The 125,776-nt window shown below is 44.4% G+C and overlaps 3 protein-coding genes and 2 long non-coding RNA genes across 7 annotated transcripts; 3 read left to right on the forward strand and 2 right to left on the reverse strand.

Annotated features, from left to right (window-relative positions):
* Positions 1-2,932: 2,932 nt before the first annotated feature.
* FOXI3 (forkhead box I3) lies at positions 2,933-6,423 on the reverse strand. Its single transcript, XM_056326576.1, has 2 exons — positions 5,653-6,423; positions 2,933-4,487 (listed from the first exon to the last, which is right to left on the reverse strand). The coding sequence occupies exons 1-2, from the start codon at positions 6,353-6,355 to the stop codon at positions 3,898-3,900; spliced, it is 1,293 nt and encodes a 430-aa protein (XP_056182551.1). The 5' UTR covers positions 6,356-6,423; the 3' UTR covers positions 2,933-3,897.
* LOC130143718 (uncharacterized) lies at positions 5,904-28,877 on the forward strand. Of its 3 annotated transcripts, XR_008819841.1 has the most exons (7): positions 5,904-6,046; positions 8,030-8,160; positions 8,281-8,487; positions 8,863-8,950; positions 24,236-24,356; positions 25,100-25,149; positions 26,309-28,877. It is a non-coding gene; the product is annotated as an uncharacterized LOC130143718 (long non-coding RNA). The 3 variants fall into 3 exon arrangements; XR_008819840.1 differs by lacking the exon at positions 8,281-8,487; XR_008819842.1 differs by lacking the exons at positions 8,281-8,487; positions 25,100-25,149.
* A 1,426-nt stretch (positions 28,878-30,303) lies between these two features.
* On the forward strand, positions 30,304-39,055 carry LOC130143837 (uncharacterized). The gene is made up of 5 exons (XR_008819894.1): positions 30,304-30,438; positions 30,530-30,652; positions 32,507-32,654; positions 34,182-35,423; positions 36,335-39,055. It is a non-coding gene; the product is annotated as an uncharacterized LOC130143837 (long non-coding RNA).
* Positions 39,056-62,992: 23,937 nt separating this feature from the next.
* On the forward strand, positions 62,993-74,503 carry LOC130143608 (octopamine receptor-like). Its single transcript, XM_056326408.1, has 4 exons — positions 62,993-63,053; positions 65,081-65,369; positions 70,434-70,610; positions 71,694-74,503. The coding sequence occupies exons 1-4, from the start codon at positions 62,993-62,995 to the stop codon at positions 72,367-72,369; spliced, it is 1,203 nt and encodes a 400-aa protein (XP_056182383.1). The 3' UTR covers positions 72,370-74,503.
* Positions 74,504-74,955: 452 nt separating this feature from the next.
* Positions 74,956-120,590, reverse strand: EIF2AK3 (eukaryotic translation initiation factor 2 alpha kinase 3). Its single transcript, XM_056342210.1, has 17 exons — positions 120,215-120,590; positions 113,509-113,638; positions 97,175-97,369; positions 95,298-95,428; positions 93,006-93,240; positions 92,578-92,740; positions 91,116-91,253; positions 90,492-90,614; positions 89,670-89,890; positions 89,217-89,329; positions 88,056-88,178; positions 86,628-86,777; positions 84,839-85,607; positions 80,271-80,438; positions 79,629-79,730; positions 77,145-77,207; positions 74,956-76,072 (listed from the first exon to the last, which is right to left on the reverse strand). Exons 1-17 carry the CDS (start codon positions 120,475-120,477, stop codon positions 75,896-75,898), a joined length of 3,264 nt encoding a protein of 1,087 aa, XP_056198185.1. The 5' UTR covers positions 120,478-120,590; the 3' UTR covers positions 74,956-75,895.
* Between the last annotated feature and the right edge of the window lie 5,186 nt (positions 120,591-125,776).

A 125,776-nucleotide genomic window follows, 5' to 3' on the forward strand; every position in this document is an offset into this window, starting at 1 on the left:
CTTTAACTTTACTGGCACAAGAGTTTCCTTTGTTGATGGGAGCTGGGTCTCCTTTAGGGGACTGGGCTGATCCAGCTGTACTGGCAAAGCCTTTGTACTGTGGAGTAGCTCAAGTGCAGACCTGCAGTGGGTGCCTGCCTGAACCTTTGCTGGCATGTCGATAAGGCCAGCGCTGAGCAAAATTAAACGACCCCATCCTGGAGAAGTGCCACATGTAGGAGCCAGCAAGCATCTGTGTTACCGATCCAACGTGTCTCTTGAAATGCCTTTGGACTGTACTTCTTTTCAAGGAGGGACTGCCTTTTTTAGTAGTTGTGTGTGCTGGAAGAGCCACAGTCCCTGGCTGGGAGTGTTGGAGGGTACGGGCAGCACAGGGCAGAGGTACCAGGCAGCTTTGCCTGCAGTCATCAGCATGACCGTGGTTTCACATTGAGTACCACTGCACTGCGTCAGCCTTGCCCGGTTGAGGTGGCATCTTTCTAGAAAGAGTGGAGAAAAGAAGATGAGACTTGCTGCAACACTTAGCTTTAGGGTCCAGCAGCTGGGATCTGCGGGCTCCCAACTACCCTCCATGAGAACACTGCTCCCTCGAAGATGTCACTTTACAAGGGGATTCCGATGGCTGCCAGAGCAGAGAGGATGGAGTCCTGAAGTTGGAGCTTCTCTCCAAGGGAAGGACATTTCTCCACTGACTTCCTTGGGAGCAGGCTATGCCCTGGGCTGCTGGGCTACTGCCTGACCCAGGCTGGGAAGAGGCTCATTGTCATGGAGAATCCATCCCAGGCACGGCCTTGGCATTTAGAGGGGAGCAGGGGCTCTCAGGGTGGGACCAGCAGGCTAATTGCCTTTGTTTTATTCCTCCTTCAATGGAGGAATCACAGCAAACCCCCAAAGCCCATGACAATAGCCCTGCTGCTTTTAAGTGCCTTTCATTAAACTCAATCTTCTTGCCCTCCCTCTCCCAAGATTTGCTAAAAGAAGTGTCTCTTTTAATGACAAAAGGAAACCTAAAAGGCTGCCATTAGCTCATTCACTTGGCTCCTCTCTGCAGACTGGGTGTCTATTTGCTGAAACCTGGTCTCAGGTGTCCCTTTGGCAGAATGCTTTAACTGGAGCACACCAGCCTTTGGGGTGGTTGTGTCCGCAGCAGGGACCATGGGACCTGCTTCTAGTGAAGGGCTCACTTTCCCTGGAGGGAGCAGGATCTGGCGCTAATGGCAGGAAAGGTGCAACTGGGGACAGCTAGATGTGCCAAAACCTCCCCAAAGCCCACCACCATTGCTCAGGAGCAGGGCTGGAGCACTGCGGTGGGTGAATCCCCTCCCTGGCTGTGCTCTGGTAGGTTCTGGCTATGCTACCACCCAGCTGATGTGGCTTGAGAACGTTTATTGAGCCATGGGATATTTGCTGAGGACATGCTGCCAGAGGCAGAGCACACAGCAACACCGATCTGCCAGTGACTTGGGATCCTCAGGAGCAAACATGGGTACTGTCTGTAGTAACACACAGCTGATGGAAGTGGCAGAGGATAAATCCTGAAACAAATCCAGGTGGAAGAACATGAACTGGACACATGCAAGTGTCCCACATTGGCCCACTGCTTGCTAAGGTCTGACAACAGGCTGGTGGAGCAGACAAGGGGTGCAAGGGCCGCTTAGACGCCTGAGGAAGCCGTTCCTGGCTTACTTGAGGACTGGCTCTAAATCTTTTAAAGGTGTTGGGAATCCCTCCGCCCCTTTTAGATCAAACTCGGCAGTCTGAAATCCAAATAAAGCTATTCCACACCTGGTGCAGGACAAGACTGCCCACCTTGCCTTTTTGCTAGTGGCAGTCTGCCTTTTCCCTTCCATTATCACTACCACTGCATCACCTGAGTCACAATCAAAAATCAAGACATGGAGGAATTACCCCTAAAGCCAAAAAGATGTTATCTGTGCTGGGAAGGGGTGAGCGAGAGGGGGATGAGGCAGGAGTTGCCACCCACCCACTGGTCTCTGCTATTGCATAAATGGCGGTTGGCCAGGGCCGGGGCAAGTACTTGGTCCCACTCCCAAGCGCATGGAAGTCATCTGATGTTTCGTCACATCTTCATTGTATTTTAGATCAGGCCAGTGGTTTGTCTTGCATCACTACCCTGTATGTTATGCAGGTAGCCAGTGAAGAAGCACTGCCAACAATTTTGTTTTCTGAATAGCCTGCAGGGATGGCCTTACATCATGGCAGATGCATATATGTTAAACAGCTGCGATTTCATGCTTAACTTCATTATTGATGCTACATTACTCATGAAGACATACATATTTACGCTCTACCCACACACAGTGCCCAACAAACAGCTTATGCAAAGGGCAAGAATTGGGAGTTGATCGTTTGGCATAATGGCTGCTGTAGGACAGATTCTCCTTTCCTAGCAGCATGAATCAGGGAGGATTCTCAGGAGCACCTGTTTATAGCGCCTGACCCACTAGCTCACAGGTCCAACTTCTCGACTAGCCTGCCATTTTAAGCAGGTGCAATCCTATTAGAAAAACTGATTTGCAAAATGGATCGAGCCAACAGTCAAGCTCAGACTTCATATCTCCTGCTAGCTGGCACGACGCTGGAACCAGCCCCGCTTCTTTTACTTTTGGAAGCTTTTTTTCCCCTCCTCCCACCAAAGCAGGCTGAAAAAGGAAAGCTGTAATTCAGGCCATTGACAAAAACAAACAAAAAAGCCCAGAGTGCCCACTCCGCACAGTGAGACAATGAGAGGCTGCAAATCAGCTCAGATGTGTCTCCTTTGGGCCCAGAGCAGGTTTTTTTCTGTCCTACTGCGCAGATGAAATTGTTCATAAATCTTTGCACCTTTTATCCCAAACCATGTGAAAGCAAAACCTGTCTCCCACAGAGTTTTAAACTACCTCAAACATACTGAGGAACAACCAAGCAAAAATCTAACAATTGTTAACATTTTATTCCCAACAGCTGTTCAGCCTGAAAAGTTTCACTAATACACTAACAAAACCAAAACCAACAAAAAAATAAAAACAAATAAAAAAAAACAAAAAAGAAGAGGAAAAAAGTAAAATAAACTTTAACAAAGTTTAAAACACATTATAAATAAGTACAGCTCCAGAGCATAATTTACAAATATAAAACCACATAGAAACATATGTACAGGAGAGTTACATTACATACAAATATGTATAAAAATACCCCAGTGTTTATTCTCGTGCTAAAGCTGCATGGCTAGAGTTATCTTTGGTACTAAGCTCAGGGAAAAAGATCGTTTTACAAGACATGGCCCTGGCTGTACAATATGTCATACACAGGAAGACCAGAGCAAACTTCCGTGGGTTTCGAGGAGGTTTTGGGTGGGTGTTTACCCACAGCATCTCCCCCTGTGCATTACATATTGCAGGATCAGGGCAGAAAGCAAGGGCTTACAGAGGCAATTGCTGGCAGAACAGTTTTTTAATACATTGTACAAGGCACTTCATAAGAAATCTCTTCATTTTTTTTTCCTGTTCTCTTCTAAGACTCACTGGATGTCTACACTCGGCTCTTGCTGATACCGCTTTGTGGTTATAGTTCTAAAACTTCTTACTCTACATTCAGGATTAGAAACCTCTCGAAACATTGATTCAGTTTGCTTTCATCTGCAGAACCTAGATGGAAAGCCACCTAAACCACCTAACATTTTCCAGGACGGGGAAAAGACTTTGCATCTGCCTTCTGCTGGTGCTTAAGGGGTTGTTCTTATTTTGAAAGGTGAGAAGATCGGTCTTCCTGGAAAAACTCCTGGGAAGTGTCCACATTGAAATGCTGTTCGCAAAAGCATATGGTCCTCCATGCTGCCAGATACACCTGCAACTCCCATTCCCTTTGCAGTGGTCACCAGCCAACTGCCCCAGCATCCTACACCTCCGTTCCATCCCGGGTGTAGATGAGGCTATTAACCGTGAAGTTGTAGTAGTGATTGTACTGGGCTCCCTGGCTGCTGCTGTTGGGATGGAAGGAGCTGTAGTAGGCAGGGGAAGGTCCTGCAACCCGCTGCAGCTGGTCTGGTGAAGGCACCTCCTGAGAAGAGCTGCTGGAAGGGGTGAAAGTGCCACTGCTCAGCTGTCCAGCAGAGAAGTTCCTGTGATGCAGGTCACTGCCGAGACCCCCTGTCAGCCGGCTGCCTCCACCGCTTAGGGAGCTCATGCCACTGAAGAAGGTGCTGAGGCAGCTAGGGGTGGATGAAATGATACTGGAGGGAGAGGAGCTTTTGGGATGGTCCCTGGCAGAAGGCGAGGGGTCCAGCTCTGGGGGTGGGCTGTTTCCACAGGGTTTGCCTGCAGCTGGGATGGGTCGCTCTTCCTCAGCCTTCAGGCCCCCCAGAGAGGAGGCTGCAGACGCAGTCGCGGGGGTGTTGGGCTCAGAGCGCCGTTTGCGTTTGCGACGGAAGTTCCCATTGTCAAACATCTTCTCACAGTTGGGATCTAAGGTCCAGTAGTTTCCCTTCCCTGGTGGAAAACGGGAGAAACAAGAAAGTAAGTCAACTTTGGTGACAGACAGCCCCACCGCACACAGATGAGCAATATCTACATCTTGTCTGATCGGCACAGAAGGCACATCTCCCCTACACTTGTTCCTCCTCTATCTGTTGTTCAGTACAAAGACACAAAACCTGGCTCCGGGACATCATCACCTCCACCCCTTCAATGCTCAAGTGAAGGCCACCCAGAGAAGAACCTCCCCATCACAGAGTGTGAACCTCCCTGGAGGATCTGCACTTCTGCCTCAGACCTGGCCGAAGGAAATGTGAAGCAGGGCAGCAGTCTCAGCAGTAGGTGACACGACAGTGCCTCTGCCATGGCTTTTCTTAGAGGGGCTGAGGGAAAGGCGGGCTGGTGCACCCAGGTAGGCTGAGGGGCCAGCAGCGCTGAGTGCTGGGGGCTGCAGACAGGCTGCCCCACACCCAAGGATTAGCATGAGGGGGCTGCGGTGGCACTAGCTGTCCCCTGCCCATGCCCGGGCCTGACAGAGGCAGTGGCCCCACCATGTCCGCTCCCCGCCGGGCCGGGCCGGCACTGTCCGGGGCGCGCCTCCGCCCACTCCCGGGCACCGGCTGTGCCCCGCGGCCAGGCCGGCAAGCGCCGGGCAGGGAGGGGCGCCGTGAATCACGGGCGAAGGAGCCGGGTCTTGCACAACCGGCACTCCCGGCCTGCTCGGGGAGGGGGTAAGGGCTGGGGCCGGCCGCCCCTCGCCTACACCTCCCGCGGGGGCCAGAGCCGGGCCAGGCTGGGGCGAAGGGGGACGGTCGCCTGACAGCGGCCGGCCTGAGGGGACGAGGCAGCCCGGTCCGTCTCCTCACGGCGCCGGGCCCGAGGGTGGCGAAGGGGGACGGTCTCCTCACAGCGGCGGCCCCGAGGGGACAATGCAGCCCGGTCTCCTCACAGCGGCGGGCCTGGCTGGGGCGAAGGGGGGCCGCTCTCCTCACAGCGCCCGGCCTGAGGGGCCAAGGCAGCCCGGTCCCGCACAGCACCCGGCCTGAGAGGACCAGGGACCCACCGGACGAGGGCACCGCTGCCGCCCGCTCTCCTCACGGTGGTGCCGGCGGCCCCGCGGGCCCCGCGTCCGCCGCCCCCCCCGGCCCAGCCCACCCTCCGCTCGGCGCGGCGGCCTCACCGGGGTCGTCCTCGTCGCGGGGCACCTTGCGGAAGCAGTCGTTGAGGCTGAGGTTGTGGCGGATGCTGTTCTGCCATCCCGCCTTGCTGCGCTTGTAGAAGGGGAAGTTCTCGGCCACGTACTGGTAGATGTGGCTGAGGGTGAGCTTCCTCTCGGGGGCGCTCTGGATGGCCATGGCGATCAGCGCCGAGTAGGAGTAGGGCGGCCGCACCAGCTTCAGCAGCTCCTCCTGGCTGGCCAGGCTCAGCCAGCTCAGCTCCGCGCCGCCCGCCGACGGCGAGCCGGGCGCCGAGGGCGAGCCCACCAGCTGCCCGCCCCGCGAGCAGCCGTACGAGGCCGGCGGCAAGAAGGGCGCGGCGGCGGCGGCGGCGGCGGAGCCGGGCGGGCCCTGCAGGTAGGGCGCCGGGCTGTTCATGCCCCACAGGTAGCCGGCGTTGGCGGGCGCCCCGTAGTCCCCCAGCGCGTACCCGCCCGCCCGCTGCCCCGAGGAAGCGGCGGCGGCGGCGGCGGCGGCGGCGGCCGCGGCGGCGGCGGCCGCGGCGCCGGGCGGGTGGAGGCTGGGCTGGGGGTAGACGCTGAAGTTCTCGCTGCAGTACACCGCCATGTCGGGGGCTTCCTGGGCGCTGCGGGGCTGCGGGGGCGCAGGGGCGGCTGCCGGCGCCGAGGCTCTGGGCTGCGCCTGCTGCAACTCACCGGCGCTCATAATCCCTGGCCATGCAGGGCGGCCGGCGCTCCCCCCCCCCGCTCCCGTCCTCTCCCGCGGACAGGATCCCCCCCCCCGCGGCCCCAGTGGCCCCAGACCAAAAAATCCCGGGGGATGCGGCGCGGTGCCCTTATAGGCGCTGCTGTGCGCCCGGCCTCCCCGCCCGCGGCCGGGGCTGGGCGGGCGGCGGCGGCGCGCAGGGAGCAGCCAGTAGCGCGGCTCCGCGCCGGGGCGGGAGGCGGAGGGGGGCAAGGCCGGGCCCCAAAAGCGGCCATGGGGGAGGGACCGGCGGGGGGAGCTGCGGGCGGCGCCAGAGATTTGGCTGCCGGCACGGCGGGGATAGCATCCCCGAGCCTGCCGGCCCCCCCTAGCCCTGGCTGCGCCCCCGTCCCGGGGGGGGGGGGGGGGGGGGGAGCTCTCCGCGCTGCCCCGGCGCCCTCCGCCCCGGGCGCCCCCTCACCGGGGCTCCCCGCGCTGACCCAGCTCTCAGGGATCCGATCCCCCTTTCCCACGATCGTCGCTGATCCCTTAAACCGGCCCCGAAATTGAGGGCTGGAGGAGATTAGCATCGCTGCGGTTGCCCCGACGGGAACGCGAAGGCTGAAATTCGCTTGAACGTATTTATGTGTAATTTTGCCGCCCGTCTCACACGGCCGGGGCTGAGATCGCAGTTAATTAGCTTCGGATAAGGGAATTGTCCGAAATTAAACAACCAACCAACATCGGCATGTTCGCTCCTAACTGCGGGAGGGAAGGGCTGACAGTCGCGGGGCGCGATTTAATGAATAAAAGTTGATTTTCGCCTTGGTGCTTCGGGGGAGCTTGAGGGCAGGCGCATCCTTGTGTCGAGCAAAAGCTCTCGGTGTTTGTCACGATCGCGACACCCCGGGGCTTCTAGGGCGACCCGCTCCGGCAATTCCTTTTCCTCCGGGGCAGAGCACTCGGTCGGACCCACACGTGTAACAAGAAAAATACGGTTAAAGGTGCGGGACAATTTGGAGAGTCTTTGTCAGTCGCTCAGGAGACGTAAATCCCCGGGTCTTAAAGGGAATTGTTGCTCAGTTTTTTCCTGGTAAAAATGCCTAAAAATTCCCTTTCCAGGTACAGACGCGAAGTGCTCTCCCCGGGGTTGCAAGCGCCGGGCGTCTTTGTTTGACATGGGGATTCGGGGGAGAGAGGAGCCTTTGGGAACAGTCTTGGTGTTTTATGTCTTCGATAAAATAATGCACATATAAATTAGTGAAGCTGAATCGGGGCAGCTTTCCCAGACTACCTCCAATCCCAGGTTTTCATCCCACTTGTGATCTAAGCAGGGATGTAATGACTGGAAGATTGTCACCATTATATTTCGTTTTAAAACAAGTGTCAGATAATTTGGAGTCAGAACACTTAGAAGTGAGTGTGATAAAGAATTAATATTTTGGGTTTCCTCCTTTCATCATAAGGGGAGGTTTTGGGGTTTTTCTTTTTTGGGGTTTTGGGGGGTTTGGTGGTGGGGTTTTTTCCTGTTGTTATTTTGTTTCTGTCACTATTGCTGCTGATTATTTTATTTTGTGTCTTTTGGGGCAAGAGCTTACTGTGTGTATTTGGATAGCCAGAACAACAGGACAAAAAATATATATTATGTTTTGCAAGGTGACTTTTCCCTTCTCATCTTCCTTGCCTCTATAACAGCTGTGCATCTCTTTCGAGGAGGGTGGCACTGGAAGATGCTGATTTGAAGTCTGACTGGACAACAGGCATCTAAAACAAGCAGTCTGAGGGGAAATCACAGCTGGAAAGGACATTTAAAGGACAAGAAGCAGGTAGCTTTTTAAAAAGCAGGTTCCCTCTCTGTTTGAAGAGCTAAGCCGAAAATGTTATTCTCTAAAATTACAACAAATCTGTGTTTATCCGTTTGCTCAAAAAACCCACATTCGTTGCAGGAGGGAGAGGAGCAGTCAGTGGTATTGCCTTATCGCTCGAAATTGCTATTTTTGCTGGCGTGATTTGCTGTATTTGGGCAAAGGCAGAGCCATCTAGAGGAACAGTCCAGCTACGGCGAGGCGGGGAAGGCAGTTTCCCTCAGAGGCATGGTATGCTGCCTTCGAGTTTTCTTTAGTTGATTTCTCCTCTTCCAACAAAGGAAAAGGGTGAGAAAATAATGCTGAATTAGCTCTAATAAAAACGCGTGTCCTCAGAAAACTCGTTTGCTTTACCAAATAGTAAGGAACGTGAAACAAAAATAGCTTTTACAGAGGTTATTGCATAGCTGGGACGGCACGAATATGCAAACCAACACCTAATTCAAAGAGCAGAGAGAATAAAGCTTTGATGGTGTGACAGCTGTAAAAATGTTTAATTTTCTTAATGCATTTATCCTGCAAGTAGCATGCAGTGTTGCCTCAAAACATCATCAGCTCTCACTACAAACCTGTTGCTGCTCCCTTCTGCCGAGGCATGAGGAGAGCAGTGTGAACAGATCCAGCACTCTGCCTGTCCGCTTTCTAAATGCTGCTTTTTTCCAGAGAGCTCCGGGAAACATCTGCCTTTCAGAAACGCACCAAGAAGCTGGCAAGTGAGGTGCCAAAACGCAAAACTGAAATCAGTTTCAAGGTAAGAGTCTGAGGCTCCTGTCCATCACTGCAAGCAGATTTGGGGTTGGGCTTGGGCTTGGGCAAAGCTGTGAAATTACTCTGTTATTACTGAGTTGCTGGGACATTCCTTAGCATTGGCATTGCGAGTGTGGTAGCGATGTCTGCTGGTAGAGGAGCCCATGGCACCCGGGAGTTGGGGTTGAACCATATCCCCAGCCAGCTGCGATTATGTGCAAACCTCTCCAGCCAGCTGCCCTGGAAAGTGTTTCAAGGCTTCCTGAGGAAAAGTGCTGCAGTTAAGCAAGGTCCTCCTCATCCTTGCCTTGTGCTAACCACATCATTCACATTGGTGTTGTGCTTGTCCTTGTCGTGCATGTGGCAGGCACTTTTCTGCCTCCTAGGAAGACACTGTCTTTGCCTCTAAGGCCCTGCTCCTCTGAACATGTAGGTACAGGCTTAACTTTCCTGTTGCGAATCTCAGGTGTGTACGGCTGAACACGGAAACCTGAAAATGCTTCAGACCTGAGTTCCCAGACTCGCAGTGGGAACCAATACCTGCAGCCACCTGGGTCTCTCTCCGTTTCCTGAGGATGCTGAGTTCTAGGCACAGGGAATGTGCTGGAGAATTGGATGTAATAGCCCATATTGGCTTGTATTACTTTGCCAGTAGTAGAGACTAGGATCCCTTCAATGGGCTCCAAACTGCTGCAGTGAAGCAGGTTTGTTTTGTTTTGACTGCATTTGCAATGTAAGCCTCCCTTTTTCCCCAGGGGTGGCAAGAGGCAAGACAGTAACTCTGTGGCCCCCATACAATCTGCACGTGAATTCTTTTATGTCTTTCTCCAGAGTAATCAATGAAATGGAGAATGAGTTCTTCATCCCCAGGGACAAGATGGGAGAATTATCTTTTCGCTTGCAGTGGTCCAGTACTGTGGCTCCACTCTTGAGAATATCAAGGAATTGACTAAGAACAGCTCAAATTAAGTTTAAACTCTAGTACCACTCCCTTATTTACAGCTAAACCTATTCCTTCTTAGACTGGGCACTTTCCATCTATTAATATACTCTAAGAAAGGCTTTCTTTTTGCTCAACCTCTGATTTGTCCTGCAAATGGGTAACAGAGAATTCCTGATGCTGTGCAACAGATACTTCAGTGCCATGAATTTGGGAAGGGTGTTCTGTGTACGTATATACAGGTTGAAGTAATTTTTATCCCTTAGCTAAGAAGAATAATGTATATTCCTCCCTACCTGTATCTAGTTATCTATTGGACTGAAGTTCTGGCAATCCAATTTTGCCAACTTACCTTAAGATAAGATCAGAGGTTTTCAAACCTTTCTTGAATTTTCAGACCCTACGACATTTCCTGGGGAGGTGTCCTCATTCCACGTTTTTCAGGCTTCCGACAACAGTCTTTGTTTGGTTTTGTTTCTAGTTCGTGGTCTCTGGAAAAACACTGCAAGGCTGCAAACTTAAGGTTAGCATTTTGGAATAGCAAATATTTCCCCAGTGTGTTTATATGGTGCTGAGCGTGGTGGAGCCCCTGGACTCTGCCACAAAACAAGGAATAAATCATAGTTTATCACAAGCTGTAGTTACTCCAGCACTTTAGGCTGTCATGAGTGAACACCATCGCTGAAAGAAGCAGTTCTGTTCTGTGTCCACTCCTGGCTGCTTTTTCTGGCTGCTATGCTTGCACAAGTGTTTCTGTGGCTGTGGACTGGGGCACTGATCCAAGTTGAGAGGAACACCTCTTCTCAGTCCTATTTTTTTTCCTTTTTTCCTTCTTTTTACCCCCTCAGGTTAGTTTTAGCCTGGACCTGCCTAGCCCCTTCCTGAATGAGAGCTTGTTAGCAACTGATTAGCTGAGGTTTTCATAAAAGCTTCATTGTCTGTAACCTCTGTAAACTACCCGGAGCTGTGCTCCTAATAGAAGTGGGATTAAATAGACACCTTGGGAGTAAGGCCGTTGCAAGTGGGAATTTTAGAGTTTTAGGGGGACAACGGGATGTGGCCAGGCTTCAGTAACTGCATATCAGAAGTGATTTTACCAAAACTGGGAAAGAAGTCTGACTTTTGGATTTTGGAGGAATGAGGAGCCTGGTGGGAGACAGAAGGAAGTCAACTGTTTGCAGGTGGATTAAGCACACACTCCGGGTGTTTGGAAACACATTTTCAGAAGCTCTCAGTGCCCTGCATTCCTCCTGCCTCTCCTTGGGCTTAAGATTCATAAGAAGTGTTTAAATATCCCCACTCTGATCCCACAGATTTAATCCTTCCTCATTTTATTTTTGCAGCGATAAAAAAGTCCACCTGACAATGAGGTGTGACTAACTTGGTGCTATCGGATAGTGTCTTTGGGAAAAGGGTTAAGCAGGGGGCTTCATCCCGCCCGCTTAAAGCCACAAGCTGATCTGGGCTGAAATAAAACAACATCTTTGTGGTTTTTACGTGTTTTTGATGTGTAATGGAGTATTTGAAATGGAGCTTGTTGCTCTGGGCTGGTTGCCCTGTAGTGATTGCTCCTATAGAATAAGGTAAAGGCCAATGTCTTTTGGTCTTAATTAATCTGAATAGGCCACCTCTGCCCCGGAATGAGTAATGGAAGTAGAAAAAGCATAAAGATAAGTTTATGGTCAACGAAGGTGAAAATAATCTATACTAGGAGTAGATAAAGTCAGTAGCTGCCATCACCACCACCACAAGGAAACAGAGGAGTATTAAATTAATATTTCTTTCCTATGTTTGTCTGGGGGACAAAATCAGATAGTGTATTAGTATCAGGTTCTGGTGAAAGAGCATTTTTGGCTCCATTAATAACTATGAATTATGTTAAATAACAACCACATGAATTAAATACTATCAGCCAGTCCTGGTAATTCACAGCCAAGAGTTTCAGAACTCTCGAAACCAGGAACATATCTTGTGGGCCATTAATGCTGACTTTTCGTTTTGGGACACTAGAAAGATTTTAGAAGACTAAGAAAGCTGATATTGGCTGATTATTTAAAAAGATTGGGCAAATGATTTGGGTAATATTAAGACTGGCAGACTGTCACTGTTAAAGACAAGAAATAGTGGGCACATCACTTAGTTAATGAATTCTTAAAGGAAGGCAATGAAATTAATGCAAATGAGTGTGCTTGTATAGAAAATAGGCCTTGTCAAATCAATTTGCTGTTGTTCTTCAGTAAGAATTAGCAACTCTTGATATAACTGATTTCTGAAGGTATTCGGTTAATACTGTCTTGGAGATGAAATTTTTAAAAATTCTGTAAAATCAACATGGTGCAAATTAAATGGATCTAACTGGTTAAACAGAGATCCCAGGATGTCACTGTGAAAAATAAATCCTTGAGTCTCTTTGCAGAGAAATCCTGTAGAAAATAGTTCATTATTCTGTTTCTGTCATTGATTTGGGGGTAAAGAATCATTCTCTACCAAATGTATAAGAGTGTAAAAGTGGGGCTATGGAGTGTTAAATAATGAAGAGAACGGTTCACTGTCACAGAGCTACCTCAATCGCTGCATGGGAACTGGGAGCAAATGGGCAGGGTGTATTTTGATATGGAGAAGCAAAAGGATACATTCAGGACAAAAATCTGAGATTATTGAGTTGATGGAGTCCTTCTCAGAAATTTAGATTTTAAAAAAATTGTTTGGGTTCTTGTGAATATTCAGCTGTTCCTTGTTGTGATCTTGGGGTGAAAGAGGTATAAGAATAAGGAATTATGATAATGTCATATTAGTACTGTATCAAATTACGATAGCACCTATAAAACTGTGAGTAGTAGGGTAGAGTAACAGGGATGAAGTTTGCTATCCAGTCAAATACAAGAGCTACAGGACACCAAATAAAACTGGTAGAAACCACGTTCCTGAGAAGATGCCACTGAACACAACTTGCAGCTATGCCTTGAAGCTTCTCAAGGAACTCTCTTTGATTACTTATGGGAAGGAAATATTGTTTGCAGTCTGTAAATATCTATGCAAGAGCAGAAGCATGAGGATAAAGAACGAAGTCAGAACAGGAATCAGTGGCCGAAATTGGAGCAGGTCAGGTAGAAGAGGCTCAATTCATCTGCTCACACAGGGATAGCTAGGGCTAGTTGAGGTGCTTTGCAGTCTCCAGTGGTCTCCCGCTGGTAATGTTTCAAATATGTCACCTCAGATATCCTAGGGAACATCAGAGAGCTTTAAACACCCTGGTGTACAACTGAATTAAGTACAAAGTATTATTTTTACTGTCCTGCGTAATTACCGGAACAACTTACCAGGACTTACCGGGGATTCTCCACCAGCTTTAAAATCAAGATGAGACTTTTTTTTCTAATACATACTTGAAAAAAGACAGCTACTAAGAGAAACCTTCACCTGGATCCTTCTGCATGCATGTGGGCTGTCCACAGTGGTCTCCCATGTTCCCGTTTCCCACCAGCAGTCCTACCTTGAACACTGCACACTCCATACTCAAAGTTTTCCTCAGTTGGTTTGCTGTGTTTGCACTGTGCTTAATTTTACCCAGTACAGACAAGTTCAGTGATATTTCTGCTCAGGTTTTATTGCCCACCCAGGCAGCTGATTTTGGTAGTCCAGATACTGCTATGATGCCTCAGTAAGAATTGCTCTCTGTTGGAAGTATGACTCTTATGAGAAGGTCTGAGGACCTTGTTATCACCTAAGCCAAAAACCCACTCACAAGAAGTGCTCAAAAGATGCAGAGCAATATGTGCTGAGCCCCACAGGGCCATGTCTGCCATGAAGGCTACTGGCAAGAAACGTTTTGAGGTCTGTTCAGTCTTCTCGGACATGTAGATGCTATGTGATATCTGTAACTTGGCCAGCATATAATGAGGGGAAGTGGTCCAACAAAAGGAAGGATTGGTGCTAATGGAAGCTTGGCCAGGAGAAACAGGAATCTGATATCACTTTGGGTAAAATCTCACTGCTAATGAGCAAGTTAGAGATCTACCAGCATGATACTGTATGCGTTTTGAAAATCAGGTGGACAGACAAGGTAGTGATGCCATATGGGGAAACCTTGTTTTCAGGCAGTGATACAAAACACAGGAGAGGCATCAGCAGGATTCACAGTAGTAAGAAGAAAAACGTGGTCATCTTGAGATTTGTCACTTTTCAGAAATCGGCCCTTCCATTTAGGGCTGTGGAATGGGTTCTGTAGCACTTCTAGATGTATGGGCTCCTATGACAGATACCAAGGAAGAATTTCCTTGATTTCTTTGAAGAATTTGAAGTGATTCTGCTACCAGTCAAGACATGCCTAAGCTCTACCTCAGGAGTGAACCATTCATGTACCCAGTGGCTGATGTTCGTGACTGACACACTCTAAAGATTGGCAAAGACAATAGTAATCAGGAGCAAATATGGCAAGTGCCTGCAAGCTTTCATAGGGCTCTACAAACTCTACTTATGCAGAAAGAGGTGCAAGTGCAAACTAAACAGGCAACAGAGCTGAAAAGCTCTGACTGGCATTTAGGAAGACCAAAATTAGCAAGTAGGGGAAGAGCAAGCACTGGGTATCCCCTGGAGCAGTGGTCTTGTGCTGTTATAACCTCATCATTTGTCTCAGCTATTTATTTTACATAGCTTGGTGACAAAGAAAGCAGGCAACCACTGAGCCTGGGTGTTGGAAGACATTCTCTACCTGGCCAGCGCTAAGCAGAATGCAAAGGTGAAAAGACATACCCTGAGCAGGCGTATCCAGAGCTGGGAAAAAGTCAGATAGCAAAGGCACTCAAGGAAAATCGGTTTAAAAAGCAAGGCAGCATTAAAACATTCTTGTGAAAGTCCAGAAAGAACTAGTGTATCCTCCACAACATTAACGTTGAAGAGAGCTCCCTGCTTTCAGAGAAAGACAAGCTGAAGAGATGGGTGAAATATTGCCAGAGTTTTTACAGACCACCAATCAAGAGATGAAGAGATTCTCAGGGTTTGGGAGATTATAATGCTTCAGGAGCAGTATGACGAGAGGAATCTTGCATGCAGAGGCTGCAGAGAAGATTCAGTGGTCTGAAAAAATCTGAGGGGCTGAGAATGGATCGATGGGGCTGTAGGAAGGGTTATTGACCCTGAACAGGCAGTTGCATGTTATCAGGAAAGAAAAGATCCCCTAAACAAAGACAAGTGGATCCTAGTAAGTGAATTCCCCCAATGGTGACCTTCCAAATTCTGTGTTTCCTGATACCTAAGCAAATTCCGCAGTGTGTTCCTTGCTGGAGGATTCAGAAGGTAGATTCAGTTTCCACAAAGCAAGAGGGACAGTATAGCAAAAGCAGTGCAAGAGACTGGTCACTGACAAGTTCAGATATATCAAGAAGAACTTCAGTTGCACAATTTCAAAAAGTCATTTGACCCGGTGTGTTGCAATAGGTGTGTGGAGTGTCCTAGGGCTATATGATATGTGTAAGAAGCTGCTGAAAAACATCATGAAGAGGTGAGGTCAGCAGTCCTGGTCAAGAGCAAGCTGAACAACTGGTTCAACACAATGACTGGTAGCAGATGGGGTGACTGGATAATTTGCAGCAGCTTCTGGAGCTACCTGTAGAAAGTGAATGATGGAGTTACAGTCACCAAAGACTTTGGGCAAAGTCAGACAGGGAGATCAAAAGCCTGAGGATGATCACATCTTCAGTGGTGGTGCCAGTTCATCAGATGTGCCAAGTCAGGTTGCTGTGTCCGATGGAGAATGATGCAGATCAAACATTGACATGAGCCAGAAAAAGACCAGGAGGAAAGGGAGGAAAGATGAGAACTGTCCAGGCAGGTAGCAGCCGGGTGGACAAGATGGACACCCCCATTTATCTGAGAAGTTTCACCACACAGAACAGCAACAGATCCCTCTACAGAGATCTGAAGGAGGATGTAGCTGGCACATGTGGGCATAGGTCATGTGAGAGTCATGAAAAGACGCGGACAAATAATGGAAGCAAAAACCAGGCTACTCAGTAGGTCCCTGTCCTTGCTCTATGTGCAAATAAATGGATTGTCAGGAAGGCAGAAGAGAAGAAGACAGCTGGTCTTTTCAATGAAAAGTTACAGATTGTGAGGCCATGCTAGAAATGGGACAGTCAGCAGTAGGATGTACAAAAGGGACAGTCATCTGTGAGAGGAAACTGACTGCTGGCTAGCTGGATAATCACTTTCAAGGTACCATGTTCTTTGTTCTGGTAAAGGGGAAAGGATTAAGATCCTGATGGTAGGAGAAATGAGATTACTGGGTTTCATCTTGATTTTTTTTGTTTGTTTTACAATTTTCTCAACAGAAGTGTAGACCCCTAAGTACTGAATTTACACCTGCCTCTCCAAGCTGCTACTTCTTAACCTTCCTTCATAGACCCTTTGGGTCTGCAGTCCATGGATTGAAGGGGTGGATGTCATAAGACAATGAGTCTGCATTTGCTGAACACAATGGAGCACTTGAGAATGACTTCTAACTGTCCTTTACGGTCATTGGTCCACAGGACAAAAAAATAAAGGGCAAACCTCTCTGAAAATGGAGATGGTAAAGGCAAGAGAACTGAGAGGGAAAAGGGGCAAAAAGAAGATTGTTGCATGCAGCAGTTTCAAGTTCATCCTCGAGGAATGAAGCCACTTTGAGTTTCCAAACACTGGACCTATGACACCAGATCACTGTAATGGGCCAGGCAGACAGCCCTGCCAAACAGCAACCAGCACGAAGAGTGCAGAAGAAGAGGCAAAATCCAACTCAAGTTTCTACACTCTCCTCTTGAAGGATAATGTGGCACTTTACAAGTCAGGAGGTTTCTAGCAGAGTGGTGAATTCACATTGCATAGTCCCAAAGTTTTGGATAGGATCCCTAAAACATGAAATAAAATAAAATGTGCAGGATAGAGAGAACCAGATGATTTAGTCTGGGTTGTAGGAAGGGTGAGTGAGATGGAGGTGATTGAGCAGCATCAAAGGGTGACAATCAATTTGAATTTTCCCAGAAGTGATGTTGATGCCTGTGTTGCTTCTCTCTGTGCTTTTTCTTTAATTAAATACCAAATGTTCCATTAGTAGTTGGAATAACACACTGTTCCTGGGGAAAAGAAAACCCAAGTAATCCCTTTATCTGCTAAAATAGATGATTTCTAGTAGATTAAACAATGGCCTTTCAGCTAGCAGAGCATAGTTCAGGCCATAATTGAAGTCATCTCCTTGGCCTCTCCCCGGTTCCTCGCAGCCAGTAGTCCGTAGAGCCCCATCATCAGAGATAACCTCGGTGACTCTTGTCTGCAGTGAGTGTTTCTTAGATGAGGAGATTAGTCAGAGATAAAGCATATTACCTGAAAATAATAAGTGATTATGGTCCCGGACTGTCTCTCCACATTCATTTCACGCTGGTTAACCCTTGCAAAACTGGCTGCTGGTAGGGTTTAGGTCTTTAAAGAGGAGGGAGGGTGAAGGAAGGTTTCCCATGTCTGAGCGGAAAAGGAGAAATTTTGCCTTCTCTTTTCTGTTTCTTGCCCTGGGTGGGTATTTCTGGGCTTGGCAGGAGGCATCTGGCTCCTGGCATTGCTGCAGCTGGTGGTCCATGGAGGAGCCAGAACTGTGCCTTGCAGTGTTCTTGCGGGATGCTATCAGCCTCTGCCTCCCCATGCTAGTCAGCATGAAGCTGTGAGGTCTTAAAACTCCCTTAAAAGTCATCTGACATTTACTTGATAGCAACATAGAAAAATACTGGATGTGCCGTAGGTACATGCTGGCTGTATTTCCATTTCTGTATTAAACAGGACCAGGTTGTGGGCCCAGCCACTGACCGGCAGTAATCCATGCTGTTAAATTATTAGCGTGGACCAGGCATGTTTTGGGGTTAACAGTACTCTCCCATGCCCAGGCATGGCTCAGAGGCTATAAACGTCTCAGCTGGGAGTTTCCATGGGACCAGTCTGCTAAGGGGAGTGCTGGCTGGGCTGTGTGATGTGAGCTCAAGGCTAAGAACAGTCCCTGGTATTTTTTTCCAGCATGGATGTAGCTACTTTGACTTGACAACACAAAACCATTTGTGGCTTTCATTTTCATCATCAACAGGAGATCCAGAGAAATACGAGAATCTAGCAAGGTTTTTATAGCAAATTACTGACATGTCTAGGAGAAAAAAGTTAACATATTGTGTGGTCTTCTAGAAATTCAGGTTGGCCACCTAGGTAGGATGGAGAGAAGAAATGTAAAAGAAAATTCAGGTTGAAGAAATGCCTTGAAATCTGGTTATGGGGCATTGCTGTTGTTATCACTGCTGGGAATGAGCTCCTGTGCTGCAGAAAGCAAGTGTCCTGATGGGAAGATCTTTCCCTTGGTCTCCCTGCAAATACAGGTTAAATCCTGGCCCTTTTCAAGTCACCGGGAGTTTTGTTAATGACTTCATTAGGACCACTGCTGCTTCATTCATAAAAGGCGTCTTCCCAGCTCTCTGTGCCATTACTACATCTTCTGTCTGTTGTCAGACTGGTCTCCACGAGTGAGGGACGAGCGGGTTCATCCTTCTTCCTCTAAATGCCTCATCAGCCCTCCCTTGAAAACTGTAAATAAAGGCCGCTGGGGATAGCTTTTCTGCTTGACCCCTCACCTGAAATGAAAATAAAGGTGCCTGAATTTCATCCTGATGCGGAGCTCCTTCCTGGGATGGCTCTTTCCCGTAGCTGTTGACAGTTACCTGCCAAGCCCCATGGTTACCTTTGATTTTGCCGTAATGACATCTCAGTACTTAGGATGGCTCTGGGACTGTAATCCTCTCTGCAGCCTTAACCAATTTATGGGGTAACCTGAGACCAGGCTCTCACTTCCCTGTGATTTGGCCTCTTGTTAGCACTCACTGAAGGCATCAACAAGCTAAATGCAGAGCATTTATTTTATTGTATGCCCAGGGCTGGCAAATATCTCCATGCATGCATGCTGTAAACCTCTGCTTTTAGAAGGTAGCTGCATGTGCTTGCCACATTACAACTGCACAGTTTTTCATTTCCCCAAAGTGTGCTGCTAAAACAAATGCTTTGTTAGTGAAAACCAGGCAGGGCTCCAAGGGACTGTTAAGAGCAGAAGCAAGGATTCAGTGAAGTGGGATTTGTGCACAGTTTTGCCACAGATTTTCAGTATGATTTGTAGCTTGATTTGTCCAGGGTGCTTCGTCTTTAAAATCCTTCAATTCGTAGTCCTTTGTCTGTCTCCTGTGTTTAGACTGTAAGCTCTTCAGGGCCAGGGCTTTTTTGTTTGCATAACAGCTTTTATAATAACTCTCCCCTGATCTTTAGAGGACCTACCTGTGTGTGTATAATACACTTATAAAAGAGCAGTTGCAGTTTCATAGTGGTGAACAACGCTGGCGTAAGAAGAGGACATGAGTCCTGATCCCTGCTCCCTAACCTGTATTAATTTGCTTTTCTAAAGGAAATTTCAGGGCAGATGATTTACGTGGCAGCGGAAGCAGGAGGGGGATCCCCGGGGAAAGCAAACACTTGAGTCTTCAAGGTGGGATGACTTTGGTGGCACACTTCTCTAATGACCATCTGATCCAGGAGGTGCCCGCTTCCTAAGCACAGATCAAAGACAAAAGGTGACTTTTGAAATGACATGCAACCACCTTTCACATTGTTTAAATTCTCTCCTCCTGCTAGCGTTTGATCTCACTTTACTTTTCCTGTCACTAGAAGCAGGTGGTTGCTTTATTCTCCCCCACAAGTTTGTGTCAGCTGAACAGCTAATGGCTGCAATGGGAAAATTTTCCAGTTGCATACCCAGTCCAAACCTCGGTGCGGTCAATGGGAAGACTCCTCTTCACTGTAGTCAGTTGTGGATGAGGTCTAGATGAGCTGATTTGGAGTGGTTTTTATCCTGCCAAAGTTGGCTTTAAGAAGTAGATGTGATTGTATTGTGAGGTGAGACTCAAGGAAATTCCAGCTGGCTGAAACCCATGAGCTCCTCCAGACGTGGGCATATGGCTTGAGGATTTTCCATGATGTGCTATAGATGCACGTTTCTCCTATATTTATTGCTAGCAAAGGCTTGTGCTTGTTATTCTGGGCTCTCAGCTCTATTTGGTGGCTCTACTGGCTGCTGGTGAAAATGGCAGGCTCTTGGCTACCATGAGGTCTGTGATGAATGTGGTTGCAAGTGACAGGCTTAAGTCAAACCAATGCCATATTATAACCAGAGTTAATGTTAGTTCAAGAGCCTCCCTGAGACCTGGGTTACTTGCATGGGCTGCAAGAATTTCATCTGTTATTCCTATTTGTCCATAATGCAAGGTGCTATTCTGCTGTACTCATGTAAGCCTATCGCTAATTTTAACGAACTCCTTCCAAGGAGAAAGAGAAGTACAATTTACCTAGCAGGCAAGCTCTTAACAAAGCCTTGGATATCTGATACACATAATGGTCCCAGAGGCATGTTTACTTTGGACTGAATGAGTGAGTGAAAACCATTTTGGAAGGACTTTTTCACCTCTAGCGACTTAACCTAACGAGGAAAAAAGTGATGTGGTTAAAGGGCTATTTAAACAACTGCATTAATGAGCAGATTTAAGTTCTCCAAGAATACCTGTATGTATTTGCCTTACACAGGTGCATAAATATGCATTGATTTGTATCACAGGACACATTGTATAGACAGTGATGAGATTTCAGCTGTCCTCTGCTGATGGATGCTTTTTTGGCGTGAACTATGAGCAAAAGGCTGATTGATTTAGCAAGCTACAGCAGAACTGCCCCAAGATTTGGAACACCATTGAGTTCACCAGCTGCCCTTGTCTTCTGTGGGGAGGAGTGGCTATGCAACAAAGAGTTTGACTTTGAGGACTCAGTCCTGTAAGTGATTTAGGTGCCTGGAAGAGAGCTACAGATGCCTCAGATTTAGGCTGAAGGATGGTACTTATTTCTGACCACAAGATGCCATAAATGCCCCCACCAATTTACCAAGAAAACTGGAGAGAAGCATGAAAGAAATAACTCCATGGTAAACCTTCCCATGCTGGACTGCTGCAGTGACAAAAGTTCATGTTTTTAGCCCCAAATGGATGACTGACCTCATGCTGACAGAATGGGCTGTCAACACTTGTCCCTTGAAGAAGAGTCTCCTCTTTGCGCTTTGTCTCCTCGTGTTGATAACCTAAATGGAGATTCACAGATTACGCCCTGCCTTTTTCACGCGATGGGGGTCCTGCTTACTGATCACTTCCCTCTTTCAACATTCTCACAGGGGCAATGAATCTTATTTCTGGCCCAAAGAGCACCTGTCAAGAGCTGGGTTGACAGGGAGGTGTGTCCTCCTTGATCACGTTTTCTTGCATAGCATTAATTAATAGCTGAGATGGTTCACCTGAGCCCTGCTGGTACCCAGTGCAGTGCTTTGCACAAGACCAATACAGGCTTAGATAGCACCGTTGCCATTTCATGAGTGGAAAAAGACAGCAAATATAGGAAGTTAGGGCCAAATTGAGGTGAAATTCATATCTGTGTCACGTCCTATATACCACCGCAGTCTTACTGAGGCTATGAGATCGACTTTCCAGAGGTACATAAGTACCTCTAAGCACAGGGAAATGTCCAGCAGGGTGTCAGGAAGGAGCTGCACAGATCAGGTACACAAATGTCACTGTTTTACATTATAATTGAGGGCCTTGGCTTTAATTTAAACCCTTCCCATCTGATTTTAAATGATGTGAACTCAGCTATCACACATTTGGGCCCATTGGAAATTCTCCCAAGTTGCTACTAAAACACAGAATTTTCTGCTACTCTCCCAAGTTGCTACTAAAACACAGACTTCTGCCAAGTCTGGTCCTGGCTGGTTTGTTGTAATTTCCTTGTATTCATGCACATAGCATGATGTGGAGAGGTCAAAAGCACCACTGCCCTCTGAAAACCTCCCTGGATGTTTGGGGTGATCATTGTCTTGAGAAACAGGGGCGCTTCCATTCAGGTACATGATTTAGGCTCCTGGCCTTGGGAATCTCAGCAGTCACCTCCCTGGAGGATTGTGAAAATAAACCAATTATTTAAGAGCAATTTTCTCCTGCAGGTGTTTACAGCACAGTGTTTGTCTTCATTAACTTATGTCTTAGAGATGTGCAGACAGCTGCACAGATGGCATCTGTGCCGAGTACAGCGAGAGTACAGAGTACGCTCTTCAGTGAACTGCTCCTAGGGCAGGAAGCTTTAGAAAAAACATATAGGCAGTATTTAGGTGGCGGAAGGTGAGGAGGAAAAGGCATAGGGAAAGTGGCCTGGTCAAAAAAAATGCTGACAAAGTACCCCCATAGCTGAGATTCACAAGTAACACTGAAGTGTCCAGCGCTGCTTTGTGTAGCCCAGCAGAGTTTGGATGATCATGCAGTGATTAGTGGTGTAGGGAAGGGACAATGCCTGCTTATGTGAAGCCAACGTGCTATTTCCATTTACTCCAGTTGGATGTCTCCCTACTGGTGCTTCTCGTGTGCAGCCCGTGCTGAGTGCTGTGGCGGGGGGTGCCAGGATCTGACACACAGGAACATCCTTCTGCTGAGTTTCTGCATATCGAGGGGTTCAAGGGAAGTCTGAGCCCATTGCAGCGAACTGGTATCGCAGGAGAGATAATGGCCCTGCAGCTGAGCAGTGTCTGAGAAGGAAGTTTAAAAAAAGTCTGATTGTATAAAAACACTTAAAAAAAACCAAAGGCATTTGGCTGGTTTACTTTTTCTTCATATCTGAATTAGCAACGAGGAGGCAGATAAGCTGTCCCAGAGGTAGAGGAAGATGAGACCTGGGAGTTTGGTTCCTACCCACTTCTAATTGGGATGATGTTGGCAATTATCAGCCCCATCATTTGGTATTTGGGAAGGAGAAATGGGAAGCTGAACAGCAATAGTGGGCTGCTTCTGCATGAATTATCCTGGCAAAGTGCCTTTTAATTTCATGTGAGCTGTGCCTGCAAGAAGATGGAAGGATCAGCCATCATCAAGGAAGGTTAGGATTTGGAGCCAGGTTTTGGAAATTGTCTCCTATCTCAGTAATGAATCATACACCTTAGGTGAAATTTGGATCCTACTGAATAAGCATTTTGGGTTTTGAGTTTAGCAAGGCCAGAATTTCACCCCTAACTTCAAATGTATCCAGACACTTCTGTGCCTGCAGCTTGAAACTGGCTACCAATGTTACACCCTAAAATCGTATCTCTTTTATATTAGTCTTAGGTCCTGATTCTGCTCCCCCTATAACTGATGGGGGTTCCAATGCTGAGTTCAAGATAACAGGACTGTCCCTCCTTTACCATGCTGCTTTATAGAATTATGATATTTTAAAAGTCAGTCTTCTTAATTTGTATTATTCCTGATAATTCTAGAATGCAGACTTGGTTTCATTTGCATCAGAAATAGGATCCATTTTCCCTGCCCTGGAAGGAAGACACTCTCAAGAGCTTACTGATATTTGTGTGTTTGACTTTAAGGCAGAAGTTTGTTTCTAATTAATTGAATAAGTGCTTTAATCCCTGGCCTGAGGGCTTCCCATAGAGCATTAGCTGTATTAAGAAGGAAATGGAGTGTAATCCCTTTAATATAAGCACAGAAGAACATGAGAGTTTCATATTTCTGGAAATAATTTCTTTCCTTGTTGCATCATTTACTCTAATATTGATTTGCATAAAATACTGTGGGGACAAAGAGTTTCTCTTTTTGCCTGACTCCAGCGCTGAGCTATTAGCAGCACATGACCTTTGCCCAGAGTGTTAGCATCCCTGGCCTCCAGTTATACACTGGTGCCTAACAATGTGCAAAGAGAAATAACTCTGGAATTCCAATGGTGCCTGTGAACACAGGTCCGTGACCGGCTGTGTTCTGTGAAGGATCCTGGAGCTGAGATGTCATCTTTCTGACTCATGCATTGTCACCAGCATTTACTACTATTTGCATTACTGTAGTGCCAGAGAATCTCGTTCCTGAACCGATAGCCAGGCTCATGTGTAGCTACAGAAATTGGACTCTTGGGTGAGATTCAGCTTGCCAAACCCAGGCTTTCTGAGAAAGCAGTTGATTTCATCCCTGAGTGTGTATCTATCTACATTGGTCACATGAATTGGGCTAAATGAGCCAGGAAGCCGCTAAAGATCAGCTCAGAGGGAGACGTCCTCTTTGTGGACATATAAATTAGGTGAGATTAGTCTTGGATGAGGTGCCTGCAAACCTGGTTAATGCTTGACATTTTTTAAAGAGTAAATACTGCTTTGTGGGTCTGGTCTGGTGTTCCTGCCCATTTGTGGGACAGGAGACTAAATCTGAGCATCCCCTGCTGTGTTACATTTCACATCATCAGAGGAAGAGAACTGCAGCATCTGGATGGGACAGTTCAGCTGTACTCAGCCGACCTCCAAGACCAAGTGGAGATCCCTGCCTGCCTTACTTCTGCAGTGTCTCCCACCCTTCCATGCAATGAGGTAAGGATGCTGTTTTCTTCTGCTCAATGCACCCACAAAATAAGTCCTTTCCTCCCCAGTTTCCCCATCTTTTGCTCCCATCTTTATCTTTAGCAGGAGCTGGGGATGCTTCAAAAGCTCATGAAGGGCAGGCTTTGTCCCTCTCCTGGCTATGTGTCCCCAGCATCACTGGCTGCAGCTGAAGGGGTGGGTAGCATCTCCCCAGCTATGACTGTAGGATGGATTCTCCTCCAAGAAGCACTCACCCCACACCTTCAGGGGCCACCCTCCTCCCCAAGGCCTCCAAATTTCTGGAGTACAGGTGTCTCACAAAGGGATAGATTTTTCCATTGTCTCTGGAAACACTGTGGCCACAGAGGTGCTAGTCGGTCCCATCGCACACGTACCCTCTCCCAGGAGGGGACACCCGTTTTTAACCCCTGGATGGCTCTGGGGCTGCTGGTAGTGGAGTGCCACCATTTCTTCCCTGCTGGGTCCCACCAGACTGTATCTCCTGAGGTGTCTGGCTCCATATGTGCTGGTTGCTGGGCTGGATGGGTATATTTTGCATTGCTGAAGCTGGATGAAGTCAATCGTGCTCTAACTGCCAATCTGGGGGGCACAGGAGTCTGACAGCACCAGCAAATCCTCTTCCTCCTGACAAGTACCCATCTCCAGGTCTCCAGATCCCTTTATCCCTTAGGGCACTGTGGAGGAGAGGATCTGGTGTGCTGTTTGTTAACTGACCGACTTTTCTGGTCCAGGTTCCTGGTTCACTATGGTGGATACAATGAGGAAAACAGTGCACTTGAAGGTGAAGTACGCACAGGATTCTCATCCTCACCGGTGTTTGAGTAATGGTTTTGCAGGGTCCACCAGACTGGGAAGATAATAGGAGCTGGTGACAATGAGGTTCTGGGTCCTGGCCAAAGGCAGGCACTAGTCTGGAAAGCCCAGAGGGGAAAAAAGGGTGAAATGTTAGAAAAAAAGGGTGAGAATGTAAAATGTATTCTTGCCCATAATGGGTGATGTTGTTGGCAAGTCACGAGGAGCCCTCCCTAAGGTGCTGTGTGCTGGTGCAGTTAGTGGTTCCCTTTTATTACACGGATGTGGGAGCGCAGACCTGTTGTGCCTTGGCCAGCCCAGCCACCCCTGTGTGGTGGATGTGTTTGTGCAGCCATGGAGATCCAAGTAACACCTTCAATTACGGCACAAGAGCTCATCTCCCCCAGCCCTCTGCCCTGCATTGACGAGTTAGCATATTTAATGCTTTAGCACAAAAGCAGCTCTCAGGCCAGTCTGAAGGCTCATCTCACCTGATTTTCCTGGCTCCAGCAGTGCCTGTGGTGGATGCTAAGGGAGAAGACACATACAGCGCTTTCTCCCTAAAATCCTCTTCTCATCTCCAGAAGTTTGCACTGTGGTGATTTGCAGCATTAGGGCAGGTGTCACTGGCTTAATATCCTTTGGCAGAGTTTTCCTTCATAATTTCTCCAGTTGCTTTGCAGAATGAGTATTGACATTAGCTGGCACTTAACTTTAAATGAGTGATAAGCACATGGGAAATAGAAGACCAAAGCACATGCTTATTTAACCTGGGTGACACAGGACCTCAGAAGCTGATCAAAGTATTTTGGCAGCTTTATGTCAGTGCTCTGCTGAGAGGTGTCTGAGCAGTCAGAGGAGGCTTGAGAAAGGCAGGAGGAGGGTGTTGCAAGGGACAGCCTGGGACAAAAAGAGCCCCAGAGCCAAAAGAGCATAGGGCTTTCCTGGCCACCCTGCTCAGAGCTCAACTGAGCAAGGGGTTGTCCCTGTTGGACTGGCCCCAGGTGGCCCAGGGGACAGAGGCTGTGCCCAGAAGAGCAGCTTATCCTCTCCTGAACTACAAGGGAGTATTTTGGGCTTGTATTACCACTTCTGAAAGCTCCCATCAAGTCTTAGCAGCTCCTTATGTTTGCCTTCTCTCATTTCAGCCACCTGTGTCACTGGGCACATACGGGAGTTTGTAGAAGAGAGAATACCAGTGGTGCAAGGAGTACAAGCCATTCAATGAGGAGAATGTGCAGGTACCATGGGCTTTTCCTTGCTTGGCTCTTTAGCCCATGGTGCCAGCCTCCCTCTCGGGGCTACAGGACAGCCAGGGACCAGGTCGGTGCCAGGGGGGCAGCCGGCACGGGTGCTGTTTCCACCGACAGGGTCTGCTCTGGTCCCCACCGCCATGACCCACCAGCAGGTCACATCATGCCAAAATGCCCTTGGCTTGTGTCCCCATCCCTTCTGTGGGAAATCCCCTTTGTGCCCTCTGGTAAAGCTGTTTGGGGCGGGCGATGCTAATTACATTCATTAAGTCAGGGCACTAATGACTGCTTGCTGAACCGGTGCCTAAGCCTTGGACTCCTGTTGCTTCCCGTGGGGCTGATGGAGTGCATCAGGATTAGACCCATCCCAGTACTGCCTTGAGGAGGGGGATTGCATTTGGGATGGAGATGGCACCTTGCCCTGACACGGGCCTGAGAAGATTTCTGCCGAGAAGCTGAGGTTGGTTTTTTTCTAATCTCCTTGCAGTGTGAGTGACCCCCTGAGCTATTTAATCTGATTTGCCTCGCTCCGCCTCCCCTGGCTTAATTGCTTGTGGCAGCCCAGTGGGGACAGCTGCAGTTTGCACTGGGCCACTGCAGAGAAGTGGCGGGGGGCATGTTCAGTTGCTAAAGTGCTTTGGGCTCATACATTCACGAGAGCGGGGGAAAAAAATGTTCAGGCTGGGGAGGAAAACAGGGGGGACAACAACAGAGAAATCATTGTGTGAAGGTGCCCACTGGGGCAGAGGGGCTGTCTGTGGCCACCGTTGCCATGCTTGCCTGGGCAGCAGCTTGAGGAGCCCTCTCCTCTCCCCTCCTCCTGCCCCAGGGAGCGCCCCTGCTGCCAGGAGCCTTCATTAACAGTCCTGCTTGGGGCTCCCACTGTTCTCCAGGGCTGGCAAGTGCTTTCTGGGCAGCCCCAGCCTCAGGTAGCTGCTCCACTTCCAGGAGCTGAGATCCTAACTGGGAGGGCAGGGTTTAATCCCTGTGCATCTCAGTTTCTTTTTCTTTTCTGTGTTTCCATTTCTGTATTTATTTATTTGTAATTTTATTTTCTTTTATTTTTGGAAGTCTGCACACTTCCTGTGGAGGTCCTGATGTAATTTGGGAGATAAGAAGGGAGGGAGCACCTAAGGTATGGCTGCTTTCCTTGAGTTGCTGTCCCACTGGGTAGCATGATGATGAGGTACCCAGGAGGCACAGGTTTCCCTCTTAGCCCTGCTAGGATATGGGATTTTTTAAGAGGATAAAACTGCTGTAATGTTCTTATCTGTGGAGTTTTGGATGGTAGGCTACTTCCAAGGGGAAGGTGGGGAGCTCCTTGGGTTAAGGCAGAAAGCACTGGCTGGTGAGCCATCCCCACCATGGGCTCCTGGAGGCTCCTGTCCCTCTGGAGATGCCTCATGAGGAGCTCTGGCCATCCTTGGTGGGGAAAGTCCCCAGATACAGGTAGTTCCTGTAGCTCTGCAACCTCCACCTGCCTTCCTGTCAGCATGGTGAAGGAGAAGCCACCCTGGGGAAAGCCCTGAGGACCTTGGAGGTTGAGGGACAAACAGAAACCCGTGTTGATTCAAAACAACAATGAAAAAACTCTGTGAGGATGGTTCTTGCTGGCCCCAGCAGCCTGGCAGTGCTCACAACAGGAGAGTCTCTTTCAGAGTCCCTAGAAAGGAGCAACTGGCTTGTGACAAGAGCTGTAGTGTGCATCTGAAGGGGCTGGAGCCAGCAGACACCCCCCAGACCAGCCATGCCAACAGCCCCATTAGCCTTTCCCCAACATGAACCCTGGATCCATTCTCTCTTCCACCGTCAAACTGCTGCTTGTGCCGGGGCTCCCTCCCTCCCTCCTACTGTCCACGTGGGGCACAGCAGAGTCCCAAGCCAGAAGATGGGCAGAAAGAGGAAGCCCTGATGGTCTCTGTGTCTTTAATGACAGGTATGGAGCTGCTTTGTGGCCGTTGTACCCCCAGGGGTGCTGACCCCACCAACACCCAGGCTTTGCCGTGGGCAGGTAGCTTGATGATGCTTTGGCAACTGTCCTTCCCACTCCCAGCCCCTCCATTCGATGAGACTTCTTTCTGCAGAAGCTGCAGGTTGCAGACTCCCAGCTAAAAGCCGAGGAATTTGCTGTACCCCGGGAGGAGCAGGCGATGACCTACAGCGACAGCATTGTCAGGGAGAGGAGGGAAGTCATCCCAGCGTGGAGCATCAAAGCCAGCAGTTGTGCTGATGATGCAGAAGGGAGGAAGCCAGAAGGCAGCACCCCTCGCCCCAAAGCCTTGCAGCAGAGAACACACTTCGCTCCTTCCTCTTGCAGAAAGCTACCTACCAAACTACTACCCTGCCACCGAACTGGCAGCAACCCAGGCAGAGAAATCGGAGGGGCTGCAGGCTCTCGCTGAGCTGGAGAAGGGGCTGTCTTATCACCAGCGTCTTCCAGCTGCTGCTCAGACTGCTGCAACAGCAGGGAACCCCCGATGCCGGCGCCGCCTGCTTGCAAAGAGCTGACCGGCCATATCCAGCTACCCTAGGGGCTGTCTGCCTGGGCCTTTGCCAGCTGAGCCCCCCTGCCTATGCTCCATGCTGGCTGGACACGTGCAGATGGCAGCATCCTGATGAAGCATCGGTGCCAGGCTCAGCCTGGCAATGATTAGCAGCATAGGCACAGCACCCTGTCACCATGAATATGCAGCTCCTAGGCTAGCTCAAAGTGCAGATGTAGTGAGCTGCAGTCTTCGAAACATCTGCAGAGCCATGCTCGTGAAGAGCCCCTGCTAGTAAGGCATCAGCACTGCAACATCTCTAAGGGTTTTATCCTCACAGCTCCTTTGGGATAGAGGGAGATGCAGTTAACCCTATGTTGCAGGTTGTGAACAGGAGCAAGGGAGGCAAAAGCACTCTGACTGAGCATGTTGGGACTTGGGTGGTTCAAACCAGCAGCTTGTAGGGCCCTTCTGCTAGAGATACCTGTCTGGCAGCAAGTGCAGCAAAGGAGCTGGTAGCCAGCCCTTAGCCACGCCATTTAACAGCTTGCTCGCATGGATTAAAATGCTGATGGAAGTCAGGAAAACAAAGTAGTCACCAAATATCACCCAGCCATGCTCAACCTTTCCAAAGCAGTGGAGATCTCCCTCTGAGTTCCTGCGTGAGCGGGAAGAGGGCAGCATTGCTCAGCAATGCTCGAGAATCAAACAGGACGGCATGAGCCGGGATTTCTTCTCTGTTCCCTGAGCTCACCTCTCCCAGCATGGTCTGTCTGTGTATGGGTCATTTCATAGTCAGTGAGGAGAAAGACAGGGAGCCATCTCCTGTAGCTTAAATGCCACCTTGAAGATGAGGTGAAGTAAGCCCTGGCAGGTTTTCTTTCTCTACTCGCTAGAAGGAGAGTTTGGAGGAGGAGCTCACATGAACATGTGTCTATTTGGACAGTCTGTCTAGACTCAACATCTGAAAGCTTCAAGCATCTCCTTGTCAAGCCCACCTGAATCTGTCTTGTGTTAATGACAAAACTACTGTGGGCTTTTCCCTTCCTGCTCTGCCCCTGTGTAGCCCAGCAGTGCAGTATTTACCTCAAAGTCTTTCCCCTTCATACATGAACCTCCTGCAGAGGGTCTCAGCTCCTGTTTAGCACTCCAGGGCAATGTGGAGACAGCATGGCTCCTTCCAGTTGCTTGGCATCATAAATCCTTCCCCTACTGGCTTCATGAACCAAATCAATGCAAAATTGATGCACCTCAGCAAAGATCTGCTGAAGTGCACCAGTCTCCCCTGATTTATGCAAGCTGAGGCTCCATCTTGTCACTGTTTGCTTGTTCCCACCCAGGGATAGTTTGGGTGAGTAATTGATGGTGCTTCCCACTAATGCACCCTCTTCTCCTGTCTCTCAGGGATGTTGCTGCACAGGCAGAAGCTGGCCCTGGGCTGGGCCACCTACCAGCAATTCATCCAGGAGATGTGCTGGGCAAGGCAGCGTGATGCTCAGCAGAACAGGAGCATGATCCTGGGCTTATCTGTTTTGGCAGAAGGTACTGACCTACTAATGGAGATTGTGGCAGCTGCCTCATGCAGGTGACTTACGGCCCTCAGCCTGGCTTTCATTTTTTTAATTTAATTCAGACAGAGACCGGGGACGGTGAAGAGAAGGTGAATGACACAGGAAGGATCCACAAAGGCCCTGTAACCATCTGCCCATCAGTGGGGAGAAGCAGGACAGAGAAAAACAATTATCTTCCAGAAAAGGTTGGAGTGTTGTAAATAATATTTCTTTCATCCCAGTTTCCGTATGGGCCACCCCATGCAGCACAGCCCTGCTTGATGTGGCCTTCCTGGAAATAATGTCACAGCACGGGAACTGCTGCTGTGGCTGCTCGGGTTGCATGAACAGCTTTGACATGGTCATGCACGTGTGAAATACCTGTAAGCTCAGCATCAATGAAAGCAACGAAAATACTTCACTAATGACTCATTACATGAATGTGTCATTTTTTAAATACACAGAAAATCCAAAATGTTTTCAATTGGCAGCTCTTCTTTGTGCATCCTCCCTGCTTTGTTGTGAGGTGGCAGCACGTTTCTCCGCGAGCAGATCTGCTCAGTCAGAGGGACACACATTCAGGCTATTAACATATAGATGGGGCATCTCTGGAGAATAGGATAGGATATGGCACCCCTTCAGACCAGCTCCTACAGGGATTTCTGGGGACAATTTCACAGCAAATGTGATGGTCCTCACCTGGGAGTTAAGTAGACCCTGGATCTCTTCCCTGGTTTAGTCTCTGATTAAATAAAGTGGAGACACATTGCTCTGGCATGATGACAGAGAAAATCTGTACAGTAGGGGAAAATATACACCAGCTGACAAGTCAGTGTCCAGAAGGGAAGAGCACAAGATACCATTTCCAGATCTGCCTTGCGTGACTTCCTTCATACATAAAAGGCTGAAGAATCTTGTCTAAAAGACCTTATCTACACCAGAGGAGTGCTTCTTGCATGTTCCCTTGGCGAACCCTTCGATTGTGGTAGCTCAGACAAGAGCACTGAAAGTATTAACAGCCAGTGGAGCTCAGGAGAGGGAGCACTCAGACTGTGAGATACAAGATATAGAGACCAAAAAAAGTCTTTTATTTAGACTCTCTTTCACTAGACTACTTTGACCCTGACTGGAGAAGTACCTACAACACAGATTTCCAGCACTGGCCAGGTGTCCATGCTGGATACTGCACAGCAAATAAGAGCCTTTCTCATGTTTTTGCTGAAGATGACCACTTAAGCCAGTAAGGGAGAGGTGGGCTGGTGGGAGAGGGGAGCTGGTGGAAGTGGGAACAGGGTAAAAGTAAAGCAGGGAGGTTTTGGGGCTGGCTGGGATTGGAAAGTGTTTCTCAAGCATATTTCTCTGTGTCCATGTTATGCAACAAGCTCAAGTGAATTCCCTCAGGGCCAAATCCTTTCTCAAAGCCTGCTCAGCCTTTTCTTGAAGTTTTGCATGGGGTTGATGGGAGCAGGGAGTCTTCTGGGACAGCCTCATCCCCAGGCAAAGAAGATACTGAGTTCCCTGTGTGGCTGGGGGCAGGAGGCACATCTCTACATTCCCAAGCCTGGGCTTCCCCTGGGAAAGGGCTCTTAAATCAGACGGGGCAGGAGCTGTTTGCAACGTGACTCATCCGCACACTATGAACAAGCAGGCATAAACTGCTCCTGAGCTCTCGTTTCTCACCGGAAAGGCAATTCCACCCTGCTGCCTCACCCCCCCACCTCCCCCTAACACACACATATATTTCAGCTCTGTGTTGAAGTCTCGATTTTGATCTACGATCCTAGAGTGATGTGTGGGCTGGAGCCTGAGCCTGTGTAATGGTTGATCTAGGTGGGAGATTTGTCCCAATGGCAGCTATGTGTGTTGCAGCATCTGTGCCACTCCTGATGGGAGACAGGCTGTTCCCCTTCTCTCTAGTGCCATCGGCATGTGCTTTCATTTGCTCTACACAGTTTCCCAGCTGGGTGGTCAACTGCTGCAGAAGGGGAGGCAGGTCCCCTGTCCTGATGCACATTAGAAGAGGAGTCTTCTGCTAATCCCCTTCTCCATGTTCTCTGCAGGAACTGCTGGGTATCTGAGCACAAAGACAGCCACAGCATCTTCTTGCAGAGGCTGAACTGGTCATCTCAAATCTCTGCTGCAGGGCTGTCCTCTGGGAAAGCGATTGTGATGGACACAGCCCAGTGAGTGGTGCTACAGGTGGCCATGGTAAGTACCAGGATGATTACCTATTTTGCACTGAGAGCTGGGAGTAAAGGTGGGATTTCAGGGACTGAGGCAGTGGAAAAAACTATAAACAGTCGTGAGACCTGGTGCATACTATCATGAGACCCGAGACAAAATGGGCAGAGTTTTGCTGCTGGAATATTCTTCTGAGTAGCAGCATTTGTCCCTGCTCGTTGCAGGAGGTTGGACTAGATGACCTTCAAAGATCCCTTCTCTGACTTTCTGGCTTCCTAGAAAGTGATTTCCAACCAGATCTTACTAGGAGGATATTTTTCACCATGAGGGTGCTCAAACACTGTCTGGAGACCACAGAGGTGGGGGAATCTTAGGGAGGTGTTCATGAGGTGAGGAGACAAGGTCTGAGGCAACCCCATCTAAGCTGGCCCTGCTGGGCCAGGACACCTACATTATTCCATGATTTTCTGATTTATTTTAGGATGTGTTACCTATGCTGTTCTGTGATTACAGCTCCTCAGCCCTCCAAGCTGTCTATGTGATATTGTCCATCAGAGACCTTGAAAGCCTGGAAACCTCCTCTCTTCCAAACCCACCACTGTGTCTATCAAATGTGAAATGTTTGGCAGAGACCTTTTTAAACACGTATTATCATTAAAACCTCCCAATAACCTGAGCTTTTATCATTGTCAGAAAAAGGCTTTTTTGCGGACAGTGAAGGCTACAAAGCTAAAATCACTCAGGCAGTTTCAATTTATATACTTTAAAGAAAACTTGCCCACAAACTTTGTCTCACAGCAAAAAGTAGTGTGTGTTAAAACAGCATTGCTTGTGTCAATTTACTCTCTAAAGCCTTTAGTCTCTAAACACTTGCAGGGAGGGAAATACCCCTGTTATCCAGGGCAGCCGAGTACCAGCCTTGCAGAGCTTCCTCCCCTCCTTTGTATTTAACACCTTTTTCCAGGGTTTGGCCGCCAATTTCAACTAGTGCTGGGTAAGCTGGAATTGAGTTTGCTGTGTTTGTTCGGGAGATTTCTAGGATTTCTGGAAGGAGCAAGGCTGCTCCCAGCCTGAAGATGGCAATGCAGAGCCACCAGTCTGAGACCTGGGAAGGGCTGATGTCCCCGGGCCGGGCAGTGCCCATCACAGCCTTTCTGCTCAGCCCAGTGGCTTTAGTGGTCTGACTTGGGTCTTCTGAATCGATGCCGAAATTAGCCCGGAGTAGATGGTGTAGAGAACTCTCTCCTAGTGCCTGAAAGGTATGACTTTTAATGAGACATCCTTGCAACATTCAGGGATAAGCAAGAAATTAGTTAGAGATACAGCCAAAATATCAAAAGATAATAATAATGACAACAAATAACTTATTCTACAGTAATATCAAGCACACCTAGACCCGATGGTGACAGGGACTGTGTAGACAGAGCAGCACGATTGTCCCTGCCCTAAGGAGTTTGAGATCAAAGGGAATCACCTCTCCTGCTTCTATACTCTGCAGGTGTTTCAACCCACCACCACTTTCCCATGGCGAATTTAACATTTATCTTGCTGCAGGACCTTAGGAAAGTCATGTGCATGGCTGCATTTCCCTGCAAGAAGAGAAGTGCTGGGGGATTTAGCAAAACGACATCTGGCAAGGCCAAGCTCCAAACAGGTACAAGGGTCCAGTTATTCTGCAAAGCTGCCCCCTCTCCCAGTTCTGGCATGGGACACTGCTGATCACAGCCTGTGCAGTGTTTGGTTGGTATAGGCTATTTCCACTGTAGCCAAGTGTAGTGGACTAGTGGCTGCAGAATTTGGAGGGTAGAAATAAGGAAAATGCCTTTAACAAAAATAGGGAAAAAATACTTGCTTGTATGAGAGGCTCCTGAGGAGACAAAGTTTGGTTTCTTTGGGGAACGAGACCATGAGAATAGAGAAGTTCTTAATGGGACGTGTACTTTCGCACCATCTAAAATTAACCCCATAGCCTCATCAATATCTTCTCTTTTGAAAAGACATCATTATCCTGCCTCCCCATGCTGGAGACAGGCTCCTCAAGCTGATTTTGACATTGCTGTGCTACAACCGTTTGTTACACTGACAAGGGCTGTGTCTAGATGAATGCTTGGGGCACATATACAAGGTAATTTCAAGGCATCTTCACTAGGAAAGACACATTGCTAAATGCTAATCAAAATGGGCAGCCATGGTGGAAACAAATGCCTGATTCAGAATATCTGGTTGTGATACACCCCGTCAGGCACACTAATGAGGATATTCAATCAGGCAGACAGATGCTGGGTTTGCTAACCTGGTCCTTAACCATGTGCCAGGGAGAAGGAAGGAAGCTGCTGATTTTGAAGATAAATGTCCTTCCTGGGTATTCTGGCAGTATGCTTGTTCAGGCACTTTCCAGCTTTGGAGACCAGACTTGGAGATAGGGCTCTTAAAACCTGCACTCACATGTTGCAGCCCACATGCCCAGGATCCAGCCTGTTGCATCCCCATCTCCTGCCATTTCTCTTCCCAAAATTTTCTCTAGCCCTCATTGCCCCTTCCCAATATTGGCCTGTTATCTGACATGCAGTGCTTGCTGTTAATGCTTTTTTTCGCCCCCCAACTCCCTGCTGTGAAAATTAATGGGGGACATCTGAGCTGCCTGCTAATACTTCCAGATGACAGAAGGGAGCAGCCGCAGAGTCAGCCTCCCTATTTCCCTGGTGCCTCCAGTGATGCTGCTGTTTTTCGGTGGATGGAGCTTCTTCATGTGAGTGACATAGGCTTGACATGGAAGACTGCTGGGGTGAAAAAGAGGTGAGAAGCTCTAGATAATACTGGCATTACCTCAACACCATCCCTTTTCCGTCCTTTTTCTGGACCACCTGGCTCATGGCACATGGTAACACCCGCTGTGAGCTCAACAGAATTCAAAAAGGGATGCAACATTTGTATGGACAGCATCAGGTTTTACACTAGCAACAAAGTCCAAGGGAAAAATAAACAACCCAGTGCAGAGAAATAAGCTGGGCATGAGTCAAACTGTGGCTGACTGTGGCTAGTGGAGGTTAGGAGTTGTTTTCCAGGACCTTGTCGCCTCTCTATTGCTGTGGTTGACCCTAGGCATATTTCTTTAAAGCATTCAGTGCTGCCCTATGTCCGAAACAGAGGGAATCCCTGGATGAAGGCTGCTCTGATCCACCAGTTCTCTCTGGTGGGAAACTCAGTGGATCCATGAGAAGGACAATCCACTTCAAATCCGAGTGATAGTATCCACAGATCAGTCAGAAACATGTTTCCTTTTAGGACACTCAGTTGGTCCCATCACAAGGTGCACAACCCAGTGAATGCAAATTGTGCAGGTTTTCTCCCCCACACACAACTTCAGGGAAAACAGGTTTTCCGTAAGGCTGGAGCGATGCTTTTTGTGTGAGTGCCTTAGTGCCATCTCCCGGGTGGAAGGGGAAATTCTCATTTTGGAGGTGCAACGTGTGGTCTGAACACCCCTGGCTGTGCAGGTTTAGTCATTCAGCCACCGGGTGTATGAGTGTGACATCAGGATAGCACACTGCCTCATCCTGCTAAATGGCTAAATAAATGTCATCCTTAGGATGTATAATGGAGACGTCTGTTCAGGGAAAAGGATGCTCTGGATTTCATCCCTCATCATCACCGTGAATTTGCAATGAATGTTTTCCATCTTTAATCTTGTCTTTTATATTTCCCAGCATGGAAGAACAGACTGAATGCTGAACTTACTTGGTGCATACTTTATGGGAGAATTCATTCTAAAATGATCAGAAGTCAATCCAATGATGACTATTTATCTACTTTGAGGTTTTCTAGATCTCTCTGCAAATTATCTCATTGGACATTAGAGGTGTAAAACCTCCTTGCTGAATAGTTTAATGAATTACACAGTGCTGAAAGACAGGCTAAAACATGTCTGTGGCCATGCTGGTCCCCACTACAGAACACCCACTTCACCGAAGAGTGATCGAACCCTCAAATGTGTTGGATGCTGTCTGAAGCTTGCATGGGAACAGGCAGAATTCCCACTGCAATAACTTCCATGGAAGAGCACGGTTAAGAAGAACTAGTGGTTTATGACAGAACGGGCATAAATTTTCAGAGGTATTTGTACAAATGTAATTAGAAGCTGAATTTAGCCCAACAGGGTCAAAACATTGGTGCTTGGGATCTCATTAGCATAGTGTGAAATTTGTAAAAGAAAAGCACCTGCAGGAACACCGCTTGGACACCTGCACTGCTCTGCAAACAGCATTGCTTGCTGAACACCAGCATTTCTTGGAAGGCTGCAAGGACATTCAAGGGCTGATCCTTAGCCCCATCACAGAGCAATTGACTTTTCCTTCTGTTTTGAAAAAAATTCTTCCCATGGCCACCACCCAGCCCGCAATGATGCAATAAATAATTCAGCATGTGCTTAACATTAATCCTTATAAATAGTCCCACTACCCTGTTAGGTGCTTATGTTAGAGCAGAACAGCTCTGAACACATCTGTAGTCACACCACTTCGGTGGGCTGAAAAGCAGAGTTCCCATGGATCACCGTGGAGCAGTGATTCCCTGAAGAGGACTCCATCAGTGCAGCATCTCTGATCTCTTCATCACAAGACAACTAACCATGTGCTTAAAGCGATTGTGTGTTTACGAGTTTTGTTGGAACAGGTTTTTCATGTAATGTTTTATAATATAGCGGTGATGGAGAGGGTGAGAAATGCCCTTCTTCAGAGGGGGCTGAAGGAGCAAGACTTAAAGATCAAAACCACCATCTGCTGCAGCCAGATCTCCTCTGGTAAGTCCTGCCCATGGCTCAGCCACCAACCTGAGCAGAAATCATAAGCAGAAGGAAAGAATCTGTCAATTAACATATTTCACCAAACTATGATTTTTGTCAAGGGATGATGATTAAACAAAGTTTTGGGAGTAGTATAGTTTTAATGAAACTTTCCTGGGCTAAGGGCAGATTTGAAAAGAGATAGAGAGAAAGAGAGAGAAGCGAGAAAGGCTTATTGTGAAGTAACCGATAGCTTGGCAGTTGAGAACAAAAGCAACTGCCGACCACTCCTCCCGGTTTTCCTAAAATCAAGTATTTTGCTTTCCAACCAGGCTTGCCTGGCCTCATGCCTGTTTCCGTGTTGTTTCTGTGTGGCAGCTCAGGTTCTGTTAGTGTTTGGGACCACGTCTGCTGGGCTGAAGTGTGGGACGCTACCTTCATAGAAACTCATAAGCACTGAAGTGGTCTTCACTGCCTTTATTTGATCGTGCTTAAATGAAGAGAGGTTCTTTGGCTTGGTTAAAAACTACATGAATCATCCAGTAGGAAATGAAAGAGAATGTATTACTGAGATGTAATGATTCCATTTATGGTATACAGATCTCCCCGATGCTGCCACAAGATAAAAATGAATTTGCAGTTGTAAACGACTACATGATGATGACAAGTCCTCTACATGCTTGGCCTGCGCTCAGCTCAGGGGCAGGTACCATATGCTTGCCTCAGTTCTCCCTCTTTTGGAAGAAAACAGGCATGCCTGCTCTTGGGCTTGGCACTCCTGCACACTGCATGGTCAGCTGGCACATTTCTTGCTGGATTTGCCTCCAGCAGATATAAGCCACATTGGTAAAGCTGTTGGAATTTTCCACTGTTTTTTTTTTTTAATTGGAAAGAACATATTGTGTAATACTAATGCTTTGATTTTGCCCATATTTTTCAGTTCTCCTTTAGTGAGATCAAAATGGAATGTTTCAACCAAAGGTTGAGCTGACCCCAATGTTTTACTTTCCTCTTTAGCTTCTCAGTCACTGGACCTTGGGAAAGTTGTCCTGTGCGTGGCCTGAGCCTTCCCTTTACCTTGCAGGTCATACTGGTGCAGAGGACACATCTCAGGTACTTGGGGACCACATGGTTTTTGTAATACCTAAGCACTGTCACACTCCCAGTGAATGGTGGTTCCATCCAGCCAGGTCTGTCCTCCTAAGGAGGAGACAATCTTACGTGGAACTAAGCCTATATGAAACATCTCCTTTTTTTTCTTTTAACATTGTCAAATGGAAATGTGCTATAAGATTTGCAAATTTAATTCTCATCCTTCCGTGGCCAGCTGGAGACATACAGCTGTATATATCAGCAGTAAAATGAGATGCCAAAGCAACAGATTTTATTTCTCCATAGGCTGCATATCTGGAGAAGATATTCCCACAAATGATACATGGCTCCTGGCTGGTTTGCTGATAATGAGACAGTTAATTAAATAGGTCAGCAGGGCAAACAGTCACATCAGAAAGCTCCTGCTCTAATCAATCTGTGAGACTCTTCCAGCCTGGCTATGCCAGCTGCTGGCGCTTTCAATCTCAGTTCACAGTACAAAATGTCACTGTATTTACCCCTGGAATGTGCATATAAAAGACATAAATAAATATGAAAAGTGAAAACAAGCACTTCAGTGGTTTATGTCAATCAAGCTGTCTTGAGTCTCATGTAGAAGAGCAGATACAGGCTGTGATTTGCTACTGTGTATAATTACCTACACCCTCTTCAATTCAGCTGTGACACATTCTAGCAAAAAAACTCATTTACCTGGAGGGCCAGATCAGCCGCATTGCGCCACAGGTGACGGAGAATCTCCCAAAATCAGATTACCTTTCTCATTCTGGCATGATCACCCTTGTGCATTCTTGCTGAGAACTTGGGCTCGTGTACCCTGAAAGCTGCATCCAAAGGCTATTGAATTCCCTGGAAAAGTATCTGTTTATTTCAAGAGGCTTAGCCTTTATAGCAGTTGAATAAAAATTAGTAAGAGGAGCCCCTGCCATGGCTCTTTGCTTGCAGTCCCATGGCTGAATGAGCTCACCCTCCCCATCGCCCTTCCTTGCCCTGGTGCCTGCAGCGGTTACAGCTCCCTGCCATAAAACCAGTAAAACCAATATTGCTGTTACTAGTCCCAGCCTGCAGGTTTTAGGCTAACTCTGCCTCATGCTAGCTTTGCAAGGCACTGGTGCTGAGTTAGGTTAGTTTACATGATCATGCTGCACAGACTGGTGCTGGGTACTATATGTGATGGGGCACTTAAAAATAGTGGTTCTAGCTCAAAAAGAGCCCCTAAAGCTACAAACACCCCCTTCAGAGGGTTTTTGACCTAATTTGATCACCCACCTTTTCCAGGGCAGAGTCAGCTGCCCTTACAGTCACCCTCATCCTAACCATGCCAGCACATGGTGCTGGGTGAAACCCACCTGGCTTTTTAAATGGCTTTGTGGCCCAAGCGGTTTTTCACTCTGAAGGAACACTGCATTGAGCGGGACCCTCCCTTCCCCCCAAATTTCACCTCTGGGAAGGAGAAGGAAAGTACCTCAGTGTGAGCCCCAGACTCCCATGCCTGCACCTGCTGGGGAGGGAAGGACTGGCTGGGTTGGGGAGTGGATGGACGGGGATGCTCCTGGGGATGGGGCTTGTGCGACAGGACAGAAATCTCAGAGGCTGGAGATGAAATGCTCCGTCTGAGTCACCTCAGCTCTGCAATGCAGGTGCTTTCCCATCACTGTATTCCCGACTGTTTTGACCACTCTTCTGGGGATGACCAATATCTGAGTCATTCCCTTATAAAGCTGCTTCTGGATTCACATTTTCCACGGTTGCTGCACATCCTGTAAATGATGTTTTCCTATTCAAGTACCAGTTTTTCTTCCCCTTGGAGATGGCAAGAATCCTGTCCTCTGTCCCTTGATCACTCAAAACCTTGACCAATATGAATAATTAATAGTCTTATCTGGGGGATGACATTGAAAACTTGGTTTTTTGTTTATTTCCACATTTAAACAAACCATGGAGAACGGGTTTAAAAGGAATCCTGAAGGCACATCTATGCTGCTAAATGAGTGGGCCAGGGAAATCAGCTGAAGCACTGGACCACTGTGGTCCACACAGCTGTATTGGCTTACTCCACAGCTCTCCAAGACAACCCTGCTATAGAGGACTAGCCTCAAATAGTGTGGATGAAAGTCAGCTATGGCTGCTCAGTCTTGTGGCCAGAGTTTGGTCTTGACCATTTCTTCTTTAGCCCTGTGTCTGTATACATCTCTGTGAATGTATCTATAAATATGTGTGTGTCTCGACCTAATTATATGCACAGTACTGTATTTGCAGGAAATGTAGCACGCTCACCCCTTGCTCCAGATGTCTGGCATCCGAAGTGTCCAAGTTACAGCTCCTCTTAATCAGTCCCTTGTGCATCATACTGTACCTCCCGCACCCAGTTGCCATCTGCCATTTATCTATCATGAACCATTCATTCACACAAGTCTTTTATTGTCATGTTAAGCACCCAGGCAAGCTGCAGCAATCATCAGCTTTGCGAGTTCAAGTTTTAATGCCCTACTTGGATATTCCCCGGCTGCACACCGTCCTCCATACAGCACCACTTACTGAGGGCCAACCTTTGCTCATCTTGTGACACTGTAAAGATATTTATTGAGATGTGCAACAACAATCAACATTCAACTCTTCTAGCTTGTGTCAGGTGCTGTCATCGTGTAGTTTTTCTGGCAGCAACGATTGCAGAGAGCTGAAAACGGATGGTTACATATCTGACGCAGCTGAGAGGGAAGCATGTTTAACTGCCAGATCACAAATGGTAAGTGGTAATATCCATTAGTGCCAGAAGCATTGTGGTAGTCCCTGCGTGCCCTTCACCTCCAGGTTAGCACTAATTGCATTGCCAGGCTTGGCCATACAGCGCAACACACAGTGACAACTAAAATCGCTTTTCCTGTGAAGAAAGCTCAGAGATAGTAACCAACTGACTATAAATCTCCACTGGCAACTAATGAAAAATCTGCGTTTTTCCTTCCCATTCTGTGGCCAGAAATACAGCACCCGTACACTGCTGAAGCCTATTATGGGTTAGTGGGCATTTTGCAATAATAAGGTGGGGTAGGCACTTGCTTCAGTCAGTCTATTGTGCCAAGGGCAAGATGAAACCTCAGCTTTTCATGTTGTGAATAAAATATTAAGCTCCTGGCGTTTTGGTTTGTTTTGTGAGCAATGAATAACAAGAGAATTGGTGTGGTCTGACACTGAGCTGGAAACTTCAGCACAGCTCAGACTAGATTATCTTCAGCCTTTTTCTGACCTTTAGCCTCAGACTTTTTTTTTTTTTTTTTTACTGCAGAAGAACTTGCTCCCAAGTGCGGACCACTGATGACTACTAACACAGGTGTGTGTCATCGCTGTGGGGTTTTGCGTTCAAATGATCGTACTGTAGCAGTGATACAGTTTTTTGGAACTGTAAACTGGAATTTGGAAAGACAGCAGCAGATCACCAGTCAGAGTCTCATGGAGCAGAGTCTGAAAACCAGTACAGCCATAGATCTCACTGGGGCCTTTGGCTTATATCAGGAGTCTCAAGAACAGAACAGGAAAGAGTGCTGTAAGTAGGTTTAAATCCTTGATGCATCCCTGTTCAGACTCATGGCTTGTTTTCCTCTAGGTATTTCCAAGCTGCAGTGAGCACTTTGGCCATTGCTTGCAAGGCTGCCCATAGGATGCGCTGTATAGGGCACCATAGTCTATGCCACAAGCAGACTGAACATGCCACAGAGGACACAGAGGAGTGGGTATTCCTCTGTGGGAGGGCTCAGAAAGCTGTAGGTCAGTCCTACTGTGGAGCTCTGTGTTGTTTTCATGAACAGATCTCTGAGTGCCTACAGGAGCCCTGCAGACTCCAGAAAATTCCTCCCCCATATTTGTTCATCCCCACCTGACATCCCAGCTGACCAGGCTTGGCAGACACTGTCTGATGCACTTGCTAAAGGATTCCTGTAGGCAAAAAGGAAAACTAAACTTCCGACTTTTTTTTTTTTCAACATTGAAAATGTGTTTTTGAAATGCGAGTCACTTCCCAAAGAGTCCCAGTGACTTAGAGGTCGATGGCTGTGCCATAAAGGGACTTAAGTACACAAGCCCAAATGTATGGCTTTGAAAGCTGTACCTAGGCAGCACTGGAAGCCCGTGTGTCCCTGTGCTTTTAGTAGGAAGGGTCTTTAGGGAGCTCATCATCTAACAAAGAAAGAGGATCCTAATAGTTTTTCAGTGGTGGTCTAATCCAATTCATGTTTGGGTTATCATTTGGAACTGATGCTCAAACCTTTCAAGCAGGACTTCACCTTATACACCTGCTGAGAAGGGAGAGTCTGGGGAGCCAGGCTGGGATGGGGGATGCTCTCCAAACCCTTCTGCTTTGGTGCGGTTCCTGTTCACACCGAGTTCCCATCACTCATCATGGCTGGCAGGGACCTGCGGGTCCGTGGGTCCAGGTGCTTGCAGAACACTGGAAAATTGCTGAGTATGGTAACAAGGTGCTTTTCAGCAAGGGTGCCCAGGAACACTCAGAGCATTCATCTCACAGTGCTGTTATCCTCTTTCAGGCACTCTTCTGTCTGAGTTTGGTGCCTTTAAACCCACTGTGATGCAAAGGGAGACCTGGGCATGTGGGAAATGTGATCCAGAAACAGCTGGGAATGGGAAGCTGCTGGACATAACCATGGAGTGATGTTGAGCCCAACCCTTCTCTGGGAAATCAGGCAACTTCCCCCACTTTGAGGAGGAAAGAAAAAAACATCTCCTGCTGTTCATGGCCTTTTCCATGAGGCTTAGCCAGGAATGCCTCCTTATGTGGGGATCTGGTGGTAAGAGCTGTGGCTGGGAGGAGATGACACTCAGATAGCTGTGGAAGAGCATCTGAAAAAGCTTACTCTGTTCCTCTGTTCACCAAAACTAGTTTCTACCTACTATTGGATAAAAAAATTAAAACATTTGTTTCTCAGTTTAGAAAAAATAAGTCTTTGGGTTTCCCATTTCCCAGTGGTTTTGCCAACCAATAGGCCCCATCTAAAGAGATAAAGAATGCTGAACAGGAAATTAAATCTTTACAAAGCAGGCTTTTTTTTTGCTTAAACACAGAACTGGGAAGGTAAAGTTAAAATCCAAGCACCACACAGTCAAAACAGGCTGGTTTTCATGTGTCAGAGTTTGAAATTAAAAATATAGATTGATTCCAGCCACAGCTTTTTTATACCACATTTATCCTTGATAGAGATGAGGGTGAGTTGTGGGAGAAGGATGCCACTGCAGAAGTGTAGTGGAATGAAGCTGGGTTAATTAGCATTGATAATATACAGCTGGGGGCTGGTTTCAGTGGCAGCGGGTTGGCCGATGTAGACAAGGTGCAGGTGTGGCTGGTTCTGTTAAGGGAGCCAATGAAGAGAGAGCAGCCGAGGAAGAAGAGGAGAGAGACAGAATGCATGCCCTGGATAAGAGGAAGGCAGCAGAGGGACTGGCATGAAGAGTATGCTGACACGAGATGGTAAAAGACATTGTTGCAGCTTGATAGTCTGGAGAGTGCTGCCACACAGAAGGAATAGCCAAATGGGACATTGTTGCTAGTAACCTATAAATTATACACAGAGAATTGCTGCTTGTTTAATCTTACACTTAAAGCCAATCAATACATTTTCTAGTCTGCACTGATGGAAGCTCACGGGCTTGCCTGGGTAACCTGGCAGCATGTTTTGGGTGAGCATTGTCTCTTGCTAATTCCTTACCTCTGATGAGCCACTTCTGCCTCTGCAATGAATTCTCACATTGCTGTGGTAACATATTTTTGTTATTTTATGTTACACCAGAAGCCAGTGAAGAAGCACTCCTAGGTACCTCCACCTAAGGAGTTTAGAAAGGGTATTTTTCTTCTTTGAAAAGATATGAGCACTGGGTTTTCTTTTTATTGCTTTCACATAGATTCAGTCTTACAGAAAAGCAATTTCACCTGAGATTAATTTATCCTTATAAAATAACCCTGTCTCCACTTTAGAAGTGGTTGGTTTTCACTGTATGTGGCTTATTTTTCAACCAAACTAAAAATATTTTTGCTTTTTAGTGGGATTTTTCATTTTCTTACTAAATGCAATAAAGTTTATGAAGAGTCAGAAATAAGTTTCCCTTTTCCCCACTATCAAGCATGAAATACTGGGTTTCAGACTCATCCTCCTAACAGAAATGTTTTCTGTAACCTGCTATCCCACTGCAATGGGATTTTTTTTGTTTTGAGTAAGCATAAACCAATAAGTAGACTGAAGTCTTTTTTTTAAAATCAACATCATCAGCCACCTCATCTGGACACCAAATGTCTGAAGATCCTCTCAAGATGTTGTACAGAGGAGACAGTAACGCTTTCTTTTATCATGCCTTTCTTTTATGGTTCTATTCAGGCATTTTTTGCCAGGCTTATTCTAGTTTTTGAGACCAATCTGGTTAAAACAAGTATTATCATTCAAGTGGCAGAGGATGCTGGCACAGATCAATTACTGAACACGCTCTTGCTTTAACAGCCTAGCTGCAGAATTGCATATATTGGCTTTGCAATCCACAGAAGCACGGCGCCCACAACTGAAATGCTGCTTATTTTTTAAATGACAGCCTTTCTATCAGAGGAACCTGGGGAATATGGTCAATACATAAATCAACACATTGGGAAAAAGAAATCAAGTTGCAGGGTTCTGCTCTGAGATCTTCAATTTTGTGAGTCATGCAATTCACAAGCAAAGGTTAAAAATGTTCTTGGGCTTTAATTTGTCGTAACATAGGGGTTGCCACACTTTACTGACTTCTGTGTCTCTTAATAAAAATATGGAGAAATTTCATATGCAAATTCTCTTTCTAATGCATGTTTAATTAGAAACTTAATTGACTCGAGCTAAGTATTTCTGAACTCTGGTAAAGAAAATGAACATTTAAAGTTCCCTTAAGGCCATCATACCAAGCACTAGCCAGAAAAATAGCATTTTGTTTTACCAAAATTAAAGGCTTTAACATGACACTATGTGAGACCAAGACCTGTCAAACATCCAAAGGGGCAGCGGGTAGGACAGCTGGGTCCAAACTGGGCAGAGTGGGGACACCCTAGACTGTTGCAGGTTTTTTTCTTTTACCAGAAACTCTGTTTTGCTTTCTGTTCCCCAATAATTCTTTTTATGTTTTTTTTTGTTGGTTTTTTTTTTTTTTGGGTGGGTGGGGAGGGTCTCTATTTCTATAATATTTTTGCTTCTTTTTAATGAAGTATTTGCTTCTTTTTAATGAAGCATTTCCCAAGCAGTCACCTCACTGGAAAGTGCTTGAATTGCTCTAATTAAAGCAGCCCTTGAGGACATCTTGTGTTTTCATTAAAAAAGGAACAGGATATGATACTCTCCATTACTGCTCTGTGCAACGTGAACTCTAAAAAAAATAAAAAATCCAATTATCAGAAAAATCATCTTCATATACCTTTTAATATTCTGCAATAAATTAGAAAAACATCTGATGGCCTGAGATCTGATGACCCATCAAAGGGACCTGTTCCCCAGGATGAAGCTTTGGGAACTGCGCGTTCAAGGCTTGTGTTTGGGGAGTTGACTTGTAGCTAAATCTCTGCAAATGTACAAGAGCAAAACCTGCACTACAGAGACTGAACTGGGCAGCTCACAGCTTCGGGAGCACCAGGAACTCAGGCAAACATCATCATGCAAGCTGCTTTTTCAACTAAGGAGACTTTTGAATCAGCTTGAGGAAGCTGAGATAAAGCAAGCCCACAGGTCCTCTTCCAAACTAAGCTCTCCTTGTAGGGGTCTTGCTGAAGTTCAAGCATGCTGGTGTTCTGCCCAGCGAGAGGAGGGCAGGACCTCGGTGCACAGCGAGGCTTTCTTTGGGTTGGCTCTCCTGGCTCCAAAAGCAGAGAGTTGCACAGCCTGAGCGGTGCGATGCAAAGAGTAAAGCTTTGCTTCAGGTAGCGTCAGCTGTTGGACTCAAACCTGACAGTGCCTCCCACTAATGTCCTGGAAAACCTGAAGGTCACTCTGTCTTTAATCTGCTTTTCTAGAGGTGCCTGATTTGGGAAATACCAGCTTTGTGGCTATGGATGGTGTCACCTTAGATCTATGGAATAAATGACAACTTCATCATCATAATCAGAAAAAGGTAGTTCTGCAAAGAAAAGAAAAGATGTCAGAACATCTAACCTGTGTTCTTGTTTATATCTGGTTCCTTTTCTATATTCAGATTTTTCTTATCTAACTTGATTAAAAATGATTTACTAAAACTAAATAAATAGTCTGAATACCAATTCTTTGAATCTGATCTATATTTATCTAGCATAAATCATATTTATCTAGCGTAAGTCAGGGTCAAATAAACCAACACAGGCTTGTATGAAGAAATATTGTCCCTGCCTTTTGCACTGTCCAGCTGGATTAAAAGGGGACATCTCTGTAACCACCTTTGGAGAGAGAAGAGGGATACCTCTCACCAGCTGCTGAGCACCCCTCATCTGCCAGAGCCTGCTCTTCCCCCCTCTCCAACTGAGCTATCTGTGGAGCTTCCTAGGCATCTCAGTCAAAATTACCCAGGTCAGCTTAAATGTAGCCGACAGGTTTGTCTCTAGCAGCTGAATTTGACTAAAATAAGCGTTAGTGTGTGCACACAGGCAGTACTCTGGCAAAGCAGCAAGAGATGTGGGGGCAGGGTCATGGGGCTCTGACCCTGTGCAACCCAGCATGGGCATCATTCCCTTAGTGCCTCTGCTGCAAATATGTGCAAAGCCTTCAGGCAAATACCTTCTCTGAGCAATAAAAGAGGCTTTATTTAGAGCCTGATCTAGCAGCTTCACTAGACTTTGGAGCAGATCCATTGACAAAGAGTTAAAGTGCAGCTTTGGCAGAATTAAAGTGTTTAAGTACAATAGACCCAGTATTAAAACAAGCAGCCAAAACGTAAAGAGGGCCAGGTACCTGAGATGTCAAAGACAACTGTCCCAGGGAATTTCTATAAGGAGAACTTGCTTAGAGACCTAAAATCCTCCTGAGTGCACCTAGAGGAGCACATGATAGCTTTGGGTAAACACCTAGCTACTTATCTCTAGACTGATGCTACCTGGGAATTCATAAGTAAGGCAAACCTGTGCTTAAAACCTATCAGAATCACATACAGCACAGCTAGGATGCACAGAGAGGAGGGAACAGCTGACATTTGGCTAATAATAGTAATAATTCCATTCAACAAGTGCAAAGTCCTGCACCTGGGGAGGAGCAACTCTATATGCTGGGGGTTATCCGGCTGGAAAGCAGCTTGGCAGAAAAGGGTCTGGAGGTCCTGGTGAACACCCAGTTGAACATGAGCCAGCAACTTGCCCTTGCATCCAAGAAGACCAGAGGCTTTCCGCTGGGTGCAGACAGCATGATCTGAGTGTAGCACAGCCACAGAGCTAATACAGACCCTAAACTCTACAGAATGTTCCTCCAGCACCGTGCTCTCCAAAGGATGGGGATAGAATTCATGGAAAAAAAGCAGAAAAGGAGGAATATTTATCCTTTTATTATAGAAATATTAACTTCTGCTCTGTAATGTTGAATCCCAGTTTCCCATGAAAGCAGTCCTTTGAGTGAAAAATAGGATGTAGCCACCCTGCTTTTGTTAAGTACAGAGTTTTCTTAGTGTGTGCACACACATATACATAAATATATATCACAGCTTTGAATATTCCATCTTAGATATGTCAGTGACAGAAACTCAGACACCAAAAGCATGTAACATGGAAATGGGAGAAAAGTACCTGTTGCCTCACTGAGATGACAAAGGCATCCAGCAGAATTAAAGATTTCCAAATTCTATGGAGATCAGATTGCCAGAGCCGAAGCCAGCTATGAAAAACAGAATAACCAAAAAGTAGGCAAATCTGTGTTTTAATATTCCAGATCAGGCAGTGGAAAGCAGATAGATTATTAGTATTTTAAAGGAGGTCTTTGGGGGTCCTTAGGGTTCAGCCTGACACAGTTGGCAACAGAAATATTTTTTTGGACTTTGTTCATAAATTATTGGCTAGATAAAGCAATTTGTGTTATAGATCCACACAGAGACAGCACCTGGTGCACTGCTTTCTGTGAATGCCTGGGAGAGAATTAGCAAGCTGGATGTTCAGGGGGAAAGGGGAAAAACAAATATGAGAAAGCAAAGAGCTGATACAGAGGTCTGCTGGGCAGGTACAGTTCATTGGCAAGGCAATGTACACACTCACACACATATCCCCCCGCCCCGCCCACCCCCCCCACCCCCACCCCCCCAGTTTCTGTTGTCCTTATCAATGATGCAAGTTTTTCATTCCCTTCCCCACTTTCTTTATATTTGTTTCTGGAAAGGACAAGGGTTTGATGAGATGGAGTTTTGTCCTGCTACTAACGAGCTATGTATTCCAGCTCATAGGAGTTCATCTTCTTAGCAGACAAGATGGAATCAGCCGCTTTTATATCATAACCTCTTAAATGAAGTTTCCCTCTCTCCTGCTCCTTCTGAGACCCAGCAGATGCAATTGTGCAGTGGCAGATGGCACAGCTGGACAGAGGTGCCAGGAGCTGCTGGTGCTTTGCATGCAAGCCCGTAACAACCCACCAACATGTGCAATGATGCTCGCTGGCTCCCAAACTGTTTCATTTTTTATCTTCCTTCACTGACCTCGCATTTATATTTAAGCCCTTCTCTTGCCATCCAGATTTTATGGCCAAGTAAGATAAGCACATCCTAAAAAAAAAGAAAAAAAAAAATCCTTAGAGTATAACATCTAATTTCCAACACATGCTCCTTTAATCTCCCCAGGGCTTACTTAACTTTGGAGCAAAATACCCTTGCCAGAGTTTGATTTCCCATCACCTTGAAGCAGCATGTTTCTCATCCTGCTAGTTTAAACATATCCTGTTTCTACAAACACTTCCATATATATTCAGATCAGGTGCGTATTCTCAGCACAACCGTGGGCAATTATCCCACACTTTCCGGTGGAACAGCAGCGCTTTAACTGCTCCATTCAACTTTCCACCCATGGAGCTGCAAGGCATATTGCAGCATTAGTTAAGCTTAAAAAGACAGGTGATGGTATGGTTTCTGTATGTGAATGCTCTATGGATTTAGCATCACCAAGTTACTGAAGTTAGTAAAGGGTTTTTTCTGTATTGGCAAAGGAGTTAAGTTATACAGCTCTAAAGCATTTTCTAACCATATTTGTGATTTTATTGCAATGTACTTGGGGGGAATTATGTTCTTTAAAAAAAAAGGGTATTTGCTGCAAAAAATTGTGTGTAGACAGGCTTTGAGGTCTGTAAATATTTTGAGATTCTTGCGTGAAAATATGAAATACCAACCTTGCCAGACAACATTTTATTCTTCAGCTATGAATCACATCAGTAAACAAGTCTCTCCTGGATTCGAGATGAAATGTCTGGGAAAAAAGATTATTAGTTTGCTGTTGGCTGCACTCTTCAGTGTAAGCTATGGTCTGTGTTATTTTGTATTTACGTCCATTCCACTCGATCTGGGTGGGCAGTGATAAGATTTGAAAGGAGATATTAAATTAAAGCTAAAAATAAACGACAGTTGTATTTGCCCAAAGACAAAAACATCACGCAGCTGTTTGTAGAGCAGAGCACAATGCCTCAGCACAGCATGGGATGGTCTGAGATTTAAACAGTCTAGAGCTTTTTTTTTTAAAAAAAAATTTACACAGTTTCTGTCTGCCAGAGTATTTCTTTCTGATTTGTAATTTTCTACGTGAATCTTCTCTGAAGATCAGGCACCACCATCCAGACATCACCCAGCAAGATAAAGCCTTTGCTCCAGGTACGTCAGAAGGAGCCAGCAGAGTGGAAGCGCGGATGCTGCACAGCTCGGCAGCAGCCTTGGTTCAAACCACGCGGGGAATGCCGTGCGTGTGAATGGGACCGAGCGCTGGGCTCCCCGGATGGGAAACTCAACAACCAGGGCATGCGTGTTCAAATGGGGTTGTAAAATCAAAATGAGAATGGCTCCTGTTGAACAGAGAGGTCCTGGCACCAGGGTCCGTGCCAGCACATAAGTGCCGTGGCAGCTGAGGAAGAGTATTTAAGAAACATTGTGTTTCAGAAATACACTGTCCACCAGGCTGTGAAGGGATGGATTTCTTCAAAGTTCTCCAGGGTTTCAGAAGTAACTTTGAGGGTTTATCTATTTATTTATTTACTTATTTATTTTTACAAGCTTATCTATAGCAGATTCATTGTGTCTGGTGCTCTGAGACTGACACCTACGCTTTTGGCCCCATCTTCTACTCAGCCCAGTCTGCTTCTCTGTATCTGTGGTTGCGCCCCCAGTGCAGTCCCAGGGCAGAGGAGAAGCTGTGCTGTATGACCCTGCAGGACCCCAGTCTTCCAGTGAGGTCTGTGAGGAAGTAAAATGTATTTGCCATGCAGCAGCGCCTGCAGCTGTGTGAGAGGCACACTGCAGTGAGGATGGCCGGGGGTCTCACCATGGTGTACTGGAAACCCTCGGCCCCACCACTTGGTCCGGAGCAGGGCTTTCAGGCATCAACCTCACCCCTACGCAGGAGGTGGCTGTGAAGATGTAATCCAGAGAGGGGTCCACTTTTTGTTTTAAATCGGGAGGCCCACATTACGGTTTCACAGCCTTTTATTTTTGATGCGAGGCTAAATGTGACTTCTTGGGTTAGAACCAGACAGCCTGATTCAGGGGCAACCCCAGAGAAGCACTCTGCTTTTGTTTGTGATGCAGATGTAGCTTGTGGTCACATTCAGCACACTTCCCAAAGTCTATCTGGGGCAAGAAGTTCAAGTTATGACAGCAGAGACTCAATAGGATTAGGCTTGGACTTTGGTTTCAGTGGCTGCTGCAGTAGCAGGGTGCACGAGAAGAAAGCCAGTCCCAGGGCATGGTTGTGTTCACGACGTTGTTCTTAGGTGTTGCCCAGTGCGGGTGTCTTCTCCTTGGACAATGCTCTGTTTCTTCATATCTTCTGGGCTCTACAAACCATGGCGCCCTGTGATGGGGGTTGCCATTGAAGGCACTAGGTTGTCTTTCAGTGGTTTATCTTCTGCAGTGTTTCTAGCACACAATAATCCCAGATGCTCAGTGAAATCTTCCTCCCATTTTCTCCCAATTAGTCAGCCTAATCCTTGCCAGACTGTAATCAAGGCAAGCAGCCTTGTGAGACACTAATCCGTTTCGTGGTTGTAGTTGGCTTGCCAGCATTTATGACATTTGGAAAGACAGTGGTGAGTCATGCGAGACAAATGGTTAGTGCCGTCTATTTTTTTTATGTATGTATATAATTAGATTTCACAGCACAAGAGAAAACAGCCCCTGTCCAACTTGTCAGGAAAACAGTAAAAAGAGAAAAGAAAATCTTCTTTGGCAACTTTTTTCAGCCTGATAAGTGGTTTTGATGGTAAGTTTCTTAGATGACTTTTTTTTCCCCAGAGTTATAAAATAATTTCAGTGCTGTTGCTAGAAATACATGATAGAGCCAGGAGATGGAATTGTTGGAAGCAAGTGCAAGTATGGCAGCTGTTCAAACAAATACTGTGTCCTGATACAGGGTGTATATCCTGACACAGGACATACTGCCTTTTGTCCTCTGGAGGCTTTGTCTGTGGGCATTTAGTGCTCTTCTCCCTCTCAGGACACTGTTTCATGTACCACGGTGCCCACAGGTGGTCTTTTCTTCCAAGGTCTTTGGATGAGAACCTTTGCAACTCCCCTTAGTGGTCTCTGCAACAGAGCTCTACTGTCAACTCAGTGAGATTTCTGACTAGATTTGTATTTTTCTCCCTCCCTCACATCAGACATGGTCTAATAGTTGACTCCCAGAACTCATGGATTTTGTTTTAGACCATGACGTTGAGTCATTGTGCAGTTTTTGGCAGGCAATAGAGGCTTACCAAAATGTCCACTCATTTCTGATGACTCAGTTTGAGCATCTTCATACCTCGTGGGCTTGAATTTTCTGGTCTTTGTGAACTCAAAGCATACACAAGACTTAGTTACACCACCCTGCTGCAAACCCAGCAGAGGTATCCTAATCTGGATGCTTAGGTATGGAGGTGCCCGTAATTAGCGAGCACTTTGGGGAATGTCAATCTTACTGGGTTTTGGTTTATTCCTCATTAACATAAGGGTAAAAATACCAAGGCTCCTCCGTGACAATAGGCTTTTGTTTTCAAAACACAGCGCTCCTCAGTGAAAGTGCAGTGGTGTAAACAAGGGAAAGGAGCGTGCCCATGGTGAAAACCTGACCATCTGATAACTAGGACATGCCCTTTTACAGGCAAAAATATTTTGCTTAGATGTACCATCAAATTTTTGCAGAAATCTCCCACACAAATATAAGGCATCTGCCCAGCAGCTACAAAGAGATAAACAAGCCACTTCAGAGATGTGAACAAGCAGCTTCATTAGAATATATAGCAGATGCATACACACTTCAATGCAAGCTAACCAAAGTTCTCGGAAAGTCTCCTGATATGTAACATATGCTCGTCCTACTGTAAAAATCATGATTGCTTTCATGTAAACCCAGGGATCTTTTCCCGCCAGCCTTCGACACCTCTACATGAATTATAGGATATCTCAGGCATAACTATGGCTGTTGGATTATCAGTCAGTGTGAAAGGGCTATGATCTGGCAGCATCAGATCTGTCATCCCTCTGTGGGGTAAAATGCCCAAGGTCTCCTCAAGGCGTGATGAAGATTCAGCTGGAGCTGCTCGCTGCTGTGGGGAACCACGCCAGAATGTGGCTGAAATGGAGCCACAATGAACAATGCAAACACGAATGAGTATTCAGGAATTGTCACTGTTACAAGCCACGGGGCAGTGCTTTGCCATTTCTGCTTCTGAACACACTTTTGCAGCTTACCTGCCTCAGACTCTTCTCTAGTTCAAGGGAGAATCCATAATAGAGCAGAATTTGGACACATAACTCCATATATGCATTAACTTAGTTCCTTACCTACGGCCCTGCACTTGAGGGGTCATGAGCAGACGTGTGTGTGGGGGTAACCACAGTTTGCTTGTTTGTACCAATGAGAAACTCATGTAGAATAACAGGAAAAGGATTTTTAAACTCATTAGCGTGAACATACAGCTATGAAGGGTACGCAGTCCTCTCAGAGCATGACTCTCAGGAGTTCCCCTGCAGAACAGCCCTCTTCTTTGCCCTGATCCCTACTGCAGGTGTCCAGCCCTGCTCTTGGTCAGAGACTGTATCTGCATTCCAAACAGCAAGACAGACTAGGTTGGATCAACACTTGGATGGGAGACTTCTACTGCATTTTAGAGTTCGGGGTTTGCAGTTTTTAAATTAAAATTGCTCTTCTTCCTCCCCAAGTGGGATTGACCAATGACCAAAAATTGCCCATAAAACCAACACCATGGAATATTGTCATAAAAACCTCCTGATGCTTACGAACACTTGCTGTCTTGAGACAGCTTAAATTTTGAGGATTGTTTTCCTTTTATTCTTTCTATAATTCCATAACTATATATCCATCTTCCTGCCTTGAATTAATGGGTGCTGTGATAATAATAGATTTCTGATAAACCCTATCCCAGGCTCCAGTAATTCCCATGGATTTTGCAGGGGATGCTTTGGGGTTTTCTAGTTTCCTTGAAACCAGGAGAACCCTAATTTTTCAATGGAATGGCACAGGCTGCAGTTCAGCTAAGGCATGTGCAGAGATGTGGAGGTATTTGCAGGGTTAGAAGTGTACAGAGAGAAACATTACTGGAAGCTGAATATGGGAGGTAGTGGGAGTATCTGTACTATTTACTTCCAGAATACAAATTAAATACAATGGAAAAAAGAAAAGTTAGGAATGTATATCCCCCTACACTGTGGAAAAGTGAGATCAGTTTGGGGGTCAGAGAGGCAAGTGGAAGCAGCATAGAATAGTTGAGCTGAGTGCCTGCAGCCCACCATAGGAGTAATGCCTCGGTGTTCATCTTAGGAGTGAATATGTTAAGGTAGAAAGATTACAAATCCCACCCAAAAAATAAAATATAAATAGATGTAGTCTGATGTGGGAAAATTGAAAGGGAAATTGTCAGATAGAATTCATCAAGTACAAGAAATGTCTCAGACACTAGAGCACATAAGATATTAAAAAAAGCACAATCAGGGAGCACAGCAGGTTCATGTGTCAAAGGAACTTCATTGCTTGAGCTGATGACTAACACCATTTATACAGAAATCAAGCGTAGCATGCCAATGCAACCTGACAGAAAGCACATCTCAGAGGCATCTGTCTCTGATCCATGGTGCTGCTAGAAAAGCAGTGGTTAGCACACGTCTTTGGTGGCTTCTGTTCAGAAACCTTGTCAATCAGCAGAGTTATTTAACAGTAGAGACAACTGTTTGTACAGTTTCACACCTGGCAAAATCAAAACTGATAGGAAAAGCAAATGCTCATTTCTTCCTTCTATTTTTCATGCAGCTGCTCTAAGAAAGGTGCTGAACAAGGGACAGGCTTCCCCTCAAAAGACAAAGGAAGAGAAAAGCCAAAACCAAACCTGCCACTCCTATAGGCCTATTTACCCAACACTATGTGATTTACAAGCCTTTTTTATTTATTATCCTCTGTGCATCGGGCAAATCTCCTTGTGTGATAGGGTTATAGTATGCTATGGCAGTATTCCCACTGTTGAAGCCTTGGTGTCTAAAGACCACCAAGGAAAATGTTTTCTGGTGTCCTTTCACTTGGAAATGTAACACATTCATCTGAGATCCTTCCCTCATTCCCAGGGATTTTAACAATGGTTTCCAAGTGGGTACCAAGTGTAAATGAAGCCTCAAAGCATACCGGGAGTATGAGTATTCCACACCCTATACCCTTTTGTATGGCAGTTTAAGAAGATTTGTTGCATTCTACCTTTGGTTGTACCTCAGTGCCTGCATGAACACAGCCGTACCAGTGTTCAGATTTTCTGCGATCAAGCTGCTTGTGATATGTGAAAGACTCCAGAATGTACATTTCCTGTTACTCTTCCTGTTGCAACCGAAAATCTATTAAATTCTATTTTTCCCTTTCCCTTTACAGATAGCTTTGCATATAATGTGAAAACAAACTCCCAGCAACCCATGAGACAACATCCTAGAAATTCCTGATTGACAATATCCTAGAAACTCCAATAGATATTAAATTGTGCCATGGGTTTTTTTTGATGGCTTGTGACATGCTGACAGGTAACGTTGATCACAGATTATGTTGATACAAGTGGTTGACACAGCATTCACAGCACTTTGCCCAAAACTCTTTCTTCTTATTATTCTTCTTGTGTTCTTCATTATCGATCTTCTTTGTCAGTTTTTGGGGATCTTGAAGATCTGCAGGCCTTTACTATTATTCTCTACTCTGTACATCTCCATTATTGGGGTGGGAATCCTGCCCAGGTTACATGAGGCAGGGGACAGGCGATGGGAGCGAGGCGGCGCGGTGCCCGGCACCACGGACAGTGCCCACCACCCCCGGAGGGCCATGGGCCACCAGCTCTGGTGTAGGGACACAAGTGACATCTTTTGGTGTGTGTGTGTGAGAACCATTTTTGCACAATAAATTCAAGGGAAATAGAGGAGGAGAAAAAGAAGGGTTCAAAAAGGCCAAGTGCAAGGTCCTGCACCCAGGTCAGGGCAACCCCTGCTATGGATACCGGGTGGGGAATGAGAGGATTGAGGGCAGCCCTGCCAAGGAGAACTTGGAGGGGGTGATGGATGAAAAGCTGGACATGACCCAGCAATGTGTGCTTATAGCCCAGAAGCAAACTGTATCCTGGGCTGCATCGCAAGAAGGGTGGCCAGCAGGTCAAGGGAGGTGATTTCCCCCCTCTACTCCACTCTGGTGAGACCCTCCCTGCAGCACTGTGTCCAGCTCTGGGGCCTCCAACATATGAAGGACATGGACCTGTTGGAGCAAGTCCAGAGCAGGGCTGTGAAGATGCTCAGAGGGCTGGGGCAGCTCTTCTATGAAGACAGGCTGAGAGAGTTGCGGTTGTTCAACCTGAAGATGAGAAGGCTCTGGGGAGACCATATAGCCACCTTCCAGTGCCTGAAGGGGGCTTATAAGAAAGAGGGAGAGGGACTCTTTTAGTAGGGCCTGTTGTGATAGGACAAGGACAGTAACAGTGGTGAAACACTGGCACCGGTTGCCCAGAGAGGTGGTAGATGCCCCATCCTTGGAAACATTCAAGGTCAGGCTGGATGGGGCTCTGAGCAACCTGATCTGGCTAAAGATGTCCCTGCTCATTGCAGGGGGTTGGACTAGGTGGCCTTTTTAAAGGTCCCTTCCAGCCCAAACTCTCCTGTGATTCTGTGATTCTATGAAAAAGCGTGCTGTAGGAAGGTTTCCTAAAAATAAAATAAAATAAAATAAAAAAATTAGCCATTATTTAAAATGATAAGGCTTTTCTTTTTTTCTGTAATTTTTATATATATTATGTATGAAAAAAATTATAAAAATAGTATGTAACTTGATATGATATGATATAACATAAATTATAGTATTATACATATAATAGAATAGAACAGAATAGAATAGAATAGAATGGAATAGAATATCTAATTTATATATTATATACATATATATAATTTAATTCTATTTGTTGATGTTTGGTTGTCAGCACTGGAGAAACAACAGAATTTCGTACAAGCTCTTTAATAAAATACTAATTCCAGAAATTAGTTTTATTGTGACTTCTTTCTCTTTGCTTGTCTGCCTTGGTCAGGTGCTCCTGTCTGGCTCAGTGGCACTAATGGTGTGACGAAGGAGGTCAGAAAGTGGCTTCAAGAGCTCAGCTTGTAAAGAGGATTGGCGAACAGTACATGAAAGCTTTACTTCAGGTTTTAAAAATGTTCTTTTTGGTGAGAAATAAAATACTTTACTCAAATTTCAAGTTTTATAAAAGCCTTTTAAAAAATTAAATGTAAATTAGAAGATAACTTAAAAAACAATAATGTCGAGTCAGAAAACTGACTTTTTCAGAAACACACAGAAATTTGACTAAAATAATGAAATCTAGATTCACAAAATACTCTGATCCACCCATTACTTATTTCTCCACCTTTATAGAAAGTATGTTATCCTTATTAAAGGAAAATACAGAGGTATGATATAAATTCCTTCCCTCCTTCCTCCCTTTCTTTCCTTTCTTTCTTCTCATTCCTGGAGTGGAAAAGCACAATTTAAAGTAGGTGTTATTATTTTTAAAGGGTAATCTGCTATTTCTGAAGCAATAACTATGGCACAAAATGTTCCAAACATGTTCATCCACCACAGTTTGATTGTTAATGTCAAACACAAGTTTGAAACCTGGAAGGTCAACTGCCAACCAAGACCTGAGCTATTCCAGGGAGAGGAGAATAAATCTGGGTTTCTTTTATTTATTTTTTTTTTCCCACCAACCCTGCCCCAGAGGTGTTCTCTCCAGACTCAATGAGAAAATTCACCAAGGGCAATTTTGGTAATGGGTGAAGCCACAGTCCAAACCCTTAGCAACTCTCTTTGGAAAACAAGTGGGAAAGGAGGTGGACTTTTTGGTGACAGTAAGCAGGTGTGAAGAGTTGATGCATTTGAGTGTGGTCTGGGGGGCTGGTTTAGAACAGGAGTTATGGCCAAGGTTTACACACTCCCAGCTTCATGTGTGACACTCACCCAAACACTCAAAGAACCAGATTTTTATGCCTTTTGGTACCAAGTTAATTTCTTGCCAGACAATTGAGCTGAGCCAGCTCCCTGGGGAGTCCGAGAGGTGCCAGTCACTCCTTCAAGCCCAGACCTGCGGCTGGGAGGAGGAACTCTCCTTTCCAAGCAGCCAATTTAGCCATTTTCCCCAGGGACATGCCTAAACCACCCAGTGCCCCGTTTCCAACCTGGCCAGCTCTGCTCCAAGACCCGACAGCCACCATCCTGTCACACCGAGCCCGACTCAGCCTCCCGAGCCAGGCGGGGCAGGTGACATCTCACCACCACCAAGGCTGGCAGGTTCCTTAGCGTCTGGGCGTTTTTAGCAGCTTGGTTCTTTTTATGAACACAGCTCCTCTTTGCTATTAGCCATAGAGCGTCCCGTTTACGCCTTTTTTTTTTTTTTTTAATTTTTTTATCCAGTTGCGCGGCGGCCGTGCCTGCGCAGCCGCTGCGCGTGCGGCAGAACCGCTTTGCGCGCAGGAAAAAGCACCGTTTCCACCAGGGGCCGCGGCGCCCGCAGGGGTGAAACGCGCCCGGCTGGGAGCGGGGCGGAGCGCAGCGCAGGTGCGGGGCGGAGGAGCGCAGGAGCGGAGCGCAGCGCAGGGGGGAGGCGGGGCAGAGCGCAGGAGGGGAGCGCAGCGCAGGAGGGAGGCGGAGGAGCGCAGGAGCGTGGTAGAGAGCAGCGCAGGAGCGGAGAACAGTGCAGCAGCGGAGCTCAGGAGCGGAGCGCAGGAGCAGCTCCCCCAGCTGCCGGCTCCGGCTGCCGGTAAGTGCCACCGCCGGCCGTCCCCCTCCCCCTCCCCGGCAGGTCCTGCGACCCCCTCCCCGGGCAGGGCTTCCCGAGGGCAGGACTGCTACTGCTTGCTGCTGCGGGGGACGACCCCTCTTCAGCAGGCTCCCCCCAGGCAGGTCTTGTTCCCCCAGCCCGAAGGGACACCACCCCCACCCCCACCCCCCAAACACTGCCTCCCCCTCTGGCAGGGCTCCCCCCACCTCCTTCCCACCTCCAGGACAGACCCCCTTCCCGGGCGGGACCCCCCAGCCCCTCCCCGGACCGAGTCTCTCGGCCCCAGGCTGGTGCAGGGGGAGATGTGCTTTCCAGCATCGTTGGGGTTTTGCCCTCTCGGGGGCTGGGGTTTTTACCCCTCCCCCAGGGGTGGGATTTAGCAGCCTGGGGCTGAGGGTTTGCACCCCAGGGGCTGGGAGGTTTTGCTCCCCGGGGACTGAGGTTTGGTACCCTGGCTCAGTTGCTCCCCTTACAAACGCCAGTGGGCACCCCCACATTTAACTGCCTTGAATTTTATTGCAGGGAGCGTGCTTCAGTCTCTACTCAAAGTGGTTACAGTAGACTTACTTTTGCTGTGGAAGAGCATGAACTTCTGATGGGGGGTGTGTGCGGAGATCTCAAAGGCAAACCACCATGCTGTCTCATAGGTGTGGGTTCGACATCCTGTGTTGGGGCAGAAATCATCAGCCCCACACGCAGCCGGGCTGGGAGCAGCTCTGTGGGGTGGGATCTGGCAGCCCCGTGAGCTGGCGTGACTCCCTTGTACCCTGCTGCTAGGAAAAGCCACACACACCGGGCTCAGCGGTGCTGCTTCCAGCCATCTGGCTGCATGCAACATCACTTTTGAAGGTAAGGATCTTGTGTTTTGTTGGCTTTCCGGACATGGAGCTGGTTAGCTGTTGGAGAGGCTGGAGGAGTTGTTCTGCGCTGGTTTGCGGGTGGAAGGAAACAATTTGTGCCCTGAGAAACACTGCCCTTCAAATGGGAAAGTTGGATAAAGGAAGAGAGACAGAAGGAAAGTCAGTGCAAAGGCTCACTTGCTGTGTGGCCTCCTTGAATGCATGTTTTACAGTGGAAGCATCCCCAGGGACGTTCCTCCTCCTTTATCACCACACACCAGCCTTGCAGAACAATGCAAATCACTGAGCTGCTGAAGTCTCAGCTTGTGGCAGAGGAGAAGAGGGAAATGTGGTTTGAGGTCTCTGAGCAGGTACAGTTGCATGCTGCCATATGCTGATTTAGCAGAGGAGCAAAGTCTGGCAGCAAATACATTTCCAGTTTTCATAATTCCTCTAAGATTTTAAATTACAGTCAGCCTTTAGATGGCAGAGGGGTTTTTTCCTCCCCTGCCATCAAAAGATGTCATCTAGAAGTGATGAAATTAAGCTTTTACCTGGGATTTGTCTGCTGAAAAAAATTAGGTCAAACTTTATGTTAAAGGAAAACTGCTGAAAGGATGGAGCTGCTTCGCTCAAGTGGACTGACAGCAGAATCTAGCCCATCAGTTTCAAAGGGAAACAAAATGGTCGTGTCCAAATAAGAACAATGCAAACCCTAAGGCGTCTGAGATCCCCAGGAAACCTGGGACGATCCCACATCACATTACAACTGGGCATTTATCCCATTGATTTAAGAGGGCTCCTTACAGGGAAGCCTGAAAGACTGATGTTAGATACTGCTGTATCAGCAGCGGAACCACGAGCTGTGGCAGCTCATAGGAGAATTTAAAAGCTCCAATGTGTAAGTTGTGGAAGTGCATCCTTGGGAAGGATGGCACGTTTTGGTTTGTCCCAGAGATTTCTATAGAGGTGTTAAGACTGTATCACCCCAGCTTTCCCGTATTAATAATTCTCCAGATGGTTGAGGAGCAGCACTTCTTAGCAAGAGTTAACCTGCTGGCTGCCCAGTCAGAGGCAGAAAGGATGAGAGACATCAAGCCTGGGTGCTTGTCTGTGACAGAGATGTGGAGGAGCTTCCAGGGAACTCTCTGCCTGGGGATCCTTGAAAAGAAGCCAGGAGTAGCAGGACCCTGATGCCTGTGTGAATTAGAGTTCAGGGTTCAAATCTAAAGTTTCAAGTATCCATCGTTCCTCCCTTTTGTTGCTCGAGAAATCATGGATGTCAAACAAAGGGTCTCATCTCCAGCCCCTCAGCCTGTCTTTGTGTTGACCGAAAAATAATACGAACAAGAGAGTGTTTCTCTAATGTTTTATGAGTGTGGGCACATCTATCGCCTGTATTTGTGCCTCACAGTGTTACACTCCTACAGGTATCCTGCATTAAGCAACCTGCTGTGAGCTTCTTGCTGGAGAAGACCTTTTAACCAGGCTGGTGGCTAAAGTGGTGCTTGAGCAGAGAGCTTGCAAAGGTGCACTCTAACAGCTGTGTCCCAATTCTGCTTAGTTCGAGTGCAGCGTGTGTTCCCAGATCAGTACCAGAGAAATGCTGTGCCAGTAATGATCTGCTTTAATTAGAGCTGTACTAACAGTGATACATACTTAACAGTGTGAGCAGAGTCGTTGCTTGCAGGAGAAGGAACATGTGACTTCTAAACCTTCTTGTTTCACTGTGACATCGATAAAAACCTAAATAATGAATCCAACATTCTCATCTATGATTATTCAAGCCACAGACAAAATTTCGATTTTTTTTTTTAAACCTTAAGATGTGATATTTTAAAACCTTAACATTTGACATTGATTTTTCATTAAACCACTGATTTTTCGTTCAATCTGATTTTTGCTGTTCATGCCTTGGGAGCCTATCTTAGTGCTGCATGCTCTTGTGGGAGAACATAAGGCTGACTGGGTGGTGTCTGTGTGTTTAAACTGGTTAGGGGTCAACTTGAGGTAGAAATCAGGGGTCAACTTGAGGTAGAAATCAGAGGACTATTTCCAGACCTTCCAGACCCGGAGGTGTGAGGACACTAACATCTCCCAGCAGGTATGGGAAGGGTAGATGACCAGATGAGCTGGAAGACGGATGTGGACCATGTAATGGACCTGGCAGTGGCAACTTCTGCAACCTGGCTGGCTGTGCAGCCACGCATTGTCACCGCGTGGTTTTACCAGCCAGGAGTCACCGTGCCATCTGTGTGGACCATGTAGGGAGGAGAACGGGCTGAACAATTCCGCTTCCAGAAAGTGTGGCTGCACTGAAACCAACCGATTCCACAGGAGCCCATCTGGTTTGATGACACCCTTACTGGGCTTGTGAGAAGGAGTGGCACAGATTATCTTCTTCCCTGTCAGTAACGTGAGAGCTGGAAACAGGATCTTTTTATTTTATTTTTATGGGTTGTTGTCAGGATGTAAAATGTCCAAAGAACATTTTCACTGACTGATGTACTTAAGACACCCTGTAGAGTTCCAGCAGTGCCTGCTCAGGGACTAGCCACGGAGCTCGGTGTCCAACAAACCTGCTTGTTCTCAATGCAGGAGGAGCAAGAGAGCTTCGGGTCTCAGTCAGCCGGTCCCAGCCCAGTGAGGAGGGGCAGAGGATAGGGTTGGTTTCTTAATTTTTTCTGGACAGCTTTAGTTATTTCTTGATTTTTTAAAAATTTTTATTTTTTAACTTGAAAGAAAGGAAACCACTAAATCCAGCAAGTAAATAGGAGCCAGTGGAGGGAGCTGAGAATTTTGAAGGATGAGTAGGTGGAGGTAAAACATGATTACATCCAAGGAAAAGGTCAGTACTGCTTTTACAATAGGCAGCCCAGCCTCACAATCTTATGGGAGTGCTTGGAAGAAGTCAGCAAGTACGTGGATGAGAAGCACCTAGTAGGTGTAGTCTGCTTGGATTTCTGAAAGTTTTTTGGAATGGTCCCTCATGGTGGGGGCTTTTAAGGAAGCTTAATAGTCCTGAGTTAAGGAGGAAGTTAATTGTGTGAATAAATACTTGTCTAAAAGGTGAAATACAGGGTGGGAAGTGCATGGTGAGTTACCGTGTGGAAGAGAGGTCAGTGATGCTCTTTACGGGGGTAGGGGCTGGGATACATGGGCTTTGATAAACCTCTGACTGGAAAAATTGTGGATTGTGAAGCGGTGGTATTTGCAGGTGAAACAAGGTTTAATCAGAGCATAAAGGAAAAGGCCTGGCTTAAAGCATTGCAGAAAAGCTTTTATGAGGCTCAGTGAGCATGAAAATGGAAGAAGTTCAACTGTGAAGTGATGGAGTTTGAGGGAGATGGAGAGAATCTAATTTCCTCATTTCATCCGATCTTTCTACCTGAAGCAGCGGGCTCTGAATGAGATCCTAGGGTGGGACAGGCAGTTCTGTGGGAAGGTCAGCTCAGTGCTAAGTGCCAATCAAAGCAGCAAACCACGGTGGGGGTTGTTACGAAAGGGAAGCAGGACACCACAGAGAACATCATTATGCCCTTAGGTAAATCCACAGTGCATTTACTTCTTGGAAAGTGTTTGCAGTTTTGGTCCATCTTGGAGGCTCAGAAGAAGAGGAGGGATGGCCAGCTGTCCTCAGTTGCCTCTGTATGAGGAACAAGCAAGCTGCAAAGGCTGCTCAGCCTGCCCAAGACACGATGAGGGGGCTGGGGGATGTGACAGAGGTTAAAGAGCCCACCAGTGACATTGAGAGAGTGGATGGGGATTGCTTGTGTGGTGTCTTTTCCAACACAAGGACCAGAGGGCATCAAATGAAACTAGCTGGTGACAGGCTCAAAGCTGGGAAAAAGAGGGGTTTCTTTGCACGGTGCATGGTTGAGCTGTGGAAATCATTGCTATAGGAGGTCATGGATGCTAAAAGTTTACATGGGCCAAAGGGGAAGCAGGACAACTTCATGATTTAGAAGTCCCTGAAACCATCTTCAGAGGTAATTCTGGATCATAGGCTGCTGGAAGGAAAGACAGATGTTGGGGGTATTTTGCTAATTGCTGCCTTGTTACAATCCTCCTAAGGCAAAGTTTGGTTGGTCACTGTGAGGACTACACAGACATTTATCCTGGCCTGTTCTCATGTCATGCTCGGTAACAATGCCCTTGCAGATGTGGGATTGACCTGAGGGTACTGTGGAAGCACAGCCCAGTCACAGGAGAAGTGGTAGTATTCAAACATCACAATCTGATGTCTGGAAGTATTTCTATAATTTTCTTTTCCCCACAAGTTTTGTCTTTCTGTTCCCATTAGCCACACCAGTGAATTTTGAACTGCTGGAATTTTTACAGTGCATCATTCCCACCTTTCCCAGGTACCTGTGACACCACCCCGTCTAAGTTTGGGAACTGAGCTGTGAACACAAGCACACAAATTTCCTCAACTGAAAAGTCCCCTGGTAGGGATCTGGGAGCCTCCGCTCCCAGCTGGGCACAGAAAGAGACACGAGTCTGTGGTCACTGCTGCAGCTGAGGGATCTCAGTTACTGGCTCACTTGCATTAAGCACCCCGCATGGTTGCTGGCAGCTCTGCACGGCCAGTCAGCCTGTAGGACAGTTACCCAGAACGGAAGGAAAAAGTTCTTCAGAGCCTAAAAACAGTACCAGGAGAACCCAGGACAGAGCGTGTACTGAACAGGGGGGTTACAAAAGCAGCCAGCCTGGGCAAGCAGCCTCTCCTGGTCGGTGGGTGGCAAAGGTGATAATGAGAATATGAAATCATGGAATTATAGAATGGTTTGGGATGAAGGGACCTTAAAGATCATCTGGTTCCAAGCCCCATATTTTGTGGCCATGGTATGCTATTCAGTGGGATTTAGTAGAGCTGCTTTGTTTCGGACTTGAGTTGTTTGCTTGTCCTCTCTCCATTCTCAGTACTTTTTTTTTTCTTTTGGTTTTTGTTTGTTTGTTTGTTTTATCATGCTTCACCTGGTGATGGATTTTTGTTCACAGGAGGCCTTTTAATTGCCATGAAGGTCTTCAGCCAGCGCTGTGCATTGAACTGTACCCTCAGGATTTCAGACACTTCTAATGGACTGTTAACCATGGGACAGTGATGGCACAGACTCGACAGGGTGTGTGGATTTTTCTTGAAGTAAATGAAGCATAAACATTATTTTTGTACTTCCATAGACCTAGAATTCATGTGCATTAAGGGCTTTATTTATTTATTTTTCCCCTTTTCCTGTCTTTCAGATTTTAATGGTGGAAAGATGCTGCTGGACCAAAATGAAACTTGGCTCTCTAATTTCTCCTCTGCTGCCTCCTCCTTTGTGAAAGGCAGGGGCAGCTCAGCAGGGATCGGCCTCCAGGAGGTGGTCATCGGGCTGATACTGACCCTCATTGACTTGATCACACTCCTGGGAAATACAGTAGTCTTCATCTGTCCAGTGGTGGAAAAGAGGCTGCGCACTGTCACCTATATGTTTATAATGTCCTTAGCCATGGCGGACTTCCTTGTCGCTTGTCTGGTCATGCCCTTTAGGTAAGAAGTTCTGGTAAGGTGAGAGCAGACGGCAGTGTGTGCATGCGGTGGCATTTCTCCTGGCTCAGTGGCTGCTCCTTGAGCAGGGCTGGCTGGGAGGTCACACACCGTGCATAGGGCTGGGCTTTCCAAGGAGCTTAACTGTGGGTCGGTGGTTATACGTACTTCTGTGCCTCAGTTTCCCTGCTCTTTACAATGGGTCCCCTTTTTGATGGAGAGAGACTTCCCAAGGGTACTTTTTCCTGTGGGCTGCGTAGGGACCCTGGCCTGAGCTCCGTACCCAGCTTTTCAGGTGGCTCCAGTGCCACGAGTCCCCTCTTCCAGGACTAGCTCTGCGTTGCACATGGGCCAGCATGGTTGCTGGTTGATTTGACATGCTCTGAGTGTTTGGGGAATGTGAGATGAGGATGGCCCCTACTGTGTCAGCATTGGGTGCAATGATGGTGTTGATCCTGCTGGTGTTTCTAAGGTGGAGTGAATCATGGAGTACATTTTCCTTTCATTTTCCTTAGTCTAGAACGATGATTGAAATCGGTGGAGTTAAATTCTGTGCTTTTGATTTTACTTCTTTAACCTTAGCTTTTATTTTCTGCTAGTGGGAGGGAGAAGGAAAAAGGTTCCTTATTAGCGTATGAAAATGGATGAGTTCATCATCATACTGAACCCGAAAGGCTGTTGCAGAGATGTTATCCTTCACACGCTTGGTGAAACACAGAAATTTGATTGCTTCTTCTGGTTCAGACAACATACCAGTGGAGTTTGTGGGGACGGCTGGTGACCTTGCAAAATAAATCTTGTGCCTGCATAAGCAGACTACTGCAGTCTGCAGCGGGATAACAAATGGTATTCCCAGCACCTGGGGGGATTGCTTTGCCCCTGTTACCTGACTGCATTGCACATCCATAACTGGCAGCACTGACGCAGGGACAAAGGCCATCTCCCCTCTCTCTGTGTAAATGTAAATATTTTATTTTAGCATAAGTAGGGTAATTCAGGCTCCCTCTATATTTAATGGAGGAAGAGGCACTTTAGAAGGCAGTTCTCCCTGCATGAGGTTTATATTTATGGGAGCTTCACTACCTGGCTAAAACATAGTAGAACAAACCCAGAAACCAGTTTACCTGTAGGTTCTGGCTGTCTTGCGCTGGAAAACAGCTGTAGGTTTGTGTAAAGTGGGGGGGCCTGCACTCTATTTGGTGTTCCTGAAGCAGTATGAAGCAGCTGAGCTCTTTTTACGTTCTGTGCTTCAGTTGTCAGAGGGCTGCCCACACTTTTGAATTGGGTACCGAAAGATGTTTTCCCAACAAGCAATTACAAACTGAGATACAAGTTTATAGTATCAGGTGGAAAAAAAAAAAAAGTTAATGATAACCTTTAAAAAATATTAGTGTCAATTTAAATTCTAAACTGGGTGAATTTTTAAGTTCAGACTCTGAAATCATCCATCCCTCTTCACCTGTCCCTCCCCTGCACCTGGTGCTACAAATATCTGCCCTGGGGGCTCGGATTGCAACTTTGTTGCCTGATGGTCTAACCTGCTGCTGTCCTACTGAAGTCAGTGGGAATGTAGTGACTTGACCCCTGTCCTGCCCAGAGGGGATGCAGAAACATCCCTATGCTTCTGTCAACAGTAGCACCCGCTAATTTTTCCCAAGAGGAGAAGCTCTGGTATTTCCTACTGCATGGACGAGGTCACTGAAATAAAATGCAGCAAACCATCTCAGCCTCCTAGAAAAACAGTGCGTCAACCACCAAAGATTACCTAAAGCAACAACCTTCTTGCTGCCTGGCATTTCCTGGGTTGTTGTTGTTGGGGGGGGGGGCGGATTTGCTTTTTTGTGTGTGTGGGTTTTTTTGTTTGGTTTGGTTTGGTTTTTTTTGCTTTTCCACGTTCTTGTTAAGCCTAGAAAGGAGAGGGTTTTATCCCAGTCCAACCCAGGTGTCTGAAGGGCTCCTCTCTGGGAGTGCACAGCACCACCTGCTCTCCCACCCACTCCAGCCACCCCTCCAGGTGATCACCTTCTCCATCACCCCAGTCTCACCTGGGAACAGCAGCACCCCACTTACCCAAAGAAGACAAAAGCTGAACAATTCCTGCTTTGAACTGAGTTCCAGCTGATGATCTCTATTGCTGCTTCCTCTCTGATTTTACCTTTTGTCTACTTGATGTCTCCTCTGGTGTCTCCATGCTCTGCACGTGCTTGCCAACATCAGTCCTTGGTTCCTTTTCTTCTAAATTGATTTTGGGTGTTTCTAGTTACCCAGTGTCCTCGTTACTTCTGCCTCCCACCTACTGAGGTGGTGTTTGCCATCTGGGCAATGGGAGGGAGCAGCAGCCAAGAGCAAAGGCAGGTGGGTGTCTCAGCAGCTGTAATTTCCCCTGTAAGACTGGTCATATCCCCCATGACTGGAGTAAGACCTCTTCCTTGGCAAGGGGAAAAAGGGAGTCTGGCAATCCGTTTTGCTCAGTTAGGAACGTGAAGGGGAAGGAAATTGGACAATTCCTACTTCCAGGTTCCTAGGAGAGCATGGAAGGAATGAGAAGCAGCAGATGAAAATATGTTTTGTTGGGAAATCTTCATGTGGTTTCTCATGCCCAACAAGAAAGCAGAAGGGCACAAGAGGCATGGGGAGGGGACCCCAGCTGTGAAGAATATGAGGGGAGGGGACATATCATAGAATGGTTTGGGCTGGAAGGGACCTTTAAAGGCCATCTAGTCCACCCCCCCTGCAATGAGCAGGGACATCTTCAATTAGATCAGGTTGCTCAGAGCTCTGTCCAGCCTGCCCTTGAATGCTTCCAGGGATGGGGCATCTCCCACCTTTCTGGGCAACCTGACCCAGTGTTTCACCACCCTTATTATAAAAAAATTCTTCCTTATATCTAGTCTGAATCTACTATCTTTTAGTTTAAAACCATTCCCCCTTGTCCTATCAAGGGATGGTAGAGAGCATTACAGGAGGGGAAGCATTTCCATAAACACAAATGACTTCTCTATGCAGCCAGAGAGAAAATAGCCCACCTAGGAGAGTGATGTCTTATTTAATTTTTTAAATATTTTTTTTTAAGGGAAGCAAAGAGCAGAGCATGCTTTATGTCCCTCCTGAATGTCCTGGTGTTGTCTGGTGTGAAGCCTTGCTGGCTCTTGGTGGGCGATGTGGTGAGACACGGACCTTGCCAGCTCCATCGAGCATTGCTTGGTCCCACTGATGGAGCAGCTGTTTCACGTCTTTCCCACCACCTTGGCTTTGTATCTATGGTGTTCTTTTGAATTGCAGTTTGCCTCTCAGCTGGCATGTTAGCACAAGCCAAAGAGAAATTATCTTAGGAGCCAGTTTGGCTCAGGAAAATGTGATAGAAAGGAAAAACCAGGTTGTCACCTGCTGCCTTAATTCTGTAAGAGCAAGACTTTTGTGTTATTACTGGTTTGGCTTGTTGGTACGAGTGGTTCAGCTGTGCTTACCCTGTCTGGGTACTCCAGCCAGCCCAGTTGTTTTCAGGCTGAATATTTTCAGCTACTCTTCTTTTGCAAGCATGAGTGAAACACAGAGGTGACTTTGTTTCTGCTCATACTGAGCGTTTCTTTGGGCTTTTATTATTCCTTTTGAACCAGCATCGTTTCTAAGCAGCAGAGACCTTTTACATCAGAAAACAGGGAACAGGTATCCACTACCCTGTGCTGTAAGAACAGCTGCTAGGTCAGGCGCATCCTACCAGATGTGTGCTGGTGAGAGCTGGGATCTGTGGTCAGGGATGTTCATGACAGCAGCGTGGTCTACTTCTGGAAGGCCATGGTCCTCACACCACAGGCTTTGCAGCGTCTCTGAGGATAAGAAGGGCTTCTGAGGAGTGGCCACAAGGCACTCAAGTCTGTTACTGGGCATGGGCTTCAACTTCTATATGTCTCAGTTCCCCACCTTAAAAAGAGCCATGAAACCTTTCCACGTGTGCAGTGGGACCCTCCACGCTGCCTGTGCGGAGGCCACCGTGGTGAAAGGGACAGGTTCTGCCCTGTATTAATGGTTACTTGAATTTCTGGGTAGCATCCCACATAACAAAAAGCTGCCAAGGGCTGGGGCCCTTCAGCTGTGCTGTGCCCACCTACAGCGGCTGTCATGCTTTAGAAAAACCTTCACAAGTCATTGTAATAGATTGTTGTTAATAAGATGCAGAGAAGGCGCTGGTTTCTAACTCCTCTGGCATCAAGCTGACTCTTCCTGCCCTTGCTGCAGGGCTGAGCCCACCTGAGCGCACTGCAGCGCAGCAGCCCCCCTTTCACTCTATTTGACCAGCAAGCTGTGCAGTTACAGGATAATTAAAGCTTTGCAGGATAGGTAATTACTCAGCCTTTCACATCAAATTCACACACAATGGTTATTTCAGCAGTACCCCAGGAGTTTCAGAAAGCAGGGGAAAGAAAGGGGAAGTGAATGGCATCTAATTGAATGCTATAGAAACATGCATCAGCCTTCCTACAGCTGCCCTTTGTTCCTTCCTTTGCTGCTCACTTCTTATGGGCCACTCCTGACTTTGTTAGAAATAATTTTGGCATAATGCCTGCTTTTTGCTGGTGTGTTTACCTGGCTGAGGCACTTGTGAGCTACATAATGTACAAGCTGCACAGAATAGGACTTCCCCCCTGCCCCAAGAGTTGAAATCCTCTTGTTTTGAAGCACAAGACCAGATGAAAAGTGAGTTTCTTGGAGGACAGAGCATCCTCCATACCCCAGGAATCGAGGGTCAATCATAAAAGTCTGTGCTGAATAGGGCGCTGGAAAAAGCTGTGATCAACAAAGCTGTACAGATGTGAATTTGGGGAGCTCTGGGCGCCAAGCACCTCTCTCAAAGCACCCACTTAGAGTGCAGGCAAGAGCATAGGTTTGGTTTTCTTCAGCTGTGCCTCACCTGTGAGTTATTCTGCACTTTGAGGATGAATCCCTGCTGCTTAAGCTGCACGCCCATCTCTAGTACCTCCGTGTTAAAATATGCCATCATCCCAGCAGAGTCTGAGCATGAAATCAGCCCTTCTAGCTTTGACTGCTCCCCCACGTTTTCTCTTACAGTATCATTTACGAGGTGACGGGGATGTGGTTGTTCGGGAAGCTGTTCTGCAAAGTCTGGATCTCCTTTGATGTCATGTTCTGTACTGCGTCCATTGTCACCTTGTGCTTTATCAGCCTGGACAGGTACTGCTCCGTGGTGACCCCATACCACTATTCCAGAAGGATGTCCCGTGGCAGGTGAGTGGAGCTGCTCCTCATCACTTTGGGGCTCTCCAAATTTTCACTTGGCCATGGCTTATGTTGACGCAGGACCAAATGAGCTATAGACAGTGGCTACGCGAAAGCAGAGCTATGTGGCAAAAGGGTCTTTGCACCATTTAAAACTTTGCAGCAAATTTTGAATGAGGTGCAGGAGGAGAATGCAGCTGAGCTGGTGTGACGGGGCTCCTGGGAAAGCACTTTTTTGAGCTAAGGATGGGTTGCAAAATGAGGTAGAAACCAGTGATGTGGGCTGACTTGTGCTTACAACTGCTGTGCTTTGCAGGCATTTCATGGGAATTTCCCCAAGGACTAGGGGAAATGACACCTAGAAGACTGCATGTAGCAGTAGCCTTCCCCCTCTTAAACTGACAGTGTTTTCTGTAGCGATATTTATGGGGGAAATCCAGAGAAAACAGGCTGAGTTTCCAAGCCCTGTCAAGGTTTCATGTGAAATGTTGCAGTGAGGGCTGCAGGGTGGGCAAAGTTGTCCGAGGGTGGGCAGAGAGGACGCTGCAGCTGCGGGGTGCCTTATGAGGTGAGTTCAGGCTCTTTTGGGGATGTGTTCCCTACTGTAACTCTTGCTGCGTATGATCTGCGGAGCACAGGCAGTCGCCAAAAGGAGGCTGTGCAGCAGCCGTGCCATGGGGCAAGTGCTGCAGTGGTGCTGAGGGTCTCATGTCCATCAGCTCCACCCCTATTGCTCCTCAGAGGATAAGGCCACGACCAGATATTAAAGCTGAAACCAAACAGAAAAATCCACATGCTGCTGTCTTAAATATTCACAAAAATCCTCTGGAAAATCTTTCCTCTTTTTTTCAGCCAGTTCTGAGCATCCCTTATGCTGACCCCAATTCTGACCCCACAGACCCAATTACCCCATCATTACAGACACTCATGCATGGACTTGTTGTACCCCAGCTTTTTCCTTCTCCAGGCCCTGCAGGACTGCTGAGCAGCGATATCCCACACAGGTTACCATGGGGATTGAATCGTATTGGATGTTGTCAACTTAAAATTACTCAGACCCTCTCTCCCCTCCCTGTCTCTTTCCTTTTGCAGATGCATCGTGATGACCTGCACGGTCTGGGTGTACTCTTCCCTCATTTCCTTTCTTCCTGTCATGCAAGGCTGGAATGAGATCCCCGGGGTGGACTTCGATGCAGGCAGAGAATGCATCTTTGTCACCAACTGGATTTTTGCCATCGTGGCTTCTGCTCTGGCATTTTTTGTTCCCTTCATGGTCATGTGCAGCATGTATTTCTTCATCTACCGAGCTTCACGGCTCAAGGCCACTCGTATCATGTCTCAGACGCTGGAGATCCACTACCACCCTAACAGCAAGCGGCAGAACCATCTGCAGCTGGAGAACAAGGCCACGCGAACCATTAGCATCATCATTTCAGTTTTTGTGCTGTGCTGGCTGCCGTACTTTGTCCTAAACGTTTGGCTGGCTGCCAGAGGCACTGACTCCACCAGCACTGTCTTAGTTGACACCTTCAAGATCATCACTTGGTTAGGTTATTGCAACTCCACCATCAACCCAATGCTCTATGCTTTCCTGAACCGGGACTTCCAACGGGCCCTGAAAAAGCTGCTCATTTGCAGGCACAGGTCTCAGGTGGATATTGGAGAAGACATGGTTTCCATAGCCACGTTCTCCAAGACTGCTCCAGACCTAGAATACAGCATTACAGTGCCAGTGCCCAACGGTGCCCTGAAGGGCAAACCCAAGTAATAGGGATTCAGAATCACTTGCTGGAGGTGGCGGTACAGAAAGTGCCAGAGAACATCCTCATGGAAAAATAACAGGTAGGAAAATATGGGAAGGAGGGGCTGGAATATTACAGCTGGGGGCATACAACAAAGATGCATTTCCTCATCTTCCACCGTTCTACGAACAAGGAACTTTAATATTTTAGGGGCAATTCATTATAACTAATGGAGCTAATTCCTTCCTGGGTAATTATTTTTTTAATGAGCATTTCCTAAGAAAAATTCAACCTTGACGCTGGGGGGAAAAAAAAAAAAGTCAGTGTGATAATATGAACTTTGTGTACATCCTGGTGATCTGCAGCATAATGTGGAACAGTATTTCTTTCTCATCAAGCCACTGTAGCTGTCATCTTGCAGCCATGTTACGAATTTGACCGGTTTTAATAACTCCCTGTGTGTCAGCATAGGGGAGTTAGGAGGGATGTGGTCAAAGAGCAGAGGTCACTTCTTTGCAAAGGCACCACCCTGCAGTCTGGGCTGTTGCTCAGGGTTCAGCTCACTTGCTTCTGAAATATTGAGAGGTTCAGATCTTTCAGTGGCTTTCTGTGAAATATCTGTGAGTTTCCTCATTAACTCTGGAAGGGAATATCCTATGTGGCAGACCCCAGGAGATAAGAACGACTTGCTGTAACACCGAGAGCACTGAGTGCCCAGGGGGTTCAAAAGGGGCTACAGGTGACCGACACCAGCCAAAGAGGGGATCTGAAGAGGGTTATCACTTACCTGTGTGTTGTGCACCGTGATGTCTACACCTTGATGCTGTAAGCGTAGCTACAGAGTACTGCTGGGCCACACAGCCATTAAAAAAAAAAAAAAAACCAACCAAAAAAACCAAAAGGGAACGATCACTTTTACCACTCCTAAATGCTTGCCTGGACTTCAAGCACCAGTGGCTCCCTGCAGGAGGGCCATGGAGTACCGCACTGAGGGATGAATGAAAAGGCATTACTGCTCCCAAACGTCTCTGCAGCATTATAACAGTGAGTAAAAGCAGGAGCGGAGGCCCCAGGACCACAGCTTTTCTGTAGCAGAGTCATCCAAGGGCCGGTGACCGCTGAGACAACAGCCATCGCTTCCCCCAGCACTCTTCTGGCAGGGTCTCACGCTAGTTTGCATGGGAGAATCACTGCGATCGGAGCCTGCTCTTAGGCTGATCTTCTATGGACTTGAAACACGACAAGGATGGTTCCTAGAACAGCTTTTTCCGAGTGCTCAATCACATACTTGGGACTGGGCAAGGCTTCTCCAGCCTGGGAAGCAGAGCAAATGCAGCAGAAAGATATCCAGGCTAACATTTGGTGCTAAAACTACTGGACTGAAACACTTGAGGGGTGAAGAATGTCACTTTCTTAATAAATAAAAAAAGGAGGGGCGTTAGTGAAAGTCCTGAGTCCTTCTGCTCTTCTGCTTCCAAGACAGCAGAGGACTGTCCTTAGAGGCGTAGCAAAAAGCAAGTAGCTACTGCCTGGAGCAGCTCAGCTACAGCAGGCACTGGTACAAGGGTCAGAAGTTCTCTCTCAAGAGCCTGGTAGAAGAAACAGCCCTGACAGGGGGTTGCACAGTGTTACTCCTGTCAAGTTCATGGAGTGGGTTAGGTCACCCAGCTTCTAAGACACCACCACCAACGTGGAAGTGGTAAGGAGAATAACTACACAATCCTGCCCTCACCTGGGGGGAAGCACCTAGGTCCAGTGGGCACAAAGGTGGATGGGGCAGGATTCTTGCTTCTGCCACCCAGTTAATTTTGATAAAAGAGGAGCAGGAACTGTGTGTCAGCCCCGAGAGCTATGGGGGAAAGGGAGCTGAGGGACAGGCAGCAGTTAACAGGGAAATCCAAGGGAAGAGGACTCACTTAACTGTCCTCTGTTTAAACTCACTAAGTTCCTTTTCTGACCAACTACTCACTGCAGCATTCTGCCTTCAACCAGACAAGCCAGTATCTAGCAGAGTTATCCAAGAGCACAAGGAAGACAAGCTTTGTAATCCACTTTTGCCTTACCATAAACCAGCTGAGCCTCTGCAGCTTTAAGTGCTAGTCGTAGTGTCACACCACGGTACAGTGATCCCCAGAAGGATTTGAATCAAACAACTTTTTAAGAGACGGATTTAAGAGATTGCAACTTTTAACAATTTTAAGCCTGTAAAACAGGAAAATGCATTTATACAAAACCAGTTCTAACAGGATAAGAATTATCCCGTCTTCCCTCTTGGTTAACAGCTGAGGGATTGCCTCCATAACTCGTGCGGTTTAGAGAGCTCACCTCCCTTCTTTCTTCAGATAGTACCTCAGTTCCAAGCAGCATACTCATCTTCACCTCATCACCTGCACTGGGGCAAGTATGAGAGAGGAAAGCAAAGCAAGCCACAGAAATTCAGTGCCCATCTTCCTGTTCCAGCTGCACAAGGCTGTCATCTGCAGCATGCACGGATGCAGGCTTTGAACACAAGCAACTACTAATTTTTTTTTATAAATAAAAAAGTTTATTAAATCATTTAGACTTGAAAGAAGTCACAATAATTAATGCACTCCACAATTATAGCAAGTGCATTCTGTACACCACCAACCCAAATGGATTGATTCTGTATTTTATAAATAAAAATTAACATATTTACAATGAGAAATAAAAGCATGGCATTAGGCAGTTAAATTAGCAGATTACACAAATGCCTACCAGTTGATTTTTTTTAAAAAGTACAAATCTACAAGATTACATATGACAAGTATGACTTCATTAGGTTTAAATTTTCAGAATCACAACATTTTCGTACATAATTTTAACTATGGCTCTTCCAACCACTGCCTATAAAAAACCCCTTTTTAATGGCAAAAAGCTCCTTTTCCTTCTCTACAGTTTACCTGTATAAAATGCATTCCCTAAGATCTACGATAGTGCAGAAATATGAAACTGTTTCATCTAATGACTGGCTATGGAGAGTGACAGTATGTACAACGGTGGTACTTTTTTGCTTTAAAAATAGTGCAGATTCCCAGTTTACCCACTAGGGTCAAAAATGGACTCAGAGTTCATTTCAAAATCATCTCCATTTCACCAAAGAGCAAGTGATCCAGATAGACACTCGCCAGGCTTGGCTTAGAGACTGTAATTTGCTCTATAAAAATACAGTATTTTAATTCTATTTACATGTTACAGATCTCTCACTTACCCAGCAAGCTGACATTTACAAGCTTCAACAAAACCCAACAAACCCAAAAAAACGATAATGGAGCACAACATTGGTAAGCACAGTAGCTGGACCCATCCGCCTAGGGGAGTTAAGGTAAGAAAAGTGGAATGTGAAAAGTGTGGTTACTGGTTTTCGTTGGCTGTAACAGTAAACGAAAATCCATCCAACACATCTTATACATTAAACATGGCAAAAAAAGTCTAAGTAAACTATTTCCAAGATAAACATTCTGCATCATAGGATCCTTCTGCTGAACAATCCCTGTAAAACCTGCTGAGTGGAAGAAGTGATCCTGAGGATAGTTATTTGCTTGGTTGTCTGGAATGCTTGTTTCCTGATAAACTCATTGTCCGTGACCTTTGCCTAAGCACTGGTTTTGGTGGGAGTTCCAAGTCTTCAAATACAGGATTTTCTATGATTGCTGCAGCCTCTGGTCTTTCAGTGGGACTTGGAGAAAGCATGTCCTTCACCATGGTGTACTAAAAGAAAACATGACGTGTTAAATGAACCAATTCATAAATTCTTTCTTATTTAATGTTCTGACTTCAATTGTGGCTCTATGAACAAGTCAAAAATGTCCCCAGTTGCTTTCTGAGTAATTTGGGTATTAGTGCTTTGGCACAGTAGCTAGAAGTGCATTAAATATTTGAAAAACTATCACTGTGCATCTGTTAGACTGTCTTTACTGTCAAGGACTACAGTCAATTTGTCAAATCAAATCTGACCCAGGATTCAATAGTTACAAAATCTTTACATTGTTTGCAATCAAAAAAAAATTTAAAACATAAGGAAAATAATTTATGATTAATTTTTAGCTTCATGTTTATGCCACGCAGCAATTTTTCACAGTGAATCAGAGGATTTCCTTTAAATATACAGGTAGGTTGAATATTTGTCTCAGATTTAATCAGTTAGTGTCCTGCTCCAGCTGAGCACAGCACACCACATCTCCCCCCAGCCTACAGTTGTAAAGCAAGAAAGGCCGTTCTCATTTAGCTGCTGGTCTGAAGCTACCATGAACATCTGACAGCATCTCAGGTTCTTATCGGAGAGGTTTTGTGCATCACCTCCTCTTGATCTGCAACTGTATCCCTTTAAAGGTCTGACTAATAAGAACACAGGACTATCTGATACTGGTTTCTCACTTGAGAGATCCAGTTCCTGACATAAGATCCCACACAGCCAGGGTACTACCTACAGTCTCCCCTTTACCTCTCTAGAACTCTGCACTTTCTCCCTGTGAATATGGATTTGTTGCAAGAAACCATGTCAGGATGTATGTAAAATGGATGACTCCAAGTGACAAAGAGAAGCCAGGTAATAATGTATACTTATTGGCGGTAAAATGTGTGACAAAGCTATCATGATTCACATTATTGTAATGTTATAGCTTTCAAATGTAGGAAGGTACAGGGATAGATAAATGCATCTTAATAACACTGAAGTTGTTTTTTTTCCTCCATTTTTACTTGAAAAAGCAATTGGAAACCAAAGAAAAAAGCTACAATTATTAAAGAAAAATTGGTACTTAATAACTTCAGATAGACTTACCTCTTGTGCATATTTCTGAGTGAACAATGGTGGAAAATTCAAATTTCTAACATCACTTAAGGTCTGCAAAAATATTAAGAAAAACATGTAACTTTTCCAAAATACCATTTTTCAGTAGTATTACTCTATTATTCTTCAAAAAAATATGTAAGCTATGCAAACAGATCAGCCTGATGGAAAAAAAACCCTTGTCTTGCTTTAGTGGTTAAAAAAAAATCACAAAATACCTAAATAGGTAAACTGCTGCTTCCCTGGGTACACAGCCTGCACTAGGAATCATGTTACCAGAATTCTGATCTCTGCAGTTTTAAATCAATCACATACACAAACTTGTACCTTCTCACTTGGGCTCAGCAAAGTCAACAAATCTGTGCACCACTCATAATTCCCAAGATTGTCTACACCAGTATTAAGACAAATTAAATTACTAGCTCTGTCTTAACGTAAGCACTAGTTTTTATTTAATCTTATTGGACTAACAAGCAGATTTATCGGCAGTTTTGAAAGCAGTTCATGTTGAGTATTTCTGTATCCTTACAAGGCAGCTGGTCTCATTCAGTGTTTCTTCCCTGACAAGCATGCTGGCTCCATCTAGTGACACTGTTTTCCCCACGTTCAGCCGCACACTTGGAATCATGGAATCAACCGTTTAGGTTGGAAAAGACCGTTAAGATCATTTAGTCTAACATTGGCAAGCAGACTACCTTACACAGTCAATTTCTGTAACTGCCAGCAACCCATGACCCATCTTAGCATGTTTTTAGCACAGAAGGGTAAGATTTAGCACTTCATTTCTTTTAGGAAGGAATTTCTTTTACAAAAGTTTAGAATTCTTACATTTTGTGCTCCAAGTTAAAACAAAATTCAATTCGCTATTACTCCACTAAAAGTCTGAACTGACCAGTTAAGAGTGATGGGCAATAGTCAAACTCCTGTTCGAGAGAACTGAGTCTATAACAATAAAAGTGTTTCAGAAAATTGTTCTCCTTCTCTGCCAATTCAGTCTGCATTTAGTGATCTGTCTTCAAACATCTGATTTGAAAATAAATCGCACTGCCACAGGCTAACTTGTAACAGCCTGAAACGGAGGCAGGTCTAATGCTCCACCTCTGGGGATTTTTCCAGCCCTTTGCCACAGATTCCTAGAATTTTCTGGGCTACCTGGTCAAGCACAGTATGTTTTGCTTCATGAAGCAGTGCTAATGCTTGGCTGATGCCAACAAAAACTTCAGCGTGACAACTTGGAAACAGCTACTAAAAAGTAGCTGAACTCCAGAACTTGACAATAAAGGGCTGGTGTTTCTTTTGTATTTTATCAAAAAGAGTGGAATGACAGTGAAAATCATGGGAAGCTAGGGCACCTTTTTTACCCGCATGAAGTAAAACATCAGTCTGAGACACAATGGAGGATTCACTCTGATTACTTGCTTTGCTTCTATACTCGGGACAGAAACTGGAAGGGCAAAGTTTATAGTCACCGTGCAGGGTATCTTGAGAATCCAGGATAGCTCTTTTTTGGGTATTTGTCTCAGTAAAACTGATTTCATTTAGGGAAACTGAAATTACTTTCAGTGCAAGGGGTTCAAATTATGCACTGTCATTCCTCCTCTAGACTACGCTCTTTTGTACCATAAAAAGACAGAGTGTTTTAAGCAAGAGAATGCAACACCAGCACAGGTGAAGCATTCGGTCAGGCTGCATTCATGGTGTGATTCAAGTCGCTTCTTACATCTCTGCTAAAAATACACCATCTTCAAATGAGAATTTAACCCCACCAAGCACATATAAATGATAAATATAAGTTATAATGACTCTTTCTTTCCTACATAGGTCACTGGTCACCATATACAAGAGGAAAAACCTTTCTGGCTGTAACCCTTGTTCTCTATGAATTTGTTCTTGAGCAAGATCGATCTCGCGTGCATTTTAACAACAGCAAGAGTTGTAACATACCACCAAACCTCCCAAATGCACATTTGATGCAATGAAGGCCATCAGTTCTGGGAGGATTGTGCTTGAAGCTGAGTGAGACTTACAGCTAAGACTTACTACAGTGAAAATTGCTGTTCCTTTTCCTAAGTGCTTTGGGTTAAAAAGCACTGCAGATGCAAACAAAAGAAGAAATGATAAAAATGCACAGCATGGTTCCAATTCTTGAATGAAAAACAAGCTGGTAGGCTTAAAGTCACAAGCTATATTTGTTGCTTGAGTTCTTGGATATCCTAGTTCAATAGTTTCTCTTACTTGGCTTGACAACAGAGGAGCTTTGTAAAGAAATTAAGGCCTTAATTCAACTGCACACATTAGGAAGACTGCAATTTATTTCCAGTGATTCAGGGGGTCTGTAGAAGGCTGATAAAGAACTTGTGCTCCTAATTGCAAGGATTTTTCAAAACTGAAAAGAACCTCTTGCAAGTGTTTCACCAAGCAAACAGCTATTTTAAACAAATGATCAAACCGAGGATAATTCAGTACCATACATACCCTGACCCTCTCCATCTGTGTGCTGAAAGGGTAAAGCAGCTCAAAGAGAATCAGCCCCAAAGAAAATATATCCACTTTGTGCGAATAGGTGTTCCCACAGATCTGAAAATTCAAAATTAGGGTTAGATCAGTGAAGCTACTCACTCTATATAATTATGTGCAACGTAAACAACACCCTTTCAAGTCAACATATGGAAGTGATTAGCCCTGTGCAGAGCTGAAAACTACAGGACAGGCACACTGGCAAACTTCACCAAATAAGCATGCACAAGCAATGTCCTGATCATCAGCTCCTCTCTGCAGACCCAACTGCAAAGCAAAATGTTTCAATTCACTTAAACCTCATGCACAACAGTGTGTCCTTGCTCAATTAACTTTAACACAGTTATCCTTCTACTATATTAAAAGCAAGATAAATGAATGCATCCAAGTATGAATAATTAGACACTTTTTTTGCTATAATAAATATTAAAATGCTAATTTTGGAATTCAGTTTAGCTCAAAACTCTACTTTGATGAGAAAACATTTAAGTAACTTGATTGCAACAATTTACTAGAAAAAGTGCCTGATCTTTGAACTCCCAGGAATTCAGGTGTCTTCCCAGCACTGCCAGATACAGCTTTAGAGCAGAGAGCACAAACCTGTTCTGGGCTCATGTAGAGTTTGGTCCCTACTTGTCCTGTGTGCCTGGCATAAGCTGGCATTGGGGTAAGTACCGATTCCTCCTCCTCATCTTGGTCCATAGCAGTTACCAGTCCAAAATCCCCAACCTTTACTATGTCATCCATTGTGAAAAATATATTGGAAGGCTACGAAATCAAACAGGTAAAAAGAAAAAAAATATTTAAGTAATAAACAAGTATGTGTTCAGTAGATATAACACTTTCTTGTAATTCAGTTAAGCCATGCTGTCAAGGCTAAAAAACACTCATTAAACATCAGGTTAGCAGAACCAGTTAAGAACCTTTGCTATTCAGGAAAAAGGAATTACTCCTGCATTAAACAGTCTCCCTTCCAGAAACTTAAGACTACTCATTTCTTGTCATCCAATAGAGGTTTACTAGCACTACACAGGTCTGCTGAGTAACACACACAAAAGTCAACAGCTGTTGGGAATAGCACAGTAAATTATCCAACTCTCTGTCACATGGCAAATTCACACCAGATGCTGGAGTTCTGAACTCCTAGATTTTTTATTCTGTTCTCTGAGCGCTAAACTCATTTGCCATATTAACTGGCATGTAGTGTGTCATCTTTATGGTAAATTACAGATACATTGGACGTCTGGGAACAAGGTCTACTTTTCAGTTGGTATTGTGCAGTTTAACTGCAGGAACGGTTGTTTGCATAACAGAATTAAAAGTTGGTTTTTGAGAGAAGCTTAAGAACTTTGCAATTCACAAGAGCAGCAACAGTGATGATCTGGCTTAACTCTCCTTCAGCTTGTTTGCCACGTACCACCATCCTTGGCTTAACCTACTGATAAAAGAGACTGGAACTGAGATGCCCCCTTGCTAATGTTACCTATTGCACATGGTTTTTCCAGAGATTTGCATTCTGGCTGATAGAATAGCACACACCAAATGAATGATTATTTCTTTGAAACATGACTGCTCTACCTCAGTTAAATACGGACAGACACACAGTTTTGGGGGATGAACAAAGTGATCCTGCAAGGGGGAAGAAGCAGCAGGATTATGTACAGGGAAAGGGCCAAGGCATGGTAAACAGGCAGGTGGTGCTGGGCAAGCTCCTCTCATGGCTCCTGGACCTTCCAAGGCTGGGAGACCATGGGCCATGCTTTGTTGGTATAAGCCCTGGAACAGGAGGCAGACAGATAGAAGGGCAATATTTTTCCACAAGATTAAAGGACTACAAAGCTGACCTATTTCAAAGTCCATCTGACTTCCTCAGTTAAAAACAAACCCACTCTGTGCAAGAGAGAAACAGGACAGAAAAAAAGCACTACAGAAATAGTTACATATAACTTGTTAGTTCCACAATGCCCACATCCTGCCTCTCAAACTGCCTTCTGAGCCAGTTCTTATCTCCCACTATATTTTCCTGTAATGAATGTCATGCTCTTTGGAGTCACAGCTCATTTAGTGCACAAAAGCTACTACCCTGTAAACCCAGTGTCTCCAGGCTCTCTCTCAAGCATTTACATGGCACCCACCCTCTGACTGCACAACCACCTTGTCAAAAATCTTTTTTAACAGAATTTTGATGCTCAAGGCACAGACGTCTCCATTAGGGTTTGTATCCCATTGCCTTGTTCTCCATTCCCCTCCTACACCAACAAACACACAAGAAGTCAACAAGATCTGTCTTGCTTCATGCAGCAAATCTCTTCTTAACAGAAAGTTTTATTTCTCATACTTCTCTGGCTGAAAACAGACGGTCTCTGAATAGGCTGGCATATAGTTTCTACAAATTAAGAACAGGCTCTCTGCTGTTGTAAAGTACCAGCAAAAATAAGCCATCAAGACTGCATTTGGAAAGAGGAAGTCTAAGGCAGATGCACACAATTTTGATTTAAATTAGAAGAATATAAACACCCTCTAGTTTAGTTATCTTGCCACCTGCACAAAGAAATTTCCCTCCAGATTCTTCAATCAGAACAAAGATTCCCATTTTTTTCATAGCTACAAATAAGCTACTCATACATCTTGAAGGCTACTGTTTAATTCAATTAATGCTGCAAAATGTATCTAAGACTGTTCTTGCAGTTCTATGAAACTCGTAATTTCTTTTGAACTGTCAAGCATGACCACAGCTTATCCTGGGAATAACAGTAAATTCACTTGACAGACACACTTCTGTTTCTGTACTTCATTTTCTTCAAAACAATTTGAACTGTGACCTATTCACTTGCATACCTAAATTCCTGCCATCTTGTCATTATGGTATCTCTGATTAGCAGGAGCCTAATTAGTGCAACTCAGTGTGCACTGTTAATTTAAAAGATATTCTTGAGTTTTTTAACATACATGCATACAAATTTATTTTCACATAGATCAACCAGTTTTTGTTGGTGCCAATAGGTGCAAGAACTGGCCTCTGCTACCAGCTAGCTCTGCCTCTAGCAAAGATGAAACAGCTTTGCAGGTTATTCGCTTATTAGCACTGGCACAAACCTAGGGCCACATGACCAATCTCTTGGCACGAATCATAAAATTAGGTGAGATCTGTTCCAAGGAGCTTCTGAAAATTATACCAAAAAATTAAATATACTGGCTGTTGTTTTGACCAAATTAACATGACAGAGGAATAAACTTCCAGGATCCAAAAATAACATCTATACGTGCATGGGAACTTTTCTGAAGGAGGCAATTGTTCAGGGAGAGTGTTTCCAAGTTGTTTATACCAAGTAAGCAAAATAAAATCTCTTGTTCAAACTGTTGCCAGCATTGAACTTATACTATGTTCCAGCAAAATGCTACACACCTGCTGATTAAGACTAACAGAGTTTTAAGTGAAGCTGTACATAAGCTTTACTGAACAGCAATCTCAGTGAAGCCTGCAGTGTTACAACTGACAGTATTATTAAGAAAGGTTATTAATTAACATGTCCAGCAACATACTAGCATAGGGATTTAATTACTTTTCTGGTCAGTTTCTCAAGCACTAAAGATTTTTCAGATAGCTGGTTCAAGATAATTGCTCAATGCTGATGGAGAAAGAAAATATTTGGATGGGTGTGAGAGTTTTTCTAACTTTGACATACCCTTTCAGTGTTACTGAATTTGAATGCCCTTTTACTGCAACATCCGAGATGGTATTTTTATCCTTTGTTTCTACTGATATCAAATTATTTCCATTTGAGAAGCTATAACAACAGTCATAATCATTACAGTACTTACCCCACTGAGGTAGCTACGAATGCCTCCTCAAATAAGCAAAGAGAAACAGGAACTACCTCTCCACCATATGGCAATATCAATCGATTTCTCAGAGCTTATAATAATAATAAGACTAACTTCAGCTGGGGTCTTCAATTACATTCTGGTATTTGGTAACACATACTGACTCTTCCAGTGCTAAAATTTCCAGCAAAATTAGGCACCACCATAGGATCAGAAGCGAAATGAAAGAATAGGTACAAAAAGTTACTCCTGACTTCTGTTACATTAAACACCAGAGGTAAAAAACACCTTTCCCACTCTTAACCACCTGTATGTTACCAGATGTTAAAAAGATTATGAATCCTTCAGAAAGTTGCATTGTGATAACCGGCATTGACTCAGAATTCAACTCCAGGTCAGTTCACATTTCAGTCCTAGAGCAGTTAATACTTAATTTTTACTTTCTCTAACCAGGAGTAACAGTAACACTGCTGCTCTTAGGCACTATTGCTATAGAAAGAAGAAGGAAAATACCAGAATTAGAATCATAGAATCATTTAGGTTGGAAAACCAACAGTAAGCTTAACACTGCCACATTATCTGCTTCACTTGAAACTGTAGAAGAACCACCAAATTAACTTGCTTTGCTACACAGCTCATGCCACACAGCTCAGCAATGAACAACCCTGTATAAAGAACCTGAACTAAAAATGCCATAAAACAAATGCAAATTATCTGTGCCAGGTACAAGAAGTCTTGCTGTAAGAAAATTTTTAATTGCAATAACGAATGATTATTGTTTATTTCCAGGAGCACTGCACCTCCAGATTATTGTAAAGACACTAACCCAGCTTTTGTAACACCCATGCTGAGGTCACTGATAAGAGTCAACTATTTTAGCAGGACTTGTCTCCAGTGCCATATTACTCCCACATACAAAAAAATTTTACCTGTATCCACACACACAGCATCTGCCAGTTTAAAGCAGAACCTGATGCTAAGCTAAACAGCCTGGCTCTCTGTATTAGGAGCAGTCAAATTTGGAACTGCTGATGTTCAAGTTTGTAATGCAGTGGAGGGATAGCTGCCCTGTGATGCTGTGTGAGTCAGTCCGTGTTTTTCAGGAATTTTACAGCACCAGAGACTTTTGTACGATACTTTAGGCACAGATAATTCAAGTTGTGATAGCCCCAAAGATAACCTCACAGCATTAAACCAGAAAACATTTGTCTGTAGGACACAGCCAGTGACAGAACCAGTTACAAACAGAATCTGCAAAGTTCAGGCATTCAGTGATGATCATGACCACAAATAAATAAGAAAAAACCCCAACACATTTCCAACAGTAGCCTCGGAATACAAACCTTGAGATCCCTGTGCATTAATCCTTTGCTATGCAGAAAGTCAACTGCTTCAGCTATCTGCAGAAATATCTGCAGACACTCTGTCCTTTCCCTCTCCTCTATCATGCATCTTCTGCTCATCCAGTCTTTAAGGTTCTCTTTCCTGCAAAGCTGCATCTGGATGTAAAGATACACCTTTGGAGAGGTGGGTTTGACTTTTTCTGCAATATTTTTAGAAAGGTCCAGGCTTAAGCTTGTTGGCCTTGGTGGAGAAACGGAGAGGGGACTTCCTGAAGCAGATTTCTTGTTATCAGATTCCTTTGTACTTTTTGCCTTATCCTCAGAAAGACTCTCATCATGTGAAACATCAACTTTATCTTCCTTACTAGAAGCATTTCCACAACCAGAATCCTCAAACACAATAGAAGAGGAGGTCCCTTCCCGTAGGTGCACAACAGGAACAGCTGAAGAACAAATTTCCAAGGAATGACTCAGCTCGTTATTGTTGATAGTACTGTCTTCTACATCACAGCCTGTAAGGACACTGTCCTGAAGGTTTAACAGCAGATCTTCTGACTGGTGTAGGTCCCTGTTTTCCGTGTTAGAAAATTCCAGAGGAGAAAACTGGCTTCCAGATGAATCAGACTGGCCACAGGGTATTCCCACAGACCTTACCCTCTCTGACGAAGTGGCAATAACTTCAATGTGCTCCTTTGTAGAAAATGGCTCTGTTCTGATCTTGAATGAGGGGACATCCATTGGACTGGGAGAACTGAGTGGCCAATCAGTGCTAGAAGAATAAAATCAAGAGATCAGTACTACAGAACATCATTCCACTAGAAATGCATTTTCAGAAGGCCAGGTTTTAACAGCTGCTATCTCTGAGAACCATGTCATACTGTAACAGTAAATGACTACCCAAGTGTGGGAATCACTAAATAACCAGGATTTAGTGTCCATTTTTCTTAGCGAGGATAATGTTTTCTTATTGAGACAAGACTGTTAATAAAGGAAAATTTAGCAAGCTCTACTGCCTGGATTCCCAATGTGCAATGAGGCTCATCTTCTACTTGGAAAAATTCAGTCCTTTAGAACATGCATTGCAATGACTATTTAAAGTACCTTGGAAGAATTACAGCTGTGAAATGTTAATTTGATGCCTGAAATATAAAGGTCACCATACGCTAAAAATTGTTAGGCATGTTACGATGTTACTATTAAGACCACTAAGTAGTCTTGTATTAGGCCTCATTCTTTAAATGCTAACATACATACACTTTTTCCTTTCTCTAACATCCTCTAACTCCTTTATCCAATTTTCCATTTTTAACCTACTTCTACCAAGCTTTATAAATCGTCACTCTGATTATTCCTCATATATTTCTACTGAAATAAATTCATTGAAGCATTGGAGTACTGAACCAGATCACTCTAAACCAAGACAACAAAGAGGAGGAAAGCGGTGGAAAGAAACAAAGAGGACAGAGATGCCGAAGTTTAAAACTGAATCAAAGTAGCAGTGCTCCAACCTTCCAGCCACCCGAAGATTCAATTACAGAAGTTAATTAAGAACTACAAGATGTTTCCTAAGCTGAAAGAAGGACCTTAACACAACAGAGGACCCCAAAATTGAGAGATGCTATGCACAAACATGACAAATTTGTACCTTGTTCAATTGAAAAGTTGACAGGTTAAGTTAATAACCACCTCTTTCCTACACAGTCTTCCCTTCTTCCTAGATCATCTGCCAGTTCTCCAGTTCTGTTGATGTACAATCTCAAATTCAACGGTTAAAAACCCCATGAGTTACCTTTCATCTTTTAACCACTGTTCATCCATCTTTTCCTGCCATCTCTCAGGTGGAGCCTCCAGCCACGCGTTGAAATACCGAACAATACCTGGATGTTCAAGTTTAGCTAATGCCTTGACTTCCCGCATCACCTTTTCACGAGCCAGTTCTCTATGATTTGGGATGAGGAGAAGAACAGAGACATGGTCACATAAAGCGACAGCATAGTACAGAAATTTCTGCAAAGGAATTTAATCAAAGCTAGCCCAGTATAAATCAGGCCAGTAGTATTGCTCTTCACACCAAAAGACAGATATGTCTTAAAAGTCCCCAGAGTAACTCCTTTAGGTTAGAGGTGTAGAGGAGCAGTATGTGCTCATAACAGCTAAATGTTTAGTCATCCCTTTTCCAATAATTACAGGCAGCAAAACTGAGAAAAAAAAGGTTCATCTTGCTCTCAACTGTTCAGAAGGATAGAAAAAAGACCACTAAACAGCAATATTCTACAGGGATATAGAAGACACTGATACAAAAGATGACAGACAGTAATAGCTTAGTATTTCTTTTTTAATTGGCATAACATAAGGAGACTGCATAAAGACTATTTCCGTTCCTTGGACAGGAAAGCAGGTAGCCTGCTATCTTTTATCTTATTGAAGTAAATAATCTCTCTTCATAAGACTGTAATTGGATCAAATTAAGTCAGATGGTTTTATTTAATGGGTTTGAATATGCTTGGAAAAGAAGAATTTAGGCTACCTTAAATTTCTGAACAAAACCTTTAATCTTAAATAGTCACACTTATTTAACACATTAAAAAAAATAGTAATTCTAGATTTCATAGCTTTACCCCCTCCCTCTACTGGCCTGCCTTTTGCTGTTCTAACTTGAGATTTCCAGAAGCAGTGTCTCCCATCTCCCACTAAAAGGAACTGCTGCAAGCTCTGTGTAGGGTAATTCAGCAGCATGGCTTGACCACCTATGACTGAAAGAAAAGGTAGGGGTTGTGGGACCAGAAAATGAAACAAACGGACAAATGGAGTCAGAAAAGCTGGTGAGGGAGAGAGAAAAGAAAGAGAAGGTGGAGTAGGAAAGGTAAGGAGAGGAAGGAGAGAAGCAAATTAACAGTGCTACAAATAACCGGTCCTGTTATCAAAGGTTCTATTCATCAAGGAAATCAAAGGAGTTCCCATGTAGCCGCAGCATCCTCACAAGGGTCCTGCCACGCAAGTATTTTAGCCAAGCAGATCACCCTTCCGCTGTGATCACATATGCCAAATTCTCGATGCCAAAACTAAGACAGGCCCCCCCATTAAAAACTGTATCATTCATCCTAATGAAATATCTGGGAAATCAGTTCAGGAACAGATGGTTCAGTGTAGGATGGGCTCCTACCATTCATTCATTCATGCGTTACTACTTCTGTATCTCAACAAGCTCATTCATTACCTGTTAGGTAAGCGGATCCTTTTGATAGCATAGTTGCAGTCGTCTACTTTATTTCTGGCTTCAAAAACTACTCCAAAACCTCCACGACCCAGGCACTGAATTGGTTCAAAATCTGTCAGATACCTGGGAGGAGAAGGATGTGAGGAAAAGACAGAAAAATGGAGGGAGGACAGAAGAGAAAAATGTGTTAGTATAGATAGAAAAAGTCATCTATGACTAAGAGTGAAATATTTCTGCACAAGCAAATCATGCTGAAAGACTTGAAGCATCTCTTATCTTTTATCCCTGCTTCCCCACTCAGGCAATCAGATGGTTACCTATTTACGCAATGGACAGTTGCTGATTATGCATTTATTCAGTGTGTATCACAGCACAGGAAGATGCACATGACAAACTGAATTTTTCAGAATATCAGGTTGCATGCCTACTGGATCATGGACTGTGAATATGTAGCCTGAATTTCTACACTCAAACTGGGTGGTGACCGCTGAGTATTTTCTAAATCATGATTTGCCTTTAACCCCACCCCAAATAACTATTTTTGTAACTAGTCCTTCTAAGTATCCCTTCTGAAACATCACTGTTCTTAAAACTTCACTTCCTTTCTTATTCTTCCTCATTTTACATACAGTTCTTACTTTCAGTGGTTTGCAAATGTACAGGAAATGGTCACATTTTCTCCAGAGTATCGTGGCATGCCCCTATATACCCTTCTGCCTTCACCAACTTCTTTGTAACAGCAACAAAGTTTAATTCCAAATATAGTCTGCTTATTCTGCAGTGTATATAAAACATCATCTGTTTCCATCTGCAAGTGCGTTTCTCTGCTTTAATCCGTAAACACAGGAACAGAGGGAATAAAAACAGTGATTAAGACCTTCAACAATCAATCTTCCATTTTACATGTCAGTAGGAAATGTGAAAGCAACATTCCTGATCACAGGTATCCTGTAGACTCTCCGGAATTGCTCAGACTAATCCTAACTGCAATCTCCTGTTGGTAATGTGGTGACAGGGTTCTTTGTGCCAGCTGCCAATTATCCTGCAAAGTCAGAGGACTAGGGTAGGTAAAAACAACTGAACATCTGCTCTTTCTTCCAGATAGTACTAGTTATCACACTACCTAAAAACCCTGTACACGTGGTGTTGAACTGAGCTCACCTTGACACGTATCCAGAGTTCTTGACGTCACTCCAGCTGCTGTCTTTAACATCTCCACAAGCGGTCTCATATTTACTATCAGTCTGACACTGTGTTTCAGATTCCTTCCGCAGCTAACAAGGGTTGCCAAAACAAGAACAAAAACCAACCAAACAAAAAAATTCAACTCCTTAAGTACTTGAGACCAATTTGTACCCCTAGATGTGGCATTAAATAATTTCAGTGTAAATATCTCCAAAGACACCAGATACTGTTGAAGCAGTCTAATCCGCTTGCTGAAGCAGTTAAGCAAATTGCACATGACAGCTGACAGATAGATTAAACAATAAATTTAGGCTTTAGATTTTGTTATCTCATTGGTAACTTACTAATACTACTCATTGCAGACTTAAAACCAAAAGAAAACGCTAGAATAACATCTTCTCTATTTAGGATTCAGAAAAAAATACTTACTCTGCTGTAAGGATGGGGATGGAAAAGTTTGCGTACGATAAAAGTTGTGGCCACAATGCAAAATATAATGGTGCCAACAATTTCTTTCCACCAGTGAAGCAGAAGCACAGGATCTTTTTTGCGAATGTTCTTGTAATTTGTATCATCAAAAAATCTAACAGTGATCTGGGTGCTACGTTTATTTCTCTCTCTCTTGTAGTAGGGTAAGTAATAACCATTATCTGTGTATAAAAGACACAAAGAGGGCACAGATTTACTTGTAGGTAACAACAAAACAATTCTGTCTTCTCATTAATAGGCTTCCTCAACAGACACAGGGTATTTTTGTCTGCATGCCCTACGATTTTAAATGGCACATAAGCAAATTCAGTTAATCAAGGTTGTGGACTCCACAGTGACTGTGTCTCCCATCACAGTTTTCCACTTCAGAAGGCCTGACCACTGATAGCTTTAAACCAGAATATCTTCCCTATGGAAACTTCATACCACCCTGCTGACTCTCTAGCACTGTTAGCAAATTTTGAAAAAAATAATTCACAAGCTTCTTCCACTCAGACCAACTACCAGTGGCAATGACAGTACACTCAATACTTCTGCAGTAGCAATTCTGGCACCCTGAAATGCTTTGTGTGGCACTAATTGTACATACACCATAATTTGGAAATCCTAGTTTGGGCAATAATTTGGTAGTTCACTGAATGTTACAAAGAAAAAATACACACATTTAAGATCACACAAATAGCCACTTATTGAATTTCACAGATAACAGAATGGGTAAACCTGGCTATCTGGAACACCTCAAAATTTGGAAACTCCACCTACCATATGGGTACTGCAGAACTGAAAGCGCTCCGTTACTGTACTCTTCATGAGAATACTTGTCATTGCTGAGACACTTATCAAATTCATCAGACCCCACCAACACTGGAGTCCTGGAAGGAGAATCTAAGCATAGAAGGGACATAATTTTATGAGAGGAATTGTAAAAATTCTGTTCTTATATTAATTTAATGAGAACTCCAATTGCATAATCTTAGAAAATGTCTCTTGGACCAGACCACAAGAACCAAAATTCATGACAGGAAACATTAAGAAGGATGTTTTAAGGTAACAGTTACTTAACACCTCTCCCCCTTGCAAAAGTAATAGTGTTGGATGAGTCAATTCACATCACTGCAAAAACCTTTCTCCTCTTTTTGTTGAAGAATTTGATTTGGAAGACCCAACATGTCATTATTAAAAAGACCCTAACAAATCCATAGTAAAATCAAGCAGACATTAAACATTTAATTAGAAAAAAAATATATTATTAATAAAGCACAGAGACAGTTCCTGAAGTGGTTTGCAGCTGGAAACATTAGACTAGTTTGAAACGTACTGGAAATCAGAAAGATGTCCTGTCTTTTCAGAGCTAAGACTGGTAAATGAAACTGAATTGTTACTTACGGATTAAAGGTTTCCATTTGATTTTGGGAAGAGGAATAATTGCATTATCATTCCTGGATTCCAGAGCCTTTGGGTTGGTTGGGAATTTCTCAGAAATTCTGACTGACGACTGAAGATACAACTGGCCCCTGTACATACCTAAGTAATAAACCAGAGAACATACTAGTCTTAAGATTTAGTTCTCTTCACCCCAAGTATAAAATTGTCCAGTTAAAATATGTGGTTAAAAACATTTTGGAAAATATTTCTTTCTATTCTGAGAATCTGAAATACTGACTCTGATTGCTAGGCTGGATGAATTCAAGTAATAAGTTTCCTCTGTTCTAGAAAAGCAAGAGATCAGGACATCCCATTTCCATTGTTGGAGGGCTGGTGCTACAATAAAATGCCAGGAATTTTTAAGAGCTATAAAGCCACTTGGGCTTTGCATAGGTAAGACTTCTTTCAAACTTCCTACCGTTATTAATACTGGTACAGAATATTCCTCAACAGCCATTACCAGGATGGCTGGAACAATCTGGCTTCTTCCTAGTGTTATTCTTTACCTGTGTAACCACTAACAGGAAAGCTGCAAGGTGTAAAGTCTTACAGAAAAAGGCTAAAGCAAACAAATTCTTAGAAAACCAAAGCACGTTTACCTCCCACAGACAGACAGACAGCTGACAGGAAGAAGGACCTGGGGCCACTCTACTTCAAATTGTCACAAACCACATCAAATTAATTCCGACAGCTGGATGAAAACTTAGTCACATAAAATCTTAACTGAAATTTCTTCATGGTAAGTTAGTGTAATCAGTGTAGAATAAAAAATGAATGTGACAAACTGGCAGGCTGGAGGGAGGCACTGCTTATTGCTTACTGAGCAATAAGACTACCTTTTACTATAAACCTATCTTTAAAGGTTTCAAGACTTTCAATTATCTCCAATGTACTGAAACTACAAAGCAGTGAACATTTCAGAATCAAGATGAAAAGGTTTATGGTTTTGAAATGTTTTGGTTTTGCAAAAGGACAGAAAAATAAAGTCAAGCTTCTAACTAGCACTGTTTAAGCTAAACAGTCATAGATATTAATTCTGCCATAGCCAAAGGTATGACAATTACCTTCTGTAATTGTCAGAATTTCTAAGAGGGGTACACAGAACTCTGACTTTGATTGACAACAGCAGAGATGACCAGAGCAGGTTAGGACAAGGTAAGAACTGATCTCTACCTTTTGAAAGTTTTTAAATCAAGTCAAGGTGCTTTTCTGGGATATATACGTTAGTGAAGCCTCGGTTGTGGGGCTTTATAAAGCAATGTAGGCTAAATTTAACAGTCTTCATTATGCAGAATATCAAGATTGGACATGTTACAGCTCCTCTTAACTGTAATCTACCAGTACAGAAAGCTCTGCTTTATTACAACCTCAACAGAGAAAAGAGCAATGTTTACTATAAAAAATGCTGCCATCAGTGTCTCACCTAAATAGACGCTGGATTCTGTGGCCCCTCTGGCGGCTTCCACAAGATCTTCTTCATCTTCCAATACTTCATTGTTCGCAGTATAACTTGTGTCATCAAACAGACTGATTGGAACTACTTTGCCATCCTTAACCAGCCATGCAGAAGCAATTGGAGTGCAAAACTGAAGAAGAGAGAGGTAACTGGAAAATTAATGTTGCATTAACTAAACATTGCATAAGAGTAATGCTAAACAATGCACTTGAACTCCTTGATTTAGTTTTTGTAACAGATGTAGCAGTTCAAAGTAAGGCCTTCAGTTAAAAAATTATAAGCAGATGTGTGCTTCTTTACAAAGACAGCACTTGAAACCCAAGATGAAAGACGTCATCTATGATGCTGCAAAACTTATACTTTTGTAACATTTAATATTCTTTCTTTTGGCCTACCTGGTATTCCCATTCCAGATGTCCTCCTCGTCTGTTAAAAGCCATCACCTTCCAGTCAGCTACTGAGACCTTTATCACTGTATCTTTCATCATAGCCTCCTGCTCATCCACATCCGAAATTATTTTTGTTTCTTCTTTATTCATACTTGATTTAAAATTGCTTTCAATATAACCTGCCCTAGTTTCAATATCTGGGACATAGCGCAGCTCAAAGTGACCAACGCTGAAATTCCACCTAAAAGACAAAGAGAAAAACTTTGTAGAAACAATTAATATATTCGAAGGAAGTCCCAAATCCTCCATCCAGAAGAATCTTAAACCTGTACTTGGCCTGTATTTTCACAGTAAACTCTCAGACTGTCAGGAGAACACAACTGTACCAGGAGGGGGAGTGCTAATCCAGAATACAAACCAAACAAGCTGAGAAATCTTGTCCAACATGACGGGAGAGTTAAGAAAACAGCTGGTAAAGTAGGGCCAATGGCATTAAAGGTTTAGTTCATGGAGAGAGCAATTAAAATCACCAAGTAGTACAGCTGGGTCTGTTTAGTAGGAAAACTTTATGTAGCTGATAAGTAACAAATATAAAGCATTTAGGAAGCAGCATTCTACACAAGACATACTGTTCTTCGTTAATAAAGCAGATATAATTTGAAACGTAAAGTTTTTCAAGCTGAGGGAGGGACAATGCCTTTTTTATTTATTTTAACCCCACACACGACCTAACACAGAATTCCCACACACAATCTAACACAGAATTTCTTTGGCAGGTACTTCATGAAACAAGGACTGCTTGTGTCCCATTGGTTAACACTGAAAAAAGACAACAGCATAAAGAACACAGAGTTGCCTTGCACAGCCAAAAGATATTTAATTTTTGTAAACCAACAAATTAGGGCAGAAATAGAAAATTATTTTCAAAAAGAGAAAGAATAATTCTTTTATTTTTTCCATGATACAGCTGGATGCTGTAGAGAAGATACAGATGTGAAAGGATGGCAAGTTTGTGTCTTGAGCAGCAAGAAGGGGGAAAAAATATTTCTTGAACAGTATGTTTGGGTACTCAAAAGTTTCTTAGGACCAGTCTAGCAACCACCAGGAGCCCAAACTGCATGGTAAAAGTTTGGCACATTTTATATATTCAGTTAATTTAGTATATGTTTTTCTTTCTCTCGATTAAAACCCCATGTCTATCCTGTAAATTCCATAGCAGCCATAATGTGTCACCAGGAAAGTACCTCTGTTTCTGACTACAAAGACAGGAAGATTACGGTGTACAAGACGTCATACTATGTTTTTGAAAGATGTGTGTGAAGGAAAAAGCATGTTGTTATGACGTACCTCTCCCTGCCAATATCAGTCTCCAAGAACCACGGAACCCGACATTTCCCTTCATAGACATCTGCTAATCTATTGGAATTCTAATTACGTTATCTGACACACTATAGATACACAACCTGTCAAATCCTGCTGCAAACAGGAGAGGGAGCAGGGGAACAGGGAATGACTAGTTCACTAAATTGTTGGGCAGTTACTGTATCTATGTATGGCAATCAGCCTTTTAAACCTGTATTTTATGAAGTGGGGTTTTGGTGGCTTTTTTTTGTAGTAGAATACGTGTCTGTATTTTTATAGAAATCTTGATGTATTAAAAAAAATCAACGTGACAGCAATAGGAAAGATAGTCACAGACTGAACTAGTTTCTACAGCTTGTAAAACAGACCACTTCCATTTGAAATGAACAAAGTAGATTTAAGAATGGGACTCTTAAAAAAAGACAGAAGACATTTTAAAATATCAACTTATAATGAAAGCTGAAGACATCAAGTATAAAAAAAACCCCAGTGACAGTTACCACGAGTAGGTAAAGAACTTAAAAGTGAATCAGTAGGTTGTAAGAAGACTTTTAAACTGTCCTTTTGTACAAGAATCAACAGGTAGAACAAACATTACTGACATTTGCCTTGTGTAGTACAGTAGTGACAAATTCTTTCGAGGTCTGTAAGGAGAAGGAAAGTAACTTTCATTTGATTTTGAGGGAATAAATATGTGTACATATCTTTTCTGTCTAATCAGCTATAAAACTGAAGTTAAAGACATTTTTCAAAAGCACTAAAGAGCAAAGGGGTTAGATCCTAGCTAAATCTGGTGCATTCCTTTGGTCAGATTGTTAATCTAAACTCCCTTGTGCAATTCCTAGTCTAATGAGAATTGAAAGGTCAAACCCTTAAAACATTATGTATTAAGAACTTACCTCTATCGGATTGTTTCTGAACAATTCTTACACTTACTTTTCATTGCCACTGCGTGGTCCAACAGCACGGACCGTTTTCTGGGTTCGGTGTAGTAGGAGAGTCTCTTCCTGTTCTGTTTCATCATCATCCCACCGGCGACAGCCCATAGCTGAGCAGATGTACTTCACCTAAAGGACAAGGCAAAAGACTCGTACATGCTTTGAAGTTCTGAAGAACTTCAAGACAAATAAATGTAATCAACAGCAATATTCAAAGTTAACAATCCTTACAACAGATTTTTGGCTCACAGGCAATTTCAGGCTCAGTGATTTTAGACGCTTGACTTGTGGGAAATTGAAAAGTCTGCTTTAAGAGATAAAGGCATCTCAGAACTAGAATTTTCAAAAGATTCTACTAAGCCTACAGTTTGGGCTATTTTGACCACCTTTTGACATTCTGCACATACTTCTAACAGAAAGAAATCTTAAGTCTCTCTTTTCCCACTATTTCTATGGATGCTGACAGAACATTCCTACAAGACCCACAGCATAATTCTGCTTTCATGCTATATTTGTCTTAGCATAACTATTAGCTTCAAATGAAGTACTATTGATTTATATAAAATATTGCCGTCTTTCCCCTTTGCCTTACCAGCTATTAAAGGGGAAAGAAGACATCATTTAACTTTCACAGTCACACAAACTTTGCAACAGTCCCAATCTCAAACTGAATTTGGATTACATGGGCAACAGTATTTTGAAAAGCAAGTTGAACACACTTTCAGGATGTCTGAATCAACATCAGACTGCCAAAGACAACAGATTGCCCAAACTCTTAACAAGGAAGAGGAGGGCACTATTTCCTGTATGAGGTACCCTTGCTACTGTGAGCAAAGCCAAGAATCAAAGCAGAAACACAAATTTCCTCTTCCTGAACGCTGGGGGAGGAGCAGTCTGTTGGCACACCAGTGCCCTCTGCTATCAGTGAGGAAATCAAAATGATTTCATGAACTCTTGTTTTGGGTCTATCCTTTTTTTTTACTAGTGATCACTCTACACCATACCACAGAAATATTCTACATTAAATTATATGGTCAAAATGAAAAAAACCAACTAATTTTCTGGAAAGCAAACTGGAAGTATAACATTTTTAAATGGAATCTGTTTTTTAACTTGTTTCAAATGCTTCTGACTTAGCAAATGTCTGTTCTTCAATACACAAAGCATATGACTTCAACACGTAAGGAGAACTTCTAAGAAATAGTAAACTCACTGACAACTACAAGTCTTAAACTTTCGCATATGTTGAACATTTTTCTTGTTTTCAACCAGATATCCCTCATTAGTTGCGAAAAATCTGAAATTAATTGTGAAAAGACTGTGTAACCTAAAGCCTTCTTTGAGATGCAGTAAGCTGAACAGCAAAGTCTGTTTCAAGCAGAGCCATATGATAAAGCTGAACTCCTCTCCCAGCTTGGTAGAGAGAGGTCATCCCTCTTATTCCCTCCTCACTCACCTCTGGCTGCAAAACCCCTGTCCCTTCCCTAGAGCTGGCTCTGGCACTCCCCAGCCCCCTGCTGAGCTGGCTACAGCTAACCTAGCACAAAACTAATCCAATAAAAATTGAACAGTTTGCTGTTGGGTTAGCAAATTGAATCAGCTTAGCAAAGGGTGAGACAAGTGTCAATGCCAGCAGAGGGGATACAATGTGAGCTCACACGCAGAAGATTGCAGTGAGGGGCTCAGCCATACCATCTAACTGCACCAGCTGTTAGCCTTACTCCAGCCTGCCGCATTAGGTGCCAAGAAGCTCAGATTCCGCTCTGTTGTGCATGCAGTTATATATCTGAGCTGTACTGCAGTTTAAATCCGACGAGCAATCTGTTTGCAAGACAGTGCTTGAAACACACACAAGGCAATTTTTCAGGCTCTTACCTTCCCTGAGTATGAGCTCAGCCCATAGGTCGTCAAAGACTTCCCCCCAACTAAGACGACATCTTCACCAAATTTGTAGGATGACTCAAGAAGAGATTCAACTGTGAAAGGAACTGCTTCCATGCTCTCTCGATCCCGATCCCACTGGAAAAGGTCCCCATCCAAGGAAGGGATTATCATCTTATTTCCAAATACCTAAAATAATTTAATTGAAGGTTAGCTACCATTTAACCACAATTTTATCAAAACACACAGATCACAAATGGAAACAGAAACACTGTATAAACAAGTACACAGCATTATGTTCCAGTGTCCTACTTTATAGTTTCATACCCTGGAGTCTTATTTTTCAAAGTTATACTCAAGACAGAAAACTTTCAGGTATTCAAATAAAACCTGTATTTCACTATTTTTAGTTTAAAAACAGTTCAGTGTGTGACACTTCTTCCACTTTTAAACAAAGCATTTTAAGGCTCAGTCAATTGGTAGATTAGTATTCACCCAAACTATAGAAAATATGATCCAGGAGGAAGTATTCTTGAAGAGACAGTCACTGGCTAAAGTGCAAATTTTGCAGATTATTTGGCATAGTTTTAAGACAGTGGCATTTTAGGTAAAGGCCTACTTCACTGGGTTTTTCTCCAGAGCTGGTTTATTGCTAAACACAAAATCAACCATTCCCTGTATATCAGAATACTGAATTTAATTTTAAAAGAAAATCTAAGGCTATATGTGAGTCTTTTACAGTTAATGACTACTCCAAAATATCTATCCTCTGGTATAGCAGAAAGAGCAGTTACTGAGATCAGAGTCCACATTTCACCTTTGCCTTTCCAGTTAGTTAAATCTAACTTCTTGTTCCCAGAATTTCTTATGTTTAAATATATCATTGCTTTAAAACTTGCCTGGCTTTTTCTTAAACACATAGAGTAGTTAAAAAAAATAATAAAAAATTCTTCACCAGGGTATGGGGTTTCATCCATTACACTCAGATTTTCAAGGAGATCCTAGTTCGGAAGTATGAGTCATTGTCAATGAGTACTAAGGGACTTATTAAGAAACTCATTATCAGCATGATAGACCATAACTAACACTGTGGAGCCACAGTGGCTGTGCCCATCAAGAGCAGCGAGAAACTGTAATCCACATAATCTTAGCTTTTGAGGATATAGATTAACATGGAGATTTTAATGTTTTTTCAGAACCTCTGTCCATTTGGGCAGTACCTTACAACATAATTACACTAAATTCAGATACTTTACACATTAAGATTTAAAGAATACTTCTGGTACATGTTTATTAGTCACTTAAAATACTCGGGTTCAGACTCCAAGGCACAGATGTGTACTATGAAGCCATACAAAAGATCCAGAATGTTTCTGGTTATTATTTCTGGAACCAAAGTGAGGATATGAAACCACATCTTCTGCATGATTAAAATTCTCTCTAACATGAAACTTTTTATTCCTCTAACTGGGTCACAGATGAGCAAACAGCATTAAGCAAAGTTAGGATTCACCTAAACATGAAGGGAAAGACTGATCTTGTAAATGCATGTATGTCATGACTAATACCTCTTCTTAACACTGTTTGACACACCTCATTCAAAGAGGAAATTTAGGTGAGTTACCTGACAATGCTGGTCATGGTATTTAAGATCACTAAAAGATCCAACACCGATGCTTTCTGGCTTTGAAAAGCCTTATGATGACTGACAATTAAAATAGTAACTCTCAGGAAGATAACGTGTAATTGAAGAAATGATAAAAAATAACCCCCTGATAGAAGTGGCAAAGCCCTTTACAAAGCAAAATGAGGTATGCTCTTTCCCTCCAGGTATTTACCTTATGGCAAAAAAGGCCAAACATTCTGGAAGAGACATTGCATGAGATCTGTGATGCACAAGAAATGTTGCCTTATGGCCTACCATTGAGGAGGAAAAATATACACACACGGCTCTTGTGGTTTAACCAGACAGCTCTATCCATCCCCTTACAGAAATAAATCAACATAAAAGCAAAAATTTGTGCAGGGAAGGGTCATTGGTAGAAATCACTTATCAGTGTAAAAATCAAGCAAACAAGTAAGGTTTATATAAACATTCTTATTCAAGAGTAGCCTTGCAATCTTGAGAAACAAAGGAATGCAGATTTTGGAAAATACCTTTCTAAAAACAAAAGATGCCAGTGCCAAAGTTGCAGCTGTAACCATGTTGGAGTATCTTGTTAAAACATTCAACACAGAAGAGTAATACCATAAAATGTTTTATAATATATTCTTTCAGAAACACGTAATAATTTTGTTGACAACTTTTAGCCCGTTACTTGCATTAATAAATCCTCTATTAGGTTTCTCCCTGCACATGGTCCAAATACTTGCAAGTAGTTTGGATGCCTCATCTCTGGCAATATGAGATATTCCATGTGTAAATAAGAATGAAAAGTAAAGGTTCTTTCTATAAGCACCTTTCCAAATACACAAAAGCCAAACCATTCCCTCTACCACTGCCTCAGCACACAGAGCCCAAGCCCAGCAAACCCAGCCATCAACTAACTTCCAAGTCAAATCATGAAGAAATTCTTCTGGCCATCAGTCAGCTAAATCCATATCGCATGGTCAAACTAGATGTGTGGCAGTGGCAGCTAGACAGCCACTTGCAAGTTCAGACTTTCAGATATGCTTGCTGGAAGCCACAGCTGCAATGGCGTTGTAATGCAGCTTCAGACCATCCCACCAGTTTGTGAAGAGAGAAGGCAGTGGTACAAACTGACCATAAATCACTGTTGAGCAAGGCAGACTCTCAGTAGGTAACTCTGAGAGCTCTGGGGACAGTGTGACACTTGTCACCTGAAGTGTTTCCCCTGTCCTTGAAGCTCTTGCTCCAGGGCCCTAGTAGGAAATTTTCTACTAGCAAACGACAGGAAAAACATTGGCCACTTCTTCGAGCCACACACCCAAATGCTTAACATGTTTCATGAAGCTCACTCAGCAACACACATTTGTATACTTCCAAGATACAGGTCAAATCAGGTCATGGCTTGCATGCCTTCAAAAAATCTCTGACAGTGGGGCACTGCCTGCTCATCTGTTAAAACCTTGGTCCCCATAAGCTGTGAAGAAGAGACAAGACCGTTTCGGTCAGCTCTGCTGATCACCTGCCCATGCTCCCAACCTTGAGGGCACCTACGGGAGCAGCAAGTCCTGCGTGACATTGGGAAAGAAAGGCTGAGAAAAGACACAACTGCTGTCGGTGAACACACCAGGAAAGAGAGCAGAGGCAACAGGAAGAGCTACTGCACTGAAGGACAATGCCAGAATACAAGCAGATGGGGTTAAATTGGCTGTGAGTAAGTGCAAGCTAGACATTTCGGTCACTAACCATCACCACAAAGGTAGTATTTCACAACAGAAACAGAATGGGGTGGGGGAAATCCCCTTCTTTTAAGATGAATCTGTCTATAAATGGGATTACATGACATGGTGCTGAAAAGGGACTGCACCTGATTACCACAAAGGTGGTCTTTTACTATAGCAGCTTTATTTGAAGAATGGAGCAGGTATGTAAATGTGCCTACTTGCAGGTGCCCACATACACACACAACAAAAGGCATTTGTGGCCACTTGTGTTGACATCTTCTAAAAGAGCAGTTTAGCCAGAGGTTTTAGAAGGACATTAATAATAACAGCTCCCAAGTTATGCAGCTCATTCTCTGGTACATCAGAAGCAGCAAAGGGACTTTCCTTGAAAGTACTAGCAACTAGCATCGGCATGCGGCTCAGGTAAAGGAATGACATCACCCTGTATCTCAAAAGCATTACCTCATCTCCTAATCCAAGGAGTGAGTCACCCAGGCAGTCAGCTGCAAATCTCTTGGCACAGAAAATGTAGGTTACCACGATGCACTTACACATTCCTCTGATCTGTCAATGTAAATAGCTATTTGTTCAGCTTCACTGGTCAGCAATATGGCACATAATTGTTAAGTGGCTTGTCTTTCAGAAGTAACACTTAAAAAAAACCACCCCACATTAACTATCTAGCCCTAAATGAGATGCTGCTCTTTTGCTCATTAAGAGTTTGAAGCTGAAGTTCTCCATTGGCTCAGCGCTGGGTGCCACAGCCCTATCAGCGGCGCTGGCTGCTCAATCTCCAGGCCGACGGGTGAGGTAATGCAGTTTCTAAAAAGCCTTCACAAAAAAGCAAAAAGGCATAACGATCCGAAATGGCATATGCTACCAGGGAATTTGCTGTCTAGACTCTTTACTGGAAAGGAGGGCACTGCATGCGAGATTCCACAGCAGGTTGATCGGTGCAGGAAGAAAGCTGCTGATTTATAGCAGTGGAGAAAAGGAGAAAAAAAAAAAAAAAAAGAAAAAATATCATTGTGTAAACAAAGATCAAAACAAGCTGAAGCACTAAAGCTTCCTTGAGCTGTTTAACCGTTCAGTGTGACATTCACTTCCCATGCCTAACACTCAGTCTCATATGAAGCAAAAATCAAGCCTGTTCACCTGCAGACATACCTGAGACAAGTCTGGTGCCAAAACAGTCAATATTATCGTTTTCAGATGGGCTGGACTTTCCAATAACTCCAAGGAAATAACTAAATGCAGGTAAAATATTTTCCTTGGATTAGGAAGTGTTACATCTTTATGTTTTTCTAACACTTCAGCCTGTGGTTTTCAAACCTTCGTCTTACAATAAACTGCGAGAGCTTCTTTCCAGTTACTAATTAACTAAGACTAGCCTAGATGATCTTAAATGAAAAGGGTACCAATTTTTCTCCTCTATGATTATCTCTACAATAGGATTACTGTAACAAACAGGATCAAAGCCAACATCAGGCACGTTCTTAAGAAAGCAACTTGTCAGTGAGAACTGTGTCTTTTAAGCCCCTTGAAAATCAATCTAGGCAACATATTAAAAGGCACATAAGTCAAGCTTCACACTAAAGGGTATAAACAAGAGTTTGCACAAAGCTAAGAAAGCAATCATTTTATGTTCCACATTTAAAAAAAAATAAAAATCATAGGCCTACAGTAATACAGATATACCCACTATAAATGTTTATAGATTTTTCAGGTGAGAGATATATATATAGATATAGATATAGATATATATGTATGCACAAACACACTGGGCAAGGTCTAGAGATGTCCGTAGTTCAGGTTAGTCTGAAACTGATTTATTGTCTGCTGTTTTTTAGTATGCATGCAGGGAGGTATCTGCATAGATGCACTGGTTTATGACTCCCTTCCAATGAAAGAGGTTGTTTCTCCTCCTCAGTTTGCATTTCAGAACGTTAATTCATCTGTTTTCCCTTCAGCTACCTGCAGAAATCCCGAAGCACAGGGTACTACAAGGATAACAGGATACTATTACAGACAGGCAAACCCTCATTAAATAGGAGCAGACTGGGATGAAGGGGCCAACTAAAGTCTAAGGAGATATTTTTTCTTCAAACTTTCTGCAAGGCCCACATCATCACTGCTACCTTAAGGAGAGAACAAAGACCCAGGCACCAGCACAATCTTTTGAAAAACAAAGGCTATTGTGTTAAGCTATTCCACTGCCTAAAGTACTGGTAAAAACCCCAACTATTCTTCAGAGCATACAGTGTTGTTTAACCAGCCAAGGAAGAAGAAAATTGACTGCAAAGAGGAGTCCATGATTTAGATCAGTAAAACGACCTTCTGAGACATGTTCAAGGCCAATGAGGAAGCTAAAGCAGGAAACACCAGCACACAAGTGGTTGTTTTGTCTAAAAAAACTTTCCTTCTTGTGAACACCATTACTTCTGATCTCAGCACTGCACTATTTACAAAGTGTGCATCTGTTCCTGACTACCTCATGTTTTGGTTAACCAGCATATGTACCCAAACCGTCTTCAAGACCAGATCTGTGAGAAAGGCTACACGTGGACATCTGATGAATCAGTATTTGATGGAGCAGTTTACGGAGGCAGGATTTAGCAGCCTTCCTCTACTGAAGAGCTGCCTGTGCCAGAGCAGCACATCAGTGAAGACATGGAAATAGGTTTCATCTCAGCTGGTGTGTGACACAGGAAAAGGGCACACCAGCTCTGCATAGCAACAAGTGAGTGCAGATGTTTCTCACCCGGAGGATGATTTTTACCATCAGGCCGCACAGCTCACCCAGTAACAGTTCACAGGATCTGTCAAGTGACCAGACCTGGTCCCCTGCTCCTGCCCATGTTAAGGTCCTTATGACAGAAGTTTCTATCCATCATGGTCTTTCTTCTCCTTCCACCACCACCCTTACTCCATGAGCTGGTAGTTTCCATTTAGTTTTTCACTGGTTAGAGAAGACCGGACCAAGTCATAAATGTAATTTTCATGGCCCTGTATTTTGTGTATGATGAGTGCATGAAGCGATGCTGTAATCCTGTACCTGGATGAGTATTAGAGAACTAATTTGAAAACTTTTTTTCTCTCTCCTCAAAGCAACACCTGCAACGTCCTTCCAAGAACTTTAATAAATGACTACAGCTGGTATCTCTGTCATGACTCCACACTTCAGATCTTAAAATCTGATCAGGTGTAAGCTACCAGAGTCCCAAGAAAACTGTCTTTTACACAAACAGTGCAAAAAGCAACATATGACAGCAGCTTCAGAGCTTCAGAATTATAGTGTGATGCTGAAGAGTATCTTGTTCAGCTTAAGTTTGCCATTAAAACACTTAGTCCTACTCTGTCCTCTGCCCTCCCTTGAAGAGCCAGGCAGGGAGCTGGACCAACTGCAGCGTGCTAACTAGACCACCCCAGCTTCAAAAGAGATCTGGTCCCCAGTACTATTTGCTGTGCAAACAGATCCTTCTTCTGATGACTAGCAAACTAAAATACCACCATTACTTTAATCATAGTCAAACAAGACTTGGGGTTTTGACTACAGAGATGCCAGCCTGTTCTGCTGCCATGGTAACAGACTTTTAAAAACTCTTCTCTTTGATAATAATAAAAAAACCCAACACATGCACTGTGCTTAAAGAAAGACTATTTTGACATTATTCCATCCCCCTTTAACATTGTACATTTTATTAATAAGAAAAGACCACAACAATCTTCTGGAACTTAAGTGCAGTCTTCCCTGAGAAAAAATGGTGCTGCTGCTACTGAGCCCATCACTGAGCTCCTTAAAACTAATAGCACACAAGGGAGAAGATTAGCGAAGAAAATTAAAATTACCCCAAGCCCTTGTCTCTACAGAAACAGGCTCTATGCAGAAGCTCATTAACCACCATGTCAAAATTGGTACTCATATTGGGTTTGCATGGCAAGGTTCTGGTAGTGAGGGGCCTACAGGAGTGGCTTCTTGTGAGAAGTTGCTAGCAGCTTCCCTCATGTCAGATAGAGCCAACCCCAGCCAGCTCCAAGAAGGACCTGCCGCTGGCCAAGGCTAAGCCCATCAGTGACAGTGGTAGCACCTCTGGGATAACGTTTTTAAGAAGAAGGAAAAGAAAGCTGCGCAACTGCAGTTGGAGAGAGGAGAGAGGCGGGGGGAGAGCAGCAGCCCCACAAGCCCCCAACAGGGCCACAAGAGGCCGGAGCAGTGCCAGGCGCTGAGCAGACGTGGCCCCCAGCCTGTGGGGCAGGCCCTGCCTGTGCCCCCCAGCTCATGGAGGTCCATGGTGGAGCAGATATCCACCTGCAGCCCAGCAAGGGCCTCACACTGACGCAGGGGGATGCCTGATAGAGGCTGTGACCTACTGGCAGCCCATGCTGGGCTCCTGGCAGGGCCTGTGGCCCCATTGGAGAGAAGAGGTTGGGCCGGGGCAGATTTGCTGGCCGGGCTTGTGACCCCATGGGGGACTCACGCTGGAGCCAGCTGTTCTTGAAAGACTGCACCCTGCGGAAGGGACCCTCACTGGAGCAGTGTGTGAAAAACTGCAGCCCGTGGGAAGGACTGATGTTGGAGCAGTTCATGGAGGACTGTCTCCCGTGGGAGGGACCCCACGCTGGAGCACAGCAGGACTGTGAGGAGCCCTCCCCCGAGGAAGGAGGAGCAGCTGATGCAGCATGTGATGGACTGACTGCAGCCCCATTCCCTGTCCCCTGCACTGCTGGTGGGAGTGGGGAGAGAGCCTGGGAGTGAAGCTGAGCCTGGGAAGAAGGGAAGGGGCTGGGGGGAAAGGGTCTATAAGATATGTTTTTATTTCTCGTTATCCTACTCTGATTTGATTGGTAATAAATCAAACTAATCTTTCCTCATGTCCAGTCCGTGAGGGTAACTAGTGAGTGATCCCTCCGTGTCCTTATCTTGACCCACAAGCCTTGCATTATATTTTCTCTCCCTAGCCTGGCTGAGGAGAGTGATAGAGTGGCTTTGGTGAGCACCTGGCACCCAGCCAGGGTCAACCCAGCACAGAGCTGTTCCAGTATTGGGATGTTTTAAGACAATGTTTTAACTGCATCACCACCTCCGTCTCCCCCACAGCTCTCTTGCAGGCTACTTGGGCTCCTATGGCACCACCTGGGAGCTAAGCAAGATGCTTCTCTTCAGAGATAGGGAAAATGGACGATAGCAGAAGCCCAGGTCACTCTGAGGGTCCAGGATTCAAGCTGATCTCTGCCAGACTTGGCATGTTTCTTCCCCTGGCCCTGCCTGGATAGTGTGCTTTTTTTGGTAAGGACACAGAGTCAATGTGTTTTCAAAGTTTAAGTCACAGAGCAACTCCCATAGGAAAAAGGGAGCCCCAGCACCAGAGAACAGAACACGGCAAATGCACAGTCTCGTTTTTCAAGGATGCAAAGAAAGTAGAGTGCACAAAGCATGCAGTGACTCTGACAGAAAGATTAATAGTTACCTGCATATGGAAGAAAAAGTCCAGAAGAAATTCAGAAATGAGATGTCAGCAGCTGTATTGCTAGAGGAATGGTTTTCTAAATTAAAATGCTTAGAACTGAAACAGGCACTTTCTTTTACATACAAAAATACAGGTGGAAAGTTCAAAAAGGCTTTAGGGCAGAGTAAGTCACTTTGTTGTGTATCGGGCAGCTGAGGTCCAAATACCTAAGTTATCCATTCCCTGTGCTGAAACATGTATTTGTCTAGACATTACTAGAGTCAATCCATTTTAATATCTGTAAACACTAGAACTGCTTAACAGCTGATACAAAACGTGCAGTGTACCATATGTAATTGTATGTAAAACTCTAAATATGTATGTAGGAATGTAAATATGTAAAAAACCAAGCTCTCTCTCTCTGTCTTTATCTTAACCCATGAGACTTATCTCGACCCATTAGGTGAAGGGTCTAGAACACAACCCTGAGAGGAGCAGCCAAATGAACTGGGGTTGTTTAGCCTGGAGAAAAGGAGGCTGAGGGGAGACCTTACCACTCTCTATGATCTTAAAGGTCTTTTCCAACCTAAATGATTCTATGACTCTACTATAAAATATAACAAAACAACAGAGACAGTGAGCTGATGGTAAACGTCCTTTCCAAGATTTGCAGCATTTTAACCATGTCTGTGAGCATGACAGTTGACAGTTGGTCACAAACTTTAGCCCAGAGTGACTCTGAGAAACTTTCCTGGCTTTGTTCAAGGCAGAGCATCACTTGTGAGGACTAGGGTTGAGAACTCTGACACCATACAAGCCACAAGATCTTGTTCTGTAGCTTCCCACGTGTCTCCTAACGGAAACTGTCGTCCCCCCAAACATCCTCACAGTACAAGTGAGAGGACACACATCAGCACTTTATCAGAGCTTTGTCAGTACTAACTACATCAAGTGTCAGCCAGAATGACACCAAGCTAGAAGTCTTGTTTAGTTTTTTAATTGAAAAAAAATTGAACTAAGATGATAGTCTTTAAAAGATATGTAGTTTTGATAAACAGACAAGACCACTTGTCTAAGCAACAGCTCTACTTGTCACCTTGGCAAAAATCAATGATGTGGCATCATACTAACCACTAACTCTGCTCAGGCATCCATCAGCAATTCCCTTTCTCCACAGGTCTACCACTTCACATTAGTAAGTTTGGTTGGTTGCATTTCCTAGAAAAATACAACTTCTCGCTACCTGAATATTTCAAAACAATTAAGTCTTTTGCTGATGAGTTTTTGTCCACTAAACATCATTAGAAGTTTATTTTCAGGAGAACTATAAACTATGGTTTTTTGTTTCACCAAGAAAGCAGCAAAGGTCTGTACTCAGAAATCCACATGTGTCTCTAGTAATTCCCAAGCCCATTACTTCTTTATGGCTATGCAGACTGTGCACGTTTCCTGCAACACAAATGAAAATAAGACTTTTGGCATCAAGAATCATAATTTATCTATGTAATTAAAAAGCAGTCACATCTATTCTCTTCTTGTAAAAGACAGGCTCCACTCCCCCTTATAGCCCTAATAAGTCTTTTCTGCCTCAATTGCAATTAGAATTTATCTTCTTTTGAAGTACAGTACTGGACACTCACTTCTTATTCATTATGAGCTTTTCCAGGACCATTTAGTATCTCTCTACCCACAGGCAGCACAGGATTGCATTTCCTTTCCCTCCAGAGGAATCAAGATAGCAGCTGATAACCTGTCACAGGATCTCTTAGTACACAGTATTCTCAGTTTTAAACTGGTCACCTTCAACCTTCAACAAAATTGTTGTTATCAAGTCCCATATCTTGTATTTCAATTTGTACAGTTTAATTCCATTTCTATTATAGAAAACCTGTATGACTGAGAACTGGATAATGCCCCTGTCTTCCTCTACAGGAATAACACCTCCAGCTATCAAAGCATCTGGTGGTCCTACATCCATCTCAGTAGTACATAAAAAAAAAAAAAAAAAAAAAAAAAAAAAAAAAAAAAAAAAAGTATCAGTTACGGGACACAAGGAATTCTACTCTAATACTCTTCCAGACAACTAAAATTATAGCACCTTACCTGCAAGGAAATAGATTAGTCACTGTCAATAACAAGTCCATTGATTTACACTCTGCCTGCTTGAACAGAGTGGCAATTTGGGTCTTTACATCTGTTCACAACATATTACAGCTGTAAAGTAATTTTAAAGCATTAACAGGAATTTTAAAAAGTTTATTCTTTGCTTTGTTGAGTAAAACTTTGCTGTAGAAAGTTTTGCAGATACTCAAACACTTAAGAGAGCCACCTTGTTATTCTCTGTATATGGAAGCCTGACCCCACCGCACAGTATTTGCTCCTGCAAGCAGCCTGTACATTTGCACAAAGGCTCTTCCAAGCACTGAGCAGGAAAGATTGCTTCTGTTGCTGATGTGCCCCATGTCAGATGTTTTAAGATGCACAAACACACTAAAAGTTGATTAACACTAGTGAGCTGGACAAAGCCATTGTTTTTAAGCAGAATCCAGAGAGAAAGCCATTTTCTCAGAATGTTTGTGTAGTTTGAAACTAATACTTTTGTTCATCCAGTGACTGTTAGCAGAGTCAGAACAGATTTATACAGGTTTAATAGAAATTCATAATATTCAGCACTGTATTCAACAGCTGCTATCAAACAAGTCTGACTGACATTCACCACCCATGTCCAAAATAAACGTATCTCAACTTTTTGTTTGATGATATTTACAGGCAGTGACTTAACTGAAAAAAAAACTGAAGTAGAAAGCCATGGATCAAACAAAAACTTTTCATTCAAGTTAATAAAATGCTGCCGCAGGGATGCCCTAAGTGGTGGGTAACTTTCCTAAATTGATGTCACAAGATTTCTCTTTCAAAGAGACTGTTATTTACCCTCCCCTAACCTCTGGGAGGGCCCATAAAAGAATTCAGAAACCACAACTCAAGCCCCTCATAGGGTGTTTTGACCTCTTGTCTTGCCCTGACCTGCTTCAGTGTGGGTTTTCCAATTTCTTCTACACCAAAGTGTAAGAGGCCAAAGGACGACAGCTGCTGAATTTCTTCCCACATTCCCAAAGTGACTCAGGACAACTTTTGGCTTTTCTCTGGCTTGACTAGGTACAGAGGTTGCCTTATCCAATGTGCAGGAAAGTGCAGGCAGTCAGTACCTTAAAGTGATTCCCAGGTGCCTCAACACTTCACAGCAGAACTTATTATTTCTTTTGGGTAGCCAAAGCACTGAAAAATTGAAAATGTTTATGATGGTGACAAAGGGGGGGGGGTGGGGGGGGTGGAGGGGAAAAAAGATACATTCCTACTGTACGTTAAATCCTGTCACTAGTGCAGCTTTGGAGATTTCAAAACCCTTTCCCAACTCACTGCTTTAAGCATCAGGGTGTCCTCTCCAAAGGGCAAAAAAGGAACAATCTGCTAAAGGTATCTATGGGTTCACTTTGTTTACAACCCAATTAATTTTCAGTTGAGTTCAGTATGAAACTTCTTTGTGCCTCCACATTTATCTGGAGGAAACAATATAATACTGGGCTATTCAACAAAAACATTCCACTTTTATGTCCAAAAAAGATCACACAGATATCTAAGTTTGTAGAAAAATTTATTTTACGTAATTATCATGATAAGAAAATAGCAAGAATTCAATATATATACCATGAAATTCAAATACACTGAAAGCCTTTAGAGGGATAAGGATGTTGACAAATTTTGTGACACAAGATAACCCAATTATTTCATTTTTCCCAGCATACCATTGTATGTTTACTATGACTGCTATAAGTGTCAACCTTGTGGGCTAAAACTCATTTTGTCCCATGATCAGCAGTCTCTCAAATAAGGAAATAAGATGCTTGCTTAGGGAATAGTCTGTAACAGCCAAATCATGAGCCAGTGCAGTTACTTTTATTGAGTACATCCCAGCGTACCCTCTACCCAGAGCACTGAAACTACTACGACTGGAGCTGCACCGTCAGGCTGAACTCCCTGCAGTGTTCCTGACAGCACATATTAAAACTCCTTCTCATCAAACATCAGCTACCAGCTTTTTCACAGGAGTATCTCTGCCATTTATCCAGCCCACAGTAGGCTTTTTTCCTGTCTCCATCTTTTTTCCAGCCTCCCAGTGTCCCATCAGTCAGTAGCCACAATGGCTAGTCATTCTAATATACAGGCAAGTTCACACTTTCATTTCTCTCATATAATAGATGCTCATAAAAGAAAAAGCAGCCCATTAAGTAATATGAAGCTATGCAGGTAAAAGAACACATCACCCTCATTAGTAAACAACAACAGTCTCATAATGATGTGCTATGAACCATTTCCACTGCTTGAATGGCAGTTTGCTATTTTCACTATGATTAAGCATCGTTATTTTAACAGGCTGTTTCTCCCAAAAGTATTCTCTTCTGCCTAAGTACAGACAATGTATTCATTACAAAGTTAAATTTTAAAGAGTAAATTTAAGTGTTTTCATTAAAAGTAACCTCTCTTTTAGAAAAGCTGAGATTCAATGATTTCACCCTGAACTTCAACAGGCAATCTTTATGTGCAGGTAACAAGAAATCTTGCAATTGTAAACATACAGCTTTTATAGAGAAGGGATTTTCATTTTAACACAGCAGATAAGGAAACAAAGTTTTTAAATTCTTAAGCACAACACTGAAATGCAAAGTCGTAACTTTTCAGCAATGGCACCCTGGCCATGATTGTTTATGTTGAAGCTTGGAGTCAAGGAATGAATTTTATCACTTTAGTTACCCAGACACACAATTAGTAGTTCAGCAGCCTTGCCTTTCTAATTGATCTGTTCACATGACAAATTATGAACATCTCACTTGTCAGTGTTTTAAGCAGTAGTTTCAAGATCTGAAGTGTTTGACAGAGCTGCTGGAACATTTGAAATTTTACTACCTCCCTTTCCTAATTAACACATGAGCTCCAGACAGCCAAGTCGACATTTTAGTTAGGCAAAGGAAGTAACTACAGTTCTATTAAACGTTGAAAGTTTGGAGATCTAATGTCTTTTCTTAAAAGGCACTTTGAAATTAAATTTATACTTTTGCATCAGGACCTGGAACTACAGTTCATTGCACTCTCACCCAAGATAGTTAGAAAAAAACCTCATCAAAACAATTAAGACAAAAACACACCTTCACTCTGAAAGAACACAAATCCTTAGCACTGCAAGTGTAATGCAAAAAGTGTTACTCATCTGCCATTTCTTGCAAGATGATTTAGGTTTACAGCTTACATAAAGATACTGTTCTATGATGAAGATAATATTGTGGTTGCAAGCGCAGAGACCTTGTTACCTCAAAAAGGTTGGAAGAAGAAAAATCCTCAGTATAAGGGAGAGTAAAACTTAACATGCTACATGCCCAAATCAGAGAGGAAATACTGTAGAGTAGGAAGACAACAGACTCTTAAGACTTTAATGAATTTAATGTTTTGACCCAAAACAGAATTGTCCCAACAATTCTAATGAGGCCCATTACTCACTCTAGTGTCTAGACTCACTGCATGAAGTCTTCCAGCTGATACTGACAGCAGATTAAACATTTAAATATTTAAATGTTTAAAATAAATATTTAAATGTTTGTGTAGCTTATTTTGAGTATTCATCACTTTTGTTTCTTGTTAAATTCTGTCTCATCTTAACAGCATTTGTTTACATGACAGTAATTCTAAGAAGGCCTATATTCACAACGCTTAACAGCTTCTAAAGGGCCAGAATGAAGTTTTACTTCCAAAATTAGTTCTCTCATAGGCTCTGCATCTTAACTGCCAAAATCCATCAGTGTCTTTGGCCACAGTTGTAGAAATGAAACTATTTGAAAGCCTATCTGAAAACTTCCCATATGCATAACAAAAGCTCTTCAAAAGTGTTTTTTTATGCCTACCGCAACCTACTACCTTGAAGCCACAAACCAGAATTGGACAAACTACAGTTTTTGTTGCCTAAGCACCAATCTTTCATTTCTACAGTCACACCACATTGGAAAACAATCAAAACTCTGGACAGACCAGTTAAGTGATAAAATCTATATTTGTAAAAACACTTCTTTAGTATTAAATGCTTGCATTCTCAAAATCTTTAAAAACTTGGGCTGTCTTAATTTGTAGTGAAAAAATGAAGTTTATATTTGCACAGATTTCAAATGTGTGTTTTATAACCGGTGGTTCTATTTTCACTGTGGTCATCAGAAACTATTTGTAGCAACAGATAACAGACCAATATTTTAAGTACACAGTATTGAAAACATTTGTGAAGGACCACAGTTTATAACTGACACCTGCCTCTTTACAGTTTTTGTATTCTTTTCAGTTCTGCTCCAGAATGTATTTTTTTGGGGAAAATTATTTCCAAAGTGTTTTTTCTTAAACACAAAACCACATCTGAGCAAGTCTCAAAAAGTTGCATCCATAAATAAAATTCTCTCTCAGAAACAAAGGAACACAATTTAACATTCACATTATTTTTGCAATAAGAGATACCTATTACTAGTTCTCATACTTACACTACTACCACAGCAGCAGACCAAATCTTTCCTTGGCCTTCTTCATACCAGGACAGGGGTCATGTAAACAGACAGCAACAAAGAACCGCAAGCAAGAAGCTCATATAGTCAGAATACCCCTAAATTCAACTTTCACTCTCAAACGTGCATCACTCAAAAGCATGATACAGGACTGGTCATCAAATTCAACCATCCACGACAGTGAAGGACTGTGCATTTGTCATCACCACAAACTACCTCTTAGTTGGTATATTTATTCCTCCTAATTCTAGGAGAGAATGACTCACGGATCTCACTTCTTCAGTGCAGGAAAAAACACACCACCAAAAACTTCCTTCTAATATCTAGCCTAAGTTTATTCAAACTGATGGTGGAAATAGCACCAAACAAGACCTTTAACTCTTTAGATTTCCTTAAAGCAAGAAGCGATGGAACCTTTTACCACTCGGTACTGTAGGGTGACCTTCAGCACTCTATTTTATTGCTAACACAGTCTATTTCATAGGCAGCCTGCTTATCTGGCATATTAAAAAAAAACACCAATCCTTTGTTCATTTATTAAGTCACAAGGACTTTTGCTTTTCTTGACAAAAAAAAAAAGCGCCAGTACTTGCCAAAACACACTCTAGTAATACAAAGCAGATGATCCTTTCATTTGCTTCCACTTACAAGTAACTTGTTTTCAATCAGCAATTACATACAATTCCCAAACTCAGTTACATCATCTAGTTTGATAGTTATCACATACGTCAATTGCAAGACTAAAATGCTGACACACTCTAGTTTGAAATGGCAACATGATATATGCAAGCCAAAAAAAGTTGGAAATAGCTACCAAACTTTATCCATGCTAAGTTTGCTGCATTATTTAACATCTATCAAATATGGAGGAAGTTGCATGCATTTTATTACAGAAAATTCTGGGTTTAAGGATTTAGTCAGGAAAGAGATTAAGCCTTACCTCTGGTTTACTAAGACTGGATGACACAAGAGAACCTGATCCCACATCCAGATCCCACTGTTTTCTCCCACTGTTTTCTGGATCCAGTGCAGCAATTCGTCCATCCAAAGTGCTAATAATTACTAGAGATCTGCAAGTCGGAAACATTCACAGTCAAAACTACAGCCGTATGAAGTTTATCTGTTAGCTGCTTTCTACATTTAATAGAGCGCGACTCCAACTTCAAAGTCATATCTATATTCTGCAAAACAGCAATTTAACTTTATCTAAAAATACGAGCTCTACCTAGATCACCAACAGAAAGTAGAAAAGTTGAAGCCTCCAGCTAGATGTCATAAAGTATTTCAATGCTGTAAGACACTTTCAGTTTCAGGGGAAGATAGTTGACTTTTTGCTCCCACATGCACATGTTAATCACTACAACACTGAAAGAGACCATCTTTTGAGATATTTATACAAATAAATATCCTATTTTTTCCAGTCCCTTCCACGCTGATCTTGAATATGCCCTTTCCAAACAACCTAAACCTGAAACTATTAATCCAGCAAATCAGTAAGTTTTCAATACCCCTGGATGAAACATCGAAATCATGAAGATTTGACAAGTCTTAGAATAAAACAAGTCTTGCCTAAGGCATACACAGGACACTAGAAACAACCTCCAATATCTGCAGACAACAAAGCAAGCAAACTGCCTTATGCAGCTTAGACTTTTAAGTAGACTATCTGGGGATATATAGTAACGGCAGGCTAGCTGTTGATTGATACAGGGCCTGAAGCTCATCAGTTTTAGCAAATCTTGTTTCTTACACAGCCTTACAATATAGAATAAGCATTTCTAGTTGAGCTAGAATTCAAGCATTAAAATAAAACAAACAACACCCCCCCGAAAATAAGCAAAAAAACCCTAACCACCACAGAGCCAAAACACTGACAAGTCATTTTTTAAAGGCTTTTTTTTTTCGTTGAAGATTGTCTCTGGCCTGAAAAAGCTGGGATATGTTGGCAGTTTTGGCTTGTAGCAGGCTCACCAATCTTCAAAGGCTGGAGGAGTAGCATGATCACTTTACAGACTGCTTACTCTGGAGGGGGTGGGGCTGAATCTAGTGACCCAGAAGGACCTTTGTAGACATCGGATTCAATAAGAATAAGGAACTGTATAAATAAACCTGATGGGTAGATTATTTCACTATTTTTGGGTGAGGGTAAAAGGGCAGGGGGATGTAATGATTCATATACGTGTCTGTGTGTGCATTAATTTAAACAATAAGGGACAATAAATTATTGTGTAGAACTGAAACCAAATACATTCACTTGTCCAAAGTTACCAGTGTAGTATTTGGAAGTTTAGAGAGGAAATTATAGGGGAGTATTGTTTTTTTCTTTAAGGAGGGAAAAACTAAAATCATGATCTTAAAAACTTGTTCAAGGATAGCAGCTTATTACATTACCTGTAACAAAGGTCACTTAAAACACGGCAGTTTTACATGTAAAAGTAACTCACACATTTTATAGGTCCTTATACCATAGCACCATATTCTTAATAAATAGAAAACTAAATGCATCTTTAACCTGTACCAAAAAATAACATAGCAGCTCCCACTTCTGAGGGTGGCCAAGCATCACATTCCTGCAAAACCTTAGTTTAAGAGACTGTTAGAAAAATACCAATTGTGCAAATATTTGAACAGTAGAATACATGAGTTTTTATAAGCTGAGTACATACAATTATTCCAACGCTACAGAACCAAGACCGAGTTAATAATAAACCAGATTGCATTAGACTGTAAACAGGTGCTTGCTCACTAAAGGCCTTGGACACACATTTAACAGAATCCATTTGCTTTATGTTAAAACAATTTATCTTAAGCCCTCTAGCACTGCATAAAAATATTATTCCAAGTGGATCAATTTAAATTTTATGTTGATACAGCTGACAAGTAGGTTATAAAAGAAGTAGAAATGTAGCTAGAATGGAAAGAATTTTGGCAGTAAGACTGTAGAGAAAAATCCTACCATCATACTATGCAACATTTCCTTCCCATCCACTCCCATTGTTTTCCTTTAATTCTTCCTGCTTGACTTCTTCACATAACAAATGTTTTATGCCTCCGCATCTTACCTTTCCATATTATCTTTCCCCACCAGATGCAAACCTTCCCCAAGAATTCTCTCATTATTAAAGACTCACCACTGCCACCCAAGACAGCAGTTTTGGAATCTGTACCCGCATCATGACCTCTGGTCACCCAAATCATGGTATAACTGCACCTAGGTTTTAAATTTAGCCGATTAGGAAAGGCGGGGGGGCTGGGGGTGGAGATAATCATGCCTTCAGAGGGAACCCTTGTACCAGTAGCACACACTGAGAAACTGATTTAAGCAACTGCTTCTTCATACCCTAAAATTGTTACTTTTCTTGGGTGCAGTGGTATTCTTTATTTGTCCCTTTGGACACCAGCTCTATAATGGACTTTATTTCACAAACTCCACCTACTAAGCAAACACTTCAATGAGACGCAGGAACAGAACTGGCTTGGCTGTACCTAAATCTTGCATGTGGCTACTTTTAGAACTACATGCAAGAAAAGTATTCATTTATCTCTGCTTTATTAATGAGTGCCTCATTTTGAACTAAATAATCAAGTTTCTGCTCCCATCTTCATCTTGGTCTTCAACAATAATCCTGCATGTCAGAAAAAAACTACTAAAAATCCTTACTCTCATAATGAAATCCTTCATTACTTACTCTATTTTACTATAAATTAAAATCTTAATATCTGTTCTCCCCACCTCTGACCAACTCCACTGAGTCAAAATCCTGTCACCTGAACTCTGACTGGTGCAAGATCTGCAATTTGTCTACATGCACCCTAGACCCATGCTGGTGTTATATTTTCTCACAATCAGATTTTTCCTCTTTTCAAGTTTTCCCCCTTCCTCCGTGCGATCCCACTGCTTGAAGCTTTGCATACTGAGTGTATAAAGTGGTGACAAGAGATCTTCCTATCTTTCAGGTAGTCTAATCAAGCACTAGATTAACACATTCTGATAAAAACAATTCAGGCAACTACTCCAATAAACTATTTCAGAGCTTAAAAACAGGCAGGCAACTTGCTTTTTATCACCCCACAGTGCTATCATAAGTTTACTGTAGCATATTATGCCCAATTCTTACAGCATATTCTTACAAATACCAGGCCATGATTCAAGAATAAAGAGCTGTCCTTTTAGCAATCTCTTTGCAAGACTTTGCTGGCTGAAGAGGTTAGGCCTGTACCTGCAATTCCATTACATTAACTGAAATAGTGACATTCTGGGTGCCTCTTTGAGACACCTAACCAACAAGCTGCAAGGAAAAGCAATTCCTGCATTACCGTCTATTTTGGTTAAGCCTGATAAATGGTTATTCTCTGCAAAAGGGTACCTTATTACTGGCTTTATCAACACCACCTCCTGACTGGAGTAAAGCTTCCAGATTACCTTGACCACAGAAGCCAGCTTCCATCAGGTTTTCTAAGACCACCAAATTAGACCTCAATTCTGCATACCACCACACAAAATACACATAGGGTCAAAGGTCAAAAGTCACAACCATAATGCCAAGGAAGTGAGAAGCATAGAGACAAACAGCATCAAGGCTGCACATTGCTGAAACGGCAAGAGATCTGTTGAAAGTAAATCATGGACCATACTGGGGAATGAATCACATCACATCGACACTAGAGAAGGAAAAAACCCCAGAACACCAACACAAAACCAGAATTGCAATAATCTCCACAAAAAAAGAAAGAAAAAGGACTCGCTCCAAACTAGGCAGTTACTTAAATCCCAGGATCCATCAACCAGGCACTCGAAAAATGAACATAAGTAAAATAAAGACAACACTTAGGCACTTCACCTTGCCTCTAGCTGCTGCTCCAGAACATATCAGGAACCAGGTGATGGAGAAGAAGAAAATCCATTCTTACGAAAACCCTTACAGATGACTACCACGAGGACTAAAGCAAGGGTCCAGTACACACAGCACATACAAAGAGGTCTGTAATCACAGCACCTGGCAGAGACGAAGCTAATACTATAGTCAGATTTTATCTGCACTTGTCAGTATGAAAACACATCTGTACATAATTCCCCCACCCAGACCATCTAAAAACACCCTCCTACAGTTAAGTGAAAAAGTTTTCTATCTTATCCTCTCGCCCACAGGCATGAGCTTGTTACCAAAGTGCAGTTACGATGTTCCCCCTTGAAACCATGCAAAATACCTACTACAAACTTCCATATACATTAACAAAAAGCCAGTCTTGGGCCATAAAACCATTGTTTATACCCTATCATAAGCACAGCCCACTTTTTGAGATCAGGTGGCCTGAGCACAGCTCTGTTCTGCTTTACGGAACTGATGTGGTTTACCTATGAACATAAGGAAAGAGCTGAGATTGCAAGGGGAGACGTAAACAGGATAGAGGAGGAACTGTGATTTAGCTCATCTACACCATTTCACTGTGCAAAAACTTTGTATTTATTCAAGTTGTTTGTGCTAGAAAAACAAAGCAGAAGATCATTTTGGTGCAACATTTACCACTGTTCCTGTTCCAGTTTCAAAAAATGAAAACACAACCCTAATACCCTCAAAAGCCATTTGGGACATTGCAAATACAGCTGTTCATCAAACCTGAACTCTAAACAGCTATTCCAATTTCAAAAGCTGCATATTTGTATGTAAAGAGCACGGTAATCCACTAACCCTTGTATTTTCTTCTAGGAAATTAAAAAATCCTCAAACCCAAGATGATTACACTTACTTGCCTACAGCAAAATGTTTGGGGTTTTGGTTTTGTCAGATTTTTTTGCAGATTATACTGACCTGTTGTATTACACAGATATTTTATGGCTGGGGAACAATTAGCTGAGGCAAGTAGAAATCTCACAAATACACATTAAAAAAAAGAAAAAAAAAAAAAGAAAAAAAAAAGAAATGCAGGCAACTACTGTGGCCAGGCAGCCATTCTATTTTTATTTGATGACAGTGAATCTATTCCTATGCACTAATCAATTAAGAGAACAGCTACATTTAATCCAGGCTTAAATAAATAAATTGAACATTTTTAGTGTGTTTCACTTAGCTGTACTAGTCAAACAGAAAATTAATTTTAAAATATTTTCAGGACTAAATAAGTGAAGGTCTTATTAAAAACTGAATACAGTAGCATTGTAATAAACTAAGTAGGACTTTGATGACCTGATACATGAAAGAATGATCCTGTTACTAACAGATAAATAGATTTTCCTCAAAGAAAACAGGATGCCAAGTTATCAGCCAGTTTCTTGCTTTAATTGAATGCTTGTGTACACTAAAAAATAAAGCTTTGGACTCTTCATTTTTAGAACAGGTTCTCAAGTATAGTAGGCATTTAGATATGCACATCTTCCTTTAAGCTCTGGCTGTGGCTTATCACCTCATCTTTCTCAGCCAATTCAGAAACAAACTGGAAACAGCTCAGTAACCTTTCTGCAATTGAGTCATTCATTAAAATCTTCCTTTTGCCAGAGCTTCTTGCCACATGCAGTTATTAAGTATTTTATTTCCCCTTGCTACATTCTGAAACTTGTTCAGCAATTTGTCTTGCATGTTTGGCTTCCCTTCAAGCATACACCAGCATCTGCGTTTAACAGACAATTAAGTAAACAGGAAAACTGCAGTTTTTTAAAAACAAAAAGCAAGGATGACAGAAAGGGATACGATGCTCTGATCAACTGTGAGTTGTGGGTGCGGGAAAGAGTTTACACTACAGAGGCAGTGCTTTTGGGTCTCCCTCCCGCAGGCACAGAGCACTGCCACCCAGTAATAAGTCAAGGAAGGGATCGAGACTTGCTATTATTACCACGGTAAGCAGACTGGTCAGATGTCACATAGCATGATATCCGGCAGCTTATTTGTCTAGGAATTAACTACCAATCGTAGAAAAGAACAAGTACCTTAGCGATAGCGAGGTCCTGACATACCCTTGGCGACGGTGAGGTCCTGAAGCACCCTTCCCTTGCTGCCACTGCCCCCCCCTCGCCCCTCGGTCCGCCTGCCCATCGCTGCAGCGCTACCCCGGCCCCACCACGGCACTCACCCCTTCCGCCCCCTCGCCCTGCTCCTCTCCTCCCGCCTTAGATACTTCCCGGCGCGTCCCTACAGCTCAGCCCCACGCACCAGCCTGCGGTACCCTGGTTCCCTCCCGCTCCCCCGACGAGCGACCTCCAGCCCAGCTCTCCCGCCTCTCCCCTCGGCCCTTCCCGCTCCAACCCCTCGGGCCCTGCCGAGCGCCGTTCCCCCGCCGCGCTCCCCGCCGAGCCCGCTCCCGCTCCCGCACCATCCCTTCCCTACGCACGACCCGCGGGACCGCGCGGCTCCCTTCCCACGCACCGCCCCCCGCCTCCAGCATCCCAGCTGCTGATCCCCAGCCTAGACACAGCCCCCCCGCCCCCGAACACCAACACCTTCTTCCCTCAGGCACCAACCCCCAGCCCGGCTACCGGCCCCACCAAGCGCTCACACACACACACCCCGCAACACCGCCACGCACCGAGCCCCCCGCCCAGACGGCTGAACCCCCCTCAGCAGCCCCAGGCACTGACCCCCAGCCCGACAGCCGAGCCCCCTCAGAAGCCCCAGGCACTGACCCTCATCCCAGTCACCGACACCTCCACCCACCTGGCGCCGGTCCGGGCCTCTCCGCTCTCCTCAGGCTCCTGATCGCCGGTCGCCGCGGTAGTCACACCGGCCTCATCGTCCTCTACCGTCACGTCAGCGGAACCGGCCGGCAGAGCAGCGGGAGCGGCGGCCGCCCCCAGCCCGAAAGCGGCCTCCACAGCCACGGCATCGCCCGGCGGCGGCTCTGGGCCGCCCGCCGCTACCCCCAAGAGTACCAGTAACGTGAAGGCGGCCACAGCGCTGCGGTACCGCGGCCCCCGCATGGAGGGGCCCCGCCTCGCCCGCCGCCGCCAGCCGTTAGGACATGAACGCTGCCAACGCTGCCACCACTGCCGCCGCCACAGAATACGCTCGCGCCGCAGCCCTCCCCACAGCGCCCCGCCCGCCCGCCACGTACCGGCACTCCGCGCGCAACCGCCCCGACGCCACCGCCCGCCCCTCGCGGCGGAAAGTGAGCCCATTGGGCCAATGCCACGCCGCTCCGCCCGCCGCTTCGTCTTGATTGGTGAGGAAGAGAGGGATCGATGTTTGTCAACAGAGCCGCCGAGCCAATCGGAGTCAGGTCGCTCTCTCCCCTCCTTCTACCCCTGCCCCGACCAATCGAAAGCGCATGATTCACCGACCTGCTCTGGGATTGGCGGAACCGGCGCGCCACATGTGCTGCTGACTGGAGCGCCGAGCGGAGCGGCCCCGCCCCTTCCCTGCCGGCCCTCTGCCGGGCTGGAGACGTGGCTCTTCCTCCGTGTCGGCAGGGCGGGGCCAGCGGCGCGCACTACCCGGCGCGCGGGGCGGGGGGGGAGCGGGTGAAGGTCCCCTCCGGAGCGCAGTGGACCCGTCGGGCGGGAACGGCGGAGGCTGCCCGGCCGCGGCCCCGCAGCGTCCCCTGAGGGAGCGGCCGGCCCCGGCGGGGACGGGCACACGCACGCCGGTACCCACAGCTCCGCATACGAGCTCCGCTGAGGGGCCCGTAGCGGTCACCCCTTCCCGAGGCCGGTGGTTTATATTGCCTCACGCGCCCTCTCTAGCCGAGCGCCTTGTCTCCTTCAGGAAAGGGCATGGCGGGGCCAAGCACTCCCCTCAGGAGCTCGATACCGAGCTAAAGGCAGCCCTGGCTGGCCCGGCGGACAAGCTTGGCTGGGCAGGTGTGTGTGTGACACAACATGGTGACCAGTAGACCCAAGAACAGCTGCCCCAGCTCCGAAGCCATCTGTAGTACATTCAGCTCACATTTCCTCCTTGTTCTCACACATCTGGATTTGCTTTATCAAGCAGGTAGCACCTCTGCAGCCTTCAAGGGCCATTTCCCCCCTTCCAGCAGTTAATCTTTGGGGAGCAGGAGGGGCTGCCCCTTCAGTTCCCATAGCCGAGGCTGGCTGTTGCCCACACCAGCTGCATGCCTGTGGCCTCCATTGGGTGATGCCATAACTTGGCTCTGCTGTCAGGAATCTCATTGTGTCAGTATTCATCCCTGTAGGGGTATGTATGTAGTTTATTCAGCCACACCCCCATCTTCTTTGTAACAAATTGGTTACAAACTCTTTTATTCACATTGTAAGGCATCTCCTTCAGCCCTTAAATTACTTTTATAGTTGTTTCGTCATTACATTTCAGAATATGGAGGTGAGGGTGCTGTGTTCATTTGTACCGGGGGTAGAGAAGGCTCTGGTATATCCCTAGTTGTGCCTCCCCTTTGCATGGGGGTAAACGCTGACTTTTAGGCCTCTAGAGAACACACAGCATGATGCGATGCTTCCTCTGTGGACATCTGGGTACCTGAGATGTGTGGTTTAGCATTTGACTATCTTCTGAGGCAGTCCCTTTATCCAGATCTAGTTGATCATGTTCTGAACAATGGCCCTTGTCATCCTGACTGTACCACCCCACTGATGTGGATGTCACCTGCAAATTGTATTAGGAGTGATTTTCTATTTACTTCCAAATGACTAATGAAAATATTGATTATATATATGTGTAGTATAGCATACATGATTCTGGAGGGAGCCCATTACAAGTAGCCTTGTTCAGTAATGATTTATAACCAGTTGTAAAAAAAAAACCCAAAAACAATCTCGGTTGCCAGTGTTGAATATATTCTTAACTGATGGTTTATTACCCTGGGTATTTTCAATCAAAATAGCATGCGGTTCTAAGTAAAAATCCTTTAAAAAGTTTATTACACCTTCCAGAGGAAATTGAATTCTTTGTTGTCTTCTTGAAGCATGAAATGAGATTTCTATTAGACCTCTGACTGGTTCTGCTAATTCTTTAATCTGAGTCACATACCAACTTTTTTTGGTATTTAGCCAGGAACTGTTCTTACATCTACATTTCCTACATATTATACAACCATCTTTTCTGAAGACAGATACGAACCTGGCACTTTTTTAGCTTTCTAAAACTGTGTATATCAAGTATATCAAGGTTTACTAAAGATGAATGTCAGCAGACAAGGGCTCTCTGTAGCCAGCTGTTTCAGAGCTATTGGGCTAGTTACCCCCAGAAGACAAGAGCTTCACTGGTTACTAATAGACTAATATCACATCACTGTTAAGTAATCCACCCGCGTACCTTCCTGCTTCTTTACAGACAGATCACAAATGTTCAATGAACAGTTCTGCATCATTATTGACATTTTAATCATGTCCATCTAGTAATGGGCCTGTACCATTACTAGGGTTTTCTGGGATTTAGCCTTGCCAGCTATGGATTTCCTTTGATGCACCTTATTTCCAATAACTGCTCTGCTTCTCATAACTTCTTATTTATACCAACACTTTTTTATTTCCCGCTTTCCCCATTTTGGCTATTTATTTTTCATTTTTAATCACTTTATCCAGTTCACTAATAAACCAGGATTTGTCAAAGTATTTTCGTTCTTGATTTTGAAATTGTAGCTCTTTGATGTCTCAGTGAACTCTTTGTCATTTTTAGACTTACACCTATGTTTTTCCTCCTGCTTGCACTCTTATTTTCTGATGAGCTGGAAATAGAGCTCTTTTAAAGTGCCAGATTATGCAAAGTCAGGTCATGAACACTGTTCCCCAGACAACCAGTGAATTGCAATCCAGAGGTTGGTTTGTTTTTTTTTTTACTTACTTTGTTATAACAAAGTCTGAACAAGTTTACCTTGTGCCACATGCCAAATGGCTCATGTCATTTTTAGTAACTTAAATGACATTTTATTATTGCACCCATATGGTCTTGAGCTACTATTTTCTTTATTTAGATAAGTCCTCTCTCTTGATTGTGAACCCATTTGTATGTTCATAAAGAGTAATCAAGTTCCTTCTGTTTTGCTGGGCAAACCAAGCCAAAAGCTTTTGTTCTTCCCTTACACATTTGGCTCTCTTCTCTCCTGTTCATCTCACTTGCCCTCCCCTGCACCTGTTCCCATTTAAATTAATCTTTCTTGCATAGCGATGTTTTGAACAGTCATGTTGAAGGGTAACTATAATATATTTAAATTTTAAAATCCATTATATTTATAGAATATGCAGAAAAACTAGTTCTGTGGCATGCTTTTTGCTGGAATTTATCTCTTGTCCCACTAGTTATTCAAGGGGCTTAGAAACAGATACACAGTGACCACGGACCCCAGAGCAAGTGCCAGAATATTGGAATACTTCACAAGTGGCTTGAACTTCTACCTTTGTGCTGGTTCATGGAGGTTTATTATGCTTATGACAAAACAGTAACAGCCTTGTGCAAGTGTTCCTATCACACCCATGAGTATTACCTCATTTTGTTTTATTCCTCCCACATCCTGCTCCAGATCAGCAGTCTTCCAATTGAAGCCTTTTATTCCAGGGGGCTCTAACAGTTTTTGCTAGAGTACATGTTTTCTTCCAGACTACTAGATTCCTTACCACTGAGGCATAAGGAATAACAATCGTAATCTGAAAGCTTGTACTTTCCTGTTTTGGAAACATTTCTCTAAGGCATGGACAATGTTATTCACAAATCCTTAAGACAAATGCGGCAATACAGCCATGTAATTTTCTCTCTGTATTAAAAATCCATGCCAAGAAAACCAAACTTCCTGCTTTTTGCTAAGCATGACTCACATTCTCCATTCTGTTTTGACGGACTGACATAAGAGATCTATTTCAATCATATGACAGTAACTTTAAATCTGACCAGCCATTTGTGTGGAAATCAAAGCCTGTTCTTGCAGGATTGGGTGGATGTTAGTAGGAATGGTGTATTTACGTAACTCCACTTAAAGATCTGCCCGCTTTTCTTGAATAACTTGCTCTCAGCAAGGCGCAGCAGTGAGAGCCCACTGTGCCACCTCGTGGCTGCCCTGTACCAAGGGCCATTTGCAGTCCCCTGGAAAATCATTTATAGCCTGCCTTTCCCTCCCCAGAGAATTCAAACAATCAAAAAGCTGCATATGTTGTAATTAGTATACCAGCACCCCTGCTGATGTCTTTTCACAAGCAGAATAAACCCGAGCAATTCTTCATCCAACAGATCGAACCACAGACAAGCAGTGAAGTAGGTGTTATTCAGAAGAAATGTCACTGAACTGGAGTTTGCAGAATAAAACCTGAGGTAGCAAGAACCTAATTGCAGGGACGTGACAGGCTTGGAGAGCCACTGCCAACCAGAAAGAAAGTTTATCTGAAAGATGATTTAGAAATGCTCAGTCTGCCACTTGTCTCCCCAGATCCTACTCCATGAGGCAGCATGTGATGGAATCTGGTGTATATGGTGCTGTGTTTCTTCCTGCCTTTTCCCTGGATGAGGCAGGCAATCATTATTTGATCAGTGGATGATGCCTTCTGAGCATCTTTTCTTTCCCCAGTGTTGTAGGTGAAGTTTTACCTTCACAGGTCTTGCTGTTTTTTAGTTGTTTCACACCTTATCAAATGAGAGAGACATACAGTTATTTGGATAAACACACCTAACACCGAGAGCCTGCTATACCTTCACTAGGATTCTGCTCAGGTTAGCATACACTTTTGCAACAGATGTAAGTTGGGCTAAGTTTGCCACAGAAGATGGTCCTTCAGCTTTCCCACTTCCAACTGACTGATCTTGCTGCCTTCCTGAGGAAGGAAAACTGACTTTTTTATTTCTTGTTTGCTTTACCTTTCAGAAAAAAACAGCTCTCTGCCAACACATGGAAGTAGCAGGAAAACTTGGCAAGTGATAGTGGGAATTCTCCTTTTTGGGGACAATGCTGTCACAGACCGGAGCAGCTTAAGCCAGTTAAAAAACTCCCCTTCAGAGAGATGTTACATGTTAGGGTTGGTTGAGCCAGTTCAACCTTGCTCACCTGGCATGAAGAAACTACTATTTTTACCTGCATGGCAAGGTGAGTCAGCTTAGCGTCACAGGAATGCCAGAGCAAGCACAAACTATGTACCCAGGTCGAGAGAGTATGGTGGGTGAAGGGAGTAAAGAGCAGGATCTTCCCTTTTTGTCACCAGCAAGCTGTTAGCTACCATGTAATTTCCTAACATGTAATTTCAGCCTCAGATGCTGAATTCAGCTCCCACAAATCATGCAGTCCGATGGTCCAAGCTACTTTGTTCATCAGTGTGGTATTGCACTAAC

The sequence above is a fragment of the Falco biarmicus genome, chromosome 1, assembly GCF_023638135.1.
Source record: "Falco biarmicus isolate bFalBia1 chromosome 1, bFalBia1.pri, whole genome shotgun sequence".
Taxonomy (NCBI): Eukaryota; Metazoa; Chordata; class Aves; order Falconiformes; family Falconidae; genus Falco; species Falco biarmicus.

What these genes read in the sequence shown, in the direction of transcription:
- FOXI3 (XM_056326576.1), bottom strand. Translation starts at nt 6,355, where the DNA reads ATGAGCGCCGGTGAGTTGCAGCAGGCGCAGCCCAGAGCCTCGGCGCCG. An exon ending in CCGCGACGAGGACGACCCCG is followed by an intron (nt 4,488 to 5,652) that starts GTGAGGCCGCCG and finishes GTTTTCCACCAG; the next exon opens with GGAAGGGAAACTACTGGACC.
- LOC130143608 (XM_056326408.1), top strand. Translation starts at nt 62,993, where the DNA reads ATGGGCTTTGATAAACCTCTGACTGGAAAAATTGTGGATTGTGAAGCG. An exon ending in TGAAGCGGTGGTATTTGCAG is followed by an intron (nt 63,054 to 65,080) that starts GTGAAACAAGGT and finishes CCTGTCTTTCAG; the next exon opens with ATTTTAATGGTGGAAAGATG. An exon ending in AGAAGGATGTCCCGTGGCAG is followed by an intron (nt 70,611 to 71,693) that starts GTGAGTGGAGCT and finishes TTCCTTTTGCAG; the next exon opens with ATGCATCGTGATGACCTGCA.
- EIF2AK3 (XM_056342210.1), bottom strand. Translation starts at nt 120,477, where the DNA reads ATGCGGGGGCCGCGGTACCGCAGCGCTGTGGCCGCCTTCACGTTACTG. An exon ending in CCAGTCTTAGTAAACCAGAG is followed by an intron (nt 97,370 to 113,508) that starts GTAAGGCTTAAT and finishes AAATTATTTTAG; the next exon opens with GTATTTGGAAATAAGATGAT. An exon ending in AGAATCCAGCGTCTATTTAG is followed by an intron (nt 91,254 to 92,577) that starts GTGAGACACTGA and finishes TTTATTACTTAG; the next exon opens with GTATGTACAGGGGCCAGTTG.